The sequence below is a fragment of the Miscanthus floridulus genome, chromosome 12 (assembly GCF_019320115.1).
Source record: "Miscanthus floridulus cultivar M001 chromosome 12, ASM1932011v1, whole genome shotgun sequence".
Lineage (NCBI taxonomy): Eukaryota > Viridiplantae > Streptophyta > Magnoliopsida > Poales > Poaceae > Miscanthus > Miscanthus floridulus.
In genome coordinates this window covers 57,939,691-58,080,688 of record NC_089591.1, presented here as the reverse complement: position 1 = coordinate 58,080,688, position 140,998 = coordinate 57,939,691, and the positions used below count along the sequence as shown (strand labels likewise).

General features: G+C 45.4%; 11 protein-coding genes, 1 long non-coding RNA gene and 1 pseudogene across 20 annotated transcripts; 9 read left to right on the top strand and 4 right to left on the bottom strand.

Annotated features, from left to right (window-relative positions):
- The first annotated feature begins 11,752 nt into the window (after positions 1-11,752).
- Positions 11,753-14,876, top strand: LOC136496581 (uncharacterized). The gene is made up of 9 exons (XM_066492295.1): positions 11,753-12,460; positions 12,605-12,756; positions 12,909-13,004; positions 13,256-13,318; positions 13,451-13,519; positions 13,623-13,725; positions 13,880-13,951; positions 14,073-14,161; positions 14,269-14,876. The coding sequence occupies exons 1-9, from the start codon at positions 12,130-12,132 to the stop codon at positions 14,419-14,421; spliced, it is 1,128 nt and encodes a 375-aa protein (XP_066348392.1). The 5' UTR covers positions 11,753-12,129; the 3' UTR covers positions 14,422-14,876.
- A 22,733-nt stretch (positions 14,877-37,609) lies between these two features.
- On the bottom strand, positions 37,610-40,405 carry LOC136496582 (uncharacterized). Its single transcript, XM_066492296.1, has 2 exons — positions 40,138-40,405; positions 37,610-38,076 (listed from the first exon to the last, which is right to left on the bottom strand). Exons 1-2 carry the CDS (start codon positions 40,315-40,317, stop codon positions 37,843-37,845), a joined length of 414 nt encoding a protein of 137 aa, XP_066348393.1. The 5' UTR covers positions 40,318-40,405; the 3' UTR covers positions 37,610-37,842.
- Positions 40,406-42,746: 2,341 nt separating this feature from the next.
- LOC136496583 (large ribosomal subunit protein eL14z-like) lies at positions 42,747-46,056 on the top strand. The gene is made up of 5 exons (XM_066492297.1): positions 42,747-42,815; positions 42,922-43,023; positions 45,408-45,537; positions 45,614-45,726; positions 45,805-46,056. Exons 1-5 carry the CDS (start codon positions 42,813-42,815, stop codon positions 45,862-45,864), a joined length of 408 nt encoding a protein of 135 aa, XP_066348394.1. The 5' UTR covers positions 42,747-42,812; the 3' UTR covers positions 45,865-46,056.
- A 1,464-nt stretch (positions 46,057-47,520) lies between these two features.
- Positions 47,521-53,248, top strand: LOC136496578 (putative pentatricopeptide repeat-containing protein At3g23330). 2 transcript variants are annotated; one of them, XM_066492293.1, is made up of 3 exons: positions 47,521-49,704; positions 51,462-51,531; positions 52,729-53,248. In XM_066492293.1, the coding sequence occupies exon 1, from the start codon at positions 47,574-47,576 to the stop codon at positions 49,506-49,508; it is 1,935 nt and encodes a 644-aa protein (XP_066348390.1). In that variant the 5' UTR covers positions 47,521-47,573; the 3' UTR covers positions 49,509-49,704; positions 51,462-51,531; positions 52,729-53,248. The 2 variants fall into 2 exon arrangements, with proteins under 2 accessions (XP_066348390.1, XP_066348389.1); XM_066492292.1 differs by having other exon boundaries at positions 47,521-50,107.
- A 14,359-nt stretch (positions 53,249-67,607) lies between these two features.
- Positions 67,608-72,453, top strand: LOC136495318 (casein kinase 1-like). Of its 2 annotated transcripts, none has more exons than XM_066491278.1 (14): positions 67,608-68,162; positions 68,277-68,317; positions 69,078-69,147; positions 69,231-69,379; positions 69,529-69,624; positions 69,859-69,929; positions 70,576-70,637; positions 70,829-70,892; positions 70,974-71,058; positions 71,189-71,315; positions 71,400-71,473; positions 71,570-71,630; positions 71,731-71,828; positions 71,914-72,453. In XM_066491278.1, the coding sequence occupies exons 1-14, from the start codon at positions 68,087-68,089 to the stop codon at positions 72,205-72,207; spliced, it is 1,368 nt and encodes a 455-aa protein (XP_066347375.1). In that variant the 5' UTR covers positions 67,608-68,086; the 3' UTR covers positions 72,208-72,453. The 2 variants fall into 2 exon arrangements, with proteins under 2 accessions (XP_066347375.1, XP_066347376.1); XM_066491279.1 differs by having other exon boundaries at positions 67,609-68,162; positions 71,731-71,825; positions 71,914-72,452.
- A 584-nt stretch (positions 72,454-73,037) lies between these two features.
- LOC136496576 (uncharacterized) lies at positions 73,038-80,703 on the bottom strand. 2 transcript variants are annotated; one of them, XR_010769087.1, is made up of 6 exons: positions 79,908-80,703; positions 79,278-79,819; positions 79,040-79,092; positions 73,853-73,930; positions 73,652-73,733; positions 73,038-73,540 (listed from the first exon to the last, which is right to left on the bottom strand). It is a non-coding gene; the product is annotated as an uncharacterized lncRNA (long non-coding RNA). The 2 variants fall into 2 exon arrangements; XR_010769086.1 differs by having other exon boundaries at positions 79,278-80,703.
- On the top strand, positions 73,858-79,087 carry LOC136496573 (disease resistance protein RPS2-like). The gene is made up of 2 exons (XM_066492289.1): positions 73,858-75,542; positions 76,373-79,087. Exons 1-2 carry the CDS (start codon positions 74,916-74,918, stop codon positions 78,584-78,586), a joined length of 2,841 nt encoding a protein of 946 aa, XP_066348386.1. The 5' UTR covers positions 73,858-74,915; the 3' UTR covers positions 78,587-79,087.
- On the top strand, positions 78,596-84,374 carry LOC136496574 (disease resistance protein RPS2-like; annotated as a pseudogene).
- Positions 84,375-84,868: 494 nt separating this feature from the next.
- On the top strand, positions 84,869-90,067 carry LOC136496572 (pentatricopeptide repeat-containing protein At3g09040, mitochondrial-like). Of its 4 annotated transcripts, none has more exons than XM_066492287.1 (6): positions 84,869-88,061; positions 88,253-88,300; positions 88,410-88,478; positions 88,995-89,058; positions 89,653-89,734; positions 89,932-90,067. In XM_066492287.1, the coding sequence occupies exon 1, from the start codon at positions 84,869-84,871 to the stop codon at positions 87,956-87,958; it is 3,090 nt and encodes a 1,029-aa protein (XP_066348384.1). In that variant the 3' UTR covers positions 87,959-88,061; positions 88,253-88,300; positions 88,410-88,478; positions 88,995-89,058; positions 89,653-89,734; positions 89,932-90,067. The 4 variants fall into 4 exon arrangements, with proteins under 4 accessions (XP_066348384.1, XP_066348382.1, XP_066348383.1 ...); XM_066492285.1 differs by having other exon boundaries at positions 89,596-89,734; XM_066492286.1 differs by lacking the exon at positions 88,995-89,058.
- On the bottom strand, positions 89,124-92,000 carry LOC136496575 (protein disulfide isomerase pTAC5, chloroplastic-like). 2 transcript variants are annotated; one of them, XM_066492291.1, is made up of 6 exons: positions 91,144-91,984; positions 90,686-90,781; positions 90,512-90,604; positions 90,011-90,254; positions 89,609-89,646; positions 89,124-89,483 (listed from the first exon to the last, which is right to left on the bottom strand). In XM_066492291.1, the coding sequence occupies exons 1-6, from the start codon at positions 91,642-91,644 to the stop codon at positions 89,382-89,384; spliced, it is 1,074 nt and encodes a 357-aa protein (XP_066348388.1). In that variant the 5' UTR covers positions 91,645-91,984; the 3' UTR covers positions 89,124-89,381. The 2 variants fall into 2 exon arrangements, with proteins under 2 accessions (XP_066348388.1, XP_066348387.1); XM_066492290.1 differs by having other exon boundaries at positions 90,512-90,781; positions 91,144-92,000.
- Positions 92,001-93,371: 1,371 nt separating this feature from the next.
- Positions 93,372-97,113, top strand: LOC136496665 (beta-glucosidase 18-like). The gene is made up of 11 exons (XM_066492394.1): positions 93,372-93,814; positions 94,633-94,699; positions 94,867-94,925; positions 95,033-95,108; positions 95,205-95,279; positions 95,378-95,718; positions 95,803-95,918; positions 96,060-96,312; positions 96,410-96,512; positions 96,610-96,718; positions 96,808-97,113. Exons 1-11 carry the CDS (start codon positions 93,638-93,640, stop codon positions 96,986-96,988), a joined length of 1,557 nt encoding a protein of 518 aa, XP_066348491.1. The 5' UTR covers positions 93,372-93,637; the 3' UTR covers positions 96,989-97,113.
- Positions 97,114-122,331: 25,218 nt separating this feature from the next.
- Positions 122,332-126,066, bottom strand: LOC136495949 (uncharacterized). Its single transcript, XM_066491718.1, has 2 exons — positions 125,231-126,066; positions 122,332-122,522 (listed from the first exon to the last, which is right to left on the bottom strand). The coding sequence occupies exons 1-2, from the start codon at positions 125,901-125,903 to the stop codon at positions 122,332-122,334; spliced, it is 864 nt and encodes a 287-aa protein (XP_066347815.1). The 5' UTR covers positions 125,904-126,066.
- A 103-nt stretch (positions 126,067-126,169) lies between these two features.
- On the top strand, positions 126,170-129,504 carry LOC136496415 (beta-glucosidase 18-like). Of its 2 annotated transcripts, XM_066492082.1 has the most exons (11): positions 126,171-126,437; positions 126,782-126,848; positions 126,993-127,051; positions 127,150-127,225; positions 127,398-127,472; positions 127,632-127,972; positions 128,081-128,196; positions 128,300-128,552; positions 128,635-128,737; positions 128,843-128,951; positions 129,061-129,504. In XM_066492082.1, exons 1-11 carry the CDS (start codon positions 126,288-126,290, stop codon positions 129,239-129,241), a joined length of 1,530 nt encoding a protein of 509 aa, XP_066348179.1. In that variant the 5' UTR covers positions 126,171-126,287; the 3' UTR covers positions 129,242-129,504. The 2 variants fall into 2 exon arrangements, 1 of the variants encoding a protein (XP_066348179.1); XR_010769051.1 differs by lacking the exon at positions 129,061-129,504 and having other exon boundaries at positions 126,170-126,437; positions 128,300-128,443.
- Positions 129,505-140,998: the final 11,494 nt, after the last annotated feature.

The following is a 140,998-nucleotide window of genomic DNA, read 5'->3' as shown; positions in this document are numbered from 1 at the left end:
TACTGTGTTATTATCACTTGGAATATATAAATGGTGAAAGAAAAAATAGAGACCAGGCAGGGATATGGTTTGGGTATTGATGGGTGTATGAGGTTGTGTCCTGTGACCAACGGGACATAGCTTGGTTACATGGTTTTTTCTGTTTGTATCAGTTAAGGACCGGCCATTGCATTGGACGCTAGGCAAGTCATAGACTTATTATCCCAAGCACATACTTAAGTATTGGCACGGGGAAGACTTGTTACTATCTTGTTATGGGTTCCGGCTCTTTTCGGATGGACTTTCATGGTGGTTTTTGGGTGGAGGTCCTTGCACCGCTCTGAGTCCGGGACTCAGGAGCGGGGGCTTGGAGTCTAAGTTTGGACGGGGACCAGGACCCCGTGATAGGAGGGTAGTGGGTTGGTCCTATTTATGCCTGGGGTACAAGTGGAGCATGTATTTTGGGGTACCTAGCTAGGCTCATTGATTGGTGAATCATCGCCGTGTTGGTACGACTTGTCTAAACTCTAGCATCGTAGTAAGAACTGGAAGATGAAAGATGGTAAAATAATTCTGATTGCTTACCACCTGCTTGAAAGTAGCACAGGTGCTTACATAGAATGGTTGGTTAATGAACTAATGTTGACTGCTAGTAAAATTAAATATAAGGATGCACGTATAGTAATGCTCCTGCAGATGCAATAAACCATCAAGCCAGATAGCCTTGTATATCCTTGGAGTCTTTTCTTTCCTCCTGTCGGATAAGTCTTGTCAAGTACAATTGAGTATTCAGGGTTTATTTTCCTCTGTTGCATATGACAGGTGGATGCTAGAGCTAACCTTTGTGTGTGGATTCCTCCTGGTGTGCTCAGAGAGGATTTTCTTTACGCTGCGATCATAATTTTTATTTATAACTCTCCCTAAATGTTTTTATAAATGGAAGTTTTATAATCTGTTGTCATAGTTTACATATCAATGCTTCATCATGTCATGAATAGATATTTATTTCCGCTGTAATTCTAATCACATGTTTATATTCCGCTGTTAACTTAAATTGTTCATAACTCTGATAACATGATCATATTCTGCTATTATCAATAGTAAATATTATACTCTGGTGTTGCATAAAAAGTGATGTAACAAATGGTTAAGAATGATGTAAGTTTTATTCTCTCATTTGTGATCCTGATGGAAAAATATGGATTTTTGGGTTCTTCCTTGGGGTGTGCTCAATGGAACTACATAATTTGGTGTCCTCCCTTAAGTACTTAGTGTCTAATGGAAGACAAATACTCTTAGGAGGCATTAGATTAGGCGGTTCTATCATAATCCTCTAGACGAGTTCGCTCATGGGTGGATTTGTGGAGCTAAAGCTCTCATCCTCGACGTGGCGTACATTCCTCCCCATACAGTATATTACCGATCTTAACTCCCAATGGGCGGTCTCAACCTGAACGCCTTGCTTCGCAAGGTGATCCATCTTTTCAAGTTCTGTTTCAAATTCTGGCATCTTTTTGACGTAGCCACGAGAGCCGAGATGATGAGGATTCATCGCTTTCTGCGAGTTCTCCTTATTCTTCCTGTTTAGTTCTAAGTACTCCTTGGATAACCTATAATCCTTGAAATCTTGCCAGAAGTCCTTTTGCTTGCTAAACTGTCCATCATCAAAATCTGGCTCTTTATTTTTGAGGACAAAATATTTGCACAATGTCCCCTTGAAATTCTTGAAGCATGTCTCCATGATTTCTTTTGCTTTTTTCTTGACTACCTCCTTGTCAAACTCCATCGGGAAAGTGAAATACTCTGGGATCTTGATATCCCATATGTAATCCTTCTCGCTTTTGGGAACCCTCCACAATTATCTTTCCCAATCCACTTCCTGTATCTAATCAAGATGAAGTCCCTTACAAGTAACTCGAGGATAGTCTTGTATTTGGTCGAAGCTATAGGCAGTGAGAGTGGATCCCCGAATTCATCGAACTCAGTGATGTGCTAGTGTGCATTCCTACCAATAGGATGCTTTGACATGCCTCGCTTGGATCTAGCCTTCCAGCTACCCAAACCCTCTGGCTCCTCAGCCAATGGAGGCTCCTACTAGAGACTCCAAGTAAGCTATGACCCTCTCAATAGATTAGTCACATGGTCACATGTGGCTACATAGTCACATGGTACTAAAGTTATCTGGCCATCTTGGTCATTTTGACCCCGCTCGAGCAGGCCGGATGGGGTCCATGGCTGCTCGTTCTTAAATTCCTGATTGACACCGTCACCGTTTGTCGGATCATGCGGCTCTACTGTCCTAGTGATATTAGCTACTTCTTGTTGCTGATCTATTCTTTGGCGATGGGGTAACAGGCGACGACGAGTCATGGTTGTGACACGATCGTGGTTAGTTTTGGCTACGGACAACTACTAATAGCATATGCAAAAATAAAGAGAATAGAAACTTAGCATCAAACACAAACACTAAAATGATGCATCAATTCCAAAAATGAGATGGAACCTAGTTGGGGAAGCTACATAGAAAACTAACTCATTGCAAGTGGTCACCCAAGTCACAAATAAAGGTACACAACTAGTTCCTATCCAATCTTCTGTTGACACCAACTAGGATACAACATCAACAAAACCATCATGAGATAACACACGCTGCTGCAAATTAATACATGTACTACAATTTTACACCTTCTATATTATACCAAGCGGCTTTGATTTAACTGCCGCACCTGAATTCATTCCACCACAATCTACTCTCGTGTGCAATTGAAGCTCGTATGCAATTGAAGCTCATATGCAAGAAGGAAGGGGGGCAGAGCCTGGGTTGGCCTTGGCTAACCTAACGGGCATTTCATCAAACACATAGCAGGCAGTGAGCCATGCACTCACTGTGGGGGGTGGGGAAGCAGCTGTCTGTGAGCTCCTAAAGGCCTCGGCGGTGGGAGTGCAGGCATGGAGGAGGAGAGGCACGACCGGCATCGTGGATGAGGAATGAGGGCACGGACGGCGTGGTGCTCTAGCGTGGGGCGATGGATGGTGTCGCGGGTGCTAGCGTAGGACTAATGGGGACGCATCAAGGGGATGCACAGGTGTCGGCGTTGAAGCAGAGGAGCGCGGGGTCGAGAACACCACGCAGGGGGCGGTGGACGAGTGCGCGGGGGCGTTGGTGCCCATCGGTGTGGGATGGTGCTCTGGTGGCGCGGGGGAGGTGTTGGCGCGGTGTTGAAATGACATTGAAAAATTTCACCCCACACCTTATTTTTATCCCACTGGCTCATCTCTGCCAGTTGCTAGGTCTAAACCGACAGTGATGAGGCAACATCACTACCGGTCCATTCCTAGACCCGATAGTAATGGGTGTGCAGCAGTTATGGGTTAAGTAGCATATCTTTTCTCTTTCTTTCGAAATTCTCCGACGGACACAATGGTTAAGACCGCGCAATATAGCCCTCGAGACCCATGTTCGAGTCCCAAGCAGCCCAATTTTTTTGTTTTAATTTTATAAATTATTAAACGCTCTAAAAGGTCAAAAAGTTTGGCACCATGAGAGCCTATGTAAAAGTTTGCCATATGAGAGCCTGTGTAAAAGTTTGGCACCATTTCGGATCTTTTCGTGGGTAGACTCCGTTCAACCTATAATTAATCGGTGACGTCACGTGAAAATTCAATTAAACCTTAGAAAGTAGCAAACCATCTTCAGAAAATCCCAAACTTGGTGTTTCCTTCACCCGTGGCATGTGCAAGCCTAAGAAAAAGTTTGAGACCAATACGCCATCAAAATTCATATGAACCACAAAAACCTTGATAACCTATGTGTATAGTCATGGTTCGATGAAATGGCTCATGTACCTCTGTGAAGCATGTATACTCCGCCTATGTCAAAATGACTTGAAATTTTTTTGGCAAGCATGTATACCCAAATTAAGGCCCCACACAAGATCTTAGGTTTTTCTGTTTATTTTTTTATTATTATGTTTTTCTCTGTCCTGAATGAGATAAAAGAGGGTGAATTATATCTTTGTCCCACTAGATTTTTTTATTGACCTAAACAAAATTATGATCCCTAGGGCACATGAGACCCTGTGTAAAAGTTTGGCACCATTCTAGATTTTTTCATGGGTAGACTCAGTTCAACCAATAATTAATTGGTGTCGTCGCGCGGAAATTCAATTAAACCTCTGAAAGTAACAAACCGTCTTCGAAAAATCCTAAACTTGGTGTTTCCTTCACACGTGGCATGTGCAAGCCTGAGAATAATTTTGAGACCAATGCGACACCGGAATATAGATTTCTAGTTGCCCAACAAATGTGAGATTTCGTGGGTGGGTGGGATCGATGTATGTGGCCGGCAGTTTGTTTTATATAGGGGGGCATAGACATCACTGTCGGTTTTTAGTTACAACAGACAGTGAAAGTGAATATCACTACCGGATTTTAAATAGAACCGATAGTGAAGGTGCATATATGTAAAGGACCGTGGGAAAGTTTTAACAACAATGATATATTTTTTTAGATAGAGTACAGAAATACATCAAAAAATAATAAAAATGTTAGAAATAAATTACATATATGACAACAAAGACCTTAAAATAAAATTACATATACGATAACAAAGACCTATATGCGTACAGGTCAATGTTACAATCAATGTGTATCAACACATTATAATTTCACCACCTCAGTAGCATCTTCTAGTACCAACTAGGGTCAAACAGCAGCGCCGAGGTGGTCTACGAGCTATACCGGTTGGAGATGACAAGGTGGCATCGATGAATCCATGCCTCTGTTGTACATGGCTTTTTTCTTAGTACAGTCCAAAGCACACCGGATTCAGCTCAGCATCGCGCCGATGAACCAATGCCGCACCAGGATAGGAAATTGCCTAGAGCATACCAAGTCTCTCTGAACATACAGTCCAGAGCGCACCGTAGCGGATGGCTCTGTGAACCTCACGGTGTCTCCAATCTTCGACGTTGCTCTATCTTCAGTAGCATTCTTCTAGTACCTCTTGTGTGCCCTATTTTGGTGGACTACGATGCATAACGATATCTCTACGTGGAGGGCTTTCTCCTATAGAGAGGCCATGTATGTGGAAACTAGCAAGCAGAGAACGAACCAGAGAAATAAACAGCAAACAAAGAGAGTTACAAAATAAACACAGGTAATAGCCGTGGAGAGGCTCCCTAGCAGGGCACCATTTTATAGGCTAGTTGTCATGGTAGGTGAGAGTAGTGCTCCTGCTGTGGTGATCAGCGCGAGCACTGGTGACCCGTGGAGGGAATATTCTTATCACTGTTGGTTTTGATAAAAAAAACTGGCAATGATAGGGTCATTAGTGCCGGTTTTTAGAACCGACAGTGATTCCATATATCACTGTTGGTTTTTACGCAAAAACCAACAGTGATAGGCCTAGCAAAGCAACTGCCGCTCAACTTTTATTTTTTTTTAAATCAAAGCCACTGTCGCGCTCTGGATAAAAAATAAAAAAAAAATTATCCCGCCTGGGTTTCGAATCGAGGGAGCGAGAAAGAGGGATTAGTGGCTTAACTGCTGTGTTAAAGGAGGATTTATGTTAGGAAACATTTTGTTATCATTTTTATAGTATAAGTTGAGGTTCATTTAATTATGTAAAAATATAAAAAAAGTTTGCCGCACCTAGGATTCGAACCAAGGACGCGGGCTTCATAGTAGCTGGCTTTTACCGCTATGCTATGATAAGGAGTACGTTAAGGTAGGTTTTCTTTTTTGTTTTATCCTCTGAACGGGAGTTAATTAATTTGAGGTCCAGATTATAGAGCCTTAACCGCTGCGTTAGCATTAGGGATTACGTTAGTTTCGGTTATGTTTTTTCTTTTATCCGTTTAGTGCATGTAAATACATATAATTTATTATAAAATAATACAAATATTTATGTCTCGAATATTTAATTTCATGATAATTAATTAATGGTCTATAATTATCAAATAATAGTGTTTCTGAACATCATCTCAATATTTGATTACATAGTCAATTATTTAATTTTAGAGAAACACACAAAATATAAATTAGATTACATAGCTGGTGAACAATGTTCGAATAATGATAACATAGTTAATAATAATCTAACTATCTTTAGGTGCATCAACAATGAGGGCCTCATTATGATCAAGCTGTACGTAAGCAGGTTCGTCACCTTTTGAAGGATAAGTAGGGGTACGTTCGTCCCAAATGGAGGTATTTCCTGATAGCCCCTGTAGTCTTCTTCGTCCGTCACTCCATCGACACCGACAATCTTCTTTTTAGGACTACTTTTAGCCTTTTATTTGTCTTGTTATCCCTTGAATAAAAGACTTGCATAACATCTCTTGCAGGGATGAAGGGGTCGTCTCTTGCGGTCTTAATGAGATCAACGATAGTGAACCCTTCGCTGTCAGTGTTGATTTCCTCGAGCCGGACCCACTGGCAGCAAAAAAGAGTTGCCTTCAATGGACCGTAGGCTAGCTCCTATATCTCCTCTATGAAACCATAGTATATCACTTGCACGTTGTCGTTTTCGTCGTGAGCATCAAAATGAACACCACAATTTTGGTATGTGCTCTTTTCATCTTATTTTTTGTGTAAAATGTGAATCCATTGATCTCATATCCTTGGTACTTAAGATATGTACTCGAATGTCCCTTGGCTAAGGCATTCAGTTGATTACCCAACTTTATTCCAAGCAAGCAGCGTCGCAACCAGTTGACAAATTTCTCCTTATGTTTTTTATCTAGCCAAGCCTATGACCTGCTCGGATACAAAGTTTGCAGCGATTGCCTATGCTTATCAATTTATGGCATCACACCCTCGGCTTGCTGGAGAACAGCGAACTATGCTTATCTGAAAGAAATAGAGTCGTCTACTGTAACAGATTTCTCCCTGATCATTCCTTTCCCACGTAGTCTTCCCTCGTGATGAGATTTTAGAACTCTGACCCTTTTGATGTCCAAATAATATGTGCAGAACTCAATACCTCCTCCTTTGACCATCCTTCAATCATGCCCCCTTTTGGCCTGAATCTGTTCCTAACATATCTCATGAAAACTTTCATCATTCTTTTGAAAGGTAACATCTGATGCAGGTACATTGGGCCAAGGGCTCTAATTTGGTCAACAAGATGAATGAGCAGATGCAATGAGATATTAAAGTAAGTCGATGGAAAATGCATCTCAAGCCTAACGAGAGTTTTGGCTATGTCCCGCTATAGCTGCTCTAGCGTGGACACATCAATGACCTTTTTTGAGATCGTGTTGAAGGACGAGCACAACTTTATGATTGGGGCGCGGACCTTTGGGGGGAGGAAACCATGTAGGGCAACAGGGAGCACTGAGTCATAATGACATGACAGTCATGGGCCTTCATAGGGCTATAGTCAAACTTGAGTTCTCTTATGTTCACTAGCCTTTTTGGGTTCGCATAGTAGCACATCGGGACTTTGAGTTCATTGAAGAAAGAAATAAGCGTACGCTTTTCTTCCTTCTTCAATGTCCATGACGCAACCGAAAGTTCGAACTGGCTATTCTCTAGCTCCACGTGATGTAGCTCCTTCCTAATTCTCAAGTGTTGCATGTCCAGACATGTGGCTAGTGAATTCTTCGATGTCCCCCAGTGTCCATCAAGGTGTTAAGCATGTTAGCGCACACATTTTTAGTGATGTGAATATGATCAAGACAGTGGCGTACACTCAAAAATGGCCAGTAAGGTAGTTTCCATAAAACCATTTTTTTCTTCCAAACGCTCTCATCAGGCGTTGCTACTGCATTGTTCCCCTTCCCAAGGACAACCTCTAGTTTGTTGAGTTCTCGAAGTATCGCAGGTCCGTCTCGATATTTTGGAGCTAAGCATTTCTCAATAGTACCGTTGAAATTTTTTCTGTTCCTGTGGTAAGGGTGATCCTTATGTAGGAACCTACGGTGTTCCATATAAACTATCTTTGAGTTATTTGGCAGATTTACCGCATCGGTGTCGTCCAAGCAATGGACACATCTAGTATAGCCTTTTGTCTTCTGTCCGGACAACGAATCTTGACCTGTCAGGTCAATGATTGTAGCGATAAGTACTCCCTTAATCATGACATGTTTCTTTTTGTACTCGTCCCAAACATCTGGCACACCCTTTTCAAATATCTCCACTAGTTCATTGATCACTGGTTCTAGAAACACATCGATGTCATTCCTAGGTTATCTTGGCCCTTGGATCAGTAGTGGCATCTGGATATACAACCGCTTCATATAGACCCAAGGTGGAAGGTTGTATATACAGAGCATCACTGGCCAGGTGCTATGATTGCTTCTAACCTGATCGAGAGGATTCATCTCATCCGTGCTCAAAGCAAACCAAAGTTACCTTACCTCTCAACCGATGTCCTTATAGAATATAGTATTGATAGTCCTCCAGTCATTTCCATCGGCAGGGTGCCTCATTATTGCATCTTTCTTACGCTCTTTGCCATGCCAGCGCAACAGCTTGGCTGACTTTGCACATACAAACATGCTATGCACCCAGGGAGCTATAGGGAAATACCAAACGATCTTTACGGGACCTCCTCTGGTCTTGGTACCCTCATCTGATGGCCCTTCCTTGTACCGTGGAGCTTCACACTTGGGGCACTTATCCAAGTCTTTGTATTTTTCTCCACAGTATAATATGCAATTATTAGAATACGCGTGGATTTTTTTAACCTCGAGGCCGATGGGGCAGATCATTTGCTTGGCCAAGTATGTCTTTTCTGACAACTCATTTTTTAGAGCATTTTTCTTATTATACCTAACAACTGATCGAAGCCTTTATCGCTCAATCCGTTTGTCGATTTGAACTCTAACAGCATGATATCGGCTTCTAGTTTGCTCATTGGACAATTCTTATACAAAAGTGTTTTGTCATCTTGTCTTATTTTCTCTAGCTTTCCTAGCTATTTTTCACTAAGACATCCGGTCTCTACATTATTAGCAGTTGAGAAAAATACCATCGTTATCCTCGATGTCGTCAGCTAGCGTGTTCCTAAACACATTCAGCCTGTTCATTTTGGCTGAAACGATCGTGGATTATTACTGCTGGTTGGTTTGGTGTGAGAGAAAAATACTGTTCTGTCTTATAATCCACGATCGTTTATGAGCAAGCGAATAGGCTGATTATTAACTGTGGCCATAGGTTCTATGTTGACACCGGGTTCCTCGTTAGTATCGTGGATGGCTACGTCAGGCATGTCCACATCATCATCGTTTTCCTGCAGAACATTCACACCAACCTCGCGCCATGCATAGTCCATATCGTATAGTTTGGCATGAACCCCCTGTTAATCAAGTGCGAACGTATAGACTCAATTTGATAAAAGTCCCTTTAATTCTTGCAATCTTTGCATAAGCGGAAGACAGGGTTCTCATTCCTAGCATGGGCTTTGGCATTGATGATAAACTGGTTGATGCCATGCATGTACCGCTTGTCCATTCGGGACAGATATATCTACTCTCGACCCATCTCTGCACAAAAAAAATTAAGACAGTAATTATAAAGAATTAATAAGAAATCGAGCTTCATGAACAACAATTGTAGCTCGAAAGTATCATTTTTAAAAAACATTATTGCACACTAATTATTGGAAAATTGAAATTGGTAGCCTCGGCCCTGTAAATTGAAAATCGTAGTAAAAAATAATTATTGCACAATAATGAAGAACAACTATTCTACTCTATGTCATATAAAAATGAAGACACTTATTTTAAAAAAAGACTAAAATTGGAGGCATGATTATGAACAACAATATAGCTCTAAACAATGCCCATATAAATTGAAAAAACGCAGCCCCATAAAAAAATTATTGCACAATAATGAAGAATAATTATTCTACTCCATGCCACATAAAAATAGAGACATTAATTTTATAAAAAAGTCTAAAATTGGAGACATGATCATGAACAACAATGTAGCTCCAAACAATTTGTTGTTATGTGACACAGATTAATTTTTCCAACAAATTATAAAAGAATCTACTCTACTTCTAAGAACTAATTATAGCATAACATACTAACAATGATGATCTTGACCACTATGGAATAATTAGCTAGAAATTTAAATGTATTCATAGACACCAACCTTTTGGATAATGGATTCATCACAATTTGATCCTTGTACAAATATCCAATTGAAAAAGTGTTCTCTAGAATGAAGAAAGAACTAGAATGAGAATCAAGCAATGTAGCCATCAAAACGAAGCTAATTAAACAACAAAATCAAAGGAGTGGATGTTTGTTACAAACCTTAAAGAAAAAGATTAAGCCATTCTTCAAAATTCAAGCGTTAGCTTCATGGTAAAGAGCAGCCGCAACAATAGAAGGAATGGCCCAAACACGTACCTCTGTTCTTAGGACGGAAGAGAGGAGAAAGGAGAGGACGGTTGTAGCCTTTTTGTGCTGTAAGCTTATCACCGTCGGTTCTTAGCTAGAACCGACAGTGGCAAAGCTCAATCACTGTCGGCTCTTGGCTTGAACCGACAATGATATATTGCCGTCGAGCCACTGCAGGTTAAAGACACATACGGACAGTGATAATTGTCGGCACTATCGGTTCGGTCGCATTCAAAATCAATTTGTGATTTTCAGAGTCCAGAACCGACAGCGAAGGTTCTCCTAATTCCTACAACGATGAAGCCGATAGTGAAGTGCTGTGCAGTAGCGAAGCAGCTAGCGTCCGTCCCGAAAGGGCTGCGTTTGGACGCTTGCTTGCTTGCTGCTAGTACAAGCTGGTTCCATTCCACACGGTCGGAGTCGGCGTCGGACGGATGGATGGCTGAATGGCTCCAGCTTGCTCACGCGGAGTGTCCTGGTTCTTGGAATATATATATAATATGTTCCTGAAGGTGCGTGCATGGAATATTGGAGTCAGCGGATGAACGAAAGTGCCGTGCGTGATGCATGTCTGATGTCGTCCTCTAACTACTGTAATGGCAGGAGCGTGTCCGGCCGTGCTGCTGTGACACACCTTTTAGCATGCTACAGCAGACGTGAGACGACAGCAGCCCAGCACAATGATGACCGATACGAGTGGACGACGGAAACAGGCCATCAGCACAGCACCACGCACACGGGTTCCTTCAGACCGGTGGGCGATGGGCGCTCCTCCTCACGGATTTGCCTTGGATTATACTCCTACGTACAGTCAGTACGTGTACACCGTGCGTCCGTGCCAGTGATGTCAGTGCGTACGTCCGTGAGGGAACAGGGAAGCAGCGGTACAGGGCCCAGGGGGTTGTCTGAACTCTAATTTCGGCCTCCAGCGGACGGCCGTTCCAACTTTCCGCCTCAGCCTCCGCAGTTTTTTCCTCGTCAGCCGCGTCTCGTTGATCCGCCCGCGATGTCCACCGTGGGCCGTCATTACCCAGCTAGAGGGAGACACGACCAAATCTTCATCTGGATCAAAAAGGCCCTAAACTAAACTCGGCCCTCCTCTGGCTGGGCTCCGTTGCAGGCACTTGCAAAGAATACGCCCTTGGGCTGAGATGGGCTGCTTGCATTGCTCCGTCTAGTTAGACGGCTGGCCCAATCAAACAGTTTTCAACCTTTTTGTCGTTGCCGCGTCATCGGGACAGACTACGGATGGCCTTATCCCCGTCGTGGTTGACGTGCGACGCGCTGGTTGGAGGACGCAAATCCCCTCTCATCTGGCCACACGCCTCCCGCCACCACCACACCCGCCGAGCAAGCAAGCACGCAGTCGCCGGTCACCGTCAAAATCAGGCGGACGACTACTAGCACTAGACGAGGCGGAGGGAGGGGAACGGTTAAAACTGAGAAAACTAGCGGCGGCCGGAGAGGAAGGAAGAGACCTGCGTTGCGCCGCTGGTCTCCATCCATCCATTTGTTTCGTCTTTCGTCTGCTAGCTTCTTCACCTGTCGTTCCAGTAGGAGTATTGCTTATTTACCCCTCCTCCTCCTCCTCCTCCTCCTCCACAACGTCCGTCCGTGTCCAGATCATCAGAGCCAGAGGGCCAAACGGAATAATCTATTCCCGGAGATAAACAAAACAAAGCATCTTCTCTGTGACTCTGTCTGCGTGCGGTGTGCCGGCCATTTCCAGCTGTTCGTTCTCCCGGCTCCTCCTCTTCTAGTTCTAGTTCGTCGCCCCTGCGCAGCAGAGAGATTCATGGAGCTGGGGAGCGCCGTTTCGGCGCACAGATGTAGCAGCTACACCGCCACCTACACCCACTGTTCCATAGGCTTCTCCCCACGGGTCCGCACCACCAGCTGGATCCGCGCGGCGGCTGAGGGCGACGATGGCGGGGCAGACCGGCGACGGAGAGGCGCCAGCTTCGCCGCCGATGGGCCCAGGGTCGTCGAGGTCACCGCTGCCCCCGTGGCTACTAGCGGCGGAGGCGCCGGCGGAGCAGCCGGGAGCGCGGGGTTCGGAGCGCGGGACGCCGAGCTTGCCATGTGGGACAAGCTCGGGGCGGTCGTCAGGCTCAGCTATGGCATTGGTCAGTACTTGCTTCCACCCCTACTTCATCTACTAGTTCAATTTATCTACAGTAGTTGATTTATTGCATCATGACTTTCATGAGCACCATGAGCATGCATGCATTCAATTAACCCTCCTGGTCAATCTGCCGATGTCTGCACAGGGATCTACGGGGCCATGGCGCTCACCGGGAGATTCATATGCCAAATGGCCGGGATAGACTGCACGGGGGGCTTCCATCCATCTCTCACAGCACTTGTCGAGGGGCTTGGTTATGCAGCTCCACCAATCATGGCTCTGCTCTTCATCCTTGATGTATGTACACCATCGACCGTCCTCTCATTCTCGGCTCTACTCAGATCACCTGGCCCCATTTCAATTCCTTTTAATTTGCCTTTAATTTTATTATCTCTGCTTAACTAGTACTAGTAGATAACTTGTGCATGTGGTTTAATTTCTGCTTTCAGGATGAAGTTGTCAAGTATTCGCCTCACGCGCGTGCCATCCGTGATGTGGAGGATGAGGAGCTTCGCAGCTTCTTCTATGGCATGTCACCATGGCAGGTACTAAAAGCACCCTTGATATTAGTTTGCAGTGTGGCTCTTGATGATCTGTCAATGTTGGTTGTGCATATTTTCCACTCAATTTTCCAAGCCAAAATAGATTCTAGTGAAACATGGAACGTGTAATCTAATCACACTCTAGTTAGTAACACTATCCTAGATGTGATAGTTGTTATGTGGAGAATGGCTTGAAACTCCTAGCTAAAATCAATATAAAATGGGGAGTACATGATCTTTTCTTATATTTGTAGTTCATTCTCATCGTGGCTGCTAGCTCAGTTGGTGAGGAGCTGTTCTACCGTGCAGCTATTCAGGTATGCGCTGCCTGTCCATTCTCATTATGGTTATTAAGTTCACTTTGTTATTACAGCTATGTGGAGGAAACTGTGTTTTTCACTTCATTTAATCTGCTCATATTGTTGATGGTAAAAGCACTGAAATTGTAGGGAGCATTGGCTGATATTTTCCTAAGAAGCACGGAGCTTATGAAAGATGCTCGAGGGATTGCATCACTGGTACATATATGCTTTTCAGCTGAATTGAAGATGAAACTGAATTTTGTGATATACAAGATCCACCTAATGTATGTCTTTATGAAATTGTGCCAATGCAATGCAGAGTGGTATTGTTCCTCCTTTGGTTCCATTTGCTCAAACGTTCGCAGCAGTCATCACTGCAGCCCTCACAGGAACGCTCTACTATATCGCCACAGCTCCGAAAGGTGATCGATGTTCTACTGATGACAGTCCTAATTTGCATGGATATGTTAATTTCATTTGTTTTTTTCGGGTAGATAGAGTCAGCAATATTCATCCTTAATCTATTAATAAGCTATATATGTGAAGTGACATGTGTATTGTTCAACTAAATTTCAGACCCTACATATGTGGTGACACCAGCAATGCGTTCGCGCACAGGGAAGGAGAACCTCAAAAAACTATTTGCAGGTTTGTTTGGCCATATATAGAGAGAGAGATTCTTTTGTTACTGTTCTAATGTTGCAAAGTAGTTAGAGTGTGCTAGAGAGACATGTGCAGTCTAACCTTTGACATGTTCATGGATTTGCAGCTTGGTACGAGAGGAGGCAAATGAGGAAGATATACTCCCCGCTTCTAGAAGGAATCTTGGCTTTCTACCTTGGCTTCGAATGGATCCAGGTACGCATAGTAGGTCCATGCATGATATCAGATTTAAGTTCATCATCAGGAGTATAATTCATGCAATGATTGACAATATCTGTGTGTGATATATGGATACAATACAGACCGACAATATCCTGGCACCTATGATCACCCACGGCATATACTCCACCGTTGTCCTTGGTCATGGGCTCTGGAAAATCCACGATCACAGGAGAAGGCTACGGCAACGGATTCAGCAGGTCAGAAGCCAAGGGAGCAGCTCAGACACATTGTAACTGCAGCATGTGACCGATAGATCGACGTGGTCTACTGCTGGATAGCTAGCTGCTGATTGCACGTACTGGGTGATCGTCTGATCGATCGACCGATCACAGAAGACCAGAGGCGTCTGACAAGTTTTGATCTAGTTAATTAACCAACAAGATAGATAAAAGATTGGGGGGAAATATGATGCATGTAGTCATGTAATGTAATGTAGATACAATCTGTACATATATGGATATATATGCAGGATGTACGCAATATAGGAAGTATAGTATACGATAGCAACTTCCAAGTATGTAATAATCCTAGTATATCACGTGTGTGCAAGGAACATAGCAGCCCGGCCACTCTTTTTTCCCGTCCCTCGCACTTGCAATGTTGCATGATTGTATTGTGGTAATGCTAAGGAGTGGGCATCCGTCCCTTCGGACGCCGCGCCCACTTCCGCCTCGCTGCTGCCGCGTTTCCCACTCCGCCTCACTGCTGCCCACTCCACAAGACTCATCACGTGAAGCCGCGATGCCCGCACCGACCGCCGAGCCGGCGCTCCCGGCGGCCTTCTTCTGTGTCCCGTCCTCGCTCCTCTCCAATCCGCTCCCCGACGCCGCACTCTCTGCCTCCCCCACGTTCTCCTCCCCCATGCCTCCTTCCTCCCACGCTCGCGCGGCGGGCCTCGAGCACTCTCCATCGCTATCTCCGTCCAGGGCCCCACTTTCTCAGTGGTGTCGCAGCTCCATCCTCCTTCTCCACCGCGACCTAGCGCCAGATCCGGCCTGCTAGGGTTTGCTGAAAGCGCATGTTGCAAGCATATGTTTTCAAGTGTTTCAGATGTATGTTGTAAGTGTTTTATATAGATGTTACATATGTTGCAATGGCTATACACACATGTTGCAAGTGTCCATTCCAAACGTTGCATCTGTTTGTTTAGACGTATGTTGCAAGTGTGTTTACTTAGATATTGCAGATATTTTACACTTATGTTGCAAATGTTTTATCTGGATGTTGCATATGTTCTGCAATGACTTTTCAAGTGTTTTTCAGGTTTTTTGCAAGTGTTTCAGATGCATGTTTTAAGTGTTTTATCTATCTCCAGACGTATGTTGCAAATATTTCATTTGGATGTTGCACATGTTGCAATGGCGCTGGTGGTTGGCGGACAGCGGCCCGTACCTTGTGCCTTCCTCGCGCTACGCGCCTCGCCCTCTCCTCTTCTCTCCCTCCCCTCCCCTCCCTTCCCTTCCCTCCACCTCGCCACAGTAGTTCGAGCTCACGTGGGTAAACAGAGGGGTGCAGATAGCCCACCGTGTGGGCGGGGTGAGTCGTTCGAGCGGGCGGGCGCACGACATAGAGCAGGAGCGGAAAATGGAGAGCATCCATGGGCGTCCAGATGCTAGCACTGCCGTTGATATTGTTAACTAAAAATTAGTTCACTTTTAGTTGACCTGTTTGCATTGATACCTAGGTCTAAAATTTAGGTGACTAAATTTTAGCCCATGATATCCAAATAGGTCCTGACTAGCACTCCCTAAAGTAGATTGGGCCAGAAAATATGATGTTTTAACTATTGGACAATAGATTGGGCCAATATCATTTTGAGATTATGTCTCCATGCCTCCATGCATTCCTTTTAATGAGTGTCTTATTCTTTAATTAGCATGATGTACCTAAAGGTACATTTGCCCCCTACGTGGGTTTTGGTGTATTGATGACATCCAAATTAGGACTAATGAGATCTTAATGAGATATATTGCAACTTTAGTCCCTTGAAAGCTTTAAAAGAGTTGATCTAAGATGAAATGGCATCCCTCAATTGTTCAAGTGCAAGAAGTGGATGAACCCAAAGCGCTCTCCAAAGCTTTTTTAATTTGTTTTGGGTTTAGGTATGCCATACTATAAAGAGAGATGCAAGTTTAGGTGGTCTGAGGAAGATAAAGTGCTCAAGCATAAAAATAAAATCAAAAGAGAGACACAAAATCACCTCAAGAACACTTGGATATAGTTTGTGAACTTTTGGTAGTTGGAAGTTCCAGCGTGAGCTAGGAGTTCTGGCTATCGGAAGTCCCGACGTTTGGTGCTGGAAGTCCTGGCGCTTGCTGACTTAGCCGTAGCCCCCTGCGCATCTTCGTCCATCGGAAGTCCCGATGGGAGTCGGGAGTTCCGGGTGCAGAAGGTTCCGACTCCCTCCGAAAGTCCCGACACTTCACGACTTAGCCGCCTATGCATCTTCGCCCGTCGGAAGTCCTGACGGGAGTCAAGAGTACTGGGTGCTGGAAGTCCCGGCTCCCGCTAGAAGTCCCGACGCTTTGGGACTTAGTCGCCTGGCTCACCATGTCTATCGGAAGTCTCGACGGAAGCCGAAAGTCTCAGCGACCATCGGGAGTTCCAACGATATGTGAGCAAGCCCAGTGGACTATCTGTGTGAACATTGTTTTTGCGTTGAGCCAGAAGTTCCGACGATCTGTGTCAGAACTTCCGACTCAGATCTAAACAGTTGGATTTGCCTTTGAGTATAAATAGCTCTCTCCTCTCTTCTAACCGGGACCAACTCATTCATTACTCACCAACCTTTGTCCAAAATAGCTCCTAAGCATTCAAGGCACCCCTCTCCTTTCCCCTTTGCTCCAATCTTCAATTCTCCTACGGTGTTGAGTGAAAGGAGAGTGGATTGAGTGAGAAAATTACTTTGGCAAGCTTGAGCACATGATTTCTTTATCAAGCCGATTGGATTTGTGTCTATTACTCTTGAGTTCTTGGAACCCTAGCCGACTAGGTGTCACCCAAGAGCTTCCATCTTGTGGAAGAGCCTTGAGAAGTTTGTATTACCCTTGATTTCTTAGTGGAAAGCTCAAGTAACCTTTGTGGTTGCTTTGAGAGAGGCAAGGAGGTGAAAGAGACTCTGACCTTTGTGGTCACCTCAACAACGAGGACGTAGGAGCTCCTTTGTGGGGTTGCCAAACCTCAGGATAAATTCTTGTGCCCCGCGTGCTTGTTGTTGTTGTGATTTGTGCTATCATATTTGTTCTTGTTGGTTTGTCTTCCTCCCCAACTCTCCTCTTAGGGTTTGGACTTGATCTATGAAGTGGTGACCTTCCGACATCAAAGGAGCAACCCCAACACTTCACCTTACCACTAGGAAGTGGGGTTGTAAGATATCTTTTACTCAAAGTTTGTTTTAGCACTTTGAAAGCCCTAGTTTGGTTTTGGCTAATTGATGAAACCTAAGTACTAACCTTTGTCCTGAGTGTCATATCAGAAAGTTGGTACATACAAAGTAATGGAGCATGGTGATGAAGTCCATGGAGATGGAGATGGACATGTGTTGGAGATGATCAAGCTCAACTTGGAAAAGAAGAAAGAGAAAAACAAAAACCGAGATGATCAAGGCAAAGGTATCAAATAGGTTTTTGTTTTGGCACTCAAGACACCATAGAGGGTGTGAGTGTATTTAGGATCGATAGCCGTACTATAAAGAGGAAAAATCTTTGGCTAAATGGTTTATCGTGTGCCACTGGGTGACATGATTCTTGCATATGCATTTAGGAACCTAGTGTGCTAACCTTGACCCTTGTAAAATGCTTTGAAAAATACTAACACACGTGCACACAAGTTTTACACTTTGTGGTTAGCAAGTTGGAAGCTAGGGTGAAGCGGTTGTGGACATAGAAAAAGAAAAAGAGGAGAAGGTCCACGACCAGACGCTGGCCTCGGGGTAACCGGACTCACCCCGGGCGCGTCCGATCATTTATAAGCAGCGCGGTGCAGCTGGCCGAGAGGGCCGAGGAGCGACCAGACGCTGCCACCTACGCATCCGGTCACTTATTGATGTTGGCAGTTGGCGCGACCGGACACGTAGGGCACGAGTGAGGTCATCCTGACATTGGCTTTGTGGGGCGCGTGCAGAAAAATAGTATGAGGACCAGACGCTGGGGCACTTTAGGTTGCTTGCGACCGAACGCATCTGGTCACAAAAATCACACTCTAAGAGCTTACTGGAACTGACCGGCCTTGGCCTCGTGCGGTGTTAGGTCATTGGAGGAGCTCGTCCGGTCATCACTTAATGCACGAGCGATCGGGAACTTGACCATTGAAGCTGGACGACTGAGGTTTGAAGGCAGTGACACATGGACAGAGATGGTGGACCGGACGCTGGTGGTCTGTGTCCGGTCACACCCATCTACATGTTTGGTCGCCCTGTGAAAAGATGGAGTGAGAGCCTAACAGCTCTATTCCTTCGGAGGCGTCTATAAATAGTGTTTGGCCGGCTTGGGGATGACTCTCTTGGCACTTTGACATACTTGACATCCTTGTGAGCCTAAGCAAACACCTCCCACTCATCTCTATCATTGATTCATCATCATTGTGAGATTAAGAGTGATTCCTAGTGTATTTGCTTGAGTGATTGTATCTAATGGCACTTGAGGATCTATAGGATCTCTGGTTGGCCTAGAGGGGGGTGAATAGGCCTATCAAAACAAGCACTCAAACTTTTATCAATTTCACCCTACGGCACTGGTGGACTATGGCACTGCTGGGCCAGAACAGTGGCACTGCCGCACCTACAGATAACTTCGAGTTATAGTTCAAAATTAGTGAACAGAAACTTAGATCGGAGAAATTTCTTAGCTTACTACAGGTATGATAGTCACAGATCGAGAGCTAGAAGTAGTAGGAACACCACACATAAGTAGATCGACTAGAAACCCTAGAAATCACCTCAACAACAATATGACATGCAAGTAACATAAATCAAGCACAAGAGACACAATGATTTATCTCGTGGTTTGGCTCACCACCAAGGCTTGCCTACGTCCATGTTGTTGAGGTTAGCCACTAAGGCTTAGGGCTTTTCAACCCTTTCTTGTTCTCAAGTCAAGAGACTTAACTCTTGAGATGATGGCTGAGTTTACTAGCTTCAAGAGAAGGTTACAAACCTCCCGGGGCTGCCACACAAATTGGCAAGCTCCACGGGTGACTCTCTAGCTGGCTAGGAGCCAAGGTCACAGAGTAACAAACACAACTACCAGCCAAAATGTGAACCAAGTGCTCTTTTGAGTTAAGGAATCAATGGAGCTACTCTCTAATCGAGTTTTGGACCCTTTTCTCTCAAGGATTGATGGGGAAATCAATGGATTTGCTTAAGGGCTCAAGGTCACTAATGGAGAGAGAGAGAGAGAGAGAGAGAGAGCTCCTTTTCTATTTTAGACGAGCTAGAATGAGTAGAAGGAAGAAGATAGCTGTTGGGGAGGAAGAGGATGGGTATAAATACCCCCTCAGTCCCAACGGTCACTTAAGTCGCGACAATGCCACGGCTTAAGTGCGGTAGTGCTGCACTAGTCAAGACAGCAAGGGTAAGAGTAAAGTTTAGGTTGTCTTGGCTGTGAATCTGAGGATGCATGTGTATGTTTGAGCACTTGGTAGCACATGTTAGCTTAAGCATTGTGTCCACCTTTTATAGTATGGCTTTTCCTATACTTAAATTCAAAATATAAAAGAATTTAAACCTTCTTTGAGTTTGAAGCCATCAACATTTGTAATTAGGGGCTCCTCTGTTTCGTTTAGCATTCTCGAATATAAATTCCCTGCTTGTCATCTTGATAAATCTTATTGATTTTCTAATTGTGTGGTCATTATCACCAAAACCCACAATTAGGGCTTGATTGCACTTTTAATCTCCCCCTTTTTAGTGATTGATGACAACCCAATTAGTGCTTACAAAAGATATGAAATAAATACTGAGATTTTTCGAGCCATGGGTGTAGAGCCTCCCCCTAAATATGTGAATAGAAAATTGAATTCTCAAATTAGCATAAGAAGCCAAGATTCATATTTTAGTGAAAGTGATGGGGCTCCCCCTACATCCATGCTCCTATGAGATGCTGCATACTGTGTTAGGTATGTAAAACATGATACGAATGATAGTTTATGCACAACATGTTTTGTTGTTACAGCTGGGTGCGGCACTGCCGCACTTGCTATAACAGTACAGATCAGAATAGACATCACACAGCATGTGATACATATAAAGATATATATTCTAGCATAATTATATCACAAGCGACAGCATAGATTAATATATGTCCATATCCTACACATATATAAAGTACTTAAGTAGCATTATTACATAAATAGAGTTTCTAATGGACTCTCAAACTCTCACCTAACGAAGACTACTCTAAACGGATACAAACATGACTCTAGCTACAGCAACCTCCTCTCCATGGCGTCGAAAAAGTTGTTGACCCCTCTAATTTTCTCCTCTTTGGCATAAAGCACCAAAAAGAGAAGAAAAAAAGAAAGACCAACAGTCACTCTTCATCCTCTTAGATGGTGTCACAATCGACATCATCCCCACCAGCAGCTCCACTAGCACCTGCAATGTCCTCCTCTCCACCATCATCATCGTTGTCGGAGGAGGAGGAGGAAGAAGAAGACACCACTGCCCTCCCTTGGCAATGAGTGGTTGAAGTGTGGCGCTCATGCCTGGTCCTCCTCCTCATGGACTGCAAGGTGGACCTTAAACTCATGTGAGGATCAAGCTCTGGCTGCTCCTGCTCCTCCTCCTCCTCCTCCTCATCCTTTGAATCTATCTCAGAAAGACTAGGGAGGTCATCCAACCTTGGCGGTGACTGAACTAAAGAAAGAGGTGGCAGCCCTGCATGCTCTCTAGCCTCCCGGTTGGCTTCATGGTTCTCCAACCGGTCCTAATATGTGGTTCTCGCTGCATAGGTGCATGTGGTGAAAATATCCTTGATCCACTTCCCAAACTTCTCCATCTTCTTTTCCTTGTGAGGCCTAGAGCAGGACGACTCAGGCATGTCCACAACTGATGGAGAGCATCTCACTGCCCTGCTAGCACCTGCTCCTCGGGTCTTCTCAATCTTGTAGACGATGTAAAGACCATCTTTCTCAAATCTATAGCCAGTGACCCTCTTAATCATAAATATGAGATAGGGGGCATAGGGTATCCCCTTTCTCCCATCCTCCATGGCGTTCCTCAGCTCACGCCATATGAAGCGAGGGACATTAAACCTGTCACCTCCAGGAGCAAATCTAGCAAGCACATTCCTCACATATCCATTGAGATCAGAAGCTGCTCCATCCTTGGGATTGATAGTGTGACTGATCAAATTGTTCAGAATGTAATAATAGCTCTTTAGACCATTGACCTTCCCATCTGCACTTCTCCTGTCAATCCACATATAGGCAATATCATGGATCTCAGCTCTAGCCTCATCATGAATGTAAGTGAAACCCCGCTCCTCTCCAAAACCAAGGATCTGGCTGAAAGTCACAAAATCAACTCTATAATGTCGTCCCTCAGTCATCCAGTGAATCTCATCAGTGTACATGCTATAGAAGAAAGTGGCATATAACTGGGCTAGAACTTCTTCATTCCAATTATATCTGAAGCTCATAATATCAGTGAGGCCAAACAACTCACAAGCCTTGATCACCTTATTGAACTCAGGCTCATTCTTTCCTTTCATCTCCTCCCAATCAACATACTACATCTTGACAACCTTAGATTTCTTAGAGTTGAAGTTCACAGATGCATAGAAGTTGGAATAAAACTTATTCCAAAACTTGTAGTCAATCCCCAAATCCTTTGGCTGCTCATAGGGATTATTTTCCCGTGCTTCTTCTACCATCTTTAGCTTTCTCGTATAATTGAGCATGGGATGAGGACGTGTGTTAATAGGATGCCTCATAACTACATCCTTAGAATACTCTCTGATGTAGCTCCTATCAAACTCCTCAAGATGAGGTGGAGTATCTGGGCAAGCACCTAGAGGAATGGTGCGGCTAGCTCTCTCTAGGTTCTCCTCATCCTAGATCATCTTATCTCTCCTCCCTTTGTCTCTGGCAACATCTCTGCCTACTGCACTGCTGCTACCCCCTGTGGTCCTACCACGACCATGACGAGGCATCTGCTTATCCTGAGGCTCGATCATCTTTCTCTTCCCCCTCCGGTCATCATCACCTCTAGAGGCCATCTATGTAAATAAATATAGGTCCAAATGAGAAACTGTACGTAAGGGGTATAGAAGAACACTTGTAAAACACTCTAGATAGATGAGATAATTCAAATCTTAGGTTAGGAAAGCACCCTAAACCAATCTAGGCAGAGGGTACGGCACTGCTACACCCTAGGAGCGGCACTGCCGCACCTAGTGCTTCACCTCTCCCACGATTCATTTCTTCTCAACTATTCAGACTATTTCTCACCCATTCTCCTAAGCCACTAGACAATCTCAGAATAAGTAGACCTAAACAAATACATGGAGTTGTCTACAATGTAGGTAAAGTAGCTACATGTTTAAGATAGAAATACATCTGGTGCACAAATCCAACCAAAATAGACTCATCGATGGAACAACATCTGTATTTACATATTCATTCTATTGAGTACGACACTGCCGCAGGGCAGGCGCGGCACAGCCACACTCCCCAGTACAGCAAATTTAGCTACTAACTAAATATCTCTATATATATAGGATATGGACACATATCTCAAGCACACTATGATCAACAACAAATAATCAATACAAACAATGATCATAATGCACTTTTTTCTTATGATAAACATTTTTAAGCACAATATTTAAACTTTTGTAATTCATTTCTTCTATCCACGCTAGTTCATCAAATAAGGTGTGCTATAGTTCAAACCATGTTATGAGAATTAAGTATATTTAGCTCACTACGCAATGCACAAAACCTTGACTCATCAAGAGGCTTAGTGAAGATATCGGCTAGTTGTTTTTCGGTGCTCACATAGCGAATTTTGATATCTCCTTTGGCTTCGTGGTCTCTCAAGAAATGATGTTGGATATCTATGTGCTTAGTTCTTGAGTGGCTTACGGGATTGTTGGCTAACTTTATGGCACTTTTGTTGTCACACTAGAGTGGGATTTTAGTGAAGTGACATCCAAAATCTTAAAGGGTTTGTCTCATCCAAAGTAGTTGAGCATAACATGCACCGACTGTAACATACTTGGCCTCGATGGTGAAAAGGGCAACATAATTTTGCTTTTTAGAACTCCAAGACACTAGGGACCGTTCAAGGAATTAACATGTCCCTAAAATGCTTTTTCGATCTACTTTGCAACCGGCGTAGTTAGAATCTGAATACCCAAGTAGATCAAACCTAGAGCCCTTAGGATCCCACAAGCCAAGGTTATGAGTGTGTATTAAATATCTCAAGATTCTCTTAACGGCCACTAAGTGACACTCTTTCGGGTTAGCTTAAAATCTAGTAGACATGCACACACTAAGCATAATATCGGGCCTAGATGCGCATAAATAAAATAGAGAGCCGATCATGGAGCGATATACCTTAGTATCCATGGCTTTCCCTTCATCATTGAGATCTAGATGTCCATTGGTTGGCATGGGAGTTTTGATAGGCTTGGCATTCACCATGTCAAACTTCTTGAGCATATCATGGGTGTACTTCATTTGGCTAATAAAAGTTCCATCCTTCACTTGCTTGATTTCAAATCCAAGGAAGAACTTCAATTCACCTATCATGGACATCTTAAATCTCTTGGTCATGATCCTACTAAATTCCTCACAAAAAGAATGATTAGTACTACCAAATATTATGTCATCGACATATATTTGGCACACAAATATATCTTTGCCAATTTTGTGAGTGAAAATGGTAGGATCAGTTTTGCCTATTTCAAAGCCTTGTTTAAACAAGAATTTCTTAAGCCATTCATACCATGCTCTTGGACTCTTGGTGCTGCTTAAACCCAAAGAACGTCTTTTAGAGTTGTGGCAGAACCGCCTAATCTAATGCCTCTCAAGAGTGCTCGTCTTCCATTAAACACTAAGCACTTGAAAGAGGACACTAAATTACTCGATCCCGTCGGGCACACCCCAGGGGAAAACCCAAAAATCCACATTTTTGCCATCAGGATCACAAACGAGAGAATAAAGCTTACATCCTTCTAAACCATTTCTTACATCACTTTTAGTACAACATTAGAGTATAATATTTATTAATATAACAGCGGAATGAAATCATATTACTAGAGTTATAACAATGTAATTGAACACCGGAATATAAACATGTGATCAGAATTACAGCGGAAATGAATATCTACTCATGATATGATGAAGTATTAATAAATAAACTACGATAACAGATTATGAAACTTTCATTTATAAAAGCATTTGGTGAGAGTTATAAATAACAACTATAATCGCAGCGTAACGGAAATCCTCGCTAAGCCCACCAGGAGGAATCCACACACAAGGGTCAGCTCTAGCCTCCACCTGTCACCTACAATAGGGGGAATAAAACCCTAAGTACTCAATTGTACTCAGCAAGACTTACCCAACAGAAGAAAAGAAAAGACTCCAAGGATATGTAAGGCTATCTGGCTTATGGGTTTACTGCATTTGCAGGAAGCATTACTAAGAGTACGTCCTTATATTCGATTTTTATTTATAGCCACATTGGTTCATTAACTAACCATTCTATGTAAGCACCTGTACTACTTTCAAGCAGGTGGTAAGCAATCAGATTTCCTTTTTCCATCTTTCATCTTTTAGTTCTTACTATGATGCTAGGCACGAAACAAGCCGTACCGGATTGCCCGGCGATTCGTGAATCAATGCCCCCAGCTGGGTACCCCAAAAACACACGTCCCGCTTGTACCCAAGGTACAAGCAGGACCAACCCATCACTCTCCTATCCCGAGTGTCTAGGTCCCCATCCAAACTGGGACTCCAAGCCCCTGCCCCTGAGTTCCGGACTCAGTGCGGTGCAAGGATCTCCTCCATCAAAATAAAACCCTAACAGTCGGTCTAGAAAGAGCCGGATCCACGACAAGAGAGTAACAAGTCTTCCAAGTACCCGTACCCAAGTATGTGCTCGAGATAATAAGTCTGTGACTTGCCTCGATGGCTTATGCAACGACCGGTCCTTAATCGACACAGATAGGGAAAATAGTGTAACCAAGCCATGCCCCGTGTCCATAGCGACACAACCTCTTACACCCACCAATACCCAAACCATATCCCTGCCCGGTCACCATTTTTCCTTTTCACCATTTATATTTTCCAAGTGATAATAATACAGTAATATATTTCCTATATCTCGCGAGTGATAGGCAATCACTCGACTTCTACCAGAGTCCTGTAGCATAACAATCTACATGATCCTGTCATACTAGTAAGACTCATAGGTTAAAGATATATATATGCAAGTAGGTTTCAATCAACTCCTTAAAACTTAATGCACAAATATAATTTAAACTGCAGAAAAGTAGGGGTTATGCACCGGGGCTTGCCTGGGTAAGATATATTAAAAAGTTAGTATCTGCATCTTCAGATCATCCACCATCAACTGAACGGAAAGCCCATTGCATCATCTCCTGGAGAGAATACCATTACTCCATCTTCGAATTCCCAATCATCCTTCAATTGATCCGTTGATCCATCATCGTACCTATATGATATGCATTGATGCAAATGCATAGATGTAAATAACCAATGACAGCTGAAATGTTTAGAAATCCGATCACGCCTCACAAGCTAATGAGCTCATTCTAACGACGTTCGTACTTAGGCTACCTATCCATGTTGGCGAATAAGGCATAATTTCCCAATGAATGTTTTAGTTATACAAACCCAAGTTGTTTCTTTATTTCATTCTATCGATTTAATCTTTATTCGGACAGGGCATCATTATCTACCTAGCAAACTGATTATTCTGGAGCTACAAAAATTACCACGAGTACCTCATATTGCTAAGAACCTACTGTAAAAATTTTGGATTCAACACTATCACCGATTTATCGCAACAATTCCTATGAGTTTATATTTTTACAATATTAAGTACCCTAATTTAATTATATAGCTTCCAAAAATATTATCAAACTTTGTGAACAAAATATACTAACAGGTAGATCATGATTTTAGGAGACTAACAAAATTGATTTTACCATTTTTGGATTCATATATCATTTATATTGAATTTTACAATTTAAACTACAGACCAATTTTTAGAAAAACATTTCAGAACTGGAAAGGGACGGCGACACAAAATTGGCCCAGCAGTGGGCGCGTGGCCGGCCCAGCGGACACGCGGCCCCGGTAAAGCGGCGCGGTCCACCGACTAGGCGCGGGCCAGCCAGGGAGCAGGCCGGCCCAGGCGAGGCGCGGCGCGTGGCGCAAGCGGCCCAGGCGGGGCAGAGGACTCGGCAAGGCTAGCCGAGGGAGGGACCGACGACGATAGCGCATGACCTTGACAGAGACGTGGCGGCCGGCGAGGCAACCTCGGCAACGAGCGGCATGGCGGCTGCGGGGGCGTACCCACGACGGGCGTTGCTGGACCAGTGCGGGCAGCGGAAGAGGCAGCGGGGCGCTTCGGAGCGTGGCACAGAGGTGGAGATGCGAGCGCGCGGCGCTGCGACTGTGGGGCAGCGCAACGGGGAAGGCAAGCAGGACAAGGGCGCGGGCGTGCACTAGCGTGGCAGTGGCCGGGCGACGACGGTGTAGTCCTAGCGTGTGCTCGTGCGAGGCAGCAGCAAGGAGCAGTGAGCACCGGCACAAGAGGCAAGCAGATAAGGAAGACGAGCGAGATAGCAAGCTGGCTGTGATCCAGCACGAGACCACGGGTTCACATGTGCACGCGAGGAGACGACGGCACAGGTGGAGGCAAGGTACTGCTGGCATGGGCAGTAGGGACGCGGCCACATCGGGGTGTAAGACACGCGCAAGCAACGCGAGGAGCTGCAGGGGAAAAACAAGAACTGTGACTCGGTGCTCTTGCGTGCGGGTGAGAGGCCACCACTTAATAGACACGACATGGGGGACAGGGAAAGGACGGCACCACACGACCGGCAGTGGCGTGCCTGAGTGAACACGCTCGAGCACATGGTCCGGTCGGTGAAGGACTGGGCGATACTGCAATGATGCTCGGCTTCACGGCAAGAACAACGAACTTGATTTGAGAGAAATAAATGAGCACGGAGCTAGATGGCTTAGCGCAGCGTGGTCGGCAGGACATGAAAGTTGGCACGGACAAGACCACAACCACAAAGACAAGGTAGGCAAGGACAAGACCCAAGTAGCAGAGGCAAGATGAGACAACTCCGCTTGGCTGAACGCTGAGGCAGATAGAGGCACTAATTGCTGCGGAATGATGCGACGGAGTAGACAGATACAAGCAAGGCAAGCCACCAAAAATAGAAACAGAGGAAAATAAGAGTGTTTGGTCAACTTTCGCCACTGCAGGAGGAGCGCACAGATAAGGAAGATATAGACAAATAGAGGCATTGAAAAGCAGGCGCGTGAGATAGAGCGGGGAAAAGAAAAGGAACTTGCTGCTGCCAGAATGCTCGGTGCGACTGCCGCTCACATAAAAATCTCGGACGCGATAGCTCATACTCGTACCAAGCCATGGAACAAAATATTAAAGCATTATGTGTTTATTTTACGCAAAACAAATCGCCACAAACCGCGCTTTAAAATATACCTTCCAATTTTTACCGTTGACGCGAAAAGCTGGTTTTTAAATTTTTGAAATCCAGAAAAAAAATTGTTTTGGTAATTTTTCTTAGGCCTGAATCGCGGTGCTAAACAAGCTCGTAACACTAGGGGTGTTACAGGAGTTTGTAGACATGGTTGGAAAACTTGTGATCTTCAAAGCCCAGTGGTTGCTCAACATAGACAAGTTCTTGAATAGGGCAGTTGAGAAATGCACTCTTCATATCCATTTGATATAGCTTAAAGTCATGATGAGTGGCATAGGCTAGAAGCATTCAAATTGCTTCAAGTCTTGCCACCGGTGCATATGTTTCTTCAAAGTCCAAGCCCTCTACTTGAGTGCAACCTTGAGCAACCAACCTTGCCTTGTTCCTTATCACCAATCCATTCTCATCTTGCTTGTTGCGGAAGACCCACTTGGTGCCAATGACATTGGTATTGGGTCATTCCACCAAAATCCACACTTGGTTTCTTTCGAAGGTATTGAGCTCTTCTTGCATGGTAATCACCCAATCCAGGTCTTCAAGTGCTTGTTTTACCTTAAGAGGCTCTAAAGAGGAAACAAACGAGTAATATTGACAAAAGTTTGCTAAATGTGAATGAGTTGTTACCCCCTTTCGAAGACTCCCAAGGATGTTATCAATAGGATGATCCCGTTGTATTGTTTGCCTTAGCCTTGGATGCTCAATGGCCTCTTGTTCATTTTCTGGATCTTCATCATCATCTTGCTCAAATATGGGTTGTAGGTTTTGTCCATAAGCTAGAGTCGAATCAGCTGCTGCTGACTATGTAGGTGCGGCACTATTGCCTTCAAGTGTGGCACTACCACGTGCAGGAGTTGTAGCAGGTGTTTGCTATAGTGTAGCATCAGGTACGTCAGTAGAAATAGGTGCAGCAGCAACTTGAGGAACCACCACTTCAGTGACTTTATCTTTTTGTGGTCTAATATCACCAATAGCCAATTGCTTGATTGCTTCACATGGTGGATCCTCCTTTCCTACAACACATGAATCAACTTGCTCTACTTGAGAGCCATTAGATTCATCAAATGTCATGTCTACTGTAATCTCAACTCACCCAGAGGTTTTGTTGAAGACACGGTAGGCATGTTCATTTGATCCATAACCAAGAAGAAAACCTTCATCAACTTTAGGTGTAAACTTAGAGGTTTTGAGTTTATTATTAAGTATGAAACACTTGCACCCAAATACTCTAAAGTAAGACACCTTAGGCTTGTTACCGGTTAGAAGCTCATATGAAGTTTTCTTCAACTTCTTGTGTAGGTAGAGGCGGTTGATGGCATGGCAAGCGGTGTTGATGGCGTCACACCAAAAGATGTTCGACGTCTTGTACTCATCTAGCATTGTCCTTGCCATGTCAATGAGTGTATGATTCTTCCTCTCTACTAGACCATTTTGTTGAGGGGTGTATGGAGTTGAAAACTCATGCTTGATGCCCTATTCATCAAGAAACTCCTCAACTAGAGTATTCTTGAATTTGGTTCCATTGTCACTTTTCACTTTCTTGATGGGAAGACCGAACTCCTTTTGAGCTCTTCTAACAAATATCTTTACCTTCTCTTGAACTTGGCATTTGTCATGCAAGAAAAATACCCAAGTGAAATGGGAATAGTCATCAACAATAACAAGACCATATTTGTTATCCTCGATACTTAGGTAGGCGACCCGTACAAAGAGATCCATATGTATTAGCTCCAATGGTTGCTTGGTGGTCATGATGCTCTTTGGTGGGTGAGGTACGCCAACTTGCTTTCCGATTTGACAAGCGCTACAAATCCTATCTTTCTCAAAGTGAACATTTATTAGTCCAAGGATGCGTTCATCTTTTAGAAGTTTGGCCAAGTTTCTCATCCTAACATGGGCTAGTCGGCGATGCCAAAGCCAACCCATGCTAGATTTTTGCCACTAAACAAGTCTCAAGCTTAGCTTTACTTTTGTTGAAATCAACTAAGTAAAGCTTGTTCTTTAATTGACCCATAAAGACAATAGAGGAATCCTCCCTTCTAAAGATTTTCACGCGCCCTTATCCATAAAGAGACAATTGTAGCCCATCTCACACAATTGAGAAACGGACAACAAATTGTAACTCAACGAATCAACATGTAATACATTTGTAATTGAATGCTTAAGAGTTATAGCAACTTTATCGAGACCAATCACATCCCTCTTTGAATTGTCTTCAAAGACAATATTTTCATTTGAGTGTGTCATCGGTGAATATGATGAGAACATACTCCTTTCTCCGATCATATGATTTGTACATCCACTATCAAGCACCCAACTTGATCCACTGAAGGAGTATGCCTACAAAACAAGTTTAGTTGCTAGATTTAGGTCCCTAATTTGACTTGGGGCCTTGCATGTTAGTCATAAGGATCTTAGGAACCCAAATAGAAGTATTCCTATATATGTTGGTTTCCTTTCCAACATATTTTGCAACCACTTTCTCACCGCTGTTGTTCTTCAAAACAAAGCATGATGTCAAGCTTTGTTGAGGTGCATAAGTCTTTGGTTGATAGGCATACTTATTCTTGGTGACCCACAATGATTTCTTAGGCTTCTAAAAAACCTGTTTCTACTGGTACACCTTCTTAGGCTTAGTTTGATCAGGAGTAGAATTGGTAGCCTTTCCATTTTTGTGGGGTGCGGCACTGCCGCCCTTCACTGTGGCACTGCCGCTGTGCGACACTGCTACTCTGGGATGCTGCACTACCGTGGTCTATGAAGGCTGATCTATACCAATTTTGCCCTTCCTCTCAAACTGCACACATTCATAGCCATTCACTGTCCTCCTTCCATTTGTCTTGGCTCCTTTTTTGTGGTCGAGCCCATGCTTGATTGAGGGATGCCTTTCTTGCTTAAATTGTGGCCCTTTTGATTCATCATTCTTCTTGTCATTGAATTGGGTCACACTCATCCACCATTTTTCAATGATTTTATTGAGCCTAGCAATCTCCTTTCTCATAGCCTCTATGTTTGCAAGGTTAGTGGAATAGGTATTCAAATCAAGATTAAAACATTTTCCACAACCTTGACTAGTGGAGGAAGTAGAGGTTTCCTTTGCCTTAGAGAGATATGAGTTGCTATCCCAAAGAATGCCATATTGCATCTCAAGTTCTTTGTGCTTTTCATCCCAAGTCACAATATTTTTTTTCTTGAGAGCTTTATTTGATTTCTTTGCGATAGCATGGTCCTTTTGCTCTTTGGCCAAGGCCTTGCGCAAGGATTCCACCTCACTTCTCTCTAATGCAAGAGTTTCTTTGCTAGAAATGTAGAGATCCTCTTATTGGATAAGAGTCTCTTCTCTAGATTCTAGCTCGGCTTAGACACTCTCTAGATCCTCCATTAGCTTAGTGATGAATAATTTGGTCTTTCCATCTAAATTTTTAGTTATCATGTTTATTTCTTCATCACTAGATTCATCATCACTAGAGCTATAACTAATATCACTACTAGAGATATTACTAGGAGGTGGAGAAGATTTAGCCTTTGATTTAGATTTTACCTTCTCACGCTTTGCCATGAGACAAATGTGAGGAGAGTAGTAGATATCATTGGACATATTGTTGAAGAGCCTTGGTGTAGGGGATGACTTGTGAATGGCAATGGTTGCAATCTTCTCATCCTCTTCACTTGTGCTCTCTTTAGTTGAGTCCATTCATGCCCAATGTGAGCCTCTCCCATGTTCTTCTTGCTCTTCCTCCGGTTGTCCTCTTTCTTGTATTTGTTGTCCTTGATCTCATATGAACACTTGGCAATAAAGTGATCGGTGCTACCACAATTGTAGCATGTCCTCTTTTTCTTGTTTGGAAAGTTTCTCTTCACTACCTTGTAGCCTTGCTTCTTTAGCCCCTTGTGAAATCTCTTCATAAAGAGAGCAACATTATCAATCTTCTCATATTGATCATCATTATTTTCACTTTCACTTGAAGATGATGTGGTCTCTACTCTTTCTTGAACTTGTTTGCTTGCTTTGGGCTTGCTAGTTGAAGCTTGTTGGTTGATCTTGGACTTGCTTGTAGAGCCTTCCTTGCTTGATTTGTTGGCCTTGAGGGCTACATCTTTGATCTTGATGCCCTCTAGCTTTGCTTGCAATTCTCCAAGTTTCTTTCTCTCATTTGCTTTTTCTCTTTGCATGTCAAAGGTCAAGATCCTCCCAAGTACATCATTTGGTGTGAAGTACTCAAACTTCTTCTTGTCTCTAATTAGAGTGACTACAGTCTCATTTTTAGGTGAATAAGCTTCCAACATAATCTTAACAACTTTGTGATCATCTAGCTCATCACAACCATAGCCTCTAATCTTGCCCACCATTGTCATCAATCTATCAAACATCTCTTGTGGTACCTCTCCATCCAAGATTACAAACCGGTTGAGCTTTGACATCAACAAATCAATCCTTGCCTTTCTCACTTTGTCAACCCCTTCATGTGCTAGGTGCAAAGTGTCACATATTTGCTTGGCAACATCAACTCCAATTACTCTATTGTACTCATCACCATCCAAAGCACTAAGCAACACACTTGTGGCTTGACCATTGAGGTGAATGATTATCATATCTAGTGTTGGGTTCTTGTGATCAACCAGAGACTCAAATCCATTACAAACAATCTCCCAAATGTTGGGGTGAAGACTATAAGATAGGCTCTCATCAAGTGCTTCCACTTGGCAAAGTTAGTCCCATTGAAGTGAGGTAACTTGCCCGTGGGCACATTGATGAAAGACCTCCGATCATGGTTAGTCATAGGAATAGAAGAGTAATTAAAGGATACGGCGGCATATTTGTTGTTGGTGGCCTTGCCCTTTCCTTTCTTTTCCTTCTTGTTCCCCTTTGACACTTGGTATGACTCATCATCATCTCCATCTTCGAAACTACTTGATATGCTTGATGATGCACTTGTTGCCTTCTCTTTTTCTTCCTTCTTCTTCCTAGCTTCTCTTCTTTTTCTTCTTGCTTCTCTCTTGAGCCTTTTTTTCTTCTTTCCTTTGCTTCTTCTCCTCTAACCGCTGCTCCTCCTTCTTCTCTCTTGCTTCTCTTTTTAGCTTTCTTGCCTCCTTCCTTCTTCTTCTATCACTATCATTAAGAGCACTTTTGGCATCGGTAGCCTCAAGATGTGGTAGTGTGGTGTTGCTTGCTGTCGACACGCTCAGCTCGCTGCTGTCCGTGTCGACATCCACTAGCTTTATGCCACTAACTCCTCCTCTAGGCTCCATACCTCATGCGGTAAAGCGTATATGAGGTAACCTGCTCCAATATCACTTGTAGGATCTCTGGTTGGCCTAGAGGGGGTGAATAAGTCTATCAAAACAAACACTTAAACTGTTATCAATTTCACCCTATGGCACTGCCGCTCTAATGGGCGGCACTGGCGGACGGCTGCACTACCAGGCCAGAACAGCGGCACTGCCGCACCTGTAGACAACTTTGAGCCATAGTTTAAAATCAGTGAACAGAAACTTAGATCGGAGAAATTTCTCAGCTTACTGTAGGTATGATAGTCACAAATCAAGAATAAGTAGTAGGAACACCACACACAAGTAGATCAACTAGAAACCCTAGAAATCATCTCAACAACAATATGACATGCAAGTAATATAAATCAAGCACAAGAGACACAATGATTTATCCCGTGGTTCGGTTCGCCACCAAGGCTTGCCTACATCCATGTTGTTGAGGTTAGACACTAAGGCTTAGGGCTTTCCAACCCTTCCTCATTCTCAAGTCAAGAGACTTAACTCTTGAGATGAGGGGTGAGTTTACTAGCTTTAAGAGATGGTTACAAATCTCTTGGGCCTGCCACACAAGTTGGCAAGCTCCACGGGCGATGCTCTAGCCGGCTAGGAGCCAAGCGCCAAGAGTAACAAACACAACCGCCGGCCAAAACGAGAACCAAGTGCTCTTTTGAGTTGAGGAATCAATGGAGTTGCTCTCTAATCAAGTTTTGGACCATTTTTCTCTCAAGGATTGATGGGGAAATCAATAGATTTGCTTGAGGGCTCAAGGTCACTAATGGAGGGAGAGAGAGAGCTCCTTTTCTATTTTGGACGAGCTAGAATGAGTAGAAGGAAGAAGATAGCCATTGGGGAGGAAGAGGATGGGTATAAATACCCCCTCAGCCCCAACGGTCACTTAAGTCATGGCAGTGCCACGACTTAAGTGCGGTAGTGCCTTACTACGGTAGTGCCTCTCTTCAAGTGCGGCAGTACCGCACCAGTCAAGATAGCAAAGGTAAGAGTGAAGTTTAGGTTGTCTTGGCTGTGAATCTAAGGATGCATGTATATGTTTGACCACTAGGTAGCATATGTTAGCTTAAGCATTGTGTCCCCCTTTATAGTATGACTTTTCCTATACTTAAATTTAAAATATAAAAGAATTTAAACCTCCTTTGAGTTTGAAGCCATCAACATTTGTAATTAGGGGCTCCTTCATTTCGTGTAGCATCATCGAATATAAATTTCTTGCTTATCATCTCGATAAATCTCATTAGTTCTCTAATTATATGGTCATTATCACCAAAACCCACAATTAGGGCTTGATTGCACTTTCAGGATCGTTGTGGCTGCTGAGTTCTTGTTACTCTTGCTTGGAGCAGCGGAGGAGCTTTGGCACGTGTTGGTGATTGTTCGTGACCGGCTCCGGTGATTGTGAGGGGTCTTGTACCTTCCTCAGCGGAGAGCCGAAAGGTAACTCTAGTTGATTGCTCGTGTCATTGAGTTACCTCACTTGTGGGTAGGTTCTTACGGTGTCCAATTATGTGGACGAGGTCCGTGCAACACCTCTTAACTGTCGAACCACCAAAGTGTTGGTCGACATAATGGGGACTAGCGTGCCGACAAACATGTGAACCTTGGGAGAAAAATTGGTTGTCTCTTGCCCTTTGGTATTCTCCCGGTGATTGATGGTACTCATCTTGTGATTGGTTCACTCCTCTACACGGTGGTATAATCACCCTACTCACTCGTTTACATTCCCGCAAACTAGTTGTAGTAAGCTCTTTAGTGTAGCTAGAATTGAGAGCTTGCTTTGTAGCTTAAGATCATCTTGTGGAGCTCTTTAGTGTAGTAAGTGTGAGAGCTCTTAGTGAGTAGTGACTTAGCCATTTATGTGTCTAGTGATTATAATAACTAGAATTGTTGAATAGGTAGATTGCAACCCTTGTAGAGCTAGAGCAAGTTTGTATTTTGCTATTTGTCATACTAATCAAATTGCTCTAGTAATCTTATAGTTTTTTTAAATAGGCTATTCACCCCTCTCTAGCCATATTAGGACCTTTCACACTTGTAGTGCAATTCTCTTAGGTGTCGGAACTCCCGGCTGTTTGCGTTGGAACTTCCGACTACCAAAAGTTCTGGCTCAAACTGTCAGGACTTCTGACTGTCACTAACATTTAATTTTGAGATTATGCAGAAATTTTTAGATACGCCTATTCACCTCCCTTTAGGCATTGTTTAGATCCTTTCAGTACCTTTAATGAATTGGGATATATGTGTAATTTCTGTTGAGCACCACTCTATCCTAAAAATCCTAAAACATTATTTTTTTGGGATGGACGGAGTATTCACCTGTGTAAAAGATTAGCATTTGAAATTGTCGTGATATTAGTTTTTTTTCATTGCAGTGCAAAAGCGCTTGATTCTAGATCTATAGTGTAATATCTATGACCTTAGAGCTGTCTTTTAAGGGAAAATATATACACATATGGTTCTAAATGATAGTCTTTGTAATTATGACCACTATGATGACCCTCTAATTAATTAATTAATTACACTAAATCAAGTTGTCATCCTTGGATCAGCACTTGGTTTAATATGACGAATTCTGTCATCCCTGGAATCGCACAATCCATGATATCAACTACGCGCATAAATAGGATCCATTGCTAAAGAACATACATTGCTCACATAAATTCAACTTAACATAAAAGTAGTCAAGTTACATCACATGTTGTTCAACACATTAACTTCACATTACCCAAAGTACTACATCAAAGTCTAATTATACAAAAGTTTTAAAATACATCCCATGTGAACCATGCCACATCCACTGGCTACACCTCTCATATAGCTATGCTTTCACTCCTAGTCCACTGAAGGATGAGGTACATAGAAATAGCCATATGTTGAGGCCATCTCACCTGTAAAGCTCAAGTGTAGCCCCATGAGTACACCAGTGCACTCCATAGGACTTGCCTAGTATAATAAGTAAGGGAATATACATTTGATGCCAAGGTGCAAAGTTGGTTTGCACAAAAGCAATTATGCATAAAGTAAATGTTATCTAACAACTAAATCCAGGCATAGCAAGTGGTATAATAAGAAGAGTGAACATTAGCATAGGGTAGGGCTCGATCTTACATGAGTCATTTCATCGCAATAATTACTTTGGAACTAGAAATCATGAATGTACTTATAATGGGGAGTGTGGCACTGCGGAATGGTTAAGTCAATTCAAAACTCTGTAGAGGGTAGAAGTTTTACCCATAAGAGAACGAAGGTCGCCGTCCACACGACCCGATGGTCCATAATGGGTAACTCATCACCTCAACCTTTCTCATACAGGGCCAAGTTGACCAATAAACGGCCAAAATGTGTCGGGGTACTAGCTTTCTAGCTACTCCGGGCACCAAATTGCACCGAATCCACAACGTTACATGGTCAAGCATAATACTAGACTTATTAATCCTATATATGGTCAAGCATAATACTAGACTTATTAATCCTATATATGGCAAGTGGTTTGTATGGGAGAGTGCTCAAGACTCGCTACGACAAATGCAACAATCCTTAACCGATCCAAGTGAGAGATGTCATCCGAGACACTATCCTGGTGTCCTAGTGTAATGTTTCGTTAAGCTATTGTTGTGGTGGCGGTTGCTAGAGCGACATGGCCAAGATTGGTTTTGATTGTTATGTCGCTTGTCGTGGGTGCTATTGTTGAGGAGGTTGTTTGGTAGTGGCATGGTATGGACTGACACAGTGACACTAGTGCTAGTATTGGGGCAAATGGCAACAACATCGCTAATGTGTTCGTACAAAGGCATAAGTGAAAGAGAGGAAAGAAGAAGTTAAGGACAGACATGTAGAATTCATAGTCAACAATTAGTCTTAAAATTGCTGGTCAGCAGGCATAAAAAACAACCAGTTTTACTACTTGAAGGAGGGTTAATGTCTGCTTTATAATTTGGGGAGAAAAACTATTCCGTTCGTATTAAATTATAGGTCATTTTAGTTTTTGGTATACGTCTATTGACACTTTTTTTCTTATGAATGGCCAATTTTGTCAGGTTGGTCGAATTATTAGTTTTTTTCTTTTTAGCAAAGTCGAATTGTTATTTTGTTACTAGTGCTGGAGAAGATGACAAAAAAAAACTGGGTGCGCCCATTGTTGAGCTTTTCTTTTGGGCTAGGCACGGGAATGGGCTGCATGGGCTAGCTGAGTTGGGCTGTCGAAAAGAGGAGAAATTAAAGCGCGCTAAGGAAATGAGCTTTGCAGGCTGACCTGCACCTGCTCCTCTCCACTGTTCTTAATAAGAACATGCCTTCCACAAAATTGCTGGGAGTTGCCGCTAGAGCTACAGTTCCCATTCCGGCACCCCGATCACCATCAGCCAGTGGCAGTGGTTCTGTGGCAATCTTCTGTGTAGCACAATTTTAACTGCTCATAGTACTTGTTTAGTTGTTTTGCTCTGCTCATTTATAGATTCACAGTTTTGGACATAACAAAGTCGACATAAAAGCTACCCGACTCCAGTTGAAAAGAGAAAAGCTATCAGATGAGCAATATTTGCATTAACCTTTGAATGAGAAGGCACTACAAAAGAAAAGCACCAAGCATCAGTTCATGTCACTCGCTGGTTCCAGCTGCATCGCAAAGCGTCAAAGAAGCAGAGGCGGCGGTATCGTTCCTCATCAGGCGCCATCCTTGGATGGCGCCGGGTACTTGACGGCGTTCTTGACGATCTTCCTGGTGGCGGCGTCGCCGAGGTCGACGCCGCACATGTCGGAGAGGCGGATCAGGTAGAGCAGCACGTCGGAGAGCTCCTCGCCGAGGTGCTCCTTCTCGGCCTCGTCCCAGTCCGCGAGGCCCTTCCGCACCTCCCCTTTCCACATGAACAGCTCTGACAGTTCCCCGACTTCAGCAATCTGTCAGGCACAAAACAAATCAAATCATTAAGCTCTCGCCTTCCTTAACAAAAGGAACAAATAAAAAGTCCTTTCTTTTGCAAGCGAGAATGTGCGGTCGATGTTTTTTTTACATATATATATATATATATATATATATATATATATATATATATATATATATATATATATATATATATATATATATATATATATATAAAGAATCGGAATGACGAGGAGCGAATCGAATTCCTTTCAGTTCAGGTTCAGAAAATTCAGTCACAAGCTGACAGTGATCATCATTCAGCAAATCAGCAGTGACCCTGATGTCTGAACCAACATAACCACGTCAGAGGTGACAACAGCAATCTGCGTAGTATAAGACCCAACCAAGTCTCCAAAGGTGACGTGGGAAATTTGCTTCGACAGGGACCAGGGCCACGTGGCATCCGACTATCCGAGATGTGACACCTGAAAGTTGCATTCTGGTTCAGCCGGCTGCTCAGGCCATGGGCAGTGCGGAGATTAGTTACTTGTCCCATTTTGCTCCCATGAACCAACCCACACATGGATGGCTGGATCTGGACGGCATGATCTTTCAGGAGCAGCACGCTAAAAGTCTCCGAAAATATCAGGGGGGGTGAGAGAGGGAATAATGCAGAATGATTGTATTTTGGGATCGACTCTAGGTCCTGTCCCCGTCAATGTGGTTACAAGAAGTTTCTTCTTTCGAAACCAAAATTCTGAAGAATCTAGCTAGATGCATTGCGGCTCCACAACCCTGTGATACACATGTAAGTATACATCTGGGAACCTATAGTAGGTATAAATGCGTGCATGATGATCAATTCTCAGGTACAAAGTCCGCTGTCCACATGCAGTTAGTTAAGTGAAACGAATAAATCAGATAGATCTCAAGAATCTAGCTAGTCGCACTACTTGGAACAACAACCAAAAAAAAAAAGGAGAATCTTAATGAACAGTTGGTCAAAAGAGAACGCATTATATGGTGATAATTTAGTCTATACAGATAACAAGCCTATGGTGGCCATGGAATGAAGAATTTTTTTTTATCATAGCCTTTGGCAGGGAGCCCTCGTTGTTCTCTTCCTTTAAGAGACGGAGACATTGTCTATGTGCACATGATATTCGTCTTCTAGAGATGCTTCCTGCTCAGACGATGGATGGGTACTGTTTCCCTCTCGTCTGCAGTGGTAACCATTTTTTTTTTTGGTTTAGTTTAAGCCCCGTTTGGCACGGCTCATCCAAAACGGCTTTATCGGTGAAGCCAAAGCCGACGAAGCCAGAAAAACTGGCTTTTCCTGGCTTCTAGTTCATTTTAATTCCAGCTTACAAAACGGCTTCACGCTACGGTGCCTCAATTTGCACAAAATAGATGAAGCCGAAGCCGGCATAAGCCGTACCAAAGAGACCCTTAATCACAACAACAGTAACACGTAGTAGTACTGTATATGTCGTCAAGAAGTACTGTGACCAAATTCATACTTGAGTTACCACTTACGTATGCCACACTGAAAATAAGAACACAGATGCGGAACTCAAAATAATATTTGGACATGCGTAGTACTGTATTTGTTTTACTGCAATGCAGATCATGATCATGAAGAAAATGCCATGCATGGTCACGCCCTGAAAGCTAATAAAAAGGCAAGCTTTTTAGCCATGACGTGTTGTGCGGTGTGCAGTGTGCAGTGATATACATCCAAAACACGTTGACAGATACTAATCGAAACCATTGATGATGATCATTCGGCGTCACGAGGAAAACGAGTCCCCAACGGCAATGGGACCATCCTACTTGCCCAAATTATGCTTTCCTAGACTGAATATTGGGGGCGTAATTCTCGATCTACTAGTGATTAACGAAGGAAAACAAAATCATCGCCGAAAGGGGGGAAAAGACGAGTGAGAGACACATAGAAAACCCTAAACTCTTCACTTCTTCAGTCTTGAAGACTTGAACAAATACGTGTGCAGGTGAAACACGAGAAGGCGAAGGGCAACACGGGATTAGATTTGGAGACTACTAGCAGAGAGCGGAGAGGAGAAGAAGATGCAAACCATGGCGAGCAGCAGGTTCCTGGGGCTATGGTACTTCTCCCAGTCCCTCTCCTTGGCGAAGTCGTTGAGCTTCTTCGACAGCTCCTTCAGGCTCACATCACCAGCAGCAGCCACCTCCTTCGTCTTCTGCTCCACCACCTCCTCCGCCATGGCGGCCGCCGCCTTCTTCTCGCCCTCCATGTCAACCGAGCACTTGCCGATCGAGGTGCCTGCCTCTGGTTCGGCGCTTTGGAAGTACTCCTAAAGCAGAGGCGTGGGTGGAAAGGGGATTTGTATTTATATATATAATAAATAATATAATATAATACTCGAAGGCGTGCACCAAAGTTAGCAAGGATTTACTAGTAGTAAACAATTCAGGGAATTATTAATGGTCCTAGCTTTGGCCAGCGAGAGCGATGTTAATTACTGCCTTTATCAGTGGGCATAATCCAGATTGACAGCTTGTTTGCTGAGAAATCACAGAGCGATGCAGTTACTTCTCGCCTGGCATACACTAGGCACTTGATCGATTGCCATAACCGGCCCAAAGATTCAGATTACTTGTACGATCTTCGTTCTGACAGTTTTTACCGACACATGGACAGTAAGTTGCGTTAAGAAAGGTGTGGCCAGGTAAAAGGGTGGGGAAAAAAAGGTGGGAAGAGGCACTGTGATCTCGTAGGATCTTTTGGATATGAGCTGCCATATTTGAGGGCACAATCGATCGCGTCTCAGATTGAGTTACTTTCCTCCTTTTTAAGTCACGGCAGGAGTTTCCCTTAATCTCGAGCGCAGAATTCCGATGCAAGGGTTCAGAATGGTTTAGAGCGAAACTTCCAAGACTTGATTGTTCTTTCTCTTGTTGTTCTAGCAGTGGCAGGCAGCCGGAAGGAGCGGCTTGGCCACAGGCCTGGCAGAGCTGCCGGTGCCGCTGTCGTGGAGTGTCCGTGGGTGAGGAGGCGGCTGGCAAGCCGCAAGCCTGGCATAAAGGCAGTCAGCGCGGCAGCACCTGGCCGGAGGTACCAAATAATAAACACCACATGCGCAAATGACGGAGGCATCAAACGCGAGCCTTTTCCGGCTTTGGCGGCGGCGGCGGCGGCCGGCAACACGAACAAGGCTTGGCGAAAGCGTCCGGCCTCTCTTTCTGAGAGTGTTACCACTGCACACTCTACGGCCCACGCTGAAGACAATCCGAAGCCCAGGAGGAGTGCACGGGGTAGCAGAATTTGGGGTTGTTTAGTTCTTAGGTCCTCCTAAAATTTATATCACATTAAATATTTAGATATTAATAAAGAGCATTAAATATATATTAATTATAAAATCAATTACATAGATGAAGGTTAATTTGCGAGATGATTTTTTAAACCTAATTAATCTATCATTAGCATATGTTGCTGTAGCACCACGTTGTCAAAACATGGACTAATTAGGTTTAAAAGTTTAGTCTCGTAAATTAGTCGTAAGTTATGTAATTAATTTCATAATTACTCTATATTTAATACTTCATGCATGTGTCTAAATATTCGATGTGACAGAAATTTTAGGAGCGCCTGTAGAAACCAAACAGGATCTTTATGGAGCAGTCCTAGACACACTAGGATAGCCCATACTCGTTGGAGTTTTTTTTTTTTGCCTCTTATGTGGGTACAATTGTAGCATTTATTTGTATACACGCACGTCCACTTAACATACTATACATCATCCGTGTATAAATAAACCTACAACATTGAACTCGGGCGGGCAGCTCTCACACCGGAGAAGCTGGCCACCGAGCTACGCGCTCGTTCTCCATACTCGTTGGAGTTGTCTGTAAAAGGACAGGGAGCAGGAGCGTGTTCTTCTCTCTCAAGCAAACCACCGGCGTGATCTGAATCTTCCTCTCTTCTCCTCGTCTCCAGATCCGGGTCCCAATTTTCAATACGAACTTGCTATGCTCAAAAAGTTTATGCTGCCTGCGTACATTTTTTTTTTGAGTTTTAGAGCCAAGCTCTGATCTTTTAACTTCACAAATGGCATACCATTCGAACCAGTTTAGCACCACAGTCTCCACACAACCTCAAAAACAACATAGACCCTTGACCAAGTAAAACAACTCCTGAGAAAGATAACACCATGCCAAACTGACTATTTTGCATTTGGTGCTAAAATTGCGATAAGGCACGTTCCACTTATTCATATTTCGAGATATGCCAAAGATTAACTCGATACATGTTTATGAGCAAACCAAACATGCCATTTGAAGTCTCAACTGAATTAAGGCCTTGTTTAGATACATGTGTATCCACTTTCAATCCACATGTGTTGAGCTGGAATGGAATAGAATTTAGTTTAATTCCACTACAATACACTTAAACACATGTGGATTGAGATGAATACATGCGTATGAGCGGAAAATACTGACTCAGCCGAAAATGGGAGATAAAGTTCAATCAAATTCCAGCCCGGCCCACACAATGAAGCCCAAGAATTTTTACAGGTACTATCCAAAACCAGCCCAAAATCATCAGCCTCAAAAGCCTCTAACTCATCTAACCTAGATCGGACGGCTACAATCCGTCTTCCCAAGATCCATCGGCTCACCCACATCCATTCCTCCCTATATACGTCTGCGGCATCAACAAAACCCCTCTTCCCCAGCCGCCCACCCGCTTCGCCGCCCCCCGCCGCCGCCGTCTCCGCCCGCAGCCACAATGGTAAGATGTCCTCGCGATATCTTCCCCCATCGAGGAGTTTTGCTGCTTTTTTCTTTGGTGTTGTTGGCTAATTTATGCGCACCTTGTTGATGTCGTGGTTCTGCAGCCGTTCAAGAGGTTCGTGGAGATCGGGCGAGTGGCCCTTGTGAACTACGGCAAGGAGTATGGCCGCCTCGTCGTTATCGTCGACGTCGTCGACCAGAACAGGGTGAGTCGGATCACTTCTCTCTCGCGCTTGGGCTGATGTGTGGATACAGGCCAGGTGTTCGATGGTACTGTGGTTTTATGAACTTTTTTTTTTCTGTTGCGCGCGTTAGGTCGTTGATCATTACTGTTCCGGTGGTCGTGCGTCTCTGCATTAGAGAAGTAGCCTGCACAGTTGAATTTGACCATTTTGATGTTCTGTGGACTGTTATGCTTTGATCTGTGTAGTACAAGTTAGCAACATCACTTATATCACAGCTGGTACAGTAAACTCTGGTCACTAGTTGATACTAATAATATTCTCTTATGAGAATGGTTGATCCACCTTTTACCAGTTAATTCTGAATGTTTAGGCAGCGAATTTCTTGCGAAATGCCCTTTCACATATGGAACACCTTAGCTCGTTGCAATCATTTTACTGAAATTAATTGAAATGTTCTGTCTAATTATGTACATATGCCCTTTGTAGTTAAGTTGGCAAGCGAAATACTTCTCTGGTTACAAAAAACATGTTTAGGGGTTAGGACACTATTTGGTCAAACTTTGATAAGAATGAGAAACATAAAAAACTATTACATTATTTAGTTTGAAAACATGTAAATTATATGTGTAGTTTTGTATTTAAAATCTTTGCAAAATCTCTTAAATTTGAAGACACATTGAAGACCTTCTAAAGCCACGTGTCTGGTATTTTTTTACCAGACAAAGCATATACCACTGTATATATCTGCTCTGAGTTTTTTGTGAGCTCACCTACAGAAATTTGTCTGCAATGTTGGTTCACTTAGTTTTATGTGGCATTTTCATGTTCTATATATTCAGAGTGGGCATTCAGTGTTAACCGACAAATCGGTTCGGTTTGTTCGGTTGCTGTGAACTTCGGTTTCCAGAAATCAGCAACCGATCGGTGTTCTATAGAATCGAAAACCGACGATTTCGGCTTCGGTTTACTCGGTTCGGTTTTTTGGTTCAACCGATCCAACCGAAGTGAGAACAGAGAAGAACAAATCGAAAGGGAAAAGGAAAACGCCAGAACCGGGAAGAACAAATCCGCAGGGTCCGTCGCTCACCGCGCCTCTCACCTAGTCGCCGCTAGCATGCCTCAGGGTCACGGCTGCGCCGACGAAGCCCTGAGCTCGCCTCGTGCTCGCGCCGCCGCCGCTGAGACCTCGCCTCGCGCTTGCACCGCCGTCGCTGAGACCTCGCCTCGCCCTCGCGCCGCCGCCCGCAAGCTCGCTCACGCGACCACGCCGCGCCGGCCATAGGATGCCTCGTCGACTGCTGCAGCCCCGCATCCCGCCCCTGGCACCGGCACCGCCGCTGCATTTTCTATTGGAACGGACGAACTCGTGGAAGACAGACCGGGATGGGAGAGCTCCTACGGATAAGGCTCTTGTGTTTGTGAGATGGGCTGCAACCGCGAGGTTGGGTTGGGCCTATACGGGCCAAGGTGGGAGGGTGGGACGGAGAGAAGCAGGGTAGTAGCACAGGGACAGGGGAGATGAATTCGGTGCTTCGGTTCAATTCCATGCTGAAACCGGCACCCGAACTTTGATGATTGCAAAACCGAGAACCGAACCGAAAACCGAACAAACCGAAACTTCGGCTCGGTTCGGTTCGGTTCGGTTATCGGTTTTCGGCTGAAAAGTGCCTAGGGTGACTATATATGATGCAGCGATGCAGTTAGTGGTTTTCGAATTTGTTGATAGCAATGTGATCTGCCTTGTTTTTTTTTTGCCCTTGTTTTTTTTTTTTTGCCCTTTTAGAAATGACATACCGACATGCTTGCATTAAGCAATATACTGTATTGATCTGATGATCTCAATATATGGCATTATTGAATTTTGATCGACAAATATGGATTAGTCATTTCCTTGTAAACGAAATCAACTCTTGTCTCTTCAAGTCTATTGATTTTCTGTGATTACAATGATCCATTCATTAAATCATCATGTGAAGTTGATGTGTACCTTCAGTATTAAAACACTTTCTACTAGTTTAAAGTTTATATTTTGTCTGCTATGGCTTCTTTATTAGTTTCCTGATAATCTTTAGGTAGGTCATTTGGGAAAGTTTGCCTAGCTGGCCGAACCCTTTTTGATCAGAGGCGCAGGCACTTAATATTGTTTCTATGCATTGCTGTGTGATTGAACAAAGCGCTTGTAATTTCATTGCTTCTTGGTAATGAATTTTGGCTTTGCTGTTGTGGATAAAAAATGACAATTGTTTATTATTTCTTGATAATTATGTCAATGGGTTCTGCTTGGCCAGCCCACTATGTACTAAACTGAAATTGCTTACTAATAGCTATTTGACCGATGATAATCATCATTGACTTGCTTTCTGGTGATGATTGAAGTTTTAAGTGTCTTTTCTGTCTGGTATTAGGCCCTTGTGGATGCCCCCGACATGGTCCGTTGCCAAATGAACTTCAAGCGGCTTTCCCTGACTGATATCAAGATTGACATTAAACGTGTCCCAAAGAAGACTACATTGATTAAGGCAATGGAGGAAGCTGGTGATTAACTGTCCCTGGAGTTATTCTTTGATATCTACCTGATGTCTATAGACCACTGATCATGTCCTAATTGCAGATGTGAAAAGTAAGTGGGAGAATAGCTCATGGGGCAAAAAGCTGATTGTCCAGAAGAGGAGAGCATCGCTCAATGACTTTGACAGGTTCAAGGTCATGTTGGCGAAGATCAAGGTTTGACACATTCCCTGAGTAGTTTTAGTGTATCTATTCTGCTTATGCCCTAATATGTTATGGTTGTCATTTGGACAGAGGGGTGGTGCCATCAGGCAAGAGCTTGCTAAGCTTAAAAAGGTGTCTGCTTCTGCTTAGATTGCTTTGTGGTTTTGATTTTGATCCTTTATGCTTCGATGTCTTGAAAATGTAATGCGCGAATTACTTCCAGTTAGCTTGTCAAGATGTCAATCTTAAACTGCCTTGTTTAGATATTTTGTCTAAAATGCTATTCCGAATCTGAGATAGTGTTATATTCTGATATCTATCAAGTGTTGCATTCTTGTTCCATTCAATGTTGTTGCTGGCTGGCTTTCAGTTTCATGTGACCTATTTCCGTTTAGAATTTGAATGCCCTCTGAAGGGGATAACGAGGTTGTATTCTGATGATGAATTGGGTATTTACCCATCCAGTGTCGTATAAACCATATAAACGTAGTACTCTCTGCAATATAAGAGATTTATAAATCATTACGAGTTTAGAGCAGATTATCCCATTCATATGGGATAGTTTAGTTTGCGGGAGCTACAAAACCTGTATGAGTTAAACCGGTTATGCTACGTTTGGAATAGACAATAGGACTATCTAAAAACAGGCACCTTCCACCTAAAATATGTATCTGTAGTCGATGATGGACCGATTTTATATGACATATGACGAATAAATTGGAATAAATTGAACAATCGTCGTGCGAAAAGTGTTACCACGAAACAACCACTAATCATAGTAAGAGACCTCAGCAGTTGCTATCATAACTTATCACGAAACAAATACAGGATTTGTTGGTTGGCGGCTAACTTTTATCCAGACTTGAGGAAGCCATTTTGGGGATGTATGGTGGGCTAGTTAGGCTCTTGGCTCGGCTAGAGCACCGAGCCACCGACCGCGTCTGGCTTTCTGGGAACACAGCGGCAGGGCATTCCCCGCTAGCCAGGCTTGGCCAACCCTCGCGCGCTTGTCCACTCACCACGACTGTCGTCGAGCCCTTGTTAGCTAGCTCCTCCGCCCTTGCGCGAGCATTGCCAACCACCTTCCTCCACGCGAGCTCCACCGCCGCCCCTCCCTGCGCGCCGCCAGCCATCACACGAGCTCGGCTGGGCACCGTGCGGGATCTGTTGCCCCCTGTACGGTGATTCTCTGTAAGTCAAGCCATGCACCAAACGTACTATTTTTTTAATATAGCCTTAGACGGTCCACGGGGGGGGGGGGGGGGGGGGGGGGGGGGGGGGGGGTGGGGGGGGGGGGAGGCGCATATGAATGTACAATTTCCATTGATTTTTTAAAATTCGAATAAATTTTACAAAAGTAATATAGTTGGTCCCCTTAACGTTTAAAAAAAATATCAACTTTCTCGCTCCGCCCCTGCAACCAAATAAATGCATCTTGCATAGCACTAGCAAGATTTTAACTACAATTTGTCTTAAAAAAAAACTAGCCAGACTAGAAACAGAACTAAACAACCTCATAATCTTTGAAAAAAAAGAGGCCTTAAATAAGAACAAATCCAATTGCAAGTACCGGCCAGACCAGGCCCGATGTCCTGCAGTCGTGCTCGGCTGGTCCTTCCTTCTCCTAGCTATCCGTCGCACCTTTAAAATGGTATTTATAGACAGGTAATAGAGTGTATATATATATACAGTATAATATAATTTCTGAAATAAAATGGAGTATTTCTACAGGTAGACACTGCATCAATCAAACAGGGCCTACTTCTGCGCCTCCCCAGGCCCCAGGACCCCAGCCGTGCACTGTGGGCTGTGGCAGCCACCCCCTCCGCAGCCGCATTATCTTTCGCCGACCCGCCGTCATGTCCGTTTCCGAGGGCGCCTATACGCCATGGCCGCCCCCGCCCTCATGGGCACACCAGATCCGCATGGCCGCCGCCCAGGGCCACTTCCGCGACGCCATCTCCCTCTTCCTCACAATGCGCGCCTCCGCCGCGCCACGCTCGTCTGTCCCGGCCTCCCTCCCGGCCGCGCTCAAGTCCTGTGCCGCCCTAGGTCTCAGCGCCCTCGGCGCCTCCCTCCACGCGCTGGCCATCCGCTCCGGTGCATTCGCCGACCGCTTTACCGCCAACGCCCTCCTCAACCTCTACTGCAAGCTCCCGGATTCGTATCTCCACTCCACTGGTGTGACCAGCGTGGGTGGCACCGGATCATCAGCCGCATTGGAGAGCGTGCAGAAGGTGTTCGACGAAATGTTCGAGAGGGACGTGGTGTCCTGGAACACTTTGGTGCTGGGCTGCGCGGAGGAAGGGAGGCACCATGAAGCGCTGGGCTTGGTCAGGAAGATGTGGAGGGAAGGGTTTAGGCCTGACTCTTTCACCTTATCCAGTGTGCTGCCAATCTTCGCAGAGTGTGCCGATGTCAAGAGAGGCTTGGAGGTGCATGGTTTTGCAGTCAGGAATGGGTTTGACAGCGATGTGTTCGTTGGCAGTAGCCTGATTGATATGTATGCGAATTGCACAAGGACGGATTACTCTGTCAAAGTGTTTGACAACCTCCCGGTACGAGACCCAATTCTGTGGAACTCCATGCTTGCAGGTTGTGCACAAAATGGTTCAGTTGAGGAGGCTCTTGGAATATTCCGTCAGATGCTGCAGGCTGGAGTTAGACCTGTGCCTGTGACTTTCTCGAGCCTCATACCTGTCTGCGGTAATTTGGCATCATTGCGCTTTGGGAAGCAGCTGCATGCCTATGTGATCCGTGGTGGGTTTGAAGATAATGTGTTTATATCTAGCTCCCTGATTGACATGTACTGCAAATGTGGGGAGATTAGCATTGCTCATCGCATCTTTGACAGGATGTGTTTACCAGACGTTGTATCATGGACTGCGATGATCATGGGGTACGCATTGCATGGTCCAGCAAGAGAGGCACTTGTGCTGTTTGAGAGAATGGAACTGGGAAATGCAAAGCCTAATCATATCACCTTTCTTGCGGTTCTGACTGCATGTAGCCATGCTGGATTAGTGGATAAGGGCTGGAAATATTTTAAGAGTATGTCAGATCATTATGGAATTGTTCCTACTCTAGAGCATTGTACAGCGCTTGCTGATATCCTTGGTCGTGCAGGAGAGTTAGACGAAGCATACAATTTTATATCGAAGATGCAAATAAAACCAACTGCGAATGTCTGGTCCACATTGTTAAGGGCTTGCAGGGTCCATAAAAATACCATTTTAGCTGAGGAAGTAGCCAAGAAAATTATGGAGCTTGAACCTAGGAGCATTGGATCTCATGTAGCTTTGTCAAATATGTATTCAGCTTCTGGGAGATGGAATGAAGCAGCACACCTACGAAAATCTATGAGAAAAAAGGGTATGAAGAAGGATCCAGCATGCAGTTGGATTGAAGTGAAGAACAAACTGCACGTCTTTGTAGCTCATGATAGGTCCCACCCTTGGTATGACAGGATTATTGATGCACTGAATGTTTTCTCAGAGCAGATGGCACGCGAAGGACATGTACCCAATACAGAGGATGTTTTCCAGGATATTGAAGAAGAGCAGAAGGCATATGTGTTATGTGGTCATAGTGAGAAGCTTGCTATAGTGTTTGGTATTATAAGCACACCTGCTGGAACAAGAATTCGTGTGATGAAGAATCTCCGAGTCTGTATTGATTGCCACACAGTAACTAAACTTATTTCAAAGTTAGCTGATAGGGAGATTGTTGTGCGTGATGCAAACCGTTTCCACCACTTTAAGGATGGGAATTGTTCCTGCAGGGACTTTTGGTGATTGGGTAACCGTTTGGGATTATCATGTGTTGAAATATAAAGTGAATTGTCCGCCTTCCCCATCAGCTTAAGCTTTTTGGTTGAACTGGTCAGTGCTATATGGTATCAGACCCGAGGTCTCGAGTTCGAATCATGGCTAGCGCAATTAAATAAAGTAATAATTGTTAAGTGCTCTTATTCTACGTTAGAGGCATAAGGTGAGTGTTGAGGTATAAAGTGAACTGCCCACCTTCCCTATCAGTTTAAGGTTTTGGGCTGAACTGGTCGGTACATGTAACTTAATAATATGTTTTGTGAAATGAGTTCCTACTGCATGTGGTCTATATTGAGTGTGGGCAATTGATGGAAAGGAGCCTTGCTAATCTAAGTATTTTCAGTAATGACAAGGATATGAGCTATTTGTTTGTTTCTGAAATTCTAGAATCACAGCTAGACGAAATTTAAGGTTGCCTTTAGTTTAGACAACCTTGTCAATTGGTTCTTCACATAATGAGCCAGTCAGTCTATTTTGAAGAACTGTTGAGAGTGGGACTGAAAAAGCAAGTATTTCAACATTAGAGCCATCTAAACACTATGTCTTTACTGTTTGAATATATTAAGGTAAACATACTCTTCTTACTCTCAATAGCTGCCTTATCACTGTACAAAATTCAGCCTGTTGAGTGTGTTGAACTATTTTTGCTCATGAAATTGCATTTCATCTGCTTCAGATGTCAGTTCTGCAATCCATCAACCTACTAGCTACAGTATGCTCCATTTCTCAAATTATGTTTTCATTATTGAACCATGGTCACCTAATCCCCTCCTTGCATAAAGAATAAAGAAAGTTATGGATGCCTGAAGTGTGTTTAAATAGCTAATCATCCAACCTCAGTGTCCACCTTGACAGTGGTAAACACTGAATAATAGTTGTTACTTCAGTTGCATTGTGTCTGTATTGAATGTAGGACCAACACCCATACTTGCAATCATTTGACTGAGTGAGCACCCTGCAGCAATATTTTTCTGAATCCTCGTAATGCTCATTTGCTGTTACCTCTACTGATCAGTCTAATGCATATTCTTACAATCAGTCTAATGCATATTCTTACAATCATTTGCTGTTACCTCTACTTATAAGCCAAATAAGCCCAAACAAACATGGCGCATCGTAATGCTCATTTGCTGTTACCTCTACTGATCAGTCTAATGCATATTCTTACAATCAGTCTAATGCATATTCTTACAATCATTTGCTGTTACCTCTACTTATAAGCCAAATAAGCCCAAACGACTTATCTCTCATTTGCTGTTACCTCTACTGATCAGTCTAATGCATATTCTTACAATCATTTATTTTGGGAGTTCAGTATCTTCCTTTCCTTGTATGTCTGTCCTGTACTGTTTTCATCATAACGCTCATTTTCTTCTCATGTCTGACCATATTTTCATAACCTTTGCTATTCATCCTGTTTTTAAACCTATTCAGATCACTGTTTAGCCTTAGGCTCAAATTTTTTTTATAGCTATTAAAATGACAAGTTGTTGAGTAAGGTGATTAATCTATTTTTTGTCTGGTATACTAATGTTTTTCATTCAGTTTCAACTACTTCATGTATGCTTTTGCTACCACCTGTATGTTCAGCGCCTAACTATAACAGTGACATATTTGCTACTTAAGCATGACTGTTGAAATGTTTCAGACATCCTTTGTTGAACAAATATAAGAAAATGCCAATAATGCCTAGGTCATTTTATCACTTTTATTGTGTATATATTCAAGTTTGTCAACCTTTCTAGTGCTATTTGATTGTGATTACCCCAACAAACAGAACAGCAAATCAACAGCTAGAAAACTTGTTTTTTTAAGCCACTCATATTGTACCAACGTTTTTTTACTTTCATGTGGTGTCTAACATCATAAGTAAATTTTGTTTGGTCATGTTTCCTAAAGATTGTCTTGTTTTTATTGCAGTAGTGGTTTGCTTGTAGCATTTTACGAATCTACAGGTTTGGCATGACAGGTTACAATCTTTGTCCTTCAGGTATCATATATGTCACCAGATTCACATTTCCGTTAAGAAATTCTTGAATGATTCATGTATGGGTATGGAGCATATCACACACTGCATACCTCAGCCCAAATTTCATTTTGATAACTAGATCTAGATGAGACCATCATATCACGCACCTACATGGCCACATCAGTCCCCATTACCCTGGAAGACAAAACTTGACATTGAAAATAGTGTGTGATGTTATTGTTCAAGGGCACTTGGGGATAGCTTTTTCCAAGATGTGGAGTTGGGATCATCACTAGAATGCTGCTAGTGTGATCTGCACTCATCATTGAGCACGAATGCCATGGTTTTGCTAAAAGTTTTTTTTTTCAAGCAATTGCTTATTTCGTGTCACAATGTTTTAAATAGTGGGCTAAGCCATTTAGCGGTAGCCTTCTCCAGAAGCTATAAAAAGTTATAACATAATATAGTGAAGGCTATTTCATTTTGTGTTTTTACAAAAAAAAAAACATGAAAGTCCTTAATTGTTTGTAGATATAAATATGTAACTAAAGAAATTTCATGAACACAAATACTCAAATACATGCACTGGGAGAACATATCTCTAAATCCATTATTTAACATTCATTAAAACAGTCTCATAGCTACTATGACCATTCATATTCATTCAACAATTAACAATTCAATAACTATTCAATGGTTTGTCACATCATTTATTAGGTAAAGACAGTTCAGCCTGTTCGGCTGGGGCTGAAATGATCGTATACGATCGTGGATTATTACTGCTAGCTGGTTTGGTGTGAGAGAAAAATACTGTTCTGGCTAGAAATTTACGATCGTTTACGACCAAGCGAACCGGCTGAACAAAGAGGCATAGATTAGTGTTGTTAAAATTATTTCACGAGTAAGCCAAATAGCAGTGTTTAGTGGAGTTAAAGTGCCATTAGCGGCTATAACAGAACAATTAGAAATATCATAGCAACAGACCCCATAAAAAGCTATAGCGGTCTATTTAGAGGCATGGCCTTGTTCGGCTTACCTCATATTCGGCTTGTTCGGCTTTTTTTTTTAGCCGGAACAATGTTTTTCTCTCCCAACAATTCAATTAGAACAGTGTTTTTCAGCTAGTTAGCAAATGAGGCCATGGTCTTAAAAAGTAGTAACATAATTCTTTTAAAAAATAGTAACATAATTGTATTCATTTCCCTTTCATGCTTGCAGGGTACACCAAATGAGCAGCTCGTGGTGGATGCCCATGATTCTAGGCAAGTGCAGCACACTCTGGATTGTGGAGACGGCCCATTAGTTTTGTTCAGCATGGAGCCACCGCAGCAGTGTACTGGTTCCCCGTTCGTCCATTTCGGTATACCTTGGTAACATGACGGATAACAAGTATGAATGTATGATCGGCGGTGTAAATCTTCGTCCTATTTGTTTGAACTTATCACCCCGGCTTATCAGGTACAATGTTTTTCTCTTACAACAAAATTGTATCAGTCGGCTTATCAGCCACAAAAACCATGAGCCGAACAGTCCAAAAGGCATGCATAGATACTGGAACTACTGCGGTAATAATCCAGCGACTAGAACTTGGAGCGCGACGCTCCCTGTGTGTGTGTGTGAATTACCATTCTTCCGGAGTACGTATGCTGTAGCCTGTAGCTGTACTCAGCACGAGCATGTCATGAATGAGTTCACTGATTCCTTCATAAATCTGGGACCGTCCAGCCACATGTGTAAGTATCCAGCCAGCTCATGGCTCTGTTCGTTTGTCTTATGAGTTGTACTATTTCAGTGTATAAACAGTGTTTTTTCTCACAATAAATCAGCGAATAATATTTTTAGCCATAGCTTTTCAGCATTGCTTACAGTACAGCCGGGACTACAGCTGGAGCTCGCATTAGTCCAAGATCCAGCTGATCAGGACTGCAGCTGAATGATGCGTCACAGCCTCTTTCGCCGGCCCTAAAGTGTGAAATAAGGTCTCGTTCGCTTCGCTGAAAAAACAAGCCAAAATATTGTTTTCGGCTGATTTGTTGTGAGAGAAAAATACTGTTTCGGCTGAAAAAAGAAACTGAAAAGTATGGATTATAAGATAAGCGAATAGGACCTAAGTAGACGCCAAGGTTGATCAGTTTTTTTAGCTTGATCCCTTAATCATTTTCCTTGACGATGATGCTCCTTGATGCTACTTAAAATAGTACTATCAATTACTCCCTCCGTTTTAAAGTATAATTCGTTTAACTTTTTTTAACTCTAAATTTAATCACTCGTCTTATTTTAAAAATTTATACAAACATAGTTAAATTTAAGTAATTCAAAAAAACTTTTGTTAATAAAGCAAGACACAACAAAAGAAGTGATATTTTGTATAAATTTTTAAATAAGACAAGTGGTCAAACTTTGTGAAAGGATCAAGATGCCCAAGAGGGGGGTGAATTGGGCTAATTCTAAATTCTCTTGCAATAATCAAATCCTTCGGATAGCCCAATTAACCCCTTGTGCCTAGAAAAGTGTTTGTATCAAACTAATGCACAACAACCTCTCAACCTATGTTCCAAACTTACTCTAGCAAGCAATTCTATGGATGTAAAACAAGTATTGAATTGCTCAAAGTAAATACTCAAAGTAAGAGCTCAAAGTAAGTAGAGAGAGAAAGGAACGCGGCGATGTTTTGCCGAGGTATCGGAGAGTCGCCACTCCCCACTAGTCCTCGTTGGAGCACCCGCGCAAGGGTGTAGCTCCCCCTTGATCCGCGCAAGGATCAAGTGCTCTCTACGGGTTGATTCTTCGACACTCCGTCGCGGTGAATCACCCAAAACCGCTCACAACTTAAGTTGGGTCACCCACAAGCTCCGCCGGGTGAACACCAAACTCCCAATCACCACCAAGCCGTCTAGGTGATGGCGATCACCAAGAGTAACAAGCACGAACTCTCACTTGACCACGCGAAGCCTAATGAGAAGATGGATGCACACTTTGCTACTCTTGATTTGCTAGTGAGGCTACTCTCTTGGATTCTCAAATCACAAACACCTCACTAGGATCTTGCTCTTCTTGGCACTCACAAACGTGTTTCTCAGCTGTTGGAATGAGCAAAGGATGCTCCACTCACGAGTGGAGCTTCTATTTATAAGCCAGCCTAAAAAACGAACCGTTATGAGCTTCTGCGGGATGACCGGACGCTCCGGTCGTGATGACCGGACGCTCCGGTCAGTTCAACCCGCGAACTAGCATTCAAGTGATGACCGGACGCTGTCAGGGTCCGGTCAGTACCGACCGGACGCGTCCGGTCGCTCTTGGATGCTTACTATAAACGACCGGACACAGGATACTCAGGGTCCGGTCACACTGACCGGACGTGTCCGGTCACACTTTTCCAAGTCTGGACCCTTACTGGAGTTGACCGGACGCTGGCCCTCAGCGTCCGGTCACATGACCTCCCAGTGTCCGGTCACACCAGACTTGATCTTCTCGGTCAAATGAACTGACCGGACCCTGCGGCCAGCGTCCGGTCGCACCGGAGCCAGCGTCCGGTCAGTATTTGACCCTCCATTCACTTCCAACTTCCGAACATATGTGAATGAAGTTTGCTCCAAAGGATCTTAGGCATTCATAGGAGCTACCTAGAGCTAGTTTTAACAAGTGTGCACCACACCTAACTCACTAGACTCAACTAGGTCAAGCTACCCGTTCATACCCCCCTTCATAGTACGGCCAAAGGAAAAAACAAAGTCCTAAACTACTCTAAGTGTCTCTCCAACTTCAATCGACACTTAGAACTAGTTATCCTTAACCTTGTCATCCATCCTTTGAAAACCGAAACGATTTCCATCGTAGGGGCATGACAACCTCGATTGCCCAATCGATCTCCATTACCATGACCTAACTTAATTGCCTCTGCAAAACACACGTTAGTCATAGTAATCTTGTATTGACATTAATCACCGAAATCCAACTAGGGGCCTAGATGCTTTCAATCTCCCCCTTTTTAGTGATTGATGACAATACCACCTCGAGTATGTTATGGAGTGAGTTTTTTGACGGGCTTGGTTCATATAAGCTTTTGTCAATAAGAACAAAAGAGTTAGTCAAGCTTATATGACCCAAGCCAACACAATGTACTCAAAGGATATGAATTAAGCATGAGTACAAATAACAAAGCTCATTTGCTTCGAAGTAAAAACGCGGAAGCAAAAGCAAATGAGCATTCCACAAGTGATATGACATATAGATAAAGCAAAGTAGAGATCACACATGTCAAATATCACAATCATGTAGATAGCACTATCACATGTATATATAATAGTATGCATGAAAGAAAACACACGAATGCATAAGTAATAGTGTATCACACAAATAAAACTCCAAATATATATAATAAGCTAATACTAGATAACTAGCTCCCCCTAAAACTCGCTCCCCCTAAGTCTACATACTCAAACCCTCTCCCCCTTTGGCGTCAAACACCAAAACCTAAGGGTCGGTCGGCGGGGCTGCAGCGGACGAGTCGGGCGCTGAAGTACGTGGAGCAAGGTGGAACTGGGCGCCATCATCATCTGACCCTGAGCTCTGAACTGACTGACCCTCTGAAGCAGGAAGTGTCGCTGAAGCGGTCTAGGTCTGAGCTAGGGCTTGTGCTGCCTGTGAAGCTGCAAGTATGTCTGTCGTAGGATCTGACGAGGCGACAGACGAGGGGAGCCTTTGAGTAGTCATGATAGCTGGAGCTGCTGTAGACGGACCGGCAGTATGCATGTGAGGCGGAGTAGGCATGCCGGTCAACTCACTGAATGATGCTCCAAGACTCCTGGAGACTGACGACTCAGGCACGAATAGCGAGGAAGTCTGCTCTGGTGAGAAACCCGTGTGATAAGGAGTGAACTGCGGGGCTACACCAGGTGAAGCTAACCACTGGGACACCTGTACAGGAGGTGAAGTAAACTGAGCTGGAGGCTGTCCCTGACTCTGAAGCCCGATGGGCTGTACTGCTGGAGTCGTCAAAGTGGTAGGAGGCTGTGCAAGCTAGGGCAAAGTCTGTGGCAGTGGAATCCCAATGGCTGTCACTACATGCTGCATGAATCCCATGAGCTGCTGCTGCATGAGTAACTGCTGGTGCTGAAGGAGCTGCTGCTGCCGCTGAAACTCGTCCTGACGAGCCTGAAACTGTGCGAAGTTTGTAGCTGTCTCCTGTGCCTGTCGTGTCTAATCCTGCTGCATCCGCTCAAGAATAGCAATGAGAGCGGGGTCTGTCTGTGGAGCAGGTGGAGCAGAACTAGAGCTACCGGCCTCTGCATCGTGTCTGCGTGGAGGCATCTGAGGTATAGGCTGGTAGTCGTCGTCAGAGCTGTCACTGTACTCACTCACTCCCTGCTGTGCCTCTAGCTCCTCCTCCTCAGTGGCTGCAATCCCTCTGATGATCTCATCCTGCTGAGCTGCAGACTCTGGCACATCGAGGCGACGGCTAGGCTGACTGGGTGCCTGAGGAGTGGCGTGTCTGATCCTCTGTGACAGGTTGTAAGTTGGGAACTCTGTAGTGGCACCTGTATACTCATCCATCATGCCAGGGGGCTTATCAATCACAACTCTGCGGATGAGGAACGTGATCCAGTGAGCATAGGGAAGCTGCCTGCGACCCTTGAATCCCTCAGCTATAGTATCCTCCATCTCTGAAAGAAAGAGGTCCCAGATGTCAAACACTGTCATCTGCATGATGGCATTGAGAAGCCAGAGCTGTAAGCGAGTCAGGCCCTCCCTGTATCCCAACCTAGGAAGCAGTGTCCTCCTGATGATGGCCTCTAGTATCCTCGCTGTAGGAGTCAAGTCACTGGGGTTCTTGCTCGACCCCTCACCAAACGGCTCCTTGAAGCAATGGCGCACTAAGTCTGTAGGGGGCACCAACCCTCCATGAGGACGCCTGGGAGGCTCCTGATGTCCATAGCAAACCTCATGCATCCTTACAGGCTGCTCCTGTAGTCTCAGTATCTCTCTAGCCCTGCTACTCGTCACTCTATAGTCTTTGCCGTTGAAGGCAAAGTGAATGAATCTGTGATGAGGATCGATGTAGAGCGAGGCATAAAACTGACGAACCCAAGAAGGTACATATATCCCTGTCCGTCCAATCAGATCTGACAGTCCTGGTAGATATGACAAGTATTGTCGAATGCCCTCTCCGGCTGCTGCCACAATGGACTCTATCGGACAGACCCTCTGTGATCTGAACACTGCCCCACTGTTTAGATATGCATTGTAGAAATCCTCCTGCAGTGGCGTGTAGAACCCCTCAGCTGCTCTCTCATCCCTCCTCGGAGGGAACCAAACCTCAAACTCAACAAACCGCAGCTGCTGAACCTGCCTGGCTGTAGCGGCCCTCAAGTCAAGGTGAACCACTAGAGGCGGACCCTGTGGTCTGGGCGGAGGGCGTGAACCCCTGCACCGTGTAGCTGGCCTCGGTGGAACTGCAGCACTGGTACGACTCGAGCGGCGTAGCTGAGGTGCCGGCTCGGTCTCCTGACTCTCCTGAGTCTCCTGGGCTAGCCGAGGCTCTGCTGGTGGAGGCTGCTGCTGTGCTGACGGACCCTCCTCAATGGCAACCCGTCGTCCTGCAAACGTGGCAGTCCCTGCTGGACTACCATGACGACGCTCAACCTCCTCAATCGCAGCTCTGACTGCGGGTGAAACTGGCTGATCTGCAATGACAACTCCGCTGCGGGTGCCACCTCTCTCGGCACGCTCTGCGGCCTCTGCAACAGCTGCTGCTCTGGCTGTCTCTGCGTCGGGGTACTTCCGCTTCTTGGATGTTACTTGCTTGGTTGATTTGCCCTTGGATCCGGCTGGCTGACGAGGCGGGGGCCTCCGATCATCTTCACCTGGGCCACCACCAATATTCTTGGTGCGAGCCATCTGAACTGACAAGATGGTGAACTGACGCTGATGAAGATCAACTGTCAAACTGTCGCTTTCGAGGCTTGGCCTCGATCCTTACTCACGAGCTTGGCTCCGAGTTAACTGCCAACTGCCAATTGAACCACAACGGAACCGACTCGCTGCACGATAGAATAGATGGATATACAAATAAATACCATATTGCTAATATATACAAAACCCTAATAGAGAAAGCAATGTAGATGCGAAAATGAATCGAGTGGCTTTCTACCTGACGATCAGCGATCCGAGAATAGATAAGACGTCACGTGGGGGATCTTGGAACCGGTTAGGGTTAGGTCAAACGCCCTGAATGCAATGGGGAATCAATGTATTTAGAATTTGATCTAGGTCACAATTGGAGATCAAGATTGAACCACAAGATTTGCCTTACCAAACAATGGGAGGATAGGGCAAGAGCGGCGAAGATTGGCAGCCTTGGCAATGATGAAGCAACGAGCTAGGGCGCGAGGAGGCCGACGAGGCACTGAGCAGAGGCAAGGCAGGGCCGGAGCTCGGCGACGCTTGGCTGCGACGGACCGGTGGTGGCGCGGGACAGGGGCACGGAGGCGCGCGGCTGGGCAGGCGTGGTGGCGCACGGCTGGGCAGGCGTGGTGGCGCGGCGAGGCTGCGGCGGCGTGCGGCTGCTCGGGCTAGGGCTGGCGAGCGAGGCTGCGGCGGCGCGGCTAGGCAGGAGGTGGCGGCTTGGTTGCGGGCTCACGGAGGCGCTGGTAAGGCAGGTGAACCGAAGGTCCGGATTTATAATCCCCCAAACGCGACAGAAAAGGAAACCGAAAAGAGACTTGAAGTCGCGCGAGATCTACTGACCGGACGCTCCGGTGGTAGCGACCGGACGCTACCACCCAGCGTCCGGTCGATTCCAGAGAGGTCCAAATCCTCTAGAATCGCGACCGGACGCGTCCGGTGGTCCATGACCGGACGCAGGCAGGGTCCGGTCAGTTTAACTTTGTCGATCGACCGGACGCTAAGCCCTTTCTAACCGGACGCACAGACGCAGCGTCCGGTCACTCCTTCAACAGCAGTTCACCTCCTGTGAACTGACCGGACGCTGGACAGCAGCGTCCGGTGCAGCATCCGGTGCACCTTTTCCAGCAATCCTTCAACCTTCCTTTGCGCTGCCTGTTCCCAATCAAGTCCCAACTTGAATAAGATCCAAATAAACACCAATTGGGACTGATGTGAGTGACCTCTCTCAAACCCTCATATTTTTCAAAATATTTTGCCTTAGGCTATAATTCTTTTTAAGAAACTAGGCAACAAGAGGGCAAATGAAACAAAACGACAAAACAACATTCATGCATATGTAATGCTTGTAAGTAAATCTAGTTGCTTGTCAAGTTTGATCCAAGGTTAAGCTTCTTCACACGCTTTTCGGCGGTTATCTTAACCATGTTAGACAAGCCCTATATGCATTGCTACAAATTAAACATGTTGTATATTACAATGAATGCAAGGGACAACACAAGCTCAATTTTTAGTGAAGTTACTAAAATCAAGTACATTGAGCTCATTCCGCAATCTACAAAATGTAGCTTCATCTAACGGTTTAGTAAAGATATCTGCTAATTGATCTTCGGATCTTACACCCTCTAGTGATATATCATTTTTGGCTACATGATCTCTTAGAAAATGATGGCGGATATCTATATGCTTGGTGCGAGAATATTGAACCGGATTATTTGCAAGTTTTACCGCACTTTCATTGTCGCACAAGAGAGGTACTTTCTCTAGAACTACTCCATAGTCTAGTAAGTTTGTTTCATGTATAATATTTGTGCACAACAAGCACCCGCGGCAATGTATTCCGCTTTGGCGGTGGACAAAGCCACACTATTTTGTTTCTTGGAGGACCAAGACACAAGTGATCTACCAAGCAAATGGCACCCTCCGGATGTGCTCTTTCTATCAACTTTGCATCCGGCGTAGTCCGAATCGGAATAGCCAATTAATTCAAATAAAGCTCCTTTGGGATACCAAAGGCCTATGCTTGGTGTGTGCTTAAGATACCTAAGGATTCTTTTTACGGCAATTAAATGTGTTTCCTTAGGACTAGCTTGAAATCTAGCACACATACACACACTAAACATGATGTCGGGCCTAGATACGGTTAAATATAACAAGCTACCAATCATAGAACGGTAGAGAGTTTGATCAACCGAGTTACCTCCCTCATCTAGGTCAAGATGTCCATTGGTAGGCATTGGGGTCTTGATTGGCTTACATTCATCCATCTTGAATCTCTTGAGAAGATCTTTTGTGTATTTCTCTTGAGAGATGAATATACCTTCTTTCATTTGCTTGACTTGAAAACCAAGAAAGAATGTAAGCTCACCAATCATTGACATCTCGAACTCCTTAGACATCAATTCACCAAATTCTTTGCATGAGTCTTCATTTGATGATCCAAAGATGATATCATCAACATATACTTGACAAATGAAGATATGCCCATCAAGCTTCTTGGTGAATAGTGTGGTGTCGACCTTCCCAATGGTGAAGCCCTTTTCAATAAGAAAGTCCCGAAGGCGCTCATACTAAGCTCTTGGGGCTTGCTTAAGCCCATATAGTGCCTTGTACAACCTATAAACATGATTAGGATATCTAGGGTCTTCAAACCCGGGAGGTTGATCAACATAGACTAGTTCATTAATAAAGCCATTTAAGAATGCACTTTTCACATCCATTTGATATAGTTTCATTTCATGATGTGATGCATATGCAAGAAGGATACGGATGGCTTCTAATCTTGCAACCGGTGCAAAGGTTTCTCCAAAATCTAGACCTTCAACTTGAGAGAACCCCTTTGCCACTAGTCTTGCCTTGTTCCTCACAACAACACCTTGATCATCTTGCTTGTTGCGGAACACCCACTTTGTTCCAATAACTCTTGCATCTTTTGATCGCTCTTCAAGATTCCAAACTTCATTGCGAGTGAAGTTGTTCAACTCTTCATGCATGGCATTGATCCAATCCGGATCTTTAAGAGCATCTTCTACCTTGGTAGGCTCATAGCAAGAGACAAAAGAGTGATGAGCAATAAATGAAGTAAGCTTTTGAGATCGAGTCATCACCCCCTTTGTTGGACTCCCTATGATGAGATCTTGTGGATGATCTTGTAGGAGAGGTGTATTTCTTCTATTGACCACTTGAGGAGGAGGTTGTGGAGCATCAACATCTTGTGCTTGTACCACCATTTGCTCATGGGAGATATGAGTATCTTCATTTTCTACTCTCCCAACTTTTTCACCATCTTGTGGTACATTTGATGAAGAGGGTTGATTAATGACTTGTACATCATCTTCATCATCTTTTGGCTTGATGTCTTCCACCGGAATATTCTTCATAGCCTCCCTCAATGGTTCATCACCTACATCATCAAGATTCTCATGTGCTCCTTGGGAGCCGTTAGATTCATCAAATTCCACATCATATGTTTCTTCAACCAAGCCGGTGGCATGATTAAATACTCTATATGCTTTGGACTTCAATGAGTAACCAACAAGAAAACCTATATCACAACGCCTTTGAAACTTCCCTAGGTGTTGCCGCTTCTTATAGATGTAGCACTTGCAACCAAACACCCTAAAGAAGGAGACGTCCGGCTTCTTCCCATTGAGCAACTCATATGGAGTCTTGACAAGGAACTTTTGAAGAAATAGGCGGTTGGATGCATAACATGCGGTGTTGATTGCTTCCGCCCATAGAGCTTCGGGGGTGTTGTACTCATCTAGCATTGTCCTTGCAAGAGTGATCAAAGTCCGGTTCTTTCTCTCAACTACACCATTTTGTTGAGGAGTATAGGTTGCGGAGACTTTATGTTTGATTCCAACTTCATCACAATAAGCTTCTATATTTGTGTTGTCAAACTCTTTGCCATTGTCACTTCTTATCTTCTTGAGCTTCACTTCAAATTCATTTTGAGCTCTCTTGGCAAACTTCTTGAAACAAGATGCAACTTTGGATTTGTCATGAAGAAAGAACACCCATGTATATCTTGAATAGTCATCCACAATCACAAGACAATAGAGATTTCCTTCCAAACTCTTGTATGTTGTTGGTCCAAATAAATCCATGTGTAGGAGTTCTAGCACTCTTATGGTTGACATGAAAGCTTTGGTTGGATGAGTGTTTGTAACTTACTTGCCGGCTTGACATGCACTACAAAGCTTGTCCTTCTCAAACTTCACATCCTTCAACCCTCTCACCAAATCATTCTTCATAAGCTTCTTGAGTGAGCTCATCCCAACATGAGCAAGTCTTCTATGCCATAGCCACCCAAGTGTTATTTTGGTGAATAGGCAAGTCTTCAAGTTTGCATCTTCGGAGGTGAAGTCAACTAGATATAAGTTATTGTATCTAAATTCATTGAATATCACTTGATTGTCATCTACCTTGGATACAACCACCTCCTTCTCGGTGAATAAGCATTGAAAGCCAAGATCACACAATTGCCCAACGGATAGCAAGTTGAAGCTCAATGAAGCAACATAGAGCACATTGGAGATGGAATGATCATTTGATATTGCCACTTTGCCCAATCCTTTAACCTTGCCCTTTGAATTATCTCCAAATGTTATTTTCTCTTGTCCATCTACCTCTTCATCTAGTGAGGTGAACATACGAGGATCACCGGTCATATGTTGAGTGCAACCACTATCAATAACCCAATGACTTCCACCGGTCTTGTAGTTCACCTACACACAAAAGATTCAAGCTTTAGGGATCCAAGCTTGTTGAGGGCCCTTCACCTTCTCAACAAGTGACTTAGCCACCCAAACTTTCTTAGGCCTACTCTTGTTGGGGGGACCTAAGAACATGACTTTCATCTTTCCACTCGAATCTTTTCTAAGCATGTAGTGAGCATTGAAAGCAAAGGGTCTAGCATGCTTGGGCAAGGGTTGTGGTGGTGGAGTTTGACACTCATGAGCAAAGTGGCCTTCTAGTCCACACTCAAAACATCTCTTTGGCTTTGGCTTTGGCTTTGATTGTTAGTGTTGAGATTGAGCCTTCTTCTTCTCTACACTTGCCATATATCCAATGCCACTTCTATCCATCTTTATGACGGTATTCATGAGTAGCTCACTTTGGAGATGCTTGCCTCTAGCAAACTTGCTCAATCCCACCTTGAGATGCTCTTTCTCCATCTTGAGCTTCTTATTCTCTTCCTTGAGAATATCATTGTTCTTCTCCTCCTTGAGTTTCTTGATTTCTTCTTTTAGCTTCTCATTCTCAAGGATCACCTCTTTGTCATGATCAAGAGTTTCTAGCACAATGGTGTTGTGACTTTTCATCTCTTTAAGATCTTTCATGAGCTTCTCATTGTCACTCTTGAGCTTGACAAACTCATCATAGTCATTGCACTCAACCACTTGCTTGCCCTTGCTACTAGATCCATGCTCAATGCTTTCATCAATTAAATCATCACATGAGGTAGCTATATCAATCTTAACAACATGGTTAGTAGCATCATGTGGCTCATTTGGTAAGAATTCTTGTGCAATAATAAGGGTATCATAATTGATCTTTAGAGTTGTATATTCATCTTTTAGCTTATGGTGACTAGTGACAAGCTCATTGTGCACCCACTCAAGTTTATCATTTTTATCTTTAAGCTCTTTCTTAGAAGATTTGAGCTCCTTGAGTTTGGATGATATAGAATCATTTGTTTCTTTGAGCTCATCATTAGCCTTTTCTAATGTATCACACTTAGCTAAGAGTGAATCATTTTTAGCATCAAGTTTTTCATTTGTAGCTCTACTCTTTCTAATGATCTTAGTATATTTTCTTAGTATTTTGACAAGATCATCATATGTAGGTGAGTCATCATCATCGCTATCACTATCATCATCACTAGCATGTTCATCATCACTACTATCATCACTCTTAGTTACCTTGCGTTCACCTTTGGCCATAAAGCATAGGTGTGTAGAGGATGATGGCGATGGTGGCGGTGAAGATGCAAGATCAATAGCAATGGCGGCCACTTTTTCATCGTCACTCTCATCATCGGATGATCCACTTGATGAATCAATGTCCATGAGCCAATCACCGACAATGTAGGCCTTGCCACTCTTCTTCTTCTTGTAGAAGTCCCTCTTTTTGCCATCTCTCTTCTTGTATGGCTTGTTCTTCTTCTTTTCATCTTCATCACTTGAATCATCTTTCTTGCCCTTATTCTTGAACTTGTCTTTCTTGGGCTTTGTGCATTGATGAGCTAGATGGCCAAGTTCGCCACAATTGTAGCAATCCATCTCGGAGATTGGCTTTCTTCTTGAGCTTGTGAAGAACTTCTTCTTGCCATCAAACTTGATGCCACTCTTATTTAGCCTTTTTAGCATCTTGGTGGTCTTCTTCACCATGAGGGCAAGGCTTTCTTCATCATCTTCATCACTTGAGCTCTCATACTCAAGTTTTGCTTTGCCCTTGTCTTGGCTAGCTTTGAATGCTAAGTCCTTCTCTTTCTTCTTTGTAGAGGATGAGCCATCTTGTGGTGTGATGTGCATGTACATCTCATGAGCATTGATCTTTCCCAAGATTTGTGTCGGTGTAGCGGTGGAAAGATCACCTTGATGTAGCACGGTCACAATATGCCCATATTTATCAATAGGGAGGACACTCAAGATTTTTCTCACAACATCGGATGGTGACATTTGAGTAAGTCCAAGCCCATTGACTTCCTCTACAAGAACATTTAATCGAGAATACATCTCATTAGCACTTTTTTTGGGAAACATCTCAAAAGAATTTAGCTTTTTAATCACAAGATGATAGCGTTCCTCACGCTCACTCTTGGTTCCCTCATGGAGCGCACAAACGTCCGACCATAGAGCATGGGCGTCTTTGTGGTTCCTTACACGATTGAACACCTCTTTACAAAGGCCTCTAAAAATGGTGTTGCGAGCCTTTGCATTCCATTTCTCATAATTCACTTCATCGCCTTGAAGTTGTGCGGCATTCCTAGGTGCGGGGAACCCTTGAGAGGCGGCTCTAAGAATTCCAACATCTAGAGCTTCTAAGTATGCCTCCATGTGGATTTTCCAATATGGAAAATCATCTCCCTCAAAGATAGGAGGAGGTCCATCCCCGTGAGACATCTTGCTCTAAGCGATTAAGCTTAAAAACGTGAGCACGAGGCTCTGATACCAATTGAAAGGATCAAGATGCCCAAGAGGGGGGGGTGAATTGGGCTAATTCTAAATTCTCTTGCAATAATCAAATCCTTCGGATAGCCCAATTAACCCCTTGTGCCTAGAAAAGTGTTTGTATCAAACTAATGCACAACAACCTCTCAACCTATATTCCAAACTTACTCTAGCAAGCAATTCTATGGATGTAAAACAAGTATTGAATTGCTCAAAGTAAATACTCAAAGTAAGAGCTCAAAGTAAGTAGAGAGAGAAAGAAACGCGGCGATGTTTTGCCGAGGTATCGGAGAGTCGCCACTCCCCACTAGTCCTCGTTGGAGCACCCGCGCAAGGGTGTAGCTCCCCCTTGATCCGCGCAAGGATCAAGTGCTCTCTACGGGTTGATTCTTCGACACTCCGTCGCGGTGAATCACCCAAAACCGCTCACAACTTGAGTTGGGTCACCCACAAGCTCCGCCGGGTGAACACCAAACTCCCAATCACCACCAAGCCGTCTAGGTGATGGCGATCACCAAGAGTAACAAGCACGAACTCTCACTTGACCACGCGAAGCCTAATGAGAAGATGGATGCACACTTTGCTACTCTTGATTTGCTAGTGAGGCTACTCTCTTGGATTCTCAAATCACAAACACCTCACTAGGATCTTGCTCTTCTTGGCACTCACAAACGTGTTTCTCAGCTGTTGGAATGAGCAAAGGATGCTCCACTCACGAGTGAAGCTTCTATTTATAAGCCAGCCTGAAAAACGAACCGTTATGAGCTTCTGCGGGATGACCGGACGCTCCGGTCGTGATGACCGGACGCTCCGGTCAGTTCAACCCGCGAACTAGCATTCAAGTGATGACCGGACGCTGTCAGGGTCCGGTCAGTACCGACCGGACGCGTCCGGTCGCTCTTGGATGCTTACTGTAAACGACCGGACGCAGGATACTCAGGGTCCGGTCACACTGACCGGACGCGTCTGGTCACACTTTTCCAAGTCTGGACCCTTACTGGAGTTGACCGGACGTTGGCCCTCAGCGTCCGGTCACATGACCTCCCAGCGTCCGGTCACACCAGACTTGATCTTCTCGGTCAAATGAACTGACCGGACCCTGCGGCCAGCGTCCGGTCGCACCGGAGCCAGCGTCCGGTCAGTATTTGACCCTCCATTCACTTCCAACTTCCGAACATATGTGAATGAAGTTTGCTCCAAAGGATCTTAGGCATTCATAGGAGCTACCTAGAGCTAGTTTTAACAAGTGTGCACCACACCTAACTCACTAGACTCAACTAGGTCAAGCTACCCGTTCATACCCCCCTTCATAGTACGACCAAAGGAAAAAACAAAGTCCTAAACTACTCTAAGTGTCTCTCCAACTTCAATCGACACTTAGAACTAGTTATCCTTAACCTTGTCGTCCATCCTTTGAAAACCGAAACGATTTCCATCGTAGGGGCATGACAACCTCGATTGCCCAATCGATCTCCATTACCATGACCTAACTTAATTGCCTCTGCAAAACACACGTTAGTCATAGTAATCTTGTATTGACATTAATCACCGAAATCCAACTAGGGGCCTAGATGCTTTCACTTTGGATAAAAAAATCAAACGGATTATAATTTGGAACGGAATTAGTACCAGAAATGAGTGTGGTGGTGGTTTTGCACAGAGAAGAAAAGAAGTGGATACGGTAAAAGGGGTTGAGCTATACGTATGGCAGGAGTTCCTTATTGATTTCTACCTACTGTGCTCGCTACACGGTACACGTATACATACTTTATGTACGCAACGTCCGACGAGCGACAAGGACGTGACAACCTATACGAAAAGACGGCCAAATCTGTGCAGGCAGTCAGGCAGAGCAGAAGGGGTACTCCGTACACGTAACACAGCACGCGGCGGATAACCCGGAAGGAATCGCGAATCGCAAAGCAAAAAAAGCACCCCGTATTCCCGTTCCCACCCTCGACTCCTGTCCTATTCGCTCGCCAGTCGCCACCTGCAGCCCTCCACGGCTCCACTCCATTTCGGCATTTCGCACTCCCACCACCACCTCCGCGCCGCGGCCCCACGTCTTCCTCCTCCCTCCCGACACACCTCTTTAACTCGCCTCCGCTTCCAAAAAATGCTCCAGTTAATTTAATCCAGACGAGGAATCGCCTCGCCTCGCCCCGGATCTCTCGCCCGCGAATTCCCAGGCCCGCTCGCTCGCCGACAGGCGACAGGACCCCGCGATCGGCTCCGGCGGGAGGTTGACTCGCACTGCGGCGGGGCGCGCCGCCGCCGCCGCTCGGCACGGCACGGGGCTTGTCGGATCGGCAGTCGCTTTCGGGTCGGGCGCTGTCGAGGCCAGCGGTGCCGGGGCAATGCGGTCAGTTTGTCGAGCTGTTTGAGGCGCGTGGCTGGGATCTGAGTGAGGGTGCCAGATAGGGGGCGCGAGCGAGCTTCTGTCGGTGGGGAGTTGGTGGTGGTTGTAGGCGTACGGCGCGCGTTGTGCTGCCGGGATGGAGCACGTAGTCGGGGGCAAGTTCAAGCTCGGGAAGAAGCTCGGGAGCGGATCCTTTGGGGAGCTCTACCTCGGTGCGTCCCGGTGATGGGTCCTTGCTTTGTGGAGCTCACTTTTCGTTTTTTTCCCCGCCGGGAATGCTTCGGTGTGTTCGTGCTTCTGACCGTGCTTGTTTGATTTGTGTGCAGCCGTGAACGTGCAGAATGGCGAGGACGTGGCTGTCAAACTGGTATGCCACGAACAGCTTCCGCATGATTTTAGTGTCCGCTATCCATGTCTTGGTGAACAGGACTGTGTTAGGAGTTAACTCTAGTCAGAGTAACTGAAATCTGTAGTTAGCCTAATCGGTTGCTACTCACCTTGCAAGCATTATTGCGTATTAGGAGCTCGGCAATTACAGCACAAACGTTCCTGTACAGAAATGATGTTATCCAGCGCTGTCTATGCCTCCTGCGACAGAATTGTCAACAGTGGGACCATTTGGGTCCTGGAATAAGCTTCATCCACGTGAAATGAATCATTTGTACCACACAATTTTATTCTGGAGAAAGGTTTGCTCATTTGAGTCAGTGAACCTGTAGCACTTCATTTGAGTCAATGAACCTGTAGCACTCCTCTGAAGTGAGGGTATCAATGCTAATCTCAAAGCAGCCATTAGAAACTAATCTCTTGTTTGTTCTGATTGGATTGGTCTTAAACTTGAGTTTAGCTTCTTTGGAGTTATGTTTTCTCTATATATGCTAAATTAAATTAGTGTGTTAGACTGTTTGCTGATGGTGAGTGTTTCTCCAAGGCTGTAATGTCAACAGTGGCATATCAAAAAATATTTTAGCACAGATATGTTTAGTGCATCTTCATAATTGCTAGGTGATTGATCCTTTTTAGAAGAGCTTGATTCGCGGTCATTGATATTGTTGGTCTTAGTTGCTATTAGGAATTTAGGACTGATTGCTCACCATATTTTGCGTGTGTATATTTCTTCTTATTAGGAATCGGTCAAATCACGGCACCCACAGCTTCACTATGAATCAAAACTATACATGCTTTTGCAGGGTGGAAGTAAGTGCAACCAAAGTAGAATTTGGTTAGCTCAATTACACTGGTATTTTACTGATCTGTTTCTGTTCTGCCCTGATTTGTAGCTGGGATTCCACATCTTAAGTGGTTCGGGGTGGAGGGGGAGTACAATGTCATGGTGATTGATCTGCTTGGTCCAAGTCTGGAGGACTTATTTAACTACTGCAGCAGAAAGTTCTCCCTTAAAACAGTACTAATGCTTGCTGATCAGATGGTGAGTCTATCTTATGGTTCTACATTATTGTTGTATTTGTTTTGGACCTTTTGAAACCACATACTGATGTAGTGTCAAAGCATTCTCCACTTTCCATTTCATTGGTCTTTGCAAACAAAAATAACATGCCTTCTTCATGTGGGATACAGATCAGTAGAGTAGAATATATGCACACGAAGGGGTTTCTACATCGTGATATCAAGCCCGATAATTTCCTCATGGGTTTAGGACGTAAAGCAAACCAGGTATGTGCTACTTCTGCTAAACCTCATTAAGAGTCAGTTTTCCTATTGGAAGCATTTTGTCTACCAAATTGAACAATGGTGAATCAAAAGATTTTGAATATGAGACTCTTTAAGAATCCTATTATCTGATGTCTAATGATAACAGTGAAGTTCAATGACGTTTCTTATTATGAGAAATGACTATTAGCTTGCTGGAAAAGTTACCATCTGAAAACAGTTGTGCACACTCCACAGGTATTTGTTATCGACTATGGCCTTGTGAAAAAGTATCGAGATCTCCAAACTCATAAGCACATACCATACAGGTAAAGGAGAATCTATGCCTATAAAATTATAAAGCTACTTCTAACTTAGCATCCTGAAAGTGGGAGATTGTTCAGGTGTACCATCCCAATTAGATCCTGTAGTTTCGTGTCTGTATTCCTGTTCACTCAATGTTTTGATGCCATTGGCATTTTGACATAGTTCACGCATACCATAAACCTTTTTGTGGTGTACTATGCAACAGCTTATTACATGACTGAGTTCTTGGTTCTGAACCTACCTGAAAATTGAAATTTTGGATCAATTGCACCTTTTGTCTTGGGCTGAATTTGGTCATTCTTGAAAGGTTAACCTGGTACCTGGCATAATAGGAAGATGTTTTGCACTGGTTTTAACCATAGTGGTCAAGTTGGTTCATATAAGCAGGCCAGGGGCAGCCAACAATACTCAAACAATGTGTGTAGAAAATTATTAATAATAATAGGAAATATCAAAAGTTCAACATTGTAAAAACGCTGCTGTACTGATTAGTATTAACTTTTCATCTTTGACATGAAAAATTCCTGTTGCAATTTTTTTTTCCTGGAGGTTCATTTTTTTGGTTCTAAGCTTCTAGCCAGGACTACTTTATGTGTGTTATCATTTAAAAAGCTAATACAATTTGTCAATTTCTTGGTCTTGCCACAGGGAAAACAAAAACCTCACAGGAACAGCACGATATGCCAGTGTAAATACCCATCTCGGAGTAGGTGAGTTTATGGCTTGTAAATACAGATATCTGTATCATCAGTATCTGAACATTAAATGAGAGCAAAGGGAAACAGGGAAGGCAAATATTTTGAACAAATTAAAACTCTTCAAAACCTGTAAGCTGTAACACTAACAAATCTGAATGCCTTGATAGATGAATTTGGGTTAACCTTTCTTCATTTCCTTCTAGAGCAAAGCAGAAGAGATGATCTGGAATCTCTTGGTTATGTGCTGATGTATTTCTTAAGAGGAAGGTATGACATAATTTTTCTTCACTAGGATTTCCTATATTCTTGTGCACCATAACATTTTCTTGTCATCTTGGAATCCCCCAGTCTTCCTTGGCAAGGCCTGAAAGCTGGCACAAAGAAGCAAAAGTATGATAGAATCAGTGAAAAGAAAATGCTGACACCAGTTGAGGTACTTGATTTTTTAGATCAAGGGACAGTGCATTGTGAAGTCCCCATGATCCCATCACTTAATGTGCTGTTCAAACAACATGTTATGGTATTGATTTTCTGTGATAATAACATGCCAAATTCCTAAACAGGTCCTCTGTAAATCGTATCCATCAGAGTTTACTGCATACTTTCATTACTGTAGATCACTACGATTTGAAGATAAACCGGATTACTCCTATTTGAAGAGACTCTTCCGTGACTTATTTATCCGTGAGGGTATGGTTAAACATTATAAATGTATAATTGATGTTCCTTGCACCTCTATATTTTTTTTATGTGGCTTATGCTGGATACTTGCAGGGTACCAACTAGATTATGTATTTGACTGGACCATTATGAAGTATCCTCAGTTTAGAGATAAAAGCAAACTTCAGGTATGCACGCACGTTATTCATTTCCAGGTTCCAGCCCTTCATTAACCAATGTGATTTTCACTGGGCTGACATTTTGCATTTGTTCTTGGCAACTAGTCTAGCGGCAAGATTAGTGGGTTGGCAGGCCCTTCTGCAGAAAGGACTGATAGAACTGCAGGTCTGTAAATCTTTGAGCTAGGAAATAAATTGGTGAAATTTACCAAGTTTTTGTATCAACAAGGGGCACAACTACATCTCTGACAGATTATTTTCTGCAGCTGAAGCTTTGTTTAGAAGAACTGGATCTGGTTCTGGTCACAATCGAGAACACACCAAGCACAGAAGTCTTCTAGAGTCACTGATGCCATCCAAGGTGGTAAGATGTTTTGCTGTTCTGTACACCAGCTAATCGTTCTGCCATGATTTCAGAAGATCTTACCACTACATACTGTTTTCTGTAGACTGTTGATTCGGATAAAACAAGGCCATCCTCATCATCGCGCAATGGAAGCACGTCAAGAAGAGCTGTCCTTTCATCAAGCAAACCAAGCTCTTCTGGAGATCCAAGTGACCCAAACCGCATGGGTCGCCTGGTCCCGAGTAGCAGCAGCCGCCCACCGACTGCCCAAAGGGCACATTCTTCAGGTGGAACTGAGATGAGATCATCGTCTTTGTCAAAAATCAGAAGGTCTTCACATGATGACGCTATCAGGAACTTCGAGCTCCTCTCACTTGGTGCTGACAGGAGAAAATAAGGAACTGACGAAATGGGCCATGGACTCTGGATGATGACGATGGAGTGCTGGGGGTATTATGAGCAGGCAGCTCCAGTATTTGTATGTTGAAAAATATTCTTTTCAAAATAAAAGAGATGATTTAACTTATGAGATGTTTCCCTCCGGTCTACTAATACTTCCTCTGTTTGGAAGGGAATACAATTCTAGCATAGTATCAAGTAAAAAAGGTATATGATACTTCTTTCGTTCCAAGTCACAAGTCGCTTTGACTTTTTTGGTACATCAATTTGTCATCAGATTCGTCATCAGATCCATCATATTTGCCAATAAGTGTCATCAGACTTGGTTAAACTTTAGATAGTCTGACTAAGGACAGAACTAGAATCGTATCCTTTTTCCTATATAGATAGACGTAGTATAAGAGACTACAATACGTGGATCCGGCCGTACTAGAGAAGAGACGGTGAGACAACGAATAAAAGTTTGATGGTAGCTAAGTTTGTTGCCCTATCATTGCATCCATGTAGAAGAACAGAGAGGCAAACAGGGGTGATCATCGCCATGGCACGTAAGCTCGTCGCTCATCAGCAATTTCATGGCGGTCTGTCATCTCGGACGCCAGGGGGCCTCTGACGAACTGTGCTCACAAAGTGTGCAGAAGGCACAATTCCAGTTAGGCTCCCCGCTCGCTGAGCCAAGTGATGCGGTGATGCCTCTTCCACTTGGACCAGAAACGCCTTGGGGCTCTCGAGGGACGGAGGCCGGAGGGGGCACCGGTCGCCCTGGTCTGTTTGGGGCTAGTGACCTCAGCTTGTTCGGTTGACCGGTTCGTATCGTGGCTGGTTTGTGTGAGAGAAAAATACTGTTCCGGCTAAAAATTTACGATCGTTTACGATAAGCCACAGCCAAACGAATTCCTGAAGGTTCGAGGAGTAACTTCCACGAGCTTGGTCGCCGACTCGCCGTGCATTCATAAAACGGAACATGCTTGTTTCTTCCACTCGTGTACAATGTTTAGCAGGAATCGCAGCAGCATGACAGCGCCACTGCCCACTAGCTTCAAAGTCAATACATCAAATTTTGCAATGGGGATTGAAAAACAAAAACTGTCACAAGCAACCCCATTCAATTCTGAGTAAAGATGCGGGAGTACCCAGTGCAGACGGCTGTGAGAACTTGAGATGGCATGTATCTGAGTCAGGCGGTACAATGGTGATGGTACATGACTGGATAGACGCTATGATGTGTACCTGAATCAGAACTGACTAGGTTAGCCTATGCTTGCCGGTAGCTTCTGAGCTACAAATACCGTGCATTGTTGCAAGAAGAAACGCGTCCTAGAATCCCAGGCCTGCTTACAAAGTAAAGCGAAATAATCAGCAAGATAGTGTGAGACCATCAAATAGAAAATTAATTTATTTAAGATGGAGATTTTTTTTTCTGGTAACACTTGTTGTCTTACAAGTATGTTAATATATAATCGATCTCTTCGCCACAATGTCGTAATCCCAAAGTATCTGATTGGATCCACAAGACTAAACCTCCTGTAGAGGAAATGATGTTCAACGTGAAGTATTAGAAAATCCAATGCTCTGTCTATTTTGATCCCAACCGCCAAATTTTTAATTGAGTGCCATGTATGATGCGTGTACGCCAGTTGTACCTGATGAGTCAGACAGTACCCTTAAGACCACGAACAATGTGATGGTACATGAATGGATATAGATGCTCTGGTGTGTATCTGCATCAGAAATTCAAAACTGACTACGTCAGCCTATGTTGCAGGCAGATTTTGTAACTGCAAATGCTGTGCGTTGCTCCAACAAGGAACGCGTCCTGCGATCCTGGTTCCTGGACATGGTTTCTGGTATATGATAAGAGGGGTATGAATTTATGAAAACAAAACAACAATATGTGTTAACTGTTAAGCAAATTAAATGGGAGTATGGTCGAATTTCCAACTGTGAAGCAAAGAGAACAAGAGTTTTTGCTGAAAACTGTCGCCACGATGTAGCCATGTGGTCCACAAACTGTTGCCACGATTCTTTGAACCTATACTGGAGGAAATTGATGCTCAAAGTGAAGCATTAGAAAAGATAAACATAGTGTCTACAACATTTGATCCCAGCCCCTATTTTTTTAATCAAGTGGCATGTGTGTTGTGTATACTTGTACACCACGTCTACTTGATGAGAAGGGCATCTTTCTATTGACTTATTATTAAAGGCAATATACAAATTCTTTTTTTAGAGAACGCGCTTAGGCGTGTATTTCATTAAGGGCAATATACAAATTCTAGAAGGCTATTAATTTTTGTAATGACACAAAATACAAGACTTATCCCCAAAGCTATATAATACACATAAAAAAGAAATGCATTCACAACTATACACTTCATCCGTTCCTCAGCGCACACACACCTTGGAGACATGATGCTCTATGTGGAAAAACTGTGCGCCCTGTAACTTCAAGGAAATTATTAGAACCCAGGTCCCGTGCTTAATCAAGCCACTGCGTGGAGCGTGGACGGTGGATCACAGGAATCAAATGTGGAAGGATTATCCCTACCTTTTTCACCTGCCCTTGGTCCCACCCTTAAATAGACAGGAGCCTCAACTAAATTCGAGTGAAGAAACTAAGAATTAAACTCGCAAGCATATTTTGCTTACCTCTCTGCTCCCTCTCCTTTCTTGAACTCCTCCCTGTGCCATCCCTGCTGCCACTCCATGGCTGATCCTAGCATGATATGTGCTGTTCTGCAGCCTGTGTGTGGCTTCATCAATGAAGCAGGGGTTCCTGCAGCCACTGCAAGAGGTGTCTCATCTTTCGCCTGCATCAAGCGCAACCTCAGAGACCTCACAAAAGCCATGGAGGACCTGCAAGCTGTCGAGAAGGTGGTTCGAGGACAAGTTGCGCTTGAGACCAACAACCTCAACGAGTGCCATCCTCAAGTCAGCCTGTGGCAAACGAGGGTCCTCCATGTCCTAGTCGACCCCATCGTCCAAGAATCTGATCAATTGTTTCAATCCTCTTGTTTATGTAGTTCTTCTCTAAGCCTTAGGAAAAGATACTGTCTTGGCAAACGTGTCGCCGAGATGTTGGAGGATGTAGATAGGCTAATCAGAGAAGGGAAACAATTTGATACGTTTGCATCCAAACGTTTGCCAGATTCTGTCGAGGAGCGACCACGGACGAAAACATTTGGCTTCGAGCCAGTCCTGAGGGATCTTGGGAAATATTGTGACAGCACCAATGTGAGCATCATCGGAGTTTGTGGTCCAGGAGGTGTTGGAAAGACGACACTCCTTAACACGTTCAACAATGAGCTCAAAGCATGTGGCAGGGATTACCAGGTATGCAAGGCTCTCCAAAATCCAAATAAACTAGTCAGTTAAATTTAGCATGAAAATTTAAATAAACATTCTTATCTGTTCCTAAAAGGAGTTAGCTTAGTGACCCTCGGATTACATCGCTAGTCAAATTACTCCTTTTCAATTTACAACAAAATTTGTAAATCATGATTTTTCTCTTGTTTTATGTTCGATGCTTTTTGCCTTCCCCATGCAAAGCCCTATGCAGTCTGCAGGCCTCTCTTGAGCTTTACATGATTATTAGTCTTGTGTGAGTATGGCAACACAACTTTTAGAATGGTCTAAATCATGCAAATCAGATATAGAGATACTGATATAGGGAGGATATGCTCTATAGCCTTGCATTATTTCAAGATTGAACTCAATCGCGTCCACATTCTACAAAAAATAAAACCTATAAATACTTATCTTTCAAGTAGGGTTTATTGTCTGACGGGAAGGAGGTTTGGGTGGCTAGCTGCTCCAGCTTTGGAGCAAGCGACCCAGGTTCGAATCCTTGGGTCCCCGCTCTTGCTAGAGTTGGAGGGCAGCTTGGCCAAGGGGAGCTAATTGTCTGTTGTCCGGATAAATGATCAGTATTACTTATTCAGCTCTCAGATCACAAACAGATGCATTGTGACGTTTACTTCTCAGATGTAGGTTAAATTTGCATAATTTTCCTTTTGTTTATAGTAAATTTATATCCTTTTTAACTTCTTGAGCAGCAGATTAACTCTCCCTCTAACACACTTCATACCCGTAAAATTAAAAATTTACCGAGGGCAGTTCAACTGTATCCTAATACTTTTTTGTTGCCACAATAATTTTGATAGGTGGTGATCATGATTGAGGTGTCCAATTCTAAAACTCTAAACAAAGCAGCAATCCAGAGTACAATTACAGACCGTCTTGGGTTGCCATGGGATGACAGACAGACAGAGGAAGCTCGTGCGAGGTTCTTAATGAAAGCGCTGAGAAGAAAGAAGTTTGTAATTTTATTGGATGATGTCTGGAACAAATTCCAACTAGAAGATGTTGGGATCCCTACCCCTGATTCTGAGAGCAAAAGCAAAGTAATTCTCACATCACGTTCTGTGGATGTGTGCTATCAAATGGGAGCTCAACAGAGCTTGATCAAGATGGAGTACCTAGAGAAGGAGGCAGCATGGGAGCTCTTCCGAAGCAATTTGAGCACTCAGGCAATTGCAGCCATTGATTCATCTGGCCCCAACAATGCTGTAAAACAACATGCTAATGCAATTGTCCAAAGCTGCGGTGGTTTGCCACTAGCACTCAAGGTGATAGCGAGTGCTGTGGCAGGGCTGACAACACCAAGTGAATGGAGTTTGGCAATGCAAGCAACCAAGCATGACATCAAGGATATAGATGGAATCCCAGAAATGTTCCATAAACTGAAATATAGTTATGATAAGTTGACACAAACACAGCAGCAATGCTTCCTGTATTGCACCCTTTTCCCTGAATATGGTTCAATTAGCAAAGATCAGCTTGTGGAATACTGGATGGCAGAAGAATTGATACCTCCAGATCCCAACAGAGGTCATCGCATAATCAATCGCTTGCTCTCAGCATGCTTATTGGAGAGCTGTGGATCTGATTTAGAGGTAAAAATGCACCATATTATTCGTCATCTGGGATTGTCCCTTGCAGTGCAGCAAAAGATTGTTGTGAAGGCTGGAATGAACTTGGAAAAGGCACCACCACACAGAGAGTGGCGAACAGCAAGAAGGATATCACTCATGTACAATGACATAAGAGACCTTGGTATCTCACCAGAATGCAAGGATCTTGTAACATTATTGGTCCAAAATAATCCTAACTTGGACAAGCTAAGTCCAACCTTCTTCCAGTCCATGTACTCTTTGAAGGTACTTGATCTATCACACACCAGAATTAAAGAACTTCCTCTATGTAGCACATTGGCGAAGCTCAAGTTTCTCAATTTGTCTCACACATTCATTGAGAGACTTCCTGAAGATTTCTGGATGCTCAAAAAACTAAGACATCTAGATTTAAGTGTTACCAAGGCACTGAAAGAGACCTTAGATAACTGTTCCAAGCTTTACAAGCTAAGGGTGCTAAACCTCTTCCGAAGCAATTATGGGATTCGCGACGTGAATGATCTGAACATTGATTCCTTAAGGGAACTGGAATTCCTTGGGATCACAATCTATGCTGAGGATGTCTTAAAGAAGCTGACAAATACACATCCTCTAGCCAAGTCAACACAGCGTCTTAGCCTCAAGCACTGTGAACAGATGCAGTCAATCCAAATATCAGACTTCACACATATGGTGCAACTTCGAGAACTCTATGTTGAATCATGTCTTGACTTGATACAACTTATTGCTGACCCTGACAAGGGAAAAGCTTCCTGCCTGCAAATTCTCACCCTTGCTAGACTGCCTTCCCTCCAAACTATTCTTGTTGGGTCTTCGCCTCATCACTTCCGCAACCTCCTAGAAATAACAATCTCTCATTGCCATAAATTGCATGACATCACCTGGGTTCTGAAGCTGGATGCACTTGAGAAGCTTTCTATCAGCCATTGTAATGAACTGGAGCAAGTTGTTCAAGAAACAATCAACAAGGTGGACAACAGGAGAGGGGGGATTGAGCACAACATTGTTCAGAGATCTGGGATAATAAATGGTTTCTCTGAAGAACAGGAGATACATTGCATGGTAGAAGATGCATATAATGAACATGTAAAAGGCTATCAGAACAAGACAGAGAATGAGCAGATCAAGGGTGTGCATCATGTGGGCTTCCCAAAACTGAGAGCAATGGTTCTGACAGACCTGCCAAAGCTGACGGCAATATGCAATCCAAGAGACTTTCCTTGTCTTGAGATTATTAGGGTGGAGCGTTGCCCACGTTTCACAGCACTTCCACTGGGTCAAATGTCTGACTGCCCAAAACTAAAGCAGATTTGTGGATCATATGACTGGTGGAAGAAGCTAGAGTGGAATGGCAAGGAGACAATAGAGAATAAGTATTTCATCCCAATCAAAGATGAAGACTAGCATTCTCATGAAAAACAAATACAGGTACTGCACGCATTACTGATAATTTTTCTGTTCAAGATCTAATTGCCCACCTGTAAACTTACTTATTCGATCCATATGTTCAAAGTCCTAAATAAGTGGCTTTTGTATATGCCTATTTGTATTATGTAATACAAATTGTATACATTTTGTACACAACCTGTAAATACTGTACATATTTTACATAGACACTGTACAGATTTGTACATGTAGATGTAGTACAAATGTATATAATGTAAATCTGTTCAGATGTCCATGCACTTATCCCTCATATTCATGCAGGTTTTCTGGCAATTGAGCTGATTAACTATGTTGTAAATTTCGGATACATGATATTTTAAAAAAAATACATTGCACATCTAGATCCAGTTATCCTCTAAAACTTCAAAAAGAGCAACCTAAAACAAGAATAACTATTATTGTATCCCATACCTCCTTAATTCCCTTGAAATGGTAATTGTTCCTGGACAGAAGTGGAGAACCAACTGCATATGTGGAAAGAGCACACAAATCTTCCTTAATGTTCTATAAAAAAAACATCCTAGCTAGAAATCAATGAAAGATCAGGTTCCACCTTATTGTTCGGAAATAACAAATTTCACGACACATTCTGAAGATACAATATGGGTAGCAGCTTGATAGAATGGGTTATCTATGGAATGTGTCATACCGTGATGGTGTCCATGGACGCAGCATTCTCTATCTTGCATTGCATCTAGCAATGCACAAATTGTTCTCCACAGGACACTGTTCCCATCGTGTAATCACTTTCTCCGATCACCAACAACACTCTGCAGAAAATAAATCAAATGGAACAGGCGCTGCTGGCGTGGCAGTTTAGATGGAATATATATAGTGATTTGTAATTGATGAGAGAATGAAGTCGTATTCGTGTTTGCCCCCACGCTGCTAACCTTGCAACCTTCAGTCGGATTCTCCCACGCCTCCACCGATGGAGACACCATAGATTACCACTTACCAGCAAACAATTCATGAAATGCTGTGGACGAAGATAAGGGAGAAACAGGCAAACCTCAATTGAGATCACTAGACATGGAGGGGATAAACTTGCCGCGACGGGTCTCCGGCGGCACGGAGACCGGAGTCGACCCACGAAGTCAGCGATGGCCGTGCGCTTGGACGGCCCCGCACACCCTCCGCCGCCGCCACCGCCACCGCCACCGCCATGGTCACCGGGAAGCAAAACTGGCGCTGCCACGAACACCAAAAATCGGATGGAATTGGTCATGGAACGGCAGGAAAAAAAAGATTGGTAGGCAAGCCAACCATAGACTGACACCTGTCGGGAAAGACGGCTAAGCTGTTCTGTTATGTTACTGCCAACCGGGTCCGCACCTCGGCACCGCGTCCGCGCGGCGCCGCGAAGGCGCCACTAGCTTACCTCACGGCGAGGTCGTCGTCTCCCATCTCAAAAGATCAAGTTGCTCGGCCCAGTGCTAGATTCTCGACCACGAAATTCCAAGTCAACGGAGCTGCTGCCAGCTGCCTTCTGGCGGAAATGATTGTTCCTGTTATCCTGTACAACATCTACCGCCGGGTGCCAGTTCATGAGGCGTCCACAAACCCGCGGGCGCAACTTCTCGGCACGTAAGGCTTTGGCTGTGCGCGCGGGAGGAATGGCGGCGCACGCAAGGTGTTTGATGGATTGTCTCTTCGAGATCATCTCCGCCATGCCGCCTTAGACACAGTCACAGGCCCTTGTTCAAGCCTGGCACAACTCAGCCGCCGTTGCTTCCGCTTCTGGTATTTTTTGACGAGGAAAGTGGCTCTCCGGGTGTGATCTGCCTCCTGCGTCCGGCCTCGGCACGGTGGATCTTGTCCAAACCAGGGGTTTTCCTTCCTCATATAGTCGATGACTTTTCACAGCTCCAAACCCGACAGAACAACGTGCGTGGACGTTTTCTTCCCAATATCCGAATCATGCCAATCCAATCCCCATCTGCGAAAGCGTCTGCCGCGTTGCCCCATTCGTGCCGTGCACCGCGTGGCGTCTAGCGTCCGCATATTCTTCCTTTATAAGCTTCAAAGAACTCTCCTTTTTTTTGCAGATTCCTCGTTCGCCTGCTGCACGCTCACCATCGTCCCCGATGGCTGAATGCCTGGAGCCCCTGTTCGGATGTCTGCAAAGCACGGGCATGCTCGAGGCAGCGGGCCGGGGGATGGCCGCGTTCCTTCGCATCAAGTCAAATTGGGGCGACCTCGAAAAGGCCCGGGACAGCCTGCGGGCCGTCGAGACGACGGTCAGGGCGGCAGTCATGGCGGAGGAGGACAAGCTGAACGTCTGTGATCCTCAGGTGGAGGTGTGGCTCAAGCGCGTCGATGAGCTTCGCCAGGACACCATCGATGAGGATTACACCAGTTTGTTGGGGTTCTCTTGCCTCTGCCAGTGCACCGTGCACGCTCGTCGCCGCGCCTCGATCGGCAAGCGTGTTGTGGAGGCGCTGGAGGAGGTGAAAAAACTGACCGAGGAAGGGAGTCAGTTCAGGACATTTGGGTTCAAGCCACCGCCGAGGGCCGTCAGTCGGTTATCCCAAACCGAGACCGTTGGGTTGGAGCCGATGTTGGCTCGGGTCCATGATTTGCTTGAGAAGGGCGAGTCAAGCATAATTGGTGTGTGGGGTCAAGGAGGCATCGGAAAGACGACTCTCCTACACGCCTTCAACAATCATCTCGAAAAGAAAGATCACAACTATCAGGTACTATTTTGCTTCCTCCAAAGCTGCAATTTACTCATCAGAATATATGTGAATCTGCTTATTTGTCTTCCTTTTTTGAATTGCATATATAGGATTGCTTCAATGATGAATTTAATGGTGCTTACATTCGTAGTGTATTCAGAATGGTATGCAGAACGAACATAAATTAAACTGCAAAAGTTTTGAGTTTCAGACTTTCAGTTATGGGAGGGAACTGCTGTTGTCCTTGTATAGACAAACATTTCTGGCACATGTATAGTAGCTAATATGTTGTTCACGGGTACTAGTTCAAACTGAAGATGTTGCAGCTTCAAATGTAAACTATGAATATTTTGTATTTACATGAACTATGCTTATCAGACAGGAAGAAGAAAGTTGCACCGCCGTTTTTTACCGCATGAAATGGATGTGACTGTTTTGTGTGTAACAAGTTTTTTAAGGTTCCTCTAAGTGCCTGTTTAGTTCCCAAAATTTTGCAAAATTTTTCAAGATTCCCCGTCACATCGAATCTTTGGACGCATGTATGAAGCATTAAATATAAATAAAAAATAAAACTAATTACACAGTTTAGACGAAATTCACGAGACGAATCTTTTAAGCCTAATTAGACTATGATTGGACACTAATTGCCAAATAACAACGAAAGTGCTACAGTACCATTTCCCAAAAAAATTTCGCCAACTAAACAAGGCCTAAAAACTTTTTTTGGAACAGATGCAATTGGAGAAAATATAATGACACTGTCTTATTCTCCAGAGATTTTATCTATTTTTAGTCAGCATTCATATTTCATCTCTCTATATTGTATACATGACCTTGTCAGAGTGGGGGATCAAGATTTCTATTTTGTATTTCAATCATATCAACAGATTACTTTTGCACTGCAATTAATTTTATATCTTTCCTTAAATTGGGTATTCCAGGTTGTTATCTTTATTGAAGTATCCAATTCAGAGACCCTGAACACAGTGGAGATGCAGCAGACTATCTCTGATAGGCTTAATTTGCCTTGGAATGAATCAGAGACAGTTGAGAAACGGGCCAAATTCTTGGTGAAGGCACTGACCAGGAAGAGATTTCTAGTGCTGCTTGATGATGTAAGGAAGAAATTCCGACTGGAGGATGTCGGTATCCCGACTCCAGACACCAAGAGCGAAAGCAAGCTGATCCTGACATCACGTTACCAAGAAGTATGCTTCCAGATGGTGCACAGAGGAGCCGAATTGAAATGCAGGTTTTGGATAATGATGCTGCCTGGGAGCTGTTCTTGAGCAAGCTGAGCAATGAGGCTTGTGCAGCAGTTAAATCCCTGAATCCCAACAATGTTGTTCGGGAGCACGCCAGGAAAATATTCTTAAGCTGTGGAGGCCTGCCACTCGCACTCAATGTCATCGGGACTGCTGTGGCAGGCTTGGAAGGACCCAAAGAATGGATGTCAGCCGCGAATGACATCAATATGTTGAACAATGAAGATGTGGATGAAATGTTTTATCGGCTGAAATACAGCTATGACAGGCTCAAATCCACTCAACAACAGTGCTTTCTGTATTGCACTCTGTTCCCTGAATACGGATCTATTAGTAAGGAACTACTAGTTGATTATTGGCTAGCTGAAGGTTTGCTACTCAATGATTGTCAAAAGGGTGATCAGATAATTCAGAGCCTTATTTCAGCATGCTTGTTGCAGACCAGTAGTTCAATGTCATCAAAGGTAAAAATGCATCATGTAATCAGGCATATGGGGCTTTGGTTAGTTAACAAGACAGATCAAAAGTTTCTCGTTCAAGCAGGGATGAATTTGGATAGTGCTCCATCACCAGGAGTGGAAAGAAGCTACAAGGATCTCCATCATGTCTAATGACATCAAAGAGCTTTCTTTCTCACCGAAATGCAGAAGGCTCACCACATTATTGATCCAGAATAACCCAAATTTGAACAAGCTGAGTTCGGGATTTTTCAAGTTTATGCCTTCTTTGAAAGTGCTAGATCTTTCTCACACTGCAATAACATCACTTCCAGAATGTGAAACATTGGTTGCATTGCAGCATCTCAATTTGTCACACACAAACATTAGGATATTACCTGAGAGACTGTGGTTATTAAAAGAGCTGAGGCATCTGGATCTCAGTGTGACTGCTGAACTCGAAGATACCTTGAATAACTGCTCAAAGTTGCTCAAGTTAAGAGTGCTTAATCTCTTTCGCAGTCACTATGGTATTAGTGATGTCAACGACCTGAATCTGGATTCCCTGAAGGCACTAATGTTCCTTGGAATCACTATTTATGCAGAGGACGTGTTAAAGAAACTGAACAAGACTAGTCCTTTGGCAAAGTCAACATTTCGTCTGAATCTCAAGTACTGTAGAAAAATGCATTCGCTCAAAATCTCCGATCTCAACCACTTGGTGCACCTCGAGGAGCTGTATGTCGAGTCGTGCTATAATCTAAGCACACTGGTTGCTGATGCTGAGCTGGCAACTTCAGGCCTGGAGCTCCTGACCCTCTCAGTTCTTCCTGTGCTGGAGAACGTTATTGTTGCACCAACGCCCCACCATTTTCGGCACATCCGCAAATTGGCCATTTCGAGTTGCCACAAGCTGAAGAACATCACATGGGTCCTCAAACTCGAAATGCTCGAGAGGCTTGTCATAACCAATTGTGATGGGTTGCTCAAGATCGTTGAAGAAGATAGCGGTGATGAGTCAGAGACAATGCTGGGTCATCCTTCTGAAGAACAGGAAGATAAGTGGATTGATGATGGTCAAAGTGCGTGCAATAGCGGTGACAACACGCATGCAGAGTTCCTGAACCTAAGATCAATCGTGCTGACTGATGTCAAGATGCTGAGAAGTATCTGCAAGCCAAGAAATTTTCCCAGCCTTGAGACCATCCGGGTGGAGGATTGCCCGAATCTGAGAAGCATCCCGCTGAGCAGCACGTACAACTGGGGGAAACTGAAGCAGGTGTGCGGTTCAGTTGAATGGTGGGAGAAACTGGAGTGGGAGGACAGGGAGGGCATGGAGAGCAGGTTCTTCATTCCGATCTGACAGGAACAGCGGTTGCTGCGTCATTGGCACAATGCTGGCACGAATAAGCCGTTCGCAATAAGCTGTATATGCGATGAGTTGTTTGTAAATGTAGGCAGTCTGTATATATATATAATAATTGCTGGGGTTCACAAATCTGTACATGATTTGATTGGTTCATTCATTGCTGTAAATGCTATCAATAAAATTCCATTTGTTAACTGGCATAAAAAATATTATTCTGTATTTTCATTCAGAACGGATTGATGGGTGAATTCAACCCAATATATTATTCTGTTCATTTCATTCAGTCGGCAAACGTGCTTACCTGCAAAGGCACAAGCCGGACAGGTGGAGCGACGACAGGCAGCCCTCCAATCCCCTGCAAAAGACATTAGCCGTGGGCCGTGGCAGCCCACGACGATTCCGCTGCCGAAAGTCTCGCTCGGCGCAAAAGCCCTGCCCCGTCAGGCAGTCACCGAACGAACGGCACCTGAGGCGGCCGCGGCCGTGCGCACATGCATTCCGCTTCCGCCGCCCTCCTCCGCGCCACGCCCAAGCCGAGACCCAAGCAGCACCCTCTCCGCTCCTTTCCGGCATCCGCGAGCGCGGACGCGGCGGGTGGTGATCACCACCCCACGGCCTACTACGCCGCCCTCCTCGGCTCGCTCTCCCGGGAGTGCCGACTCGCCCACCACCCGTTTGACGCGAGTCCTCACCGAACCCATCAGGCGCGGGCATGCGGGGTCCTGCACGCACGGATCCTGCGCCTCGGCCTGCCCCTCCGGGGCCGCCTCGGCGACGCGCTCGTCGACCTGTACGGCAGGTCCGGCCGCGTGGGCTACGCCTGGCGCGCGCTGGGCTGCTGCACCGGGGCTCCAGTGTCAGGCGCGGCGGCGAGCTCGGTGCTGTCCTGCCACGCGCGGTCAGGGACCCCTCGGGACGTTCTCGATGCGTTCCAGCGTATCAGGTGTTTCATTGGCGGCACGCCGGACCAGTTTGGCCTTGCGGTGGTTCTGTCCGCGTGTTCGCGGCTGGGTGCTCTCGAGCACGGCAGGCAGGTGCATTGTGACGTGTTGAAGAGCGGGTTCTGCTCCAGTGCCTTCTGTCAGGCGGGGTTGGTGGACATGTATGCCAAATGCGGTGAGGTCAACGATGCGAGGAGGGTGTTTGATGGGATTGCTTGCCCGGACACAATATGCTGGGCTAGCATGATTGGGGGTTACCATCGGGTTGGACGCTACCAGCGAGCGCTGGCTTTGTTTTCTAGGATGGAGAAGATGGGCTCTGTCCCAGACCAGGTAACCTGCGTTACTATCATTTCCACTCTTGCAAGCATGGGCAGACTGGTCGATGCGAGAACTTTGCTGAAGAGGATACAAATGCCAAGCACGGTTGCTTGGAATGCTGTTATCTCAAGTTACTCACAAAGCGGTCTTGAGGGTGAAGTGTTTGGCCTGTATAAGGATATGAAGAGACAGGGATTGATGCCAACTAGGTCCACTTTTGCGAGCTTGCTAAGTGCAGCAGCCAGCATGACAGCATTTGATGAAGGTCAGCAGATGCATGCAGCGGCAGTAAAGCATGGTTTAGATGCAAATGTTTTTGTGGGCAGTTCACTGATCAACCTGTATGTGAAACATGGATGCATCTCTGATGCAAAGAAGGTGTTTGACTTCTCCACTGAAAAGAACATTGTCATGTGGAATGCAATGCTTTATGGGTTCGTTCAAAATGAGCTCCAAGAAGAGACCATTCAGATGTTTCAGTATATGAGGAGGGCTGATCTTGAGGCTGATAATTTTACATTTGTGAGTGTCCTTGGCGCGTGTATTAACTTGGATTCACTTGATTTAGGTAGGCAGGTACATTGTATAACAATCAAGAACAGCATGGATGCAGACTTGTTTGTTGCTAATGCAATGCTAGATATGTACTCAAAACTTGGAGCAATGGATGTTGCGAAAGCACTGTTCAGTCTCATTCCAGGCAAGGATAGTGTATCCTGGAATGCTCTTATAGTTGGGCTTGCACATAATGAAAAGGAGGAAGAAGCGGTCTATATGCTTAAAAGGATGAAGTTCTACGGTATAGCACCAGATGAGGTGTCTTTTGCAACTGCAATTAATGCCTGTTCCAACATTCAGGCTACTGAGACTGGAAAGCAGATTCATTGTGCATCTATCAAGTATAATGTCTGCTCAAATCATGCTGTTGGCAGTTCTCTGATTGACCTGTATTCAAAGTTTGGAGATGTAGAATCTTCTAGGAAGGTTTTGGCACATGTGGATGCAAGCAGCATAGTTCCAATAAATGCGCTAATTACAGGTCTTGTGCAGAACAATAGAGAAGATGAAGCCATAGAGTTATTTCAGCAAGTGCTAAAAGATGGTTTCAAGCCGTCTAACTATACATTTGCAAGCATTCTTTCTGGGTGTACTGGACCTGTCAGTTCAGTTATTGGCAAACAAGTCCATTGCTACACACTGAAATCTGCTCTTTTGAATCAGGATACTTCACTTGGCATCTCTCTGGTTGGAATATATTTGAAGTGCAAATTGCTTGAGGATGCAAACAAACTCTTAGCAGAGGTGCCAGATCACAAAAACCTGGTTGAGTGGACAGCTACTATTTCAGGGTATGCTCAAAATGGTTACAGTGATCAATCTTTGGTGATGTTTTGGAGAATGCGCAGTTACGATGTTCGTTCAGATGAGGCAACATTCGCTAGTGTTCTGAAAGCTTGTTCTGAGATAGCAGCTCTTACAGATGGAAAAGAGATACATGGCCTCATTATCAAATCTGGTTTTGTTTCTTATGAAACTGCAGCCAGTGCCCTCATGGACATGTACTCCAAGTGTGGCGATGTTATTTCTTCCTTTGAAATCTTCAAGGAATTGAAAAACAAGCAAAATATAATGCCATGGAACTCCATGATTGTTGGTTTTGCGAAAAATGGTTATGCAAACGAGGCACTTCTTCTCTTCCAGAAGATGCAAGAATCACAACTAAAGCCTGATGAAGTCACACTCCTTGGTGTTCTCATTGCTTGTAGCCATGCTGGTTTAATTTCCGAAGGCCAGGATTTCTTTGATTCTATGAGTCAAGTTTATGGGATAGTGCCCAGAGTAGATCACTATGCATGTCTCATTGATCTACTTGGGCGTGGTGGTCATCTTCAAGAAGCTCAAGAAGTTATTGACCAGTTACCCTTCAGAGCTGATGGTGTGATCTGGGCTACATACCTTGCAGCATGTCAAATGCACAAGGATGAAGAAAGAGGGAAAGTTGCAGCAAAGAAACTTGTTGAGATGGAACCACAAAGCTCATCCACGTATGTGTTCCTTTCAAGCTTGCATGCTGCGGCTGGTAACTGGGTCGAAGCTAAGGTAGCCAGAGAAGCAATGCGAGAAAAAGGGGTGATGAAATTTCCAGGGTGTAGTTGGATCACAGTGGGTAACAAAACAAGCTTATTTGTTGTACAGGACACACATCATCCGGACACTCTGAGCATCTATAAAATGCTTGATGGTCTAACTGGAATGATGAATAAAGATGACAGAATTGAGGAATATGATCTGCGTAGCCTGTGTGGAATGCTTACTTGAGGGATAATGACCCTGTTTAACTAATATATCATGCTAAAGGATCAAGGGCTTAGATTGATCTTCTAACTCATCATGGACCTTAAGTAGATGTCTGGTTGTTTAGGTGAGGAATTTGGTACCCTTGCATAGTATATGTAATACATCCACTTATATAAATTAAGGATTTAGGCTTTGATCACTTAATATTTATATGTTTTATCATCTGGGCTCCAAGCATTAAGATAACTACAAGGTTTATTGGTTTTGTTCAAGGTATCTTTATGAGTTTCTAGTGATGAAATTTGATTTGTGCAGGTTCATTTATGGTTTTCTTCCCCCTCCATGAAGTCTTTTCTGCTTTAGGTATAGCCTCTGTGTGCTCATAAGTCATAACTTTTTGTATATATAGATATGACTGAGATTGTCTGTGAAGGGCATCAGAATGAATAATGCATACTGCCTCACTCTATAGGATGTGCAAATGGTCCAAGACTCCTAGTTTCTGTAGAAGAAAGAACAGCAGACTACTATTTCTTATCTGGTAAGGGAAACTTCTATTCAAGTTAATTGGTCAGGGAAGCATCTATTCAAGTTACCTGTTTGACAAACATAGATCAAACAGTCATACTTGTTTTGTTTGACCTCATTACTCAATAATATAGTCAGCTAATGAATAATTTTATCAAAAGACATGTGAACACCAGTGGAGTCTGTCTGTTTCAGCAATATACCCTGTTAGTAAAAATCCCAGATCTAGAAAATCAACATATTTTCACAGTTGTTGCTGGCCATGGTTCATTTAATTGACTGCAGACATACTAATTTTTCATGCACTGATTCTAATTAAAGAACGAGTTGTTTGTACTTTTAAGAACTAACGGCAAGTAATCACAAAGATTTTTTTTTTCAGAAGTACCATATTTCACAAATTCGTTCCATGATATAATATTTGACGTTATCTAAAGCAACATGTTGCCTTTCAGGATGTATGCTAGCAGTTCAATTTTTTGTACATGTATAAAAGAAATCATGTTTAAAGCACTATTCCAAAACATAGGTGGCAAATGGCTGCATGCTGTGAAATCGAAGTTGGTGTTAGTGTTACAAGTCCAGGACTCCAGGTAGGAAAGAACACCAACATAGCTTTTGAGATTATCACATACTTTTGTGAAGAGATTGCAACAAATGAAATATTAATAGACATGTTAATTTTACTGGCCTTATTTGGGAAAGTATCCCCTTTCTTAATATGTTTTCATCCCCTATTGTGTACCATAAAAGTATTACACTGTTGCTATGCCTCTGCTTTCTGCAGGACAGCAGTCCACTCAAAATTGCCATCTGAACGCATTCTTCAATTCTGTGATAAAACTGAATATTTTGCTAATATCTACACATGCTGCTATATGGTCACAAACAAGGCAGATGTTGCTCTAAGTCTTACTTAACCTGCCATTACTTTCTTCCCATCACAAACATCACATAAAATGGAACCAAGTCCTTCACAGTATGGGCACTTTGTATCTTCACCAACCCACTCCAAGAACTGCATTTTGAGGAAAAGTTAATTTTGAATGCATTCATATAATTTTGAATGCATTCATATAAGGAAGAGCAAAATTTAACTTAATTGATGGTATGATGCATTTGTGCAACAGGAGGCTACAGTACCTGCGGTTCAATGTTCGGCTCACCTGTTCCATCACATTCTGCAGGAAAGAAGAAACAAATTAGGACTAATGAAAAGCAATGCAACGATCCTGCTCACTTTTCAGTACACGGTTGAGAAAAATTAAGGTAAGCATGATAGTCAGCCATTGTTTCACATGTCATTTCTTACTTTACATCAGATATCAAATAGGGATTGAGATCACAATAAAAAGTGTGCCTGAAAACAGTTTCATTGCATTCAGTTTTGTTAGAATTCAGAATAGTGGAACTACAAACACTTGCTATTTTAGGTGTCTAACAAAAATCTACGTACTATGGTCCAGGTTCCAGAGATTATGAGTTGTACATACGGAAGCTGAATATGCAGTTGTACACATTAGTGCAACTTGTAGGGTTTATTACCTAAACACATGAGGCGCCCTTCACCTCGACAGGAGATGCATGTCTTGGTTGATGCAGTAGTGCCGGTGCTGACTGGTTTTTTATTCTGCGTCAGTCTGGCTGGGTCTTCCCACCTGTTTTCACCAAGAAGAAACACTCTGTGTTCGGAGACCCCAACTCCCAAGACACCATTTTCTGTAACCACAGTTTTCTGAACCTCCGCGATCCCTGTTACAGCAGGAACAGCTGCTCCGTTTGTGCCATCCTATAAGAAAATTGGAATCTCAGTGCACACCCAAACCAACCGTCATTACTCATGACTGCACTACTAAACTTACTGTTCTATGCATCCCGATGTACAAAACCTATTAGTTTACAAGAAGCTCTTCCTGTGACGCAGAAGGTAACTGGAGAGTTTATTTGGTTCCGAAAGTATTTATTTCGTTCTGATTTATATGTGTAATCATGGTTTAGGGTTTAGGGCCTAAATTAATAAATGCTATCATATTGGCCTAAACTCACTTCCATTTTCGCATCTTCCCCAGTCTTCCCTGAGAATAGCCTCTCAAGTAGCTCCGACGTCATGACTCCGTTCTCTGAAGTTCCTACCGTTGCCTGAAAGAGAGTTCGTATCATCAAGTAGCATAAATGTAACATAGCATGAAGGATAATCTTCAGGAGTACAGTATTACTAACCTGCCATGTCTTGACAGCTCGGTCGGTGCCAGATGAGAAAGTAGAGTACTCCATGTCTTCCTCGCCCGAGTAAAAACCGAGCTTCAGCAAAGCTTCCTGCGTCACGCAAAAATGCAGTTAGTTTTTGTACCGACAATCATTCGTCTACTACTAGTAAACTATGGTAGGATTCATGAGACGTTTTACAATTCAAAGCTAGCTGTTTGATTGCAAACGCTGCACAATTTTCTACAGAAAAAATCTGGCCGCGTAGAGAGAGCATTGCCACCTATACTGGACGACCCTGGTAACAATCACAGTCACAGACACAGACACAGGGGTGCCCGAACTGGAACAACACTGCTGGGCCGGGCCGTGGCACCTCACTACCTCAGCCAACGCACCCACCCAGATACACGCACGGCGTGCAACACGAATCCTAGCCAGAACGAGAGGCCTGCGACGACAGCACGGCTCACCTGCATCGCGCGCACGTCCTCGCCCTCGGCCCCCGCCCTCAGCGTCCTCCTGCTCTTGCTGGCACCTGCGCCGCTCCCCGCCTCGGCCTTGGCCGCCGCCACCTTCTTCTCTTCGACCACCACCACCTCCTTCCTCACCTCGACCTCGACCGCGGCCTCCTCGACGAACACCGGCCTGGGCTGCGGCGCGGGCGAGGCCACCACGGCGTCGGCGGCGACCGCGAGGTGATCAGCAGGGCGAGTGCCCTCGAGCGCGCGGAGGCGGAGCCGCAGCGCGGCGGCCTCGGCGAGGAGGGCCTCGCGCTCGGCGCGCCAGCGCGACTCCTCGCGGAGCCACCGCTGCTCCTCCCGCAGCCAGCGCTGCTCCTCGCGCTCCTCCCAGGACGACGAGGGGCCGGTGGCGCGGGCCGGGAGGACGGCGGAGGCGCGGCGCGGGCAGCTGGGCCGGAGGCGCGGGCGGTGGAAGGTGGTGGAGACGAACGGGAAGGCGGCGGCGATCATCGTCGTCGGGGATTAGGCAGTGGGTCAGCGGGACCGGGAGTGAGCGGGCAGGGTGTGACGAGGCTAGCCGTGGATATTTCTCGGCCGCGGCGGCTGATATTTGCCGCCGGAGCTACTGTATCTGCGCCAACTCCGCAAAGGTGAAAGCCTGAAAGGTGTGTGGCGTCGCGCGCGCCCGGCCAGGCGGCCATGAAACAGCGGGCCGATCGAATCGACCTTGGGCTGGTCAGATCAGATGGGCCGATTGGGGCTGCTCTTGCTCAATTCTTTTTGTATAAGGCTGGGCCAAGCTGGAGCATAGCAGCAGCCCAGAAGAGAAACCGGAAAGTCATGACATGAACGTGGAAAGAGGTCATGACCATGAAAGCGAATTTTTCGAGGGAAAAAGGTGTTCAACTCATAATGTGACGTTTCGGAGTATTTGTCGAGGACTGCAGAAGGAGGCCAAGATAAGACACGAACGGTGATCGATTGCTCATGAGTCACGTTAGGTGTACATACATACATCAACACCATCCTGGAGAAAACATCGAACATGCAGACAATGCCGAGACCACCACACCCGTAAGTGTACTGTGCGCGTTAGTGGATCAAAACAAACGCAGGCATGTGAACATGCGCGGTTACAAACGTGCTCTGTTTGCGGATGAAGCTTTTGTTTGACTTGACGTGGAGAGGCAATCCAGTCGACCAGTCCGCATCATCCATCCGTGCTCGGCGGCGAGACGCGCACGCTTTCCCGTGCGTCGCGTGGACGGTAACAGCTCTCTCTCTCTCTCTCGGCCGCCCGGGTCGGTGAATCGATCTGTCAGCGTCGTATCGGATTATCTGCTCGCGGCGAGGTAACAACACCTCGCCGAGATTTGGCCGACGGAAAAGGTACCTCCTCATCAGTGGCCGCCGCTTTCATCGCACCCGTCACGCAGCACGTACGTACAAACACGGTACAGCGCCTGAGTTTTCTTTTCATCTTGACTCTGGGAGCCTCTCCTGGGGTGGGGTGAGGCCGTGAGGCTATCCACCTTCCACACTGAGCGATCGTCGTCGCGAGTTCACGACACACGCGTCGCAGCGCGAGCAGGCTAGAAAACCGTGACAGAAACAATCCGTGCCGCGCCTCGCCAAAGAAGACGACGATGGACAAGGATACAGGAAAAACTCCCTTTCCCTGCTCACTCTGTCCCGAAATAGAAGTCGTCCTCGCTTTTGAGAAGACAATTTTTTTAGTCTATGACTAATTATATATAAAAGAATATTAATATTTATAATACATAATTAGTATCATTAGATAGATCGTTGAATATATTTTCATAATAAATTTATTTGGAGATATAAATGTCGCACATATTTTTTACAAACCTAGTATAGTTGAGAAAGTTTGACCTGCACGCATCTCATAACGACTTCCTTTCTGGGACGGAGGGAGTATGTATGATCGAGAAGCGGAGAAGGTAGTGTACGTGCGGCTATCTCTAGAACGAGCACTATTCTTGATTGATCTAATTGATCTAGAGACCGTGTGTGCGCTCGGCTCGCTGTTCTTCTTCTCTTCCATCTAACGCGACGTCCAGTACGTCGGGAAAGTTAAATGTGTTGTTAAGGGCAGTACATCCTGCTGTGTCCCGGTTCGCCTTTTCCGTCCCGACCCGCGTGTGCAGGTGCTGCCGGCCTCGCGTTCACGCTTTTACCTGTGTGGGCCGGATCACATCTCCTCCAACCTTTTTCTATGGATCGATCCCAACAAGGCAAGTACACAAGATAACAAGCCTGCAACGCTCTTGCTCCTTGCACCACGACCACCTCAGCCTATATATATCCAGCACCGAAAAAAAAAGCGGATGGGGAAATCGGCGTGGCGAGGAGATCACATGAAAAGGTCGGACCACCCTACTTTCTTTCTCCAGCAAACCCTTTCTGTGATCACCCACCTCGCCCAATAACGTCGTCATTCAAGAAGCCAAGTAAACTAGACAAGGGAAAGTATAGTGTGTGCATGCACGCCGGCATGGCGGCCGGTAGCTGGCCCAGGGCCAGTGCGTGGCGGCTCTTGCTCGCCGGCGGCGCTTCGCTCCTGTGGCTGCTTGTTGATCTCCCATGGGCCACGGCGGCGGTCCGCCGGAGCGACTTCCCGGCGTCTTTCCTCTTCGGCACCGCCACCTCCTCGTACCAGGTGATCGACTTAATTTAGCTAGCTGCCTCTCCGCCTCTATCATTTCGATCATTTGTCTCCATCTCTGTTGCCGAGCGCATGCACACGCAGGCGGTTAGTTTGGCGTTGGCCTCCGATCCTGTGCGGTGAAGGTATATAATAACAAAAAAGGAAGAAAAAACTTGCGGTTGGTTTTCACTACTTGTGGTCTCTTCAGCTATTCAGATGAGAAATAAGTGGGTAACATAGGAAGAATCGCATTCACATCGACCATATACATACACATCGTTCTGAGGCGGCTAACCTATTTGCAGGGCTGCGATGCTTGTTAATGGGCCCTATTGAGCTTCACCTGATTACAGGCCCAAGCACTTGCGTTGCCGCAGGATGTGTTTTGATGCTTTTGGCTGCCTTTCTTTCTTTAGATATATATATAGAAGAAACGTTAGTCCATATATTAATTACCATTATACACATAGTGTATAGTGTAGAATTTAAACTTATTTTAGGTTCATAATTGAAGTCAAAGACAGTAAACGAAAGACCACCTATCCAACATGTAGTAGCATCTTGCATGCGTCAAGAATCCATTTATTGCTTGCACTTGACCATTGTAATAAAGTCCAAGATCATAAATTGTGTGTCTCCCTGAAAAGAATCTTAAAAAATCTAGATGGCCTTTATTAAACATCACCTCATTCCTTATGATCTATATTGCTTTTGGCGGCCGGCATGTGAAATGATGAATTGCTACTGATTTTATGATTATAACATGATGAAGAATATAAAGAAAATTTAATAAACCATGCTGATCGATGTAATCTTCTTTACTCTTCTAGATCGAAGGCGCATACCTCGAGGGCAACAAGAGCTTAAGCAACTGGGATGTCTTCACTCATACACCAGGTAAATCATCAACTCTTTATCTAAAAAAAAGGTAAATCATCAACTACACATTCTTAAAGTGAGAGCAGAACTACTACCACTCTGTTAAGCTGAAAACTACCGTTGTACACTCTGTTAATTGAAATACTTCCACATACATGTGACGCAGTGGTAGTAATGTGTTTCAGGAAGAATCAAAGATGGAAGCACCGGAGATATTGCGGATGATCACTATCATCGTTACGAGGTCCAATGTTACAAATATAATAGCATTTATAAACTAAAAAAATAGTTTTTTTTTTTTTGTGTGTGGATAAACCTGAAGTGCCCCCAATCTTGCTTCATTCATCACAGGATGACATTGAGCTCATGCACTCTCTCGGCACGAACGCCTACAGATTCTCGATATCATGGGCCAGAATTCTTCCAAGTGAGTTAGTTTGCTTAAAAACTTCATCATTTCTCAGTCGATAGATACTCGATCGACGAAATCTTTGCAAAAAAATGTTTCTTTTGCCGAGGGTAGGAGGAAGATTCGGCGAAGTCAACCCAGCAGGCATCGCGTTCTACAACAGAGTCATCGATTCGCTCCTGCTCAAAGGTATCACCCGGCCGTAACCACTTTCTCGTCACCTGGGATTATATCTCTTCTGAATCCTAACGTACACGTTTGTTTTCTGCTGGATCGATCGGGCACAGGAATAGAGCCATTCGTGACGCTGACACACTACGACATCCCGCAAGAGATGGAGGACAGGTACGGTGCGTGGCTCAGCGCCGAGGCACGGCACGACTTCGGCCACCTGGCGGACGTGTGCTTCGCGGCGTTCGGCGACCGCGTCAAGCACTGGGCCACCTTCAACGAGCCCAACGTCGCCGTGACCAAGGGCTACATGGTCGGCACCTACCCGCCGGGGCGCTGCTCGCCGCCGTACGGCTCCTGTGCCCAGGGAAACTCCGACGCCGAGCCCTACGTCGCCACGCACAACGTCGTCATGGCCCACGCCACCGCCGTCGAGATCTACAAGAGGAAGTACCAGGTACGTACTCCTACAAGGTCGTGCTGGTTCTTCAGTCGTCGTTCGCTCCACCCTGTTTTATTTTGGGCCAATTGAAACCTGCAGAGCAAGCAGAAGGGCATGATCGGCATTGTGATGTCCGCTATCTGGTTCGTGCCGCTGACGGACGCGCCGGTGGACCGGCTGGCGACTGAACGGGCACTGGCCTTCGACGTTCCATGGTAGGGCACGGCACTCCAGAGATCACCCAATTAATGCATTGCAAACGGCCTGCACCCTGCAAAACATAACACTAGAGGTGGATGTAACGTTAGTTTATTTACAGAGCGTTTGTTTGTTTCCAATTATATCGCTTGCTGCAGGTTCCTTGACCCAATAATCTACGGCGACTACCCTCCGGAGATGCGACAGCTGCTGGGCTCCAAGCTGCCGACCTTCTCGCCGGAGGAGAGGAGGAAGCTGGGTTACAAGCTGGACTTCATCGGGATCAACCACTACACGACGCTGTACGCCAAGGACTTCATGTTTTCGTCAGGTTGCCCGTCGGGGCAGGAGATCCATCATGCGCTGGCGGCATTCACCGGAGAAAGAAATGGAATTCCAATCGGACCCCCGGTAAGTGCTTTGTAATAATGCTTGCTTAGTGAAGGCGAGGTTCTGAGCGACTTGTGTGCCTGAACGCGCGCCTGAATGCCTCCTGCGTTTTGTGCAGACAGCGATGCCAAAGTTCTACGTTGTTCCGGATGGGATAGAGAAGATTGTCACCTACATCATGGAGAGATACAACAACCGTCCCATGTTCATAACCGAAAATGGTGCATCTATTAATTCAGCTTTGCAGCGCTGTTCATTTTCCGCGTTTCCCTGACGTTGAGAGTTGTAACTTACAGTTACTCAAATTCATTTCTTCAGGTTATGCACAAGGTGGAGATGGTTATACCCATGTCGAAGATTGGCTGGACGACCAGGGCAGGATACAGTACCTCGATGGTTACCTCACAAAACTTGCCAAAGTTATCAGGTTAGTTGCATTTGATTTCCAATTTTACAGATTAATTATATGCGTGGACGAACTGTTCCCCAGCTAACATATCTGAGTGAACTTGCTAGGGACGGCGCCGATGTTCGTGGCTACTTCATCTGGTCTCTCATTGACAATTTTGAGTGGTTATACGGGTACACCCTCCGCTTTGGGCTTCACTACGTTGACTACCAAACACAGGAAAGAAAGCCCAAGTCATCCGCGTTGTGGTACAAACGGTTCCTCCAAAGTTTACTTGAAGCTCAATAGAGAGGGTGCCTTGTTCAAATACTGTACAAGTGTGTGACGAGTGAACATGTTGCTTCTTCCCAGTTCAGAAAATAAAGAACTTGATATATGTACAAATTTATTGATCCTTAATAAAGGGTCATCACAATTGTCATCTCCGACGTCCAATCCCAAGAATAAAAGACTAGGATGGAGCCAGGGGCGGAGCTAGGTTTTAAAATTAGGCGGGGCCATTCAAACCAGGGGCGGATCTAGGCCTCGGGCTGCAGCCCGGGGCGTGGCTCAAAAATCCCTTTAACAGCTCCTTTATTCAGCCTAAGATAGCCCATAAAAAATATACATTTAGCCCTACCCCACGCAGCCCCAAAATCCCTTACACTATTTTCATCCCCACTTTGAGGTGTCTCTAGATCCGCCACTACAAATCAGCAACAACTACACGTGTCAAAAATACACGGCAAAGGTATATGTAACAACCTAATATACATTTGTGTTACGATACAAAAGATAGCTAAAAAACTAAAAAAAAGAAGGAACAAAATTAATTAGCCGCTTGCATTGGTTCCAATTAACATGCTTTGACTACATAACGATCCAAAAGTGACCGAAGGGGCGACTTTGGCGATCTGTAGGCGACGGCGAGTTCCAACCTTAGGGTTTAAACTCTGGTTTGTTCTGTGCCGTGGGGAAGCGTTTGCTATTTCCCCCCTTCGTAAGGTGTTATAGAAAATAATAAAATTAAAACATTAAATAATAAAAAGGAAACAAAAATTAATTAGAATAAACACATGAAAATAAGGAAATCTATAGAAACAAGAAAATAAAGAGAGAGAAAATAAATAGAAGAAAGGAACGAAAAATGAAATAATAATAAAAAAACATTAAAATATAATATAAAATAGAATAGTAATTAACCAATAGAGTAAAAAGAAAGATTAAAAATAAAAATAACGAAAATAATAATAAGAAGACAACAGAAAACAAAAAATAGAAATAGAATAAAAAGGAAACGCATCCTGGGAAACGCGGGAACGACAAGGACTACTGGTATCTCTCCGAACGCGCGTGCTCGCGCGCGTACGTGGGCCGCCGGCCACCTGATGTGCTGTCGTTCCTGTGGTCACGTGGTCTGGAGCTCGGGGCGCTTGTACCGAGGACGCGCGCGAGGGCGAGTCGGCGGCCGGGTAGGCAGCTGGCGTCGACCGATTTTTTTTCCCCTATTTTTGAAAGTTTTTCAACCCGGAGATATGCTTTCAAAAAATCTAGGCTCTATTCGGCTGATAAGCTGGCTAAACTATTTTATTGTGAAAGAAAAATATTATAGATTCTAGCTGATAAGCCGGCTGATAAGTTCAAGCGAATAGCGCACTGGACCTTTAGCTCGGTTCCATCCATGGTGGCGCCGAGCTTACATGTCTCGGCGCCAAAGGGTTTGACGCCTAGGTCAGGGGGGTACGTCGGCATCAAAGTAGAGCCGGGGGTGACATGGCAGCCAGATCGGTGCCGTGGATCTTGACGTCAAGCTTGGCGCCGTAGATCTTGGCGTCGAGTTTTGCGCCGTAGATCCTAGCGTCGAGTCGGCCTTACAGGTGGGTCCTTTTTCTTTCTCTCTTCATTTTCTTTTCCTCTCTTCCTTTCTTCTCTCTCGCCCGACGCCTCCCGCCGTCGGTGCCGCTCCCGCCATCACACCCCGCGCCCCCGTCCCGACAGCCGTGTCCGCGCCCGCGCGCCCCCATCCTGGCCGCGCTGCGCCGGCCGGCCACCGCGCCCTTGCCGTCCCGCGGTGCTGGGATAGGCGTTGTTGCCTCCCCGTCCTCCATGTCCGGCCGGACGCGTAGGTCGTTCTCCGCCACCCCGTCCCACGGTCCTCCATCGCGCCCAGCACCTCCTCCTGCTCTCCACCGCGTCGTGCACTGCCATCGTTGGATAGATAAATTTCGTGTATATGCAATGTAGTTAGATAGTGAGGTTGAATTGTGGTGTAGTAGTTAGTTTATTGATGTACTTAGGATGGTAATGTGATAACCTATTAAGTTTAATTAGTTGGTGATCTAGAGATTAGATGATAACCTAGTTAGACTATTTACTTACTTAGTTATCTATCTACTTAGTTAGTTATGATAACCTATTTAGTTTAATTAGTTGGTGATGTAGTGATAATAAGGTGATAACCTAGTTGTTGGACATGTATGGAGCTAGCTATTATGTTATTTGCGAAGCTAGCAGTTACCTAGTATGTAGTTGTTGGCACATAATTTGGACTAAACAAAATGTGTTTGGATTTAGGTATGAAATAGATGTACAACCTAGTGAGCATATATCATGGAGGCACCGTGGAAAGAGATCGCTATGGATATGTTGAGTTTGTTGACATGCAAAGCATGCCTGTGTTATTCAATGAGAAGCCTTCATTTAGTGATTTGGTTGCAAGGTCTTGGGATGAGCTACATTGCCATGATGATGATGGCATCGCAGTTGAGGGTGTACTTCACCTAGGTTTCCCTCCCAACATCCTTAGGAAGATGATCTCAATTGGGTGTATAGACCAGTGGAAGAATTATGTGAGATCGGCTATGAAGTGCTAGTTCCAAAGTTTGGACGTGGTTGTGCGTCGGGTGTTAGTTGATCCCATCCCTCATGAGTTTTCCCCACTAATGGGTCAGCAGGCATACTTCGACCCTCCCGTCCCGGAACCTGATATGGATGTGGAGGTTGCACCTACGGTTCCCGATGCTCAATCTACCCCAATGAGCTAGGTGGAGATGCTTGTCAGACTCATAATGTTGTGGCAGATCCTTCTCATGAGATTCCTTTGACATAGAATCATCCGAGTAAGTATTTTATCCGCATGGTTATTAAGAGCTTACCCTCTTCCTTAAATCTATTTTTTCATTCTTTCCTTATTTTTCTACTTAAGTTGCAGGAGACATTTCTGACAATGTGGATGTGCCCCATGTTGCTGCGCAAGTGCACTATGAAGATGGATTCCTTGGCTCCAATAGTGTTGAAATTATGAATGATTCGGAGCCATATGAGATGGCAAGGGCTCTTGATTCTGATGATGATCGTCCTATTAGAGAGCTGACAGAGAGTGATGTTGAGATGCTGAGGCGTATCTTTCCCAGGCGCCATGATCCAAGAGTTCACGAGTTCAATGATCTTACTCATTCTGATCAGGCGTGTGTAGATGGACGTGATGATGAGCTCCTAGAAGCTCCTGAGGTCGGCCCTAACATGGTAATTGAGAAGGGTATGGTATTCAAGGACCTCGTTGCATTGAAGAGGTGATTGTAGGCATTTGCAATGATACAAAAGAGACCTTACAAGGTCTTATATTTATATACAGAGCACCATTACACAGTTGTGTGTGACAAAGAACGCTGCCCTTGGAGGGTTTGTGCAAGGAAGCAAAAGGTCACCGAAAAGTGGAAGATCACAAAAGTTGTCGGGCCACATAATTGTGTTAACCATGTGCTGATACTAAAGCATCGATAGTTGACATCTACCCTCATTGTCAAGCGGTTGATGGGAATATTATAGGGAGAACCCAACATGAAGGTTATGACAATTATCAGGACCATTAAGGCATTGTATAGAGGTTATGTGATAACTTATGGTAAAGCTTGGAGGGCTAAGCAACGAGCGTGGAAGATGATATATGGGGACTGAGAGGATGAGTATTAGCAGCTGCCATTACTTTTCAATGCAATCAAAGCGGTGAATCCAGACATGCATTATGAGTATATCCCAAAACCAAATGCATGGAAGGATGGGAGGTATATATTCTTTCATGCTTTTCAGGTGCTTCCCTTAGTGTGTCGAGGCCTTTAGGCACTGTCGTCCTGTCTTCTCCATTGATGGTACATTTTTAATTAGCAAATACTAGGGCACACTTCTTATAGCCATATCCTGTGACGCGAACAACAAGTTGGTTCCTTTGGCATTTGCTTTAGTTGAGAAGGAGAACAATGATAATTGGGGATGGTTCTTGAGGCTAATCCGAATACATGTGGTTAGGCCTGGCAAAGAGGTTGGCGTCATATCTGATAGGCACCAGGGCATACTTAATGCCATACAAGAGCAGATAGAGGAGTATGCAGAGGAGGCTTAGGTTCGTCTAGCCAAGAACCTATAGGGTCCATAGGCATTGCGTACGAGGACAAGGATGAGGTGGATCAGAGGCACGAGGAGCTTGGCCCATCTTAGCTCTAGGACGCTCCCTCAACTCAGCTTACACAGCCTTCAGGCACTAGGCAACGCTGTCCACCTAACCCTTACACTCCAGGCACCGACGCTCTTGGTCACAAGGGTAAGACTGGGAGACAGTGAGGGTTTGTGGTAGATGTTATTATGTACTATTATGGACTTTGTGGACTTTCATTATGAACTATTGTGGACTGTATGAACTATTATTATCGACTATGAACTACTATGGACTATAATTATGAACAAAAGAACTGAACGTGATTACGTACAATGCATGCGTGTGAGCCATTCTTGCATGCGAGTGGCCGAGCACTGAGCCGATGGGCAGCAGCGGAGTAGACTAGTGGGCAGGTACGTTTATGTCATTGTCTCTAACTGTAGTTAGTAAAATAATGTAGCATTTACAGTGATTTGTCATGTCACTGTCGAATAGACTTTTCAGTGTCCTTCAAAATAGTGATTGAAGTCTAAAATCGAATATGTTTTTCAGTCATGGAATCTAGGCTCTCTAGTGTCCTACGATGTAGGCTTTTCAGTGATTCTAAGTAGACTTTCTAGGAGCATTTATAGCACAATACAACGGCTAGCAAACCTGCCTCCACCTATATATATGCGTTCTAGGATGCATTGCTAACCAAAAGGAAACCCAAACTAGTATTCGGTTTCGTTGGTGTAGGAATGTTTGGATGGTCATCTAGAGAAAAGGGTTTCAAAAGTGGGAGAGGAAAGGGGGGATGAAGGGAACTACTATTATGTGGGAGGGGTCTCTTGGGCCTGATTTCTTTGAGGAACCAGTGTATCAGTTTCTCCCCAAGAGCAAGAGTGATTTCACTAAAGGGTGCCCTCTCAGAAGATACGATAACATGAAGGAAGATTGGCCAAAATACATGCATGGTGAGTACTGCTTGGTGCAGATGTTCACTGAGGGGATCGACGAAGGTCGTCACTTCTTTAAATGCCCACGACCATGGGTAATTGCTATTACATTTCGTTTGTTAAATATGTTTCTCGAATACCCTTACAACTCATAGGACATACTTATTGTAGTCTTTCGAGTCCGAAGAAAACTGTGGGTTCACTAGGTGGGTCGATCCTTGACCAATTTATCCGCATCAGCAGTACATCTACTACCTACAGGACCAATTCTTTGATCTACAAAGAGAAGTTAGCAGTGGGTACAAGGAAGACGAAGACAACGATAACAACAATGGTGCAAGTTCACAGAAGGCACTCTACAATGATCCATATTATAGCTGCCCTAATCACAAGAACATGGGGCCTCCACCGTCACCCTCGCCACCACCACCACCAATAATGGGAGGCTATTGTGGAGAAGGTGCAACATAATTTGCTATGTGGCCACACTATTAGGCATGTTAGGTTTAGTCAAAAGAACTATGTACCCTTGTTTGGTAAATGTTGTCAAATGTCATTTCGTGTGCTTGTTGTTTGCTTCAATTACCTACGGCATGTTAGGTTTAGTTCAGGACCTCTGTATCCTAGCTCGATACATGTTCTCACATGCAATTTTATGTGTTGTGTGTGTTGAATTATATAATGCCCTACTTCGTTAGGTTTTGTTTGCAGCACGTGATCACATTTCACTACGTCCGTAATATTGAACTGAATATTATGACCACAAATAATGAAAACAACTACATAATGAAAAGTCCAATACTATGACACATTAAACAACACAATAATACTAGAAGTACGTGCCGACAAACTAAATAACGCAGTACATGACCTAAGCATGCCCATACTTAAAGTGCATTACATGACAACACAATGAAAAGTCCAACAATAGACAACATTGTTCATGAATAAACCATATAACTAACAAGTAATGGAGACTACTGAGTGCAACGAGGCCACTTTCCCTTCCTCAGGGCATCAGGATTCTCCTCCATCGTTGCTTTTTGCTCGGCGTGCACGCTCAAGCTTCTTCTCCCTCTCCTCCCTGTACACAACAACACGCCTCCTTTCCTCCTCTTCCTTGTGCTCCTTTTCTGTAGCTTACTCTTTGCATCTCTTCTCCATCATCTTCTTGTCTCCCACTGCAACAGTTTGTACATCCATTCCTTGTCTTCAGGCTCGATCTCAATGTTGATCCACTGCTCAAAATCACAGAGCGGTGGAGGGGTCTGCATCAAATGTAATTGTTACGAAACAAAAAAATCATGCAATATGTCATATGACATAAAATAATTATTACACAACATCAATTACTCACCATCTTGTTAATGCGGCGCTGACGAAGTGTAGGCTCAAACGTAAAATTGAAACACATCCAATACGTCTGTCTATACGTGTCCTCTTCATCGGACTTGGCTACCTTGCAAGGATCGCCGCAAAAGCACATGGGCACTGGAACACCACTACGCAAAGGCAATGGATCGAAGGCATTTTCGGTCATCTAGCTATAACTATAATTTAGCCATTTTTATTCTAAGAACCGAAAGCAATTAACATTAAACCCTACACCTAGGGTTTCTCATTTGATCCATAACAATGAACCTATAACATAACAACGTGTGCTGAGGTTACCTTGGTTTGTTAGCTTTTTCACATCTTGGCATCCTACGGTTGTATAATATAAATATTAAAATTGCATGAAACCCTAAGTATTGACGATTCTTAAGTTAAAAATCTGACTAATATATACCGAATCGATGTGAAAAAAAACTAGGAGGGCGCGAGGATACCTTGATCTCAAAGATCTACGAATCAAATCAAAGTTTTCAAGGTCCAATATGCCGATTCGTGAGGTAGGGCAAAGTGGGGAGAGAAAAATCCCAAGAGGGAGGAGAAAGAAGAGGAAGAAGGCTCGGGCAGGAAGGCTGGGCGCCAGGTTAAAACACCACCTCAGCGCCATAGATCTTGGCGCCGAGAACGGCACCAAGCTCGGCGCCAATAACCCTGGCGCCGTGCTGCCTGCCATATCAGCGTCCACGCCGCCAACGTGACCCCGACCTAGGCGCCAAACCCTTTGACGCCGAGACCTGTAAGCTCGGCGTCACCAATGATGGCGTCGAGCTAAGGGTCCAGATTTTAAAAGCATACCTCTAGAGGTATATTTATGAAAAAATTTCAAAAAAAGGGCAAAAAGCAAAAAATACGGTGGCGTCGACCGGTCAGCAGCAATGATTAGCGCGTAACACATCCATGCAAGATTGCGAGTGTGTATGTGTAATTGTGTATCTACCACTTTACAATCTGTGATGGCGCTACCTCTCACTCAACCGCTATTAATGATCCCCATTGGCAGCGACTATACGGAGGTGCAAAGTACCACCCAAGGTAAACGTTTACCGGTGGCGAGTACCCCATGACTTTATACCTTATAGAGCAAATCTCCATCGTCGACATATTATGCAAATAGGTGTGTGCTGCTTCTGTAGCATTGGTGAGGAGTCAACTTATCACGTGTTGACATAGTGTACGTATGCTATCAGTTTTTTGGGAGAAGCTCAAATCTCTCACGGGTATCAAAGTTCCCAAGCTAAATCCGAGGACCTAGACAAGGGACTTGTTGGATACTTCTTGTTGTAAAGATGGAGACGAGAGGTGATCTTATGTGTTATGTGGTCGCTCTGTAACTCCAGGAATGATCGGTGACATGGAAAATCTCCTACCGAACCAAGGTTAGCGTTGGAGTGGACGCTGGAGGAATGCCTCCACCTATCACCTGGCTCCCAAACTCCAGAAGATGGGAGACGATCGGCACACAACACGATGAGAGGTGGAGGAAATCGGGTGAAGGTTTTCTGAAAGTCAACATAGATGAGCCTTTGTGCAAGACTCATGTGTGGGAGCAGTTGGAGCAGCGGTGCGCGGGAGCTCAGGCCACCTGCAAGGGTCCTCTGCGCGTCATTTGAGCTCTGGTTTAGCCTTACTAGCTGAAGCAGAGGCTCTTAGAGAAGGAGTCCGTCTAATTTTCGGCGGGCACTGTTTCAAAGGTTTTTCTTTGGAAGAACAGGGGTTCACATCGCTCGGAAATTGCGACAATTCTGAACGAGGTGGAAGAGTTGCTGGGAGCTTCACATCCTTCAGATTGGTGTATACAAGAGGACCAGCAATCCACGCAGCTCATTTATGTGCCCAACACTGTTTAGCTTCTTTTCGTGATTTTGTTTGGCAATCTTTCCCTAGCTTCTTGCAGAATTGTCTCTAGTTTAATTGTAATATTTACCTTAATGAATGAAGCTTTTTAAAAAAAAAAACTTTGCAATGCGTGTGCCGTCACACACGCTCGGCCACGAAGGACGGGCCTTTTGAATTGAGCTTGGGCTGGTCAGATCAGATGGACCGATTGAGGCCTTGCTCAGTTGTCTGTACCTTCAACCTCGAGCATGCTAGCCCAGAAGACAAACCGGAAGTGGTGTGGGGTGACATGATGAATCTGGAAGACTGGAAAAGATCGTGAAAGCGAATTTTTGAAGAGGAGACTACAGTGTTCAACTCATCATAACCTGACGTGTCGATGTTAATTAAGAACAAACGTATTTGTAGAAGTAAGTACTACTGTCTACTGCGCAAGGAGGTCACGACATGAAAACGATCGCTTGCTTGCTCACATGTCGCGTTAGGTAAACATCAACATCCTGGAAAAGGTATTAAAACCACTTGAAAGGGCAAACTAGTGACAGCGCTGGTGCAGGCTGAAATCTAGGCAGAAGAAACCGGACGCTGGGATTAAGATATGTTTCCTGATGTATATTCCCTCAGTCACATTTTAATTTTCGCTCCCACTTCTCAAGAAATCAAACATACTTGATTAACTATATATATATATATATATATATATATATATATATATATATATATATATATATATATATATATATATATATATATATATATATATATATAGTATAATTAGATAGATCGTTGAATCTTTTTTAATACTAGATATATGCCCGTGTGTTGTATTAGGACCATGATTTTTTAGCTATCAACCGGAGGGGGGGATCCCCACCTAAATGGTACTGATATATCATCAACAACCTCGTTTTTAGGGAACGAAGCAAAACTCTTTCTTTCAGTTAATTTTGGAAAACCGGACTAAACCAAAACAGCAGCCCCACCACAAGGGCGAAATTATGGATATCCACTAATAAGAACAACCACAACAACAACAATAACGCACCCTAGCACAAGGCCGAACGGGTGACATAACCACAAATACACCAACGGAGAGAGAGATTTTTTAGTCCCAACCTAAATCTCAGTAATCGAACGCGGATACGTGGATCCTGTCTTTGTACCGTAACTAGGTAGGACGTGGACGTGTGAGCTCGCGGTGGATTATTATTCGTATTGGACGTGTATGCGTGAGCAAGGGCCATGATTTGGTATCACCAGATAGATGATGACCTTAGAGTCTTTTTAGGTAAAAATATATATTTTTATGAATTAGGAGGTGCAAAAAAATATAAGATAAGATAAGATAGTGATAATAAACATAAAGATAAACTTATTGAGACACATATATTGTTAATATTTTTTATAGATTTAGTCAAATTTAAGAATATTTTTTTCACGAGCAAAATTTAAGAACATTTGATCCGTACGTTTTCCATAGCAACAGCAACATTTAAATAGGGATAGACTGAGCACGGCGTTCGCGAGTTAACGTCGTACAGGAGAAAAACTTGTTTTTACTTTATTAGTCGCTATTTAGGTCCTGTTTGGTAGAGTTTCACTCCACTAGTGAAGTTATTTTTTTTTTGCTTCAGCTCCACGAACAGCTCTATTAGTGGAGCTAAAGCGGTTTTGATAAACCATTTGGCAAAATAGCTTCCCTGTAAAAGCATGTTTTTAGAGGCCTATAGGAGGAGCCGGGAGAAGCCACTTTTTTTGCTCCATCCCACCCCAAATCACTGTGAGAGCATGTTTATAGGGGCTTCACCAGTGAAGTTATTTCACTTTATCCCGTTTGGTAGAAAACAGCTCCAAACGGCTCCTGAAGCCAGTGAAGAAGCCCTGCCAAACGGGACCTTAGAATTATTTTTCAGTCATAAAATAGTATTTTACTCTAAAAATATTTAGCATAAGTATCGGCATAAGTCAAATTTCAGCATACTTACTATTTCTGGGTACTACGAGTTCGATGCGTACACTACAGTTTTTGCTGAACTTTGGTTGCTTCGTCAACGGCACGGTTAGAGACGCCACGCTGCGGGGATGCTCTCAGAAGAAACAGTGCGACGACGCATGGTTGTCCGCGGGGGTGCCGAAGAAACAGTACGTGTGCGTTACTGGATAAAACACGAGACGATTCTTTTTGTCACAGAGGGTGAAGCTAGAGTCATGTTCGTTTCGTTGGAATTTGGCATACGCTGATGCTTACGCTAATTTGTTGTAATAGAAAAATATTATTCGTTCGCTGAAAAGTACTTATTTTATAAGTGTAAAAATTTATATTTTATACATGCAAATATGGTTAAAATTTGCCTGTTCGCTTGTCTGAATTCTGGAGGAATCTGGATGGTTTGGAGAAATATTGGATGAATTTATGAGAGAAAAACACTATTTTGGATAAAAAAAATAAGCGAATCAAAACCAGATTTAAGGGCACACGAACAGAACCAGCCTATATCACCGTTTTTTTTAAATTTGTGGGTGGGTCAGGCTGCACCCACTGCAATTCCTGTAGCTCCGCCCCTCGTTTGTCATCCTTGCATGCGTCGCGTGGTGGACGGTAACAGCACTGCAACAGTCAGCACAGCCCTCTGTCTGCCTCCGTAAAAAACCCCTCTGTCCGGTAAAGTAACGAGGGTGTGTTTGACCAAGGAGTGACCCCATTCAAAATCACCTCAAGATTTGGATGATTCTTTATGAGGCTTTTTTGTGTACAATTATAAAAGTTTGAAATTCCATACAAGATATGAAAAAAGTTTTTCAGTCTTTGTGTCATCCACTTCCCTCATATTTTAACTTTCTCACGACTTTGTCACGTGACACGAGCCATGGAAGATGGCAAACTGCCCTTCCTTACTAGGCACTTCTCCCTTTCACCTATCTCGTCTCTCTGTCAAGCTGCGCCTAGTGCTGCTCCGTGAGCTCCGAGTGGTTGGGGCAGAAATCACCTGTGCAGTTTGTGCGGTCGTGCCCATCTCCTCCTGGTCCCCACCCCTTGCACCATAGAACGCCGACTCAAACACGAATTCAAGGACGCCTGCCCCAGCGTAGCATGGACATCAGCATCCTAGGTTTCCCATAGCCCTCCCCGCACCGGCAGAGAAACAAAACCCTACGATGACACCTAGGAGGATGAGTTGCCCGGACCCGGGAGCACTCCCGCCCTTGTGGCCTCGGCTGAATTTTTTACTATTTAGCTCTTTTTTTTAAAGTTTCTCATAAATAGACCCCTGGCGGAAAGAATTCAGGAAATGGACCCTTAGCTCGGCGCCAGAGTGACTGGCGCGAGCTCGGCGCCAGTCACTCTGACGCCGAGCCCCCTAAATATCTGCCGCTCCACCTTTCTTCTTCTCCCTCTCGCCCTAGCCGACCCTGCACGCGCCGTCGCCGCTCCACCGCCGCGCCTGCGCCCGTGCCGCGCCATGCCCGCCCGCCCGCGCCTCGCCCACGCCACCGCCGCTGCTCCCTCGCCCGAGCCTACACCGCGCCGCCGTGCCCTAGCGCCGTTGCCCGTGGTTGGCTGCAGCACCGCGCCGCCACACCCTCCACCGCCGTCCTCGCCTTAGTCTCCACCGGCGGCTTCGGCCTCGCCCCGCCTTGTCCTCCTCCACCGCCGGGCTCGCCCCGCCTTGCCGCCGTCCACCGCCGGCGTGCCTCCCACGCCCGTCGAGCGGACTCACCGCGCGGAGCGCCGGGCACCCCACGGCCGCCGTGCGCCACCTCTGTCGTCGGCCGCGCCACCGTGGGCCCGGATCTTCGCCTTGACCTACGCCCGTCGTCCGCCGACCCAGAAAGGTAAAAATTATGAATATGCAATGTACTTATTTAGTTGGTATTTGTTATTTACTAGTTACTGTGATGACTCAGTTAGTTGATTTAGTGAGATATATATGTAGATAGATAGAAACATAGATACATTGGTAAATAGATATAGTTAGATAGCTACTTAGATATGTAGTTATATTTGTAGTTAACTACATATGATCTAGCTATTTAGTGAGTAAACTATAAATATATACGTAGTTATTATCTTGATTACTTAGTTTGTAGTTAGAAAGTACTTGTTAGGTACTATCTATCGTCTAATTTGGACTAAAGGACATGTGTTTCGTTACATTTTTGAAATAGATGGACAACCTAGTGACCATATATCATAGAGGCACGGTTGAAAGCGATCGCTATAGATATGTTGAGTTTCTTGACATGCAAAGCGTGCCTGTGCTATTCAATGATAGGCCTTCATTTAGTGAGATGGTTGCAAGGGCTCGGGAGGAGCTGCATTGCTTTGGAGATGATGACATTGCAGTTGATGGTGTACTGCACCTAGGTTGTCCTCCGAACATCTTCAGGCGAATGATCTCAATTGGTTGTGCAGATCAGTGGGACAACTATGTGAGATCGGCTATGAAGAGCCAGCTGCAATGTTTGGACGTGGTTGTTCGTCGGGTGTTAGTTGATCCCATCCCTCATGGGTTTACCCTAGCAATGGATCATCCGGCACACATCGACCCTCCTGTTCCAGAACCTTACCTGCATGTGCAGATTGTGCCTACGGTTCCTGATGCTCAATCTGCCCTCAATGCGTTATTTGGAGATGGTTGTCATACTCATGTTTTCGTGGCAGATCCTCCTTATGAGATCCCTTTGACACAGAATCATCCGAGTAAGTGTCTTAACCGCATGGTTTTTGGGAGCTTATCCCGTTCCTTACATCTATTTCTTTTATTCTTTCCTCATTTCTATAATGACATTGGAGGAGACAATCCTGAGAATATGGATGTGCCCCATGTTGCTGCGCAAATGCACTTTGGAGATGGATTTCGTGGCTCCAATAATGTTAAAATTATGAATGATTCGGAGTCATATGAGATGGCTAGGGCTCTTGATTCTGATGATGATCGTCCTGTTGGAGAGCTGACGAAGAGTGATGTTGAGATGATGAGGCGTATCTTTCCCGACCGCCGTGATCCTAGAGTTCATGAGTTCAGTGATCTTGCTCATTCTGATCTGGCGTTTGCAGAAGGACGTGATGATGAGCTCCTAGAAGCTCCTGAGGCTGGTCCTAACATGGTAATTGAGGAGGGGAAGGTGTTCAATGACCTCCCTGCTTTGAAGAGGTGGTTGCAGGCTTTTGCAGTGATACGAAAGAGGCCTTATAGGGTATTGCATTCATATGTGGAGCGCCATTACACAGTTGTGTGTGACAAGAAACGCTGCCCATGGAGGGTTTGTGCAAGGAAGCAACAGGTGACCGGAAAATGGAAGATCACAAAAGTTGTTGGGCCACACAATTGTGCTGACCATGAGCTGACACTGAGGCATCGACAGTTGACATCTACCCTCATTGCCAAGCGGTTGATGGGAATTTTGCAGGGAGAACTCAACATGAAGGTGAGAACAATTATCAGGACCGTTGAGGCGTTGTATGGAGGATATGTGATAACTTATGGTAAAGCATGGAAGGCTAAGCAGCGAGCGTGGAAGATGATATATGGGGACTGGGAGGATGGGTATGAGCAGCTACCAGTTCTTTTCAATGCAATCAAAGCGGTGAATCTAGGCATGCATTATGAGTACATCTGAAAACCTAATGCATGGAAGGATGGGAGGCAGATATTTTTCCGTGCCTTCTGGTGCTTTCCTCAGTGTGTCAAGGCCTTTAGGCACTGTCGTCCCATCTTCTCCATTGATGGTACGTTCTTGATTGGCAAATACCAGGGCACACTTCTTATAGCCATATCCTGTGACGCGAACAACAAGTTGGTTCCTTTGGCATTTGCTTTGGTTGAGAAGGAGAACAATGACAGTTGGGGATGGTTCTTGAGGCTAGTCCGGATACACGTGGTTGGCCCTGGTAGGGAGGTTGGCGTCATATCTGATAAGCATCAGGGCATACTTAATGCCGTGTGAGAGCAGTTAGAGGGGTATGCACCTTTGCACCATCGTTGGTGTACTCGACACCTTGTCGAGAATCTACTCTGAAAGGATGGTGTCAAGAAAAACTTTGATCTGTTCCAGGAGGCTGCTCGACAGCTTGAGGACAAGTACTTTAGGGAAAAGTTGGAGCAGGTCAGAACCACATCAAATGCAGAAGGTAGACAATGGCTCACAGGTTTGATGAGGGATTTGGAGAAATGGACGAGAGCTCACGACACCGATGGCTGGAGGTACGAGTTTCAGTGCAGCAACATGGCAGAGTCATTTAATAAGTTGCTATTGGGGATACGTGGTATGCCTGTGAATGCAATTGTTCAATTCACCTTCTATAAGCTTGTTGCCTGGTTCAACGATAGACATGCCCATGCATTACAGTTGAGGAGTAATAGAGAGATATAGGCTCCGAAACCAAAGGCACACCTAGAGAAGGCAAGAGAAAGGGCTGGCACACATGAGGTTGTATGCTTTGACCACGCCACAGGGACTTATCAGGTCGAGCATAGGGGCGGTACAACGTCCGATGACGAGGTCTGAGAGTCGAGGATACTTGTGGTTGTCCTCCAAGATTTCAAGTACACTTGTGGTAAACCAAGGCAATACCACTTTGTATGTTCTCATTTGGTGGCAGCAGCTAGGCATCGCAACTATAATATCGAGAGGAGGATACCTCATGAGTTCAGTGTCAACACGCTTATGAACACATGGAGCCCCCGCTTCATGCCTTTCCGGGACCCTGGAGAGTGGCCCCCATATGATGGGCCGAAGTACATTGCTGATCCAGCTTACCGTTGGAACAAGCATGGATCAAGGCAGAGGACGAGGCATTGGATGGTTATGGATCATATACCCAAAAGAACTAGGCGTGGGAGAGGAACTCCATTTGTTATTGATCCCGAGCAGTATGAGTGCGGCAAGTGCGGTAGACTTGGCCACAACTCACGAAGTTGCCGTTGGCAGATTAGTGAGGTAGGACTATTGGTTTATAGTATTATTTTATATTTGTCTTATTCATATATTTAAATATGCATGTCTCAATTTATGCTTGTATTTGTGTCAATTACTTATACATTTATAAGTTCATGTTTCATTGTACATTGCAATTCTAATTCATTCACTTTTTTTGTAGGATGGAGCAATTCCACCTGCTCGACCCGATGTACGAGGAGACCCACCGAGGATGTCTTGTTGCGCTAGGGCAGGTAATAATCTATAAGTTTTATTCGTACATATGTTCATGAAGTAACATATGACTATGTTTTATTTGATGTAGGACCTTCCGCACCTTCGTTCTAGGACCCATAGTGGGTTCTTAGACATTCGGTACGACGATAGGTACACTCCTTTCCTGCAAAGAGCTGGCCTGGATGTCATCTCCTTTTAGGTTCATCATGGGTTGCCCAAGTTCAACTTAGCAGCGATAACTGCATTGGTAGACAGGTATTAAAGTGAATCATTGCCTCCATTCATGGCCATTTGTTCATGCGATTGACTTTTTGACAAGTAATCTTGTTTGGTCTTAAATATAGGTGGCGGCCGGAGACTCACAACTTCCACCTACCTTTCGGGGAGATGACAGTCTCGCTTCAGGACTGTCAGAAGATGCTAGGCCTAAGGATTCATGGGAACCCAGTCACCGGGCAGTGCAGGTCAGAGGGCTGGAGAGCACGAGTGGATGCCTTCCTTAGGCATGAGCTTGGCGAGCAAGGGGCTCGCACTTCTGGAGTTCCCATCTCATGGCTATGTGCAGAGTTCACACAGTGCCTCGAGGAGGCAGATGAGGAGACGGTTGGGTACTACTGCCGGGCGGGGATCCTACACCTTTTTGCTTGCGTTCTCTTTCCCGACGCCACGGGTGACAATGCGTCCTGGATGTTATCCACTGCCTCAATGACTGGGACCAGGCGGGTCAGTACAGTTGGGGCTCTACAGTCTTGTGTTTTATATACCGGCAGCTGTGCGAGGGGTGTTGTTGGTCTACGGTGAATCCGTCACTTGGTGGATGCGTGTACCTATTATAGTTGTGGATGTGGGCTCGTTTTCCAGTTGGTCATCTAGAGGTTCTGGCTCGTGAGTGGTTCTAAGGTCAGCCTCCAAGTCACCAGCCGACGTGGGCGTACCTTTGGGACCAGGTCAGGGTTCCGCACATGAGGATAGACTGGGCGTACATTGAGTACACGAACAAGCTAGATTCGCTGATGGCGTCTAGTGTAAGTAAATTTTATTTTCCATGCTGCTTTGAAAAGGATTAGTATACCATCTAACATCTTATTTGGACATGTTGCAGGTAGAGTGGGGCCGTATGGTGGAGAGGACGTACTTCCTTTTTAGCTGAGCAACGTCTGTGGGGCCGACGACTACTTCTATAGGATGCGGTGCCCTCTAATCTGCTTCTATGCTGTCGAGTACCACTTGCCAGATTGGGTTGCACGCCAATTTGGAGCGAGACAGCTTTGGCCTATGCCTCTGTTCTCGACTAGCGTTGACTTACACAAGTAAGTATTTTGATATTTCAAATGTCTCATGATGATGGTCCATTTCTTATAATATGGTGCCACGTACATGGATTAATGTAATGATGACATACGTGCAAGTTGGATCATCAGAGGAACAAGAAGATTTTTGATTGGGAGAGGCACCACCAGTCCTACATTGAGGAATGGGAGGAGATGCACAACAACGTGGACGACAACAACGAGCCGCACACGAACCGTGAGTTTAGGCAGTACCAAGCTTGGTACCAGCGTTCGACACGGTGCAGGCTTAGGCTACAGTGGACCGAAACTGACTACGCCGAGATTGAGTCCTCTGACGATGAAGACACGGCGTACGACTAGTCCACTCGTGTAAGAAGGCAGGTGGAGGCAGGACCGATCTTGGACAGAGTGGTAAGCCAATCGCCTTATTTTGTTACGTTGAGTTACATAACAATACATTAGGCGTTCAGAAGTCTTATTATTGAAAACTTTGTTGCAGGGCAATACACAGAAATGCTCAGTTGAAGAGATCGAGCGTGTTCCACCGAGAGTCAATGATGACTACATACTTGGCTTCCTAGACGTAAGATTTAAAATATTCTTTCAAACATATCATTAATATGTTATATTCTTTCAGTTAACATAGTTTTGTACAACAGAGGCTATCACGTCGTCTACGCCGTGCGGCTGGTCGTTGTGGTTGCAGGACAAACACGACGCATGACGTGTACGATCCTTTCGCAGGAAGAGGAGCCTTGGGTTCCTCTAGTCAAGCAGCTATAGGGGATGGGGACAAGGACGAGGAGGAGGATGATGATGACATGGACAAGAGGCACGATGAGCTTGGGCCCTCTCAGCTCCATGACGCTCCATCGACTCATCCTACACCATCTCTAGGCACTAGGCGACGCCATCCGCGTAACCCTTACACTCTAGGCACCAGCGCTCTGGGTCACAAGGGTAGGGGTAAGAGTAGGAGACAGTGAGGGACGTGGTAGGTGTTACTATAAACTATTGTGAATTTTGTATTTACTTTTCTGTAACTATTCGGGACTGTATGGACATTGTGGACTATTTGGACTTTGCATGACATATTATGTTGGTTGTGATATTCGTTGTGGTTGCATTATGCTCGTTGGATGATTAAATGTTTGGAATATATATTGATGTCTCTATTTGTAACTGTAGATGCTCCTAATACAAGACCGTATCTTGTGAATTTTTTGCGTGAACCTTTAATCATACTACACTTGTACAAAGGCACAAATGTAGTACACATATTAACTATAAATTTATTACATGTATAATCCATGAAATATTGTACATACGCTTTATAGAAGAATCTAGGATTACCAAGCAACAGTGAACGAATCTATGCTTTTCAGATAATAAACATAGACTTTTCAGATACACGGACATCATCGAATTATCACATCACTGATATAGACTTTTTAGATATACAGACAACATGCAAGGAAGCACAACTCCACTCTATCTCCACCATCCATCTTATGACTGTTTGATCCAAGAGCTGAGGTGAAGAGGCACAAGGATCGCTAACATGGCACATTGAGAGGCCTCCATTCCTCCTCTCAACCTATAAATAACCACTCACTCCCTCTCATTCACACAAACAACAAGGAAGAAGAACACTCCTCAACATTTGCTTTCATTGCAGTACCAATGTCTGGAGAGTCATCTAGAGGGAGAGGAAAGGGGAAGGAAACTACCTGGGGGTGGGAGGGTCCTCTTGGTCCTCTTTATGAGAGGTTCCCAGTTGAGAGCAAATGTGATTTCACCAAAGAGGCACCACTGAGAGGATACGATGAAAGGAAAGAAGAGTGGCCAAAATGCATGCATGGTGAGGACTGCCTAGTGCAGATGTTCACCGAGGGAATAGATGGAGGTCATCATTTCTTCAAATGCCCATGAGCATGGGTAATTGCTATTACTATTTGTTTCTTCAATATGTTTGTCTTGTATATCACTTACACGACATACTTATTGTAGTCTTCCTTGGCCAAAGAAAACTATGGGTTTAGTAGGTGGGTCGATCCTCGACCTATTTATCCGCATGCGGAGTACATCTACTACCTACAGGACCGTATCTTTGATCTAGGAAGGGAAGTTAGCAGCAGTTATAAGGATGACAAACAGGACGACAACAACAATGGTGCTGATTCACATGAGGCACTCTACAATGATCCATATTGCACCTGCCCTAACCACAAGAAGAAGGGGCCTCCCCCGTCACCCCCGCCACCACCACCAACAACAACAGGAGGCTACTATGGAGAAGGTGCAACACAATTTGCTATGTGGCCACACTACTAGGATGACTTTATCTTTTTCACATGTACCCAAGTTTAATTACCTAAGGCATGTTATGTTTAATTACCTAAGGCATGGTTTAATTACCAAAGGCATGTTAGGTTTAGTCAAAGAAAACTTTGTACCTAGGTTCGGTACATGTAGTCACATGCCATTTAATGTGTTTCGTGTGTTGATTTCTATAATGCCGTACGTCGTTAAGTGTTTTTGCAGCATGTGTTCAAATTTAAATACGTCCGTATCATTAAGCGGAATATTAAGACCATTGATAATGAAAACAACCACATAATGAAAAGTTCGATACTATGCCACATTACACAACATATTAATACTATAACTACGTGCCGACAGTAGACATAGGGGCAAATGCACTTCCAAATCCTCAGTCTAAAACGTACTGAGTAAGCAACTCATCATCTGAGTACATGTCCTCTACTATAACCCTGTTGCTGTGGCTAGGCTCAACTGCATTGCTCTGACCTACCTGTCACTTGTAGTAAGCGGCCTTCGCTTCATCTACGGCCGCTACGGCCTGAGTGAAGAACGTGTCGTCATCCTCCTCTACCTGTAAGCCCGCCTCTGCTAGAGCGATGAGCTCGCTCAGTCTGCCAGTGTCGTCGTCAGCCTCTTGCGCCTGAATGCCCGCCTCTGCTAGAGCGATGAGCTCACTCAGTCTGCCAGTGTCGTCCTCAGCCTCCTGCGCCTATATGCCTGCCTCTGCTAGAGCAATGAGCTCACTCAGTCTGCCAGTGTCGTCCTCATCCTCGTCTCCATCATCACACAACACAATCGGTGATTGAACGGTGCGACCAGCTCGTGATCTATGGCCATCTAACTTCTTCTCCTCATACCTTGCACGAGCCACCTCTGCAGCATGTTCCCCGCTGCAACCAATCCCTTCATGTATAAAATGCAATCAGTTAGCAACATGATTATATTACATTTAAAACCAGGCAACGAAAAAAGGTTTTCAAGTACTCACTGGCACATAATGTAGCAACATGCTCGTTCAAGACCTGCATCTATACTCTTGTCTCCTCTCTTGCCTTATTCCTTGCCCTCTCCTCCTCTAACGTCATCCGCCTCTCCAATCTCCATTTGTTTAGCCCAACATCGATCGGGTTACAAATACCGCGCTGTCTAGCAAAATCACGCATCTTTTCTTTGTAATGTTTAACGAATAGGTTGACGTAGTTAGGTCCATATCCCCTCTTCCGTGCAATTAGTTGCCTCTTCTTTAGTTCATCCAAGAACTTAGCTTGACCATCATAATATTGCCAACTGCATTTCCTAGTGCTCTATTCAAAAGAAATATTATATCATATATGTCTTAGCAAAACAAACAAAATACGATTTCATGTTTACCAGAAAAATAACAAACCTCATCATACTCAATCATATGGCCGCAATAATGACCTATTCCCAGTTCCGAAGGGACTAGGCCATAGTTGGATTTTACACCACATTCGCACATGACAGGAGGTGCTTTATAGATTACCGGTTCTTTCTTCTTTTCCTTAACCCTCCACGGTTCTTCCGGCCATTGGTTCTTAGGACCATACAACCACTCTTTGAAACAACACTTCGCCATTAAATACGCCTAAATAATGAGACATTAGTACATGAACACATACAACTCAAGATTTTAACACATACACTTTGCACTTACTTCATGCTTGTTTGGATACACAAACTCCAATGTATTCTCAGGGTTTATCACAGCTTGATCTCCGCAATCGCACAGAGGAGGTTCCTCGAGTCATCTAACTACGGCTAGGTGCTTCTTCTTAGCCATCATTGCCGGAGGGTTAGGGGGGGTGGAACCCACCGCTTGAAGTGCTCACGTGGATGTCTCCCTCTAAACCAATCGTCGAAAAAGAGGAACCTAGGGTCAAACTTGTCTGCACCATCGATCCACTAAAAGAAAAAGCACCTCTCATGGTCCTATACAACGAGATTCCAACAAAATATTAGTACCATACTTAAACAAATAAAGAAAAAGGATAGTACAAACAATTTCTTACATTAAACCGACTACATGCGTAGAAGCAACGCGCGGCTGTGTCCGGATGTTTCGATTGAAAAACATGGGTCGGTAAACCACAGTCACAGTTAGGGACAGGAAGGTCAGGAGGGATGGAGGCATCTTTGCTAGACGCGTCGGGGTATAATTCTCGAGGATGACCCCGTTTTCACCAAAACTCCTCCCGAAACATTTCTTGCATCTAACAAAATGGATGTAATTTAACAAACATAAATCAAAACATCACAAAAAAATATCAGTGAGAACCATAAATACAATACAACCAATTTCGTTCTAAGAACCAAAAGCAGTTAACATTAAACCCTAAACCTAGGGTTTCTCATTTCATCCGCAACAATGAACCCATAACATAACTACATGCGGCTTGGTTTGCTAGCTTTTTCCACGCCTTGGAATCAACCTATGGTTGTATAATACATATATTGAGGAATACAATGAAACCCTAAGTGATGACGATTCTTAGGTTCAAAAATCCGACTAATATATACTGAATCGATGCGAAAAAACAAGGAGGTGAGCGAGTATACCTTGCTCTCAAAGATCTACAGATCAAATCAAGGTTTTTAAGGTGCAATATGTCGATTCGTGAGGTAGGGTGAAGTGGGGAGAGAAAAATCCAAGAGGGAGGAGAAAGAAGAGGAAGAACGCTCGGGGAAGAAGGTTGGGCTGGGGTTAAATGCAGGGGGCTCGGCGCCAAGATCTACGGCGCCGAGCTCAGCGCCAGTCACTCTAGCGCCGAGCCCCTGGTAGGCCATTGCCCTATGCCTAGGAGCTCAGCGCCAGTGACGGTGGCGCCGAGCTAAGGGTCCATTTCCTGAATTCTTTCCGCCAAGGGTCTATTTGTGAGAAACTTTCAAAAAAAGGACCCAATAGTAAAAAATTCGGTGGCCTCGGTGACCGAGGTCGAAGGTGAGTCTGGTCGACGCACCAGCTGTCACCGGCCCTCCTCACGCTGGCACAGACATCGGTGCAGACGTGGGGGCAGACGCTGTCTCAGGGGGTGGGGGCAGACATTGGGAGGTGGGGCGCTGTGTCTACTGTGGGAGCTCCAGGCCGCCACACTCTTGCGCGTCATCATGAAGTTAACCTATAGCATGGAGTGCTTCCTTAAAGTAGCGATTGACTATTTCTTCTGATCTCTTGAAGTTTTTGGCTATGACAATATTCCTCTCATTCTGTTCAATTATGTGAAGCAACATTGCTAGCTGTTCCTCGATGCAACAATGGATAGTATTAGAAAGAAGTCCTCTTTGTTTCAGTGTATCACAGAGGAAAAATAATGGTGCTCTCCTCATTCTCAACATGCACAAACAACTCATATCATCATTATGGTAGATACAAAAGGTTAGTATGTCATCTTTCTTCCATATCACTTATTCGGGCATACAAGATTAATTTTCTTTTCATTCTTATCCTCCTTAATGAAATGTGGCAGCAGAAATGGCAACTGCTCTAATAATTAAAGTCCTTTGCAGTTCATTTGCATCCATCTACATCATAATTAAAGATCTTCCTATAATGTTGCATACATAATATATGGAAATAGCAACAAAGAGACAACAACAGGTTTATGCTTACAACAACAAAAATAATGACTAAGGGTAATCCAAATCTACTATTTTTTTTCAAACTTGGGTTAGCATCATACAAAATGGGAACTATTAATTACCTATTATCGGGGTTACCTAAAACCCCGGATTAGCATCTTGACAGTGTGACTAACCCCTTGGTTGATTCCCCTAATTGCCCAGGGGCTCGGGGGCTACATCCCGCAGGTGTGCTCACGCGTACCCGCTGGATAATGAAAAATGCCTGGGAGGTCCAAGGCGACCCGACCAACGGGCAGCCTCGTTGCTCGTTAAGGGGTCCCTGACCGGGACAAAGGACATTTCTCTCGCTCAGGAGCCTGGGAAATTCCAAGCATGGCGACCTAGGCCTCATCCCTGGTGCCTATGGCTGACCAAGGTGGCTCCACAGCAATGGGCTCTGGCCCCGTCGTCTCGATCCACTTGTCGCCTACGGTGATGGGGGAATCTTCTGGCAGGCCCTAACACAACTTAGGAGCCTAACACATAGACGTAGCCATAGTGACCCTAGCTCTACCGGAGCTCTGTCCCCTCGCTCCCACGAGGCCATGTCGGCCACTCTAGGTCCGAGGGTCACACCCGGGGCGTGACGCTACGACGAAGGATGATCCTGTGCTGCCTCCACATTGAAGAAGAGACGAGGGTGTGGGGCCTTCTGTTAGCCCCTCAGGGTGGCTTCTCCTTCGTTGGTGTGCGATGCATGCCATAAGATGGACAGGCCGAGGGGGGCGAAAACATCTCCAGGCATTGACGACCGGCTCTAAGCTTTTGTAGGCACCGTTACATATGGTTCCGACGGTTTCAGCTGCGACCACGGAGGAATACAAAACCCTATCGCTCTCTTGCCCACCAAGGGAGCTACGAGAACCTCACTCCTTTTACTCCTCTGTCCCTCCCCAACCCCCCATGATATGAGAGGGCACAGAGGCTTTTGTAGAGGGGGATCAAAAAAATGGACTCCATAGAGAAACCCTAGATCAAAACTAGGTTAGCAATCTCCTACTCTCTTGTTCTAAGAACTCATTTGAGCATTCTAACCCAAAGAACTTGATGTTGAACATAGAGCCTAGAAGCCCAGACCAATATACATCATTTGTGTCTTGAGTGCTAACCATCGAAGTCCCATACATCGGCTCATCCATGGATACACTAATTACTTGCCGTGGTGACGAAACCACGACACGAAGACATAATGTACTACCGTCCATTTCTGTGAACCAAACACATCGAAATAGTATCTGTAACGCCTGTAATAGCAGTCGATGGCTACAGGACCAACAGTCAACAATTCATAAACAGTTGCAGCACCATAGTATGGATGGGAAATCAGCACACACATTGAATCATTAGCGGAGGCCTACAGTAGACATTTTTTATTGGGCTCTTGCGTGACTTTTCAGTTAGGCCCTGTTTGGTTTTCATAAGGTAGGTGACTTATTAAGTCAGGTGACTGAAAATTAGTGACTTATAAGTCATGCCTGTTTGGTTGTAGATGACTTATAATCTCATTAAAGATGTGAGCCCCACGCGAAAAAGGGTGACTTATAAGTTTTAAGCAGGGGTGAACCAACTTAAAACTGATAAGCAGGGGTGACTTATAAGTTGGTGGTGTTTAACAAAATAAGTCATTTTTTCCACTTTTTAACTTATAAGTAGGTGACTTATTTGGGACCAAACAGGGCCTTAATTTCTTCCACTTATTCAGTTCTTCTCTTCTTGCACGTAAACTCTCTTTCTTGCTTAATCGAGAGAAGTGATCCTGCCAACCAATCGTTTTGTAAAAAAAAAATCAATTCTTCTCTGATGTAGTGACATGTTGACATTAATTACTTGGTGGGGCCCTTGGATGGCATGTGTTTATAAAATAACAAAGAAATGTGGTAGTGATGTTTTGCTTTATAAAAGATATATAAACTCATATGCCCTTTGTGATTTTATGCCATTAAATATAATAATAAACTAATAACTTATAGCTCACAACAGCTTCGTCAGTTGTTGTAAGCTATTTTTTTTTGCCAAACACTATTTTTTAGAATAACTTTATGGATAAAGTTGTTTTTCTTCTCCCCTGATAAAGGGATGAGTTGGGATGAAGAAGAAAAAAAACTTTTCCTAGCTTTATCTGAAACAAGTGGGCCCCAGTCTATGTACGTCTCCGATTTGTCCTCAGAGCAGGTCGCGTGGAGTGCAGAGAAGAGGCTGAGCGCAGGCGCTGCTGCCGAGCTAGGCACGAGCGCCACCTCCTCTCCGAGGCCCGGGCGTGGTCACCTGGCCAGGGCACGGTCGCTGAGACGGTGCGCGGGCGCGGCCGTCTGCCCGAGGCTCGGTTGCGCGCGCGCGGGGTTGATCGGCCGGCCATGGCGCGGCCACCGGAGATGCGGTGCTGGGGCCTAGCCACCGGGGCGCAGGGTCAGGCTGTGGCCGCTGGGGGTACGGGGACGGGGCGCGCGGGGAGCGGGGCCGAGCCGCCTGTGCGCCGTGCCGAGGACGCGAACGCCACTGGGGGAGGCGCATGGGCAGCTCTCGATCTCGTGCTCCGGTCCACGAAAGCGCGAGTAGGGCGGCTCTACAGCACCAGGGCAACGTCGCGAACTCGGCGGAATCGCTCCACCGTCGGTGGCGTAGCAAGATGCAGAAAGGGCGTTACGTCCCGCCGGGCACTGGCACAGCCGCGGGGAAGGCAAGGGGGCGCAGCTCGCCGGAGCAGGCTCGCAGCCGCCCGGAGGAGGCGCGGGCGGCTCCGTCGGGCATGGGCAAAGCGGCAAGGAAGGCACGAGGCGCAACTCCCAGCGCGCAGACGCCCATGTGAAGAAGACGTGCGAAGGGGAAAAATCCTGTGAGAAAAAATAGAAAAAAGCAAGTTGTATTATAGTTATTTTATTCATTTGGTCCATCACGTGAAACTGTTTTTGCCAAACAGTTTTTCTAAAACAGATTATCTTCAATGAGAAAGCTGCTTGTGAAGCTATTTTTGCAAAAAAAAAAAAAAAACAGCTTCAATGATAAGGTTGAGATGTGCCAAACATGGTCTAATTATTTGAAGCAAACATCATATTAATAATATTGGCATATGCTCTAAGAATTTGACTACTTTTTTTTTTTGAAAACTCAGCGAGAGTTGCCAACTTAATTTATAGGAGACTAAAAGAACACAAAATTTAAAAAAGGAACAACAAGACCAAAGAAACACAAAGAAGCTACCACTACGGCTACTCGGGGCACTCGAAGCATAGCGCCTCAACTCCATGGCTCGCGACAATGGTTGTTTACATATATGGGTGGTGTTCGCTTCTCTTATAATCCATACTTTTTAGTTTGTTTGTTTAATCGTAACAGTATTTTTCTCTCATAACAAATCAGCCGAAAACAGTGTTTTGGCTTATTTTTTCAGTGAAGCGAACGGGGATTATATCTAGATACATATTAAATTTGATATACCAAAAAAATCAAAACGACTTATAATTTAGAACGAATGAAGTATTTCACTGCTGGAACTTAACGTTTGATATAAGGGCGTGTTAGCTCCTCCTGTTCTAGCTTATTCGCGGAACTGATCTTTTAAGAGGAGTGATTCTAACTAAAAGGGATTCTCTAGCGTAAACTGAGTTAGAAAAAACAATTTTTTTAGCTTCACCTCATAGTTCATTTCAAATATCCACTTAACATAATCAGAATTATTTTTAGCGAAAACCATCCGGCGGTGCATCTTCTGGATTCAGATGGCCTGTTCGTTGATTGATTTCTGGGCTGATAAGTCCGACTGATGCTGGTTTATTGTGAGAGAAAAACATTGTTAGCTCACTAATAAATCCTGGCTGAAACCAACGAGCGAGTAAGCTACTCCGGAAGCTATAATAACATCCGCTATCCATCTATGTAGATACTAATCCACTTGGAAGAGGCTTCTATCCGCTATTTATTAGTTTGACGGGATCAGCTCGCTGCGATGTACACCTCGCTCGGCGGGCCGCGATTCCTTGTGGGATCTACTCGCTGCGATGTGACACCTTGCTGAGATTGGCGGGAAAGATTCCTCGCCAATGACTGGCTGGCTGCTGCACTGCTGCTGCTTTCACTGCGACCGTCACACGCGTACGGTACACAGCATCTGGAATCTACTTGAATCTTGTGGCTGGGGCGAGGTTAATATTTACTTTCCATTTTTCAGCGATCGTTACGGCACACCGACCGACCGAATACGTGCCAGTGTGCGGTGTGCCCCTCGGAAAATTAAAGACGACGACGATGGACTAGGGAGACAGATCGAGAAGTAGCATCTGCTAACATCATGTTCGCGTGATCGTATCAGTCATGTTTATTAGCCAAAACAGTATCAACTGGTTTATAAGTCAAAAAAAAAAAACGATCAAGCGAATAGAATGACATAAAAGTACGAAGTCGACAAGGTGTGCTGTTGTGTGCAGCTTATCTAGAACGACTGGGACACTACATCCAAGTTACTAAGTAGTTTCTCGTGATGATTCTTGTCCAGTTAGGTAATATAATAGGTATTGTCTTTGTTTTAAGACGGTCGTGATTTTATCCAACGCCACGCACCGGTTCATCTACCGTCTACGTAGGATCGAAGGGCGACTTTTTCAGCTGTTCAACGCACCGCTCAATCTAGCACGTGATGGGTCCCACTATTTTTATCTCCTTTTCTTCCTTTTGTTCTCTATCCATTTCTTCTCTCTCTCCCTCCTTCTCTTCTTTATCAACTCCAGCAAGTTTACAAGGGGCTTAGAGGAGGCAGGCCACCCAGACGGTGGGAGGGCAGCGGGTAGGGTACTAGCAGCTTATGAGGCGGCCAAGCCAGGTTGGGGCAAGGGTGCCCATGGCCATGGCGGCGTGGAAGGGGGGGGGGGGGGGGGGGGGGGGGAAGGGTTGGAGAAGGAGGAGGTCGCAGTGGGCTGTAGGGTTTCGCTGGAGCTCCGCGGCTCTAGCGAGACCCTACCGCTCGTAGCGGGTCGGTGAGTGGTAGGCGTCCAAAGGGCATCGGGGAGGTGGGCGACGCGGCCAGCGGTGGGGGTGGGCGTGCGAGGAAGAAGAAGGTGGCACGATTCTCCAATCGGGTGACCGGTCATGCCTTAACTTCGTCCAAGTGGAAAGCGACATGACGAGAAAAAAAACTAGTGGAAAAGCAAATTTACCAAAACAAAACAGGAATGGTTACTAACTGCTTGAAAATGCTTTCCGTAAATGATCGTGTCGTGCGCGCGCGCTCGCTGTCGCTGTTTTTCTTCTTTCGCACTCGTCCAGTCCGACTCATGTCCCGGTTCTCCAGTAACGGTTACTGTACCCCGACAAGTGCCCGCAGCATCTCGCGCTTTACTTGTGGGCCGGCTGGACGAAACTCTTGGTCTCTTGCTCCTTGCGCCACGCCTTCACCTTCTCCCTCCCTCCGCCACGGTTCACACAGGACAGACAAGCAACCACAGCCACCTCACCTCAGCTGGCCTATATTGGGATTTTTAACTTTTTGCTGTGCTTACGAATGACACTTATTCGTTTGACACTTTTATACGTACTTTTATATAATTGCCAATGTAAACAGTGAACCCCTGTGTTTTTGTTATTGAGGTGAGCACGTTGAAAGGGAAGGGGAACTCGTGACAGACAGCGATGGCCGTGAGGTTGAGACCCCGCACCGACAGGCGCGCGAGCAGCTGGCTCTCCACGGGGAACTGCACGGTGAGCATGCGGGAGGCGGCGCGTGCCCCCGCGCGAGCCCCGGCCGGCGCCCGCGCCGCCGTCGACGTGGAGGTGCAGATCCTCGGCCTCGCAAGCCGCCGCGTAGTGGACGCAGCGGTTGAGGTCCGCCTCGTGAGCTGCCCGCCATGGAAGGCGAGGGAGAAGCCGTCGACACGGCGGCGCCCGCGGCAGTCGATCCCTGCGAGCGCCTCCGCGCGCGCCGCCGCCACCGCCACTGCCCCCGTCGCGCCGCCGCCGGGCGGGAGGCGGATGCTCTCCGAGGATGGCTCCGGCCAGCGGTACGCCCAGAGGCGGCGCCACCGCGAGGAGAGCGCGCCAGTGCGGATGGCCGATTTGAGCGGCAGCAGGCTAAGAATCTGCAGGCGCAGGATGTCGGGAAGGTCTGAGATGCGGTCCTCCTCCTCCGGCTCCTCGTGGGCCCCTCCCGTCCGGCGCCGCTTCTCGCCGTGCCCCGCCATTCCCGCTCCTCCGCCGGCCCCTATCGGCGCCGCATCGCGCGCCATTGCTGCCTGTCACGAGTTCCCCCTTCCCTCCCTGCGTTGTGATGGCCGGAGGTTGAAGACAAAGCTGACGTGCGGGGTCCACGTGTCAGCGAGTAGAGGGAGAGGAACAGGGGAAAAAAGGTTATTTCATATGCTCTGTAGGCTTTCTCAGCAAAAATGATAAATTTATGATGACAGCTGTATACGAGCGCGTATAAAAATAACAAACGAAGTGCGATCCGTAAGGAGGACAAAAAAAAAAAAAGTTAAAAATCCTCCTGCCTATATATGTCCTGCACCGATGGGAAAAAAGGCACTGCTGTGCCGTCCTCTTCGATCAGTGATCACCCACCCCACCAACGTCGTAGTACAGAGCCAAGAGTAAAGTAGTCTGGTGTGGTGTGCATGGCGGGCGGGGCCAAGGCACGGCGGCTCTTGCTCGCCGGCGCTTTGCTCCTCCTGAGGCTGCTCGATCTCCCATGGGCCACGGTGGCGGTCCGCAGGAGCGACTTCCCGGCGTCGTTCCTCTTCGGCACGGCCACCTCCTCCTACCAGGTGATCCCACCATCGACCTCGATCTCTCGTTTGCAGGCGCTTGTGGTTTCTTCAGTTATTCGGATGAGAAGTGGAGAACTTAGGCAGAATCGCATTCGCATGGACCATCTATCCATCGGTCGTTCTCTGTCTCGAGGAAGCTGGAATATGTACTCCTACTGGGTTTTCTTGGGCTCTAGTGATTACAGACCCACGTACCTTGCGTTGCACAGCAGGACTGAGGGATGATTATTGCTACTGATATGATTATACTACCTAAGAAGATGGACATGGTGAAGGAAAGAGAGAGAGAGAGAGTTGTTCGTAAGCCGTGCTGACCGATGTAATCTTGTTTTCACTTGTAGATCGAAGGTGCGTACCTCGAGGGCAACAAAAGCTTAAGTAACTGGGATGTCTTCACTCACATACCAGGTAAATCATACAATTTCCAAGCGAGAGCAGAGCTACCTCCACTCTGTTAAGCTGAACTGCCGTCGTCCTGCGCCTGCCATGGATTGCAAACCCATATACTATATATGTGACATATATAGTAGTAGTAATAGTGCTATGTTTCAGGAAGAATCGAAGATGGAAGCACCGGGGATACCGCGGATGATCACTATCATCGTTACGAGGTACTAATGTTACAATAGTATCATTGCATTGACTAAAAATGATTCCCCTGTTTTTCGATAAATTACGCCTTAAGTGCCCCAATCTTGCTTCTTCGCAGGATGACATTGAGCTCATGCACTCTCTCGGCACGAACGCCTACAGATTCTCGATATCATGGGCCAGAATTCTTCCAAGTGAGTTTATTCTACGGGATGTTTGGGACTGCTCCACAAACTTTACCGAGCAGTCCCAAACACCCCTGATATGTGCTTCAAAACTTCCGTCATTAATTTCTCAGTCGATACTCGATGAAATCTTTGCAATATCTTCTTAACCCCTATAAAATGTTTCATTTGCCGAGGGTAGAAGGAAGATTCGGCCAAGTCAACCCGGAAGGCATCGCTTTCTACAACAAACTCATCGATTCACTCCTGCTCAGAGGTATCTCCCGTAACAAAATAAAACATAAACCTTGGTAAACTAGACAGTGGACTCTCTCATCAGTTGAATCATATCCATTGTGAGCTCCATCAATACTGAGAGAAATGAGAATTCTGAATTCCAACACGTACGTTTGTTTTTTTGCTGGATGGAGCGCAGGAATAGAGCCATTCGTGACGCTGGCCCACTACGACATCCCGCAAGAGCTCGTGGACAGGTACGGTGCGTGGCTCAGCGCCGAGGTCCGTCGCGACTTCGGCTACCTGGCGGACGTGTGCTTCGCGGTGTTCGGCGACCGCGTCAAGCACTGGGCCACCTTCAACGAGCCCAACGTCGCCGTGACCAAGGGCTACATGCTCGGCACCTACCCGCCGGGGCGCTGCTCGCCGCCGTACGGCTCCTGTGCCCAGGGAAACTCCGACGCCGAGCCCTACGTCGCCACGCACAACGTCGTCCTGTCCCACGCCACTGCCGTCGAGATTTACAAGAGGAAGTACCAGGTTAATTACTAGCTAGTATTTGATTTGATTAACCAGATATATATGATGATCGCCACAACTTCACAACGTACTCAACCTCCCTGTTTTTTCGGTTGAAACCTGCTGCAGAGAAGGCAGAAGGGCATGATTGGCATTGTGATGGCAGGCTTCTGGTTCGTTCCACAGACGGACACACCAGTGGACCGGATGGCGACTGAACGGGCACTGGCCTTCAGTGTTCCATGGTACTTATAACAGTCTAGAGATCACCCAATGCATGCAAAACACCAGTGGATGAGGGAGCGTTTAATTTGTTTCCAATTATCGCTTGATTATTGATTGCTGCAGGTTTCTTGATCCGATAATCTACGGCGACTACCCTCCGGAGATGCGACAGCTCCTGGGCTCCAAGCTGCCGACCTTCTCGCCGGAGGAGAGGAGGAAGCTGGGTTACAAGCTGGACTTCATCGGGATCAACCACTACACGACTCTGTACGTGAAGGACTGCATGTTCACGTCAGATTGCCCATCGGGTCAGGATATCCAATATGCGCTGGCGGCCTACACCGGAGAAAGAAATGGAGTTCCCATCGGACCTCCAGTAATAAGCAGATTGATATCGATATGCATGCTTACTTGATGTCGATTGAGGTTCTGACTGACTGGCGTTTCATTTTGTGCAGACAGCTATGCCACTGTTCTTCGATGTTCCTGACGGGATAGAGAAGATGGTCACCTACATCATGAAGAGATACAACAATCTTCCCATGTTCATAACCGAAAATGGTGCATCTATTAATTCAGCTTGCAGTGCTTTCATGTTCCGAATTTTCCCTGACGACGTTCAGAGTTGCAAAGTACAATAATAACTCAAAAAATTAATTTATTCAGGTTATGCACAAGGTGGAGATGGTTACAACCATGTTGAAGATTGGCTTGACGACCAGGGTAGGATACAGTACCTCGATGGTTACCTCACAAAACTTGCCAAAGTTATCAGGTCAGTTGCATTTTCAATTCAAAGTTCACAGCTTGATTAATTGCATCCATGCGTGGACGGTGGACGAACTGTTTCCCTGCTAGCTAACGTATCTGAGTGAAATTGATAGGGACGGCGCCGATGTTCGAGGTTACTTCATCTGGTCTCTCATTGACAATTTTGAGTGGACATACGGATACACCCTCCGGTTTGGACTTCACTATGTTGACTACCAAACACAGGAAAGAAAGCCCAAGTCATCCGCGCTGTGGTACAAACGGTTCCTCCAAAGTTCACATGAAGCTCAATAGAGGGTGCCTTGTTTAAATATATATAAGCGTGTGAGGTGTGGCGACTGAACATGCTGCTGCTTCAATTCAGAAAACGAAGAACATGATCTTCTTTGTAGGCTAGTCTCACGGAAAGTTTCATGTCCTAGTTTTCAATTCACCCATATTTTAGAAACAGTGCAGAAAAGTTTTATCCCCATAAAACTCTGTCTACTCCCATAAAATTTTTATCATCTCTCTTCATCAATACAGTGCTATATTAGAGTATTTAATGTCCATAAAACTTTCATGAAATCCCCATTGAGATTGTCCTAACGGCCACTCCGCAGTTGTCATCTCTGATCTGGAGAACAAATCGTTTTCTTCCTTAGGCACAGCATACCTCAAAATTCGTAAATTTACAAACCTGTACCACTAATTTCTCTTAAAATATATTGTCATCGGTCACAAATTCAATATTTATTAGAAGTAGGGTTTTCAATTTTGCTATTAGAATTTTTTTTGCCACACCTGAAATTACGGAAATTCATAAAATTTGGCTGAATTTTTTTAGATACTTAAACACGAAGTATGATTTTTGTAAAATTGTTTAATGTAAACAAAATATTAGAATTATTTGTGATTGAACATCTATTGATTTGAAGAATATGCAATGTAAACAGTAGAAAGTATGATTCTAGAATTATATAGCACATATATTAGTGGAATACAAAATTTTATATGTCTTTCGGTCACCCCCAAATTACCTATGAGATTTTGGTGAAATTTCGCAAAGATAATTTCGAACCCTATCTAGAAGACATGTGTAACATGAATCTTTTGAACATAAAACATGCATATAAATTGACTGATCGTTGGTAAAAAATTTATAGTTTAATTATTTAAAATCACAATAAACTCTTAAAAAAACAAAGGACAGTACTAGAAAATATTTTTATTGCTTTTTTTTTCTGGAAATGGTAGAGGAGGAGTAATTACTAGGCTTATATGGCTCCACTTCAATCTAGATATGAAATGGACTTGTTTTTCATCTCAATTCCTCCCAAGCCATATGAATTAAGTTGGATTAGACTGCAGTCAAACAAACGAGTATGTCACATGTGCGACTTGAAAGTCATCTTGTCACATAGCTCAAACAGTTTGTTTTGCATATATTTTTTGTTTCTTTTGGTGGAACCGGAGAAGAAGAAAAAAAGTGTACAACTTGAACAAACAATAATACTACAGCTAGGTAACGTGTCCGTGCGTTGCTACAAATAGCTAACATTTGTACTAAAACTATACGGATCGCACGATAAGATAAAAATACCGTAAAAATTAAATATCAACGTTAAAGTGATATTTAATCCAAAAAGCAAAGTTTATGAATTAAACATAGTCACGGAGTGCGCGGCGTCGTAGGCTCACAAACTATACTTTATAGTCCTTTCCGTGATGCGGCTAAGATAATGTTTTATATCGGCAGGAAGAAATCTCCGATATCCATTTCTTTCGTGCGCCAATAAATCCATAAATAAGTTCCGCCACATCTCCATACCATCCTGTACACATATTTGAGTATATATGTCAATATTAGTGCCTGTTGCATGGGTAATACTACGTCTCTTGAAAAATCTTCTACAAAAACTTAAAACAAAGTGTTATACTCACCGCATAAATATGTGTGGCTTTTGGTCTATTCCACGCAGACATATACTGTAGAATAAGATATCCACTTAAGTGTCTGTGGCAAGATTCACGATCAGCAATATGTAAAAATAGTTAAATCATAGGTATTATTATTGCAAGCGATGGTGACTCTGAGTTAGTTACCCATCTATGTCCTCGGCGATGTTTTCTTCCCGTTTAAATTTCTATTTGAAGGCATCCTCTTTCCATCCAGGAATATGATTATTCACTACGGCCATGTAGTTGAAGCTAAATCCAAGAGTGTACTTGGCATACATCAGCGCTAGTGTGTCTTTACACCACTCTTCAACAGGTCTAGGGTCAATCATGATAAGCATCTTTTCCCGCTGATCGAAAACATAAAGCATATATTTTCGAACGTGTAGCCATGGCAAAAGAAACTACAAACATGGTAGCGATTAGAATAGTATAGGAAACAAGTAATAAAAGTAGGAGCAAGCGACTTACGTATCGGCACTGTGCTAAGTTGTATTCCATATCTTCACATACACCAATCGCAACAGCCATTTCTTTCGTATTGTATTTTTACGGAATTATGGTATTTTTGTTAAAGCACACATTTTCTAAAAGAGAAGGATATAGAGAGTCAGGATTACTATAACTTGGCCAGCTGATCACAACGGTCACCGTAATCTCCTACTATCTTCGCTAATTTCTTGCTGCTTCTTTCTAGTGTAGGGTTTATAAACCCGGGGTCCCTCATGGACCTGCTTTCCAGCAAAAGCTCAGCCCAGCAGACGACGTTGCGTACGACACACAACTCCTAGGCCGGCCCAAAAACCTAACGATAGGCCAGAAGGGCGATCCAGTCTCTAACCGAAAGGCCTGACCAAGGAGGAACGATGCTCGCTTCTGACTTCGGCCCTCCTCTCCGACCGGAAGGCCTGGCCAAAGAGGAACGACGCTCGCCTCTGACTCTGGCCCGCTTCTCCGACCGAAAGCCCTCGCTTCTGAATCTGGCTTGCCTCTTTGACCGGGGATGCACCAAACCTCTGCTTATAGCTCTCCTCCGACTGGCACAGTCAGGAGCCGACTGGGACCAACTGACCGGGGATGCCCGCTCGGTAAGGACTCAGGAAACGGGTGGAGCAAATAAAGCTGGGCACTCAAGTCAACCGTAATACCAAGGATCGTATCATGTACACCTACAGGACAGTACCGATAGGGCATGTCAGAAGGGTGTCCTGCCACCTTCCAGGCATGTTAGAACCCAAGCAGTGTTGTGGGCACCGACGTTTGCCCCATAGTGTTGTGGGTGCCATCAAATCCCGTACCAGGCGAACACAGTAAAACCCCCCACATGCCTCTAGGCCTCAACCGTGTTGTGGGCAGCCGTCATTCGCCATACATGGTGAATATGGTAAAACCTCCCATATGCGTCTGACACAAACATTGTTGTGGGCGCCTATAATCATCTTGTACCCGACGGCGTGGGCAATAAGACTTAGTAGCATACTGTACACTTTCTCTCTCTCACTTGTAAGGCCATCCCCTTCATCTATAAAAGGGGATGCACTCTCCCCCAATGAGGATGACTCTCGAACTGATTCGACCACCAGGATTCAATCGATTCAAACACCCAACGAACAACTCCAACAGAGCATAGGATCAAATACTTAGTGCACAGTAGGAGCTCCTGTCTCACTCGGCCCTTTGGCCCTTCAGTCCAGAGTCTGGCCGGACCTCTTGCACCCCCATCTTACTCCCTCTTGTTTGTAACCCCACAGCAAACTTCGAGTACCTAGGCTTAGGAATAAAGTCACCGATTGACTCAAACTGGACATAGGGCACTGTTGCCTAAACCAGTATAAACTCTGTGCCATTGAGTGCTAGACCATATCCGATCACAACGTACTGGTAAAACTATAAATATTTATATGTTGGTCACTTTCTACACCGACAGTTGGCACTGTTCGTGGGGAGGACGCCATACGTTCATGACTTTGGTCATCAGATGGCCCACCTTTCCGCCGTCTTTGGCATGGCGGGCTCAAGTGATACGACTCGTTTCAGCTCGCTGGAGTTCCCCACACTCTCACCTATTGGGATGTGGGTTCCACCATCTTTGAGCCATCCTAGGCCTTCCTCTTCGGAAGCCTGGACTTCGTCGCCGACCAGCTCGACGTACTACACCTCCGCGAGGAGTCACTTGTTCCGGCGCCCATCGGAGGGGCACCCTCTGTCGGCTCCTGGGACTCCCGGCGACCTTAATGATGAGGCACCTATGCTTTGCTCTGAGCCTACGCTGGGCTCAAACCTCACTATGAGTAACGTACATGCTGTTATTTACTTATTATTTACTATTTTCTACCGATTCTCTAGAGGGACACCGTTGTCCCCACCACGACCGCCATGCGATCGTTTCCCCTATGGCCACACGTCCCCTATGGACGCGGACTGCTAGGGGGCTCCAAAGGATGCTGGCGCCGCCCCATCTCACATCCGAAATCATGGGAATGGCGAGCTATGCTTCCTGCCTTATTTCACTGACCTCATGGATGATAATGTTGAGAGTGATGGCTCCTAGCATTGGCTGACTGTTGTGGCACCTAGCCACCCTCTGTCCTAGGAGTGCGCTATGGCTGGATGCTCTAGGACAGCCGGTGGTGGTGGTGGAGTCTCTACAGACCCACACCCCTCCGAACCCTCATGCGCGGAGGCCCTTGCATGTGCGTAGGCGCACGACGAGGAGCTATGACAAAGGCGGTAGAACCAGCCGCCACATGCGCCTGACGTGCTTGGCACACCACTGATGCACCCCAGTGCATGTAATCCAGCGAGCGACGCCCGGGGTCACGCCCGCTAGGTTCAGTGCAACATCATCAACGAGGGGAACAACCCCCCATAGTTAGCTCAGGGTTGGTCAGAACATCGCCGTGGCGGCGATGCTTCTGCGTGGCCTTCTCGAGCCTATCGTCCAACTAGAGCAAGCGGTCCACCAAAACCTCCGAGCGTTGGTGGAGACCACCGCCGTTCAACAGGCGGAGAGCTCCACGTTGCGACACCGACTCGCGGCCTCTCTCCCCACTAGGGGGCAGGGACGCACCAGATACATCGCTCCATCTGCTCGCTACCACAACCACTGAACGTGGAATAGGAGGCCGCAACTATGCCATGACCTGATCCGACGCCTGCTCCACACTGGTCGCCTATGCGCGAACACCTCGGGCCAAATTGAGATGCTCGTAGCGTCATCAACAACTGGCGTTAGGCCTAGTATGATGATGATGTCCACTGGGCGGTGGTGAGAGCAGGCGACACGAGCTCTAGCTGGACCGTTGAGGGGACCGGTGAGACACACCCCAGGAGCGGTCACCGACCCAATGACCGAAGTCCCAGCCTAGATGGCCCGGGACCACGAGCCTTTGGCCGACGCATCTAGACGGCATCATTCTCACAGCGCTTCCTGACCGCCTACCAACATTGCTAAGTATACCGAGGAGACGAATCCTGATATATGGCTTGAAGACTTCCAGCTCGCCTACCGAGCCGAAGGAGTGGATGATGACCACTTTGTCATCCAGTACCTCCCCATTTGCATGGGGGAACATGTTCGAGCATGGCTCGAATTCATTCCACACGACAGCATCCACGACTAGGTGGACCTCAAGAGGGTCTTTGTCGGGAACTTCTAGTGGACGTATGTCCACCCTAGGAACTCCTGGGACCTCAAGAGCTACCAGCAGGAGCCCAACGAGTCCCTACTAGGACTACATCCATAGGTTCTCAAAGTGGTGCAACTCCCTACCTGATGTTGTCGATGTGGACATCATCAGCGCGTTCCTCTCAGGAATAACCTAGTGAGTCTTTGATTCACAAGCTTGGCTGTCTAAAGCCTTGGACCACCCCGTGACCTACTCGACATTGCTACGAAACCACACCTCTAGCAAGGAGGTGGTCGAAAACGGTCTTCAACGGAGGCTAGGACAAGGGTAAGGCCAAGCATGAAGATCAAGACGAGGGCCCCTCTAGGCAGAGGGGCAAAAAACAAGAAGGATCGGCGCCGATCGGTCAACTCTGCGTTGGTCGCCAGTAGCTAATCATGTGGGCAAGTAGCCCCAGCTAGGGCCAGCCTAACCACTTCAACAAGCTCATGGATAGCCCATGCACCAACCACTCTTACCCCATCAAGCACCTCTACAAGGACTATGAGCTCCTCAAGCGCTTCCTCCGATAGGCCGACGAGCCGAAAGAAGGAAAGGGCAAGGAGGTAGTGACCAAGAAAGGAGGCGGAGTGGACAAGGATGGGGACAACTTTCCTGACCCCGAGGAATACATCATGATCTTCGGGGGACCCAATGCTATCTGCTCCAAGCGCCAGCACAAAGTGCGCTACCAAGAGGCATGCGTCGACTGAGATGGCCGTCCCCTCCTTCCTTCAGTTGGTCAAAATCTCTAATCACTTTTGATTAGAGGGACCATCCATCCCACATCGCCAGACCAGGATGCTACCCGCTCATCGTCGACCCCATCATCCACAAGAAGTGCCCCACCAAGGTGCTAATGGACGGAGGTAGCGACCTCAACATTCTCTACGTCGACGCATCCTGGAAGGCAGGTTCGGTCTTCGGACGGGGTCTGCATCAACGACCTTCACGAACCATCTACCAGCATCCTGGAAGGTCCAATCTAGACACACCCTAATGCCGACCCGGTGCTTGGGGGCTCTGACCCCAGTACCGCCATGACGACATCACCCGCCGACGTCGCCATGTTGGCACTCGATCAAGACGACTAGCGAGCGCCGCTACTCACCTACCTCCTCAAGGAGGTTCTCCCACCCGAAAGGACTGAAGCACAATGAATCGCTCAATGCGCTAAGACATTCGTCACCATTGTTGATGAACTTTACAAGTGAAGCCTGTCGAGAGTACTCATGAAGTGCAACCCTATCGGCCAAGGCAAGCAGCTCCTCCTCGAGGTCCATGTTGGAATCTATGGACACCCATGTGGCCCCGAGGTTGCTGGTCAAAAAAGCCTTTCACCAAGGTTTTTACTGGCCTACCGTGCTATGAGATGCAGAGGAGATCGTCCGTAGGTGCGAGGATATGCTAGTTCTACGCTCGGCAAACTCATTTGTTGGCTAAGGAGCTCCAAACCATCCCCATCACCTAGCCATTCGTGGTCTAGGGGCCTCAACATGGTAGGACCCCTCAAAAAGGGCCCGGGTAGCTTCACTCACCTACTCATAGCTAGTCGACAAATTCACCATGTGGATAGAGGCAAAGCCCATCACCAACATCTGCTCGGAAGAAGCGGTTAAATTCTTCCTCGACATCATCTATCGATTCGGCTGTTCCTAACTGTATCATCACAGACCATAGAACTAACTCCACCTAGGAAGAAGTTCCTGGACTTTCAGTGATGGATACTGGTATCAGGATCAACTAGGCCTCGGTCGGACATTCACTGTACTAACGGCCAGGTCGAGCGAGCCAATCAAATGGTCCTCCAAGGACTCAAGAAGCGCATTTTCGACTGACTCAACAAGTATGCCGGGTGATGGATTGCAGAGGTCCCAGCGATCCTCTAGAGCCTAATAATGACCCCGAACCAATCCATAGGGTTCACACCCTTCTTCCTAGGCTACAGATCTAAAGCAGTGCTGCCCTCTGACCTCGACCATGGTGCCCTAAGAGTGAAGGCTTTCGACCATGACCAAGCCATGGAGGCTCAGCAAGACACAGTCGACCTGCTCAAGGAGGCCCATGAGATGACCGTCATCCACTCCGCTCACTACCAGCAGACTCTCCATAGGTACCACGAGAGGAAAATCAGAGGAATGATCCTCGAGGTTAGATACCTCATGCTTCGAAGGACCCAATCGACCAAGGAAAAGCATAAACTCTCTCCACCTTGGGAAGGACCCTACATGGTGACCGAAGTGATCCGACTGGGTGCCTACTGACTAAAGGACAACAATGGCGACGTTCTCACCAACACTTAGAATATCGAACAATTACGTCGTTTCTTCCCCTAAAAATTTAGTCTTACCGCTTTCTTTCATTCAACGTTTGCTCCAACAAAAGCACCCTAGCCCAAACACTTTCAGCCTAGGGTCGCTCAGGGGGTTCCATGAGGGTGCAATACCACCTCTCTTTTTTACTATCTTATGGTAATTACTTTTCTACCCGAACGAAAGGGTAGTCCGTTCCTTTAATTACCCTACGTAACTTTGCTTTTACCATTCCGACCGATCGCACCCCACCACTACCTATGGTTATGAGTAGCTGAGCCTCATGGGCCACGCCTGAGCTCTTAAGGTTGCAGCCTATGGGATGACATGGCATGTGCTGAAAAAGAAAGAATAAAAAACAAAGCTATGCTAGGGTAAAAATAAGGAACGAATGGGACAAACTTTTCCAAATGAAGTGATTCATCACAAAACAAAATTGTCGTATTCATTAATACACAAAACATGTTACACAGGAGGCTCCCCCATGGACTTATCTTTTACATTTGCTAAGTATTTCTACTCTAATTTCTACTACGGCAGCCTAGTGGCATCGGCTGATGGCGCAACCGGCGAAAGTAGGGGCTACTCACCCTCTGATGGGGCGACATTTGGTTTAGTCAGAGGTAGGACGATGTTCGCTACCAACCCAGGCTCCACTCCATTCATAGGCTGGGCGATGTCTTCCTAGCACACGCCTTCAGCCGTGCCCGCATGGCGAGCCTCTATCACCCATTGCGTGGAGACTTGCTCGGCCACCAACTGTGCGCATGGCAGCATGCTCTCCCAGAGCGCATGGATGTCGTCTGGGCTCTAGGCATCGGCGTACTCATTGTAGATAGTGGCAAAGTCTAGGTTCTGGTGGTGCATCACCACCGAAGTCAATACTCTCGACATCCCATAGAACATCCCATCGGAGATGAGGGTCCGAACCTCATCCGGCACCTCCGCCAGTCGGATGGCGGGCGTGCCGGTGCTTGGTGTCGACCCGAAGACCTCTAAGATGACAAACTAGGTGACATTGTAGATCTGGTCAAGATCCCCCTTGAGAGCACATCACTCTTCTAGGGACATGGCCAGCGCCTCCATGTTTTGACCAATAGTCGCCTTGGTCATCTCCAGGTCCTGCTCTAGCGACCCAACCTTTCCACCCAGCTTTGGAAGAAGGATGGCAAGCTCAGAAGTAAACTAAAGGAAAAAACAAGACATCAAAAGTGGAACAAGTACATGCCAAGGTGGGTGTTTTTCGAGGATGGAAAGTCCCTCCTCCTACCGAGTCACCTGCTCGCACAGCCGAGCGTTTGCCTCCTCCGTCCCAAGCACCTAACCCCAGAGCGTGAGCACTTTCTGGTCAACCTCTGACCGGGCCTTCCACTCTGACTCCAAGGCCTTTAGGGAACTCTGGAGCGCTGCCTCAGGTCTCTGCTAGAGGACTTCTACAGTGCTGCCTTAGTCTTCACCTAGTGGACCTTCGCCGCTTCAAGCCCCCACTCGGCGGCGGTCGCCCGCTCTGCCACGAGCAGTTCCGCCACCCACACCTCGGTCGCCTCTGCCACCTAGTCTTGGGACTCACAGCGGGTGGACTCTAGCTAGCGCTCAAGCTTAGGGACCGACCACAACATCGTGGCCTCCTAGGTGTGCTCCTCTAGGAGGAAACAAGACTTACAGGCTCGAACATCTCCTCCAAGCCCTACAAAGCAAGAGGCAGGCATGCTGAGACAATCGGTGGAAGACCAAGGAGCCAAGGATGAACATAGAAAACTTACCTCTATGACCTAGGGCAGGTCAACCATGACCACTTACTAGATGACCTTGACCCACTCTAGGGCCTCCTCTAGCTTCACCCTAGTTTGGGCGAAGATTGGACTCCATTGCGAGCCCTCTCCCCCAAAGCACATCCTAGAGCTGCTCCTCCTGCTCATCCCAAAGGATGAACCTGAACCTTCCCTTGGGTCCTCAGGGGCAGGGCCACACTAGGTCGGTGGTCACCCCTAGCTCACTGGAAGGCCCAGCCGAAGACCAGACCATCGCCCGCTCCTACGACGACGCCGGTGGCTCCACCCTGTCACCTGCTTCATCATTAGAGGGGACCTCCACTACCTCAATTTCATGGCCCACTGGTAGATGTTTCGCCTTCGCCCAGGCTGTGTCTCCCCTAACACCTCTAGCTCTGATTGGGAGGGCGAGCTGTGTGGCCCTTCAATCGGCAAGGCAAGGAGTTTGGTCTCCCTCCCCTCTTCAACTACAGCCGATGCAGGAGGGATCGCGAGGGTCACCTCTGACCCAGCCTCCATCACCACCAGGATTACCACTATCACCTCCACCACTGCCGCTGTACTTCCAACTGACTAGGAGGGCGCAGCCCTCGGAGGGGAAGGTCGCACCGCCACTGCCCTGCTCTCCCCATCGCTCATCGTGACGCGATGCAAGGTGGGCCTCGACTCCTCCCGCATGGGAGTCAGGGCAATGCTCAACCCCATCAATATTTGGCTGCTGTCAAACAAGTACATGTCAGTCACGCTAAAAAAACTATGAGATAAAAAAGAAACAAAGAATACAAACCAGGACGCGAGCGTAGGGCTCTGAAACCCTAATCCGCTGGCAACAGGCCCATCGGACGAGGGCCGCTCATAGGTCAGTGAGCCACTCCCCCTTGTTTTGATCGAGGGGTCGATCTGGCTAGCTCTTGAATGGCCCACTGAATCGCCATGACCTCTTGCTCGAGGGCACGCTGACCAAAGCAGATGGTAGGGCATCCCTCTGTTGTGGATCACTGCGCCGGCTGCTGGTCTCGATGATGCATGGGCAGTGAGCCCACTCCTCTAATCGCCTGGCCTACCCCGCCATGCCCAGAGCAGGTAGGGACAAGGCCGGCTGATGTCTCTGAAGGGCATGGCTGACCGCTGTCCTGCTTTTCCTCCCGCTCGCCAGCTGGCATCCGAGCTCGCTGGCATGCTTCCTTGGCATGGGAATGTTGCTGCACCTCTCCACATCCTACCCGCCGCTGGTAGATGTGGCCGCAGGCTTGCGGCGCTCCACTGAGGTCACAAGAACCTCTTGGTCCCCCTTAGCCTTAGAGGAGATCACGTCATCACCCATCTTCGTGGGGTCCTCTGACTCGATCTCCACCTCGACGCCGCTCCTACTCTCCTTGGCCGACACACACCGAGTGATATCCTTCTCTTTCTAGTGCCTCCTTCGAGCCTTCTCAGCTCTCTTATTCTTTTGGCCATCTGCCGCCTCCTTCGGGGCCAACTAACGAGCTGCTCCCTCTAGTCCCTTTTGGGAGATGCGGCCGGGACTTGTAACATTCGAGTCCCTACAAAATGGATGACTCAAAGTCAAGATTATAGGAGAGTAGGATTGAAAGGGACACGAAGTAAGGAGAGGAGAACATACCAGGTTGGACAGCTTCGAAGCGTAAAGAGCTCTAGGCTTTCTGTCGAGGGACTCTTTGGGCCTCAGCTGCAGCACCCGGTCTAGTCGGCTCTAGACTTTGTCCTTCGCCAACTCCTCCGGTGACACATGGTCGAGGTTTGTCGGGATGGTGTACATCCACATCGATCGCGTCCTCTCCGCCAGTGGGGTGACTCGACGGCGGAAGAAGGTGTGGAACACCCGTAGCCAATCGAGCCACTGCAACACCAACTTCTGGAGCTTCGCTCCAATGACCTCCAGCTTGTTCTACCGGCTAGAAGGGCCCTATGACCAGCTGTCCCATCTCTTTGGCCTTCTACCGGTGAATGGCAGGAATGGCGCCTCTATCGGGTTCCTGATATAGAACCAGTCCCCATGCCACCCCCGGTTGGAGTCGCTGGGGGAGTACGTAGGGCAGGCGCCCGACGCGCTTAGTTTCTTCTGTAGTGTGAAGCCCCCCACTAGCGTCATCCTAAGCGGCTTCCCCTCCAACAAAGCTCACCCAGAGAAGATCCACCAGAAGAAGTCCATGTGCGACTCCATCCTAAGGAAGGCCTCGCACACGATGACAAAGCCAGCGATATGCAGCACCCTAGTCGGGTTGAGGTGCTGTAGCTCCAGGCCCCACTCATTAAGGAGCCCACGCAGGAACCAATGCACAGGGTATCCTAACCCATGCTCATGGAAGGCGAGGAAGTTAACAACCTCATCGACCCAAG

Coding starts and splice junctions, on each gene's coding strand:
- LOC136496573 (XM_066492289.1), top strand. CDS start 74,916: ATGGCTGATCCTAGCATGATATGTGCTGTTCTGCAGCCTGTGTGTGGC. Junction 75,543..76,372: donor CATGTGGCAGGGATTACCAG/GTATGCAAGGCT, acceptor TAATTTTGATAG/GTGGTGATCATGATTGAGGT.
- LOC136496575 (XM_066492290.1), bottom strand. CDS start 91,644: ATGATCGCCGCCGCCTTCCCGTTCGTCTCCACCACCTTCCACCGCCCG. Junction 90,255..90,511: donor GGGAAGATGCGAAAATGGAA/GTGAGTTTAGGC, acceptor ATTTTCTTATAG/GATGGCACAAACGGAGCAGC. Junction 89,484..89,608: donor AGCCGAACATTGAACCGCAG/GTACTGTAGCCT, acceptor CTCAAAATGCAG/TTCTTGGAGTGGGTTGGTGA.
- LOC136496581 (XM_066492295.1), top strand. CDS start 12,130: ATGGAGCTGGGGAGCGCCGTTTCGGCGCACAGATGTAGCAGCTACACC. Junction 13,005..13,255: donor ATGGCATGTCACCATGGCAG/GTACTAAAAGCA, acceptor TTATATTTGTAG/TTCATTCTCATCGTGGCTGC. Junction 14,162..14,268: donor TTGGCTTCGAATGGATCCAG/GTACGCATAGTA, acceptor GATACAATACAG/ACCGACAATATCCTGGCACC.
- LOC136495949 (XM_066491718.1), bottom strand. CDS start 125,903: ATGGCGCGCGATGCGGCGCCGATAGGGGCCGGCGGAGGAGCGGGAATG. Junction 122,523..125,230: donor GGGGTTCACTGTTTACATTG/GCAATTATATAA, acceptor TTTTTCTCACAG/GATTTTTCCCCTTCGCACGT.
- LOC136495318 (XM_066491278.1), top strand. CDS start 68,087: ATGGAGCACGTAGTCGGGGGCAAGTTCAAGCTCGGGAAGAAGCTCGGG. Junction 69,930..70,575: donor CATAAGCACATACCATACAG/GTAAAGGAGAAT, acceptor GTCTTGCCACAG/GGAAAACAAAAACCTCACAG. Junction 71,474..71,569: donor GAGATAAAAGCAAACTTCAG/GTATGCACGCAC, acceptor CTTGGCAACTAG/TCTAGCGGCAAGATTAGTGG.
- LOC136496582 (XM_066492296.1), bottom strand. CDS start 40,317: ATGGAGGGCGAGAAGAAGGCGGCGGCCGCCATGGCGGAGGAGGTGGTG. Junction 38,077..40,137: donor GGAACCTGCTGCTCGCCATG/GTTTGCATCTTC, acceptor TGTGCCTGACAG/ATTGCTGAAGTCGGGGAACT.
- LOC136496578 (XM_066492293.1), top strand. CDS start 47,574: ATGTCCGTTTCCGAGGGCGCCTATACGCCATGGCCGCCCCCGCCCTCA.
- LOC136496415 (XM_066492082.1), top strand. CDS start 126,288: ATGGCGGGCGGGGCCAAGGCACGGCGGCTCTTGCTCGCCGGCGCTTTG. Junction 127,226..127,397: donor ATGGGCCAGAATTCTTCCAA/GTGAGTTTATTC, acceptor TGCCGAGGGTAG/AAGGAAGATTCGGCCAAGTC. Junction 128,952..129,060: donor AAACTTGCCAAAGTTATCAG/GTCAGTTGCATT, acceptor TGAAATTGATAG/GGACGGCGCCGATGTTCGAG.
- LOC136496665 (XM_066492394.1), top strand. CDS start 93,638: ATGCACGCCGGCATGGCGGCCGGTAGCTGGCCCAGGGCCAGTGCGTGG. Junction 94,700..94,866: donor TGTCTTCACTCATACACCAG/GTAAATCATCAA, acceptor AATGTGTTTCAG/GAAGAATCAAAGATGGAAGC. Junction 95,719..95,802: donor TCTACAAGAGGAAGTACCAG/GTACGTACTCCT, acceptor TGAAACCTGCAG/AGCAAGCAGAAGGGCATGAT.
- LOC136496583 (XM_066492297.1), top strand. Junction 43,024..45,407: donor ACGTCGTCGACCAGAACAGG/GTGAGTCGGATC, acceptor GTCTGGTATTAG/GCCCTTGTGGATGCCCCCGA. Junction 45,727..45,804: donor TCATGTTGGCGAAGATCAAG/GTTTGACACATT, acceptor TCATTTGGACAG/AGGGGTGGTGCCATCAGGCA.
- LOC136496572 (XM_066492286.1), top strand. CDS start 84,869: ATGCATTCCGCTTCCGCCGCCCTCCTCCGCGCCACGCCCAAGCCGAGA.